Source organism: Elgaria multicarinata, chromosome 1, assembly GCF_023053635.1.
Source record: "Elgaria multicarinata webbii isolate HBS135686 ecotype San Diego chromosome 1, rElgMul1.1.pri, whole genome shotgun sequence".
In the NCBI taxonomy this organism is placed as follows: Eukaryota; Metazoa; Chordata; class Lepidosauria; order Squamata; family Anguidae; genus Elgaria; species Elgaria multicarinata.
Window position 1 is genome coordinate 212,977,309 of NC_086171.1, and position 122,774 is coordinate 213,100,082.

General features: G+C 43.3%; 1 protein-coding gene and 1 non-coding gene across 2 annotated transcripts; one reads left to right on the top strand and one right to left on the bottom strand.

Moving 5' to 3' along the window:
- Positions 1-3,573: 3,573 nt before the first annotated feature.
- RTEL1 (regulator of telomere elongation helicase 1) lies at positions 3,574-110,001 on the bottom strand. The gene is made up of 35 exons (XM_063147301.1): positions 109,879-110,001; positions 105,517-105,715; positions 104,878-104,971; positions 103,940-104,021; positions 102,137-102,197; positions 101,506-101,581; positions 98,025-98,109; positions 96,923-96,988; positions 93,715-93,868; positions 90,821-90,859; positions 87,288-87,366; positions 85,535-85,632; positions 81,528-81,583; positions 75,277-75,351; positions 74,387-74,468; positions 66,999-67,131; positions 63,754-63,867; positions 62,227-62,267; positions 59,561-59,646; positions 59,029-59,106; positions 53,333-53,410; positions 46,766-46,909; positions 44,988-45,103; positions 42,597-42,720; positions 36,830-36,980; positions 33,393-33,541; positions 30,246-30,341; positions 27,873-28,083; positions 25,657-25,794; positions 24,867-24,980; positions 20,303-20,548; positions 14,166-14,363; positions 10,050-10,193; positions 8,460-8,563; positions 3,574-4,439 (listed from the first exon to the last, which is right to left on the bottom strand). The coding sequence occupies exons 1-35, from the start codon at positions 109,978-109,980 to the stop codon at positions 4,359-4,361; spliced, it is 3,894 nt and encodes a 1,297-aa protein (XP_063003371.1). The 5' UTR covers positions 109,981-110,001; the 3' UTR covers positions 3,574-4,358.
- Positions 63,431-63,549, top strand: LOC134413522 (5S ribosomal RNA). Its single transcript, XR_010026528.1, has one exon. It is a non-coding gene; the product is annotated as a 5S ribosomal RNA (ribosomal RNA).
- Positions 110,002-122,774: the final 12,773 nt, after the last annotated feature.

Below are 122,774 nucleotides of genomic sequence, written 5' to 3' on the forward strand. Positions count from 1 at the left end.
CATAGATTTGCATAAAAGCATTATATTGGCAGTTTTATTTTCCTTTCCTAAGGATTCCCAACACAGAATTTGCCTTTTTCACAGCAGGCATACATTGAGTTGCCTTTTTGTTGAGTCATCCATTGTCTTAAGATTTCCTGCTCAGTCACTGCCAGCTCATGCCTCATCAGCATATATGTCAAGATGTTTTTTATGCCGTTGCCTTCCCCGACCGTTATTACCTTTCCCCCAGCTAACTGGGTACTCATTTTACCGACCTCGGGAGGATGGAAGGCTGAGTCGACCCGAGCCGGCTGCCTGAAACCAGCTTCCGCTGGGATTGAACTCTGGCCGTGGGGAGAGTTTCAGCTGCAGAAACTGCTGCTTTGCCACTCTGCGCCACACGAGGCTCTTACACACTTATTGACACTATCAAAAAACACTTAAGATGAGTGGGACAGGCCTTACCTTTGCAGATCATACGTCTTCAGCAGGACTTGTCCATCTGTAACGGTTGTTCAACTTGGGTGGTCTGTGGGTCCCTTCGCACACACCTCAGAACACCCTCCCCCTGCAGACCAGTCTGCCAGGTAACCCCAAAAATCAATTTAATTTTTTTTTTTAATGAAAAATGTGATGTCCAGAGCAATGCGGAGTACCACAAATGATCAAATCTAGCTTGGTTGCGAGGTATATTTGACCCTTTTAGGGCTTTCATGACAGCTACAGAACCCTAAAAGGGTCGAATCTAGTTTGCAAAAAAGCTACATTTGACCTTTTGGGCACTTTATAATGCTCTAGACACATTTTTTTTGTTAAAAATATATGCTTTTACTTTTTTGGGAGTGGGAAGGGGTGGGGGATGTTCAGCCAGGTGTTTCTGGTAAGCTCACAAATTGTCTTCATGCCCAATGGTATGCAGAGGTTTCATGGCTAATACTTTCACTGATGTAGTTATCCCCCACGGATATCTAATTTCTATTTAAAACTAAATAAGTCATCCATCAATATACCATGTGCCAACAAATTCCACAATTAATTACAGCCCAAGAAGGATTTTACTGCCTATTCCCCCCCACCCAAATACATGGATTAGCATTAAGGAAACGTAAAAAGGAAAATAGCAGAGGACAGGAATGGGATAATTAGGCAAAGCGGGTGGACAGTTTATTTAAAGTCATAAGAAAATACCACATATACATTTTGGGTTTTGTATGTATTTGCCCTGCATGATGATAGTACACAAAGAATCTCGAATTTAATATGACATTTGCATATCTATCTGTCATGAAACAAGTGAATTTCTTCAGTTTGCCTATTTCTACGATTTGTTTTGAAAGCTACATGAATTTGTAAGAGAAAATAAAACCCCAAAAGAATTACGTAAGCAGGAATGAAATCAGGTCACCGTGGGTTTTGCACTATTATTATTATTATTATTTATTTATATAGCACCATCAATGTACATGGTGCTGTACAGATAACACAGTACATAGCAAGACCCTGCCGCATAGGCTTACAATCTAATAAGTTGTAGTAAACAATAAAGAGGGAAGGAGAATGCAAACAGGCACAGGGAAGTGTAAACAGGCACCGGGTAGGGTGAAGCTAACAGTATAGAGTCAGAACAAACTCAATATTTGAAGGCTATAGGGAAAAGAAAAGTTTTTAGCTGAGTTTTAAAAGCAGTGATTGAGTTTGTAGTTCTCAAGTGTTCTAGAAGAGCGTTCCAGGCGTAAGGGGCAGCAGAAGAAAAAGGACGAAGCCGAGTAAGGGAAGTGGAGGTCCTTGGGCAGGCGAGAAGCATGGCATCAGAGGAGCGGAGAGCCCGAGCGGGGCGATAGTGTGAGATGAGAGAGGAGAGATAGGCAGGAGCTAGACCGTGAAGAGCATTGAAGGTCAGCAGGAGAAGTTTATATTGGATTCTGGAGTGAATTGGAAGCCAATGAAGAGATTTCAGAAGTGGAGTGACATGGTCAGAGCGGCGGGCCAGGAAGATGATCTTAGCGGCAGAGTGGTGGACAGAGACCAGCGGACTGATGTGAGACGAAGGAAGGCCAGAGAGAAGAAGGTTGCAGTAGTCCAGCCGAGAGATAACCAGTGCGTGAACGAGAGTCTTGGCAGAAGAGACAGACAAAAATGGTCGAATCCTGGCAATATTATATAGGAAGAAACGACAGGATTTAGCTACTGCCTCGATGTGAGGAGTAAAGGAGAGCGAGGAGTCAAATATAAAGCCAAGACTACGAGCTTCCTTGACCGGAGTAAGCGTGACATCGTTGACAGTAAGAGAGAATGAGAGGTGAGGAGAAGGTTTAGGAGGAAAAACAAGCAATTCAGGGTGAGGTTGGGCAAAGGCAGAGATGGGAGAATTGTCTCTAGCAGGCACGATCAGGACATCTAATTACGCTAATAAGTGTCTTTAGCAGATGTAAGGCGGTGGACCTCCTTGAACGATATATCCCATTTCCTGATTTCCCTCCTTTGGCCAGTATGTGTGTGTGTGTACGTGCACTACCAGGGATCTTGAAATAACCCACTTTCCTTTTTAAAATATTCAGTAACAGAGATTCCAGGTCTTCCATTGGTTCATTGGGCCACCTTCTCAACAGCCAACCTATATCTGCTTGTCCTGCAACATAAATACATTACCCGCTTTCCTTCCTTTACTGGCTTTGCACATGGTTTTCTGACCTGGAGTTTTAGGGAATAGCTAATTTCGCTTTATTGGACTTGCTAGGAAGGCTATTAATAAAATACTAACCCAACTTCATGAAACCAGGTCTAATAAAAATAAGAAATGGATCAAAAGATTTTCCTCTTACCAATTCTTGTTAGTACAAGAGCAAAGTTGAATCCACCTAGAACTATTTTTGGTGTATGCTTTGTATGAAGTAGATTGATCGGTTATGGGTGGGTTGACTGCCAGCCAAAGGATTCCTAAATACTGGAACTATAGTTGAAAACACTCAGGAAAGACCAAATCCGTAACACCTCCTCTGTATAGAATGATCTTCTACGTATTTGAAAATTGCTGTCTTGACTGTCCCTATTTCTGTAACAGAACACCAAGACGTTCACTCCATTTTTCCTTATATGGTATACATTCCTCTTCCACATGTGTATGTTTCTCAAATGGCAAGAGTAATACCTTAAATCAAGAACTGTGTACATACAACATTTGGAATAAACTGTTACACCAAAATAAAGCTTCTTTTGGTTCGTTTAAGGCCCTTTTCTTATTAAAGAACGACCATGACATCATAATGAATATGTTAAGAGTTGTGCTACTTAATTGAAACAAACAAAAATAACATGTTTTTATATAGATCTCTTACATCCTGATCCTAAACAGGAAGACGTATTTCTTGGGGAGGATCTACACTACTGCTTTAAAGCGCTTTATAACAGTTTTGACAACTGTATATGGAGCATGTCCTGGGCCCCAACAGTTGTCAAAACTGTTATAAAGCGCTTTAAAGCAGTAGTGTAGATCCTGCCTTGGTCATCGACGTTGAGAACGTAATCTTACAGTGTTTGAAATGCTGCTGATGTGTGTATGAACTTAAGAACGGCACTCATTACACAAATGCAAAAAAAATACATGTTTATTTACAGGAGGTAAACACTGCATATTATCTACATTTGAAAATTGACACAATTTCTTAATTTAGCAAAAAAATTACAAATGACAGTCATTGTTCAGCACTACAGGCTTGGAGTAGCGCAAGATTGGCCAAAATTATGTTGAGCTGAACAAACAAAGCCTTCTCATGAGCTGATAAATGACTTCAATTAGAGTTTTCTTTGGTTGAGTCTTTTTTTCTTTTTTAAAACTCTTTTCTGGTAATCAGCCAGCAAAGAGACCACCTCAGCTTGACAAAACCGACCCAGCTGCTTTTTGCTGTCCACAAACCAATTGCATCTTTTTACAAATAAAGCCTAAAATCCAAAAGCATCCCATAAGAGGCCAAACCACAATGATTTCATGGAGGTTTTACATTAATTCCTGATAAGACTGACACACAAACTCTGCTAACGAAAGGCACTGAGACTGAGAGAGCGTATAAATCCAAAGTTGCCCATGTAACGTTCTGCAACAAGCTAAAAGGCACGCAGCCTCACCAAAAAGGATGAAAATGCAATGGCTTTATCAAAAATGTAATCCCGAAGGGACTGAGAACTACAAAAGTGTCGAATGTCTTAGAATACCTGTGTAATTGTAATCTGAAAGATCATATTGCTTCTCTCATCTTCCACCGAGAGCTGGAAATCTTATGATGGATAACACATAAGAAACTCCCTTAAAACAAATGTACATTTTGGTTCCTTTCATGTCTTCCTGGTTAAGGAGCTGATGCTGTCAATGTACATCTCTTTCACTGGGCATCTGGCCAGTAAGAAAGAGCTAAATGCCTTCTCTTGGTATCAGCTTGGCATCCTGGGCACTTCTTGGCAATCTGGGGTGGGGGAGAAGACGACAAAAAAAAATAAAAAAATGACAGACAGACCCCTTTTTTTACATTAGCAACTCCTCTAGAAGCAGATAGTTAACCTAAGTCATCCCTGCAACAGCTCAAACTGTTTAAAAAACAAAGGCTGTGTAAGCTCTTAAAATCCAAACTATGTCCTCTGAGTTGCATATATGGAGTTTATCTGCACATAAGAACTGCATAACGTATTCTGCTTCCAATATCTGGTGTGCGCATGCATGTGTAGAGTGTTAGGGATTATCTCTTTATTTGTTATTGCATTTGTATCCCGCCTTTTTTCCTCCGACGAACCCAAGGCGGCGTACATCCTCTTCCTCCTCTCCATTTTACCCTCACAACAACAATCCTGTGAGGTAGGGTTGGGCTGAGAGTCTGTGAGTAGTCCAAAGTCACCCAGTGGGTTTCTAGGGCCGCGTGGGGACTAGAACCTGTATCTCCCGACTCCCAGTCCAACACCTTAGCCGCTACACACCACAACAGCAAGGTTGGAGCTCCTTGAGATTCTTCCTGTTTTCACCTCTGAGCTTGGGTCTCCTGGCTGCTGTTTCTGAATGCAAACTTTTCTTTTCCAACCGAAAAACTGTGCATTTTGGTGCACACATTCCAAATGTGAACTGCGGTTCTTCGAGTGGTCATTGGTGAACCCACACATAGGGGTTATGGTGCCAATGCAGAACAGTCATTCGGTGTATTCTACAGCTAAACAAAGTTTAGGCGGGGCTCCTGCCTACCTGCTCTGCACACGCTCTGGGCATGGCTCCTGCCTGCCCGCCTCTCAGTTCTAAGCCTGCCACAGCGGAAGGATAAAAGACGGCAAGCGGGGAGGGGGGGTTTGCGTGAGCTCACAGATGACCCCTCGAAGAACCACATTTACAGGTAAGAAACTGCTTTGTCTTCTTCATGGTCTCTTTGACTCACACAAGGAAGTGAGAGGCAGGCAGGAGCCACACCGGGGGCCTGCAGGACTCCCACCAAAACTCTATTCAATTCTAGAATGTTCTGAACAACAGTTCTGCGCAGGCACAAAGCTAACATGCATGAATCACAGAGACCAAGAAGGAGGAGGAGGAGGAGGGATATTAACCATGTGGATGCTCCTTGCAGACTGCTAATCTAGATTGGGGCCACTGTGTGGGCAAAAGGTTAGATTCCCTTTTCCTCCATGCCACCCAATACAGATAGCACTACTACCTCCACTGCCATTTTTCCCAGGAGGAAAACTCCTATTAGTGACAATGGCAGTTTTCTCCAAGGGCAAATAGCATCTGTAGGAGAGGGTCCCCCACCCCTGAGCCAGGTCAACACAAGCTGCTGTTTGACGAACAAAAAACAAGCACAGGTCAATCACGTGCTTAACATTATAGCTAGCTTAGCACCCAGCGCCTTGCATCCCAAAGTGAACAAATTCCTACTGTGTGCTTCCGAGAGAAGATAAATAATCACAGTGGCGAAATATAAAGCTTGTGAAAGTGTAGGGATGCTTGAACAATGGAGGAAAACCCCGAAGTAAAGATAAAACTTTATTTCTGGCTTCCTGCTTCCCTTTTGCAATCCCATTCAAGGAAACGAGAAAGCAAAAATTCTCTGAAGGTGTAACAGGTTAAGAAATGATCTTCCTGGGATTTTGGGTCCAGGGTACTGATTCCCCTGTTCTTAATCACGTTGCTTCTTCCTTGCCCCTGCAATATCCAGGTCACATCCCTTCCCATCTAAGAGAACACCAATTGCTTTTTGATATATGTCTAAGCTTCCTTCCTCCTTGGGTCAGGCATAGTTTAAAGCAATTTCCACCCTGCTTGTACCATGCATTTCCAAGAAACTTCCTGACACCTATATGGAAATCCCTTAATGATTTATAGGTATTCAAATAATACACATCTTGCTTTTCAGGTAGAAACCTCTCACTCACACACACACACACAAATCTGCATGGGTGTTAATTTTGTTCCCTACAATTTTAAAGCTCAGCTAAAAACTTTTCTTTTCTCTAAAGCTTTTAAAACTTGATTTTGATCTGACTTTTATACTGTTAGTTTTACTCTACCCTGTGCCTGTTTTGGTGCATTCTCTTCCCCTTCTTATTGTTTTATTATGATGCTATTAGAATGTAAGCCTAGGCGGCAGGGTTTTGCTATTTTATTGTTTTACTCTGTACAGCACCATGTACACTGATGGTGCTATAAAAATAAATAAATAAATAAATAAATAATGCATTCTCTATAGAAAATGTAAGATGCAGGAAAGTGTGCTTCTGTCAGGTCTGAAGGGGAGCTGGTTCCCAGAGCAGACGTTATGTTAACTTGAACTGTAATTTCCTGGATCCGTTTTAAAATTGTCTGGTTGCTGTACAACCAATTTTGCATGAACTTTCTGATGTAAAGCCAGCCTGAATCCAGCTGATGCACAGGTGATTCAAAGAACCAATGGCACTACGCCATCACTGGAAACCTCTTTTGTCACAGCAGCTACTTTCTGGTGAGAGCCAAGTGAACTTTGACCTTCACTACCACAGGATGTAGCTTTAAAATGGGATTAGACAGATTCATGGTGGATAAGGCTATCAACAGCTACTAGCCCTGATGGTTAGATATTACGTCCAGTAACAGAGGCAAAATATCTCTGTATACCAGTTTCTGGGGAACACAAGCCAATTACATTCATGTCCTGTTCTGAGCTTCCCATAAGCATTTATTTGGCTGACGCCCGTCTTCTGATCCAGCAACGGCTCTTACGTTCCTCAGTCATGAGAACAGGCATTTAGTTCTTTTTTGATGGACACTTTTAAGGGTCAATATAATGTTTGTGTGGCAATTTAAATACAATGCACATTAATGTAAGTTTTATTTAACTGACATTTTCTGCATCCATTTTCACATATCAGGAATTTTAATTACATCAGCTTTCGTGCTGGCCACCCCATGGTGTTTCTACATAGGTGTGGCATTGCAAATAAAATCTGTACACAGAGTAGTGGAAAGGTATTATCTTTATTTGAAAGACATGACTCCTGATTTATTCAGGTCTGAGTATGATTCTACTCTGGAGTAGGTAATCTTCTCCTAGAATCATAGAATAGCAGAGTTGGAAGGGGCCTACAAGGCCATCAAGTCCAACCCCCTGCTCAATGCAGGAATCCACCCTAAAGTATCCCTGACAGATGATTGTCCAGTTGCTTCTTTAATGCCTCTTTTCATTTATATGCCAGTAAAGAAGGCTGCAAATTTTAAATTCATCTGGCCACTGGAATCGTTATCCGCCATGTATATTGGTGATCAGATTTGTAACTTTCTGTCTCAGTGCTGAAATATTTGTAATTTAAACTTTTTCATTCGTAATGGGTGATAGCAAACACAGTAAAAAAATTGTTGGATGCTGTTTTTTATATTGTTTCACGACTGGAATAGTGACGTTACCCAGGAAAGAATTTGATTTGCCTACATAAAGTCACCGTTAGTCGCTTAGGCTCATTAAACTGACTCTCTCTGCAGTTTTGGGTTGTGTTTTTGAAAAACCTTTTCCGCAGAATCTACAAACAATTTAAATTGATTACAGTTTGCAGCCCTAACCATTATAACATGTAAGGTGAAAGCTGACTCATGTACTTCAAACCAGGATATAAAATGGTGCCAGAAACATGGAAAGTTATGCATTGTCTTCCTCTGCAAGGTAATCCTCTGAGTAAACCTGACTGACCAAAAGCCACCTGTCTCTTCCAAAGATCCAGCTTCTGTAAGACTGTGGACCACCTATGAGAACCCTCTGGTTGCAAAGGACCGCAAGAACAACCCGTCTTTTCTGACATGAAAAAAGTGTAACAGCATCTCAGCTGAAAACAGACCGTAAAACGGGCAAGTCACACATCTTTGAAGGAACTGAAATTAAAGAACGGCTCAGCTGTAACTCTCATACTAGTGAATTATGGAACCATCCTTCAGACAATTCTGTTCAAGGAAAGGGGAAAACAAAACTTGGAAAAGTGAAGCCAACCTTTAAGAGATTCTCCCAGCATGCTTTGCAACAAGTGAAGGCACACAGCTGGCACTTAAAAGGCACACCATGCTCAGTTTTGCATCTAACACACTGGAATCCTCCTAATATGGAAAAGAGATGGTGGGGGGGGGGGGGGAGAGGGAATGAGAAGCTGATCTTCAAAAGAGATTGACTCTTTGACCCTGAACAATTTTTTTTGCAGTTCAAGCCTGACGCAGAGGAAGAGCATGCATCGGATGTTGTAAGACTTCAGATTCTGAAATATTATAGCTGCCCTGAGCTGCTGGGGAGCGCTCTGTGGTCTCTGCCGCTAGCCAGGGAACCAAGGGCCACTGGGAAGTTGTACCCTCTACCTCCGAGGAAGAACATCATGGGAAGAGGAAGACCAACACAGTCCCATCCATCAGCCGGAGAAGGAGGAGAGACAGGGAGCTTTATTCTCCCCCGCACCCCCCCCCTCCCTGCCAGGAGACCCCTCCTTGGCTCCATCTTCCAGATGCTCTGGGATTGTGGAAGCAAAGGAAAATAGCACCCTTGCTTCATCCAGAAGCTACATGGAAAAAAGCCACCAGCTGACATACAAGGAAGAACACTGGCAAGGGGAAATTAGTCTGGCCTGTATGTAAATACCCACTTCCTACTTACCATTTAATTCTGGCCTTGACGAATTTATACCTCCTTTACCTTTTCCTTCTACACTTCCCACCCCAAAGCAGTTCAACCGCTAGGTTGTTTTCAGAGCAAATATCAAACTGTCACACATAGGTATGGAAACATAAAAAACTGGGAGGGGTGTATTTATGGGAAGGAAGTAGAATGCAAGGACAAAGAAGCTAGCTAAAGGAAGTGCTCCGATTCTCAAATTTTGGTCAGATCAGCAGGTAGAACACCTGGAGTACCTTCTAATGTCCAACTGAAGCCGACACAAACTAAATCATAGAATAATAGAATAGCGGAGTTGGAAGGGGCCTACAAGGCCATCGAGTCCAACCCCCTGCTCAATGCAGGAATCCACCCTAAAGCATCCCTGACAGATGGTTGTCCAGCTGCCTCTTGAAGGCCTCCAGTGCGGGAGAGCCCACAACCTCCCTAGGGAACTGGTTCCATTGTCGTACTGCTCTAACAGTCAGGAAGTTTTTCTTGATGTCCAGCTGGAATCTGGCTTCCTTTAACTTGAGCCCGTTATTCCGTGTCCTGCACTCTGGGAGGATCGAGAATCAGACCATCTACTTCCAGTCTTCCATATGCTGGTGTTCTCCAGATGTGTTGGGACTCCAAAACCCTCATCATTTCTAGTCAGCGCGTCTGGGAAATGATGGGAGCTGCCGTCTGACCCAACTGGAGGATGTGGAGGGCTGGTCTACTTTCAACTCATAGCAGTTGTGCAAGGCCTTAGGTAGCAAAGATTCCCTTAGCCCTGCTGCTTGGGATCCTTCAGCTGGGGATACTCAACACTGAATCTGTGATCTTGTGCACCCAAAACGCGCGCTCTACCACTGAGCGTTGGCATTCATAATGCATTTTCTATGCAGGTGGGGCATCCCTTCTCTAGCAGGAAGCGCTTCCATGGGGTCTGCACATACCTACCGTGTACTGGTGAGATCGGTACGTCGTCGGAATTTGTGGGCGCTCGTAAACTGCTGGGACCTCCCTTGGTCTTGGGTGGTTGCAAGTTGCTTATGGGAGAGGCTGGTCTCTGGAGCTGTTCTTCTGCCTTGCTCTTGGATGAGCCTGCAACGCGTATTTCACAATTGTATCTCAAAAAGCACACATGGCTACATACGGATAGGTTTCATTCTATTTGTTTATTGCACATAATTTATCTAGAAGTTTCAATCCTGCCCTCCTGGTGCCGATGAACTAAGGGAAGAGTGAGCAATGTGTACGTCCCCCGAAGGGCCCAATGAAATACTGGAGCAAAGATAAAGCTCCCTTGTAGAAATGTACATAAACACATGCAGAGCCTTTCCTCACTCACAGTCTCTCTCACAGAGATACACACACCTTGCCGGAATCTCTCTCTCTCTCTGGCTCCATTCAGAAGACACCTTAAACCATGGCTTTAACCACAGTGGTTAAGCCAGAAAGCCAGGCTGCGTTCAGAAGACACTTTAAACCATAGCTTTAACCATGTTGAATAAAGCAAAAAAACTTATTCACTGTGGTTAAAGCCATGGCTTAAGGTGTCTTCTGAACATGGCCTGGCTTTCTGGCTTCACCACCGTGGTTAAAGCCATGGCTTAAGGTGTCTTCTGAACATGGCCTGGCTTTCTGGCTTAACCACCGTGGTTAAAGCCATGGCTTAAGGTGTCTTCTGAACATGGCCTGGCTTTCTGGCTTAACCACCATGGTTAAAGCCATGGCTTAAGGTGTCTTCTGAACATGGCCTGGCTTTCTGGCTTCACCACCATGGTTAAAGCCATGGTTTAAGGTGTCTTCTGAACACGGCCTGGCTTTCTGGCTTAACCACCATGGTTAAAGCCATGGCTTAAGGTGTCTTCTGAACATGGCCTGGCTTTCTGGCTTAACCACCATGGTTAAAGCCATGGTTTAAGGCAGAGCTTTCCAAATTTTCATGTTGGTGACACACTTTTTAGACATGCATCATTTCGCGACACAGTAATTCAGTTTTACTAGCAAACCGGAGGTTAAACTAACCCCTTATAAGAGATATGGACACATACATAAATTGTAATAACGAAATGTATGGGAACACAACATATCTCATGAAAACCTTTCATTTCTATTTTTAAAAATATATGATTTGCAAGATAATAACATACATTTCCAAGACTTTTCACATTGAACCAATTTTGTTGAGCTGCGATCGAGCGGCGGTTGAGACGGTGTTCTATCAAAAAACTGGACCCATGGAATTTCTCGAACGCGTCACTTCAGGTGCAGCCGCGTCACCGGAAGTGACGCGGAATCAGCTGTTTCGACCCGATGATGCATACTGCGCATGCGCAGTACCGGTATGATCCCTCGACCGTGGTGTGCATATACGGATACAACGGAAGGGGAATATACCAGTGCACCATTCTAATCGGCACCTTTGCTGCATAAAAATGCATGCAAGTTGGTATTGCTTATTTCACATAGACTCAGAGGTTTCTCGTTACGTTTGCGTGACACATCTACACACTGCAGCTGACACACTAACGTGTCCGACACACAGTTTGGAAAGCTCTGGTTTAAGGTGTCTTCTGAACGGGCCCTCTCTCTCTCTCTCTCTGTGCTGCTCTAGCCCACCAAACTCTGTGCTCTCTTTCTGAAGGATAACATTATTGAGAGAGAAATCACAGAGTTTGGCCACCTCTTCTCTACTTGAGAGAAATCATGGAATACAGCCAGCTAGAGTGGCCAAAGAGGCTCCAGACTTCCCCTCTCTCCAGCAGCTACAACAAGCAGCATGTGGTCCCTGCTCCACTCAGTCCATGGGAGTACCTGGCCCTCCTAGTGGTGGGATGGCACCCTACCTGTCCTGGCTGACTATTCCCAAATGTAGGAGAGCCTTTACCCTGGCAAGGGTTAACGCCCATCCTTCTAGGGTAATGGAGGGTAGATTTAATAAAACTCCACTTACAAAAAGATGCTGTCCCTGTAACAATACGGAAGTGGAGACTACCCTCCATGTATTATTCTATTGTAGATTCTATCAAGAAGCCAGAAATGATCTTTTATTCTCCATTATTCAGCCGTACCCGGGCTGTTCTATAAAGGACCTGAATTCTATCCTGCTTCGAGGCTATAACAAAACAATTACCGAGCAGGTGACGAAACTTCTTAATCTGGTTATTCAGATAAGACCAACAATGGGACCTTTTCCTTTTAAACCTAACTCCATGTGGTTTAATTAAATGTATATTTATGGTTTTACTGTAAACTGCCTGTTTATATGGCTGATGGTCTGTTGACCGTAACAATAAAGATTTGGCTTCCCCTCTCAATAATGTTATTCTTCAGAGAGGAAACAGAAGAGTTTGGTGGCAAGAGCAGCAAAAAGTCTATTTTAGGCCCCCAAAGGAAAAAGGATACAGTAGGAAAGGAACGGAGAGGGGAATTTGGTATGGGCAGCTAGGGCACCGTGAAGACAGAGCGCTGGTTTCCTGAGCTAAGCTCTGACACAAATGAACAGAAAGCTTGCCTAAGGCAAGGGATCTAGAGTTGAGGGAAGGGGAGCATTCAGAATTCCATCCCAAAGGATCAAGATTTCAAAAACTTTTTCACCACAGGTGATGCTGTGGCAGAGGAAATATATGTATGCACACTTGGAGAAGATTGAGGGGAGACATGAGAGCCCTCTTCAAATACTTAAAAGGTTGTCACACAGAGGAGGGCCAGGATCTCTTCTCGATCCTCCCAGACTGCAGGACACGGAATAATGGGCTCAAGTTACAGGAAGCCAGATTCCAGCTGGACATCAGGAAAAACGTCCGGACTGTTAGAGCGGTACGACAATGTTACCTACAAGGGCCTGGGCTCTCCCACACTAGAGACTTTCAAGAGGCAGCTGGACAGCCATCTGCCAGGGATGCTTTAAGGTAGATTCCCACATTGAGCAGGGGGTTGGACTCGATGGCCTTACAAGCCCCTTCCAGCTCTACTCTTCTATGATTCTAAGTGAAACATCTCTCAAACCACTTTCACTGCTCTATAAGCTATGGCCTGTTTCCATCTTACTAGGGTTCTTATCATACTGCTCCACAATATAGGTACCGTACTTCTTCGATTCTAAGACACACTTTCCCCCCCAAATAAACAGCTCTAAAAATGGAGTGCGTCTTAGAATCGATGGCGTCTTAGAATCAAAGAAATACGGTAAGAGGAAAAGAGGAAACTCCTGCAGCAGCCGCGAACCATGCGAGCGAGGAGGAGCTGGGAGGGTAAGCGCCTGGGTTTTTGTTAGTCCTGAAGGTGCTTCGGAAATCCTAAATTTATTCAGAAGTCCCATCGATTTCCACGGGACTTACTCGCATGTCGTCGTCCCCTGGTGCACCGACAAGTAAAGAGCCGGATCCTATGGAGAATTTGGAGCGCCTTAAATAGAACCGATTGAACAGACGTGGGACTGGAGAGAGAAGCGTTTTAGCTCCTTAATCGCGTCTTCTCCTTTCTCTCCCCGCCCGAAAATATCGTTTACTCTTTGTTTCTATGGCCCCCCCCTTCTTCCCGCGCAAGAAGGTTTCTTCTGTGCGGTTTCTTCTCGCACAGAGGGGAAAAAGAAAAGGACACAACCATTAGAAGAAAGCGCGGAGTGGGGGGGAGGAGGTTGGCTGGGCGGTGTGGGAAGTAGTATTTCTTCGATTCTAAGATGCCCTTTTTTCCCAAATAAACATCTCTAAAAATGGGGTGCGTCTTAGAATCGATGGCATCTTAGAATCGAAGAAATATGGTAGATGGAGTGAATGAAACACAAATATATCTTTAAAAACATCATGTGGAGATGGTTCTTGCCGTGAAGCTTCCCGCCCAATACGTCTCAAATACTCCCCCAAGTTAAGGGAGAGCTACACTGTAAAGCAGCTTTCCTCAACCTGGGGCGCTCCAGATGTGTTGGACTGCATCTCCCAGAATGCCCCAGCCAGCAGAGCCGGCTGCGGCATTCTGGGAGTTGTAGTCCAACACATCTGGAGCGCCCCAGGTTGAGGAAGGCTGCTGTAAAGTGATCATGGAAACTCTAGTAAAACGAGCATTCCAAACCTGGGGTTGGACTGGCGGCTTTATCCCGACACCCACTGTCTTTCACGGTGCAGCCTGGGGCCCCCAAGCTGTGCGATTTCCCTTCTGGTGCTGGCAGCAGAACCTCCTCACTTTCGCTGGGGCAATTCATTCCAGTCAGGTCTTTGCACATCTGTCTGAATTGGCTCTTGTGATGGGGGCGCACGAACATGGAGAACCCTATAAATGGAAACAACAAACATGAGAGGCAGACGTAACTGGAGCCGGCTCGGGTGTCTTCACAACTCTCACGGTTAAAACGTTTGAACCCAAGTTTGCACAAACTATAATCAAAAGAAAATAGTATAAAATTTGTCTTTATAAACACTGAACAACAGTTTCCAGTATATATAATTATGAATTTAACCGTGCTTGATATTGCATTAGGAAAACTTATCGGAATTGAATCTGATATGGCCGCACCTCAACGGTGATATCAACTGAGCAGGCCAAAGTGAAAGGCTCTGTATTTGACAATCCTTAATTAGCATACAAGTGGAATCCTGGAATCCACAGAGTCTCAGAACAAATTCCCCCTTTTATTTAAAAAAAGTAAGGTGGATGCTTCCTTTATCAACTTTGACCAAAGATTTGTTCTCCTTGTTATTGGATGAGTTATTGGGGCTAGGTGGTAATGCACTGTTACGTGATATGCTCTCATTAGACCCGTGTACAAGCTTGCACATGAGACCTACGCCCGCTTGTGAGAAATCTTTTGAAATCTTTTGACACTGGCAATAGAGCGTCCGTGGCTAAGTAAGGCGATTCTTACTCAAAGAAATCTACACCATCGAATAGGATAACGCTACAATGGCACATTTATTGAGGTTCAAACAGATACAAATGCACAAGGTAGTTTTGGGGAAATTAGCTGAGCAAGTGGAGGCTTAGAAGTAGCCTCAAGACTGACTTTTTGAGACTTAAGAGCATGCACACACAGCAGGGGAAAGAGCAGAGGGAATTCTTGAATTGTGGAGTTTTTGGCTCCACAATTCAAGAAGGATGCAGACAAGCTGGAGCGGGTTCAGAGGAGGGCAACCAGGATGATCAGGGGTCTGGAAACAAAGCCCTATGAAGAGAGACTGAAAGAACTGGGCATGTTTAGCCTGGAGAAAAAAGAGAAGATTGAGGGGAGACATGATAGCACTCTTCAAATACTTAAAAGGTTGTACACAGAGGAGGGCCAGGATCTCTTCTCAATCCTCCCAGAGTGCAGGACACGGAATAACAGGCTCAAGTTAAAGGAAGCCAGATTCCAGCTGGACATCAGGAAAAACTTCCTGATTGTTAGAGCAGAGTTGGAAGGGGCCTACAAGGCCATCGAGTCCAACCCCCTGCTCAATGCAGGAATCCACCCTAAAGTATTCCTGACAGATGGTTGTCCAGCTGCCTCTTGAAGGTCTCTAGTGTGGGAGAGCCCACCACCTCCCTAGGTAACTGGTTCCATTGTCGTACTGTTCAACAATAGGGCTGCATTTCTCCTGCCATCCAGCATTCATATTCTGCTTAATTTTACCCCCACCTTTGTCTCTGGGGAAGGCATTTGAAGAAGTCTATCAGAAAATGATCACTTGATCTAGCCTTTTGTGAATGGTCTCCGTCTCATTCCTGCTGCAGGTGGGATTTCGGCTGCTTCAAAATGGAGTCAGTAGAAGCTACTTTGTAACAGCACCCACAAGAATCGGACACTGCTTAGACAGTAAGAGCGTTGTGATTAGAGCTACTGTCTCTGCATTGGAAACGTACAGCAATAGCTGTTGTGAAGCTTTGGGGAGTTTCCACAGCCTAATTAGCAAAGATCTGGGCTTTTTATTATCATACCTTGCAAAGGATGCAAGGAAACGGAATGAACTGTCCTGATTGTTACGTATAGAGGTGATGTGTTTGACTAAATGATTTTTGAACAATAGGAAAAGGCCTATAGCAAGTATTGAGAAACTGGAGCTGCAAAAACAACAACAATTAGTTGAGTTTAGCGTTTGGGCAACTTGTATGAAACGTTTCAATGTTTTTATTTAAGGCAACAAACTTCCGACATGTTAGTCTAAGTTGATGGCAGAAAGCTAGTCAGGGTTCTCATTAGGTCACAGGCAAAAATGAAAACAGAACATTCATACTTCTGGAGATGGTTCCTTCTGGGTCGGTGTGGAGAAGGCATCCCACAGTGGGTTAGCGCCCGCTATCGCCCAGGAAAAGCAGGGACTCACGTGATTGAGTTTTAAGCCTTCTGTGGGTCTGAGGATCCTCCTAGCCCCTTCCATCCATGGCTAAAGCTCAGAAAACATATCTTTGTATAAGTAAGGAAGAACCACTGGGCAACAGACAGGTTTCTTTCGTAAGTACCAAGAAATCCATCTGAGAATAAAAACTTTGGGGATCCTTAGGAGAAGGTCTGGCCAGCCAAGTGCAGAGACAAGTGTCCTGATTACCTATACAAATATCATAGAATCGCAGAGTTGGAAGGGGCCTACCAGGCCATCGAGTCCAACCCCCTGCTCAATGCAGGAATCCACCCTAAAGCATCCCCGACAGATGGCTGTCCAGCTGCCTCTTGAAGGCCTCTAGTGTGGGAGAGCCCACCACCTCCCTAGGTAACTGATTCCATTGTCATACTGCTCTAACAGTCAGGAAGTTTTTCCTGATGTCCAGCTATACTTCTATTAATGCAGCCCAAAATAGCATTTGCCTTTCTTGCAGCCATATCGCACTGTTGGCTCATATTCAGCTTGCGATCTACAACAATTCCAAGATCCTTCTCATTTGTAATATTTGTAATAAAATTTAATAGGGATAAAGACCAAGTTCTACATTTAGGAAATAGAAACAAAATGCACAGTTACAAGATGGGGGATACTTGGCTCAGCAATACTACAAACGAGAAGGATCTTGGAATTGTTGTAGATCGCAAGCTGAATATGAGCCAACAGTGCGATATGGCTGCAAGAAAGGCAAATGCTATTTTGGGATGCATTAATAGAAGTATAGCTCCCAAATCGCATGAGGTACCGGTTCCTCTCTATTCGGCCCTGGTTAGGCCTCATCTAGAGTACTGCGTCCAGTTCTGGGCTCCGCAATTCAAGAACGACGTAGACAAGTTGGAGCGTGTTCAGAGGAGGGCAACCAGGATGATCAGGGGTCTGGAAACAAAGCCCTATGAAGAGAGACTGAAAGAACTGGGCATGTTTAGCCTGGAGAAGAGAAGATGGAGGGGAGACATGATAGCACGCTTCAAATACTTCAAAGGTTGTCACACAGAGGAGGGCCAGGATCTCTTCTCGATCCTCCCAGAATGCAGGACACGGAATAACAGGCTCAAGTTAAAGGAAGCCACATTCCAGCTGGACATTAGGAAAAACTTCCTGACTGTTAGAGCAGTACGACAAAGGAACCAGTTACCTAGGGTGGTTGTGGGCTCTCCCACACTAGAGGCCTTCAAGAGGCAGCTGGACAACCATCTGTCAGGGATGCTTTAGTGTGGATTCCTGCACTGAGCAGGGGGTTGGACTCGATGGCCTTGTAGGCCCCTTCCAACTCTGCTATTCTATGATTCTATGATGCTGTGGTGTTTTTCCTCTGCGTACTATTTCCTTTGGGCCAGGAGGGAGTTGCAGTGGGCTCCCATTGAGGCTGGCACCTGTCGTCAGTGTTATCCTCTCTTCTGGCTCCTGGAAGGGGCTGCCCACGTGCAGGTTTTGGAGGTCTTGAGTTTTCTTTGCCGGAGGGGTCACGGAGAAAGATAGGCAGGCGGCAGAGAAAAAGAAGCAGAAGAGGAACTTTTTTTTCTTAAGAGAAGATAAAAATAAAACAAAGGCTGGTTCTGAGAAAAAAGGTCAAAGAGGTAAGAAGTTGAAGGAATCTTACAAACAGAGATAAGTATAGGCGTGAGTTAGGAGGAGATAAGAATTAGCTGTCCTGGGTGAAAAGCAAGCCCGAACTGGCTAGGAGGAGCTTCAGACCGACAGAAGGCTTAAAATTCAGTCATGTGAGTCCCTGCTTTTCTTGGGCGATAGCGGGAGCTAACCCATTGTGGGCTGCCTTCATCACCCCAACCTGGAGAACATTTTTTTACGGAGAGTACGAATTAAAATCTCTGGGCAGTATCCAACTGTGTCAATGTCCCAGTGCAAATCATAGAATAGCAGAGTTGGAAGGGGCCTACAAGGCCATCGAGTCCAACCCCCTGCTCAATGAAGGAATCCACCCTAAAGCATCCCTAACAGATGGTTGTCCAGCTGCCCCTTGAAGGCCTCTAGTGTGGGAGAGCCCACAACCTCCCTAGGTAACTGATTCCATTGTCGCACTGCTCTAACAGTCAGGAAGTTTTTCCTGATGTCCAGCTGGAATCTGGCTTCCTTTAACTTGAGCCCATTATTCCGTGTCCTGCACTCTGGGAGGATCGAGAAGAGATCCTGACCCTCCTCTGTGTGACAACCTTTGAAGTATTTCCCCTCAATCTTCTCTTCTCCAGGCTAAACATGCTCAGTTCTTTTAGTGCAATGATGTTGCACTACTGGAAACTGCGCAAAAGGAGAATCCTGTTAAAAGTTATGTTTGCGCAAGCGGTTCTACAAGCGGGTCTGCTATCGGTTCTGCAACCGACCGTGCAAGCTTAAAGCAGAAGCGCTTTGTGCAACGGAAAGATTTGGTAGAAGCCTGTTAGCGCTGCCTGAGTTTGCAGAATGGCACCATCAGATGCACTAGTGTGTCTTCTCTGAATGAATGCTTGGAGGCGGTCATGGGCTAGATGAGGAAAAACAAACTAAAGCTGAATCCAGACAAGACAGAGGTACTCGCTGTCAAAGGCCACAACCTGGGTTTGGAGGTGTGTCAACCGGTTCTGGATGGGGCTACACTCCCCCTGAAAGACTGTGTTCGCAGCTTGGGGGTGCTCCTGGATCCATCGCTCCAAACGATGGAATTTTTTGTGAACCGCCCAGAGAGCTCCGGCTATTGGGCGGTATAGAAATGTAATAAATAAAATAAAAAATAAATAAATAAACGACAGCTCAAATAGATGTGACAGCCAGGAGTGCCTACTATCAGCTTCGGCTGATACACCAGCTGCGCCCCTTCCTAGAATCGGAAGACCTAAAGACGGTGGTGCATGCACTGGTAACTTCGAGGCTCGACTTCTGCAATGCACTCTACATAGGTCTACCTCTGTGCCTAGTCTGGAAACTTCAATTAGTCCAAAATATCGCAGCCAGGCTGGTCACCTAGGGGTGACCACGTTACACCAGTTTTAAAATCTCTTCACTGGCTGCTGATTAGTTTCCGGGCAAAATACAAAGTGTTGGTTATCACCTTTAAAGCCCTACATGGTTTGGGTCCAGGCTACCTGCAGGATCACCTTCTCCCGTACAATCCGCCCCGCACACAGGTCCTCTGGGAAGAATCCACTTCAGCTAGCAAAAACTAGATTAACAACTGTTACCCAAAGGACCTTTTCTTCTGCTGCTCCCAGACTGTGGAATGGCCTGCCGGAGGAGATTCGTCAACTTGACAGTCTTTTAGAATTTAAAAAAGCAATAAAGACTGATCTATTCCGGCAGGCCTATCCAGTGGAATTTCAGAATGTTTTCAGGATGTTTTAATCCTGTATGGTATGTTTTAATCCATTTTAATGTGTATTTATATCATGTTTTTATACTGTTTGTTTTATACTTTGAATTGTTTTAGTTTTTGTGAACCGCGCAGGGAGCTTCGGCTATTAGGCGGTATAAAAACGCAATAAATAATAACAACAACAACATTTAAACTATCCTGTTGAATTTAAATTTGAAATTCTGAAGGGTGAATATGGCGATCTTTGAAAATGGGAAACAGTGGAAGGTCCTATTGGTTGCAGAACGGCACAGCTGAGATTAATATCCCAAGTTCACCGATGTGAGTCACATAAATCAGTGGACATCTGCCTGTAAAACCCACTCCCCCGCCCCCCCTATGAAAGATTCTGCTGGTCTGTGCCACGGCAGCGGGTTTAGAAATAAATAGCCCACTGTGTTATCTGCCACCAAGTTGATCCTGTTGCTTTACACACTACTTTTAGATATGAGCGGGAAGAGCACAGCTCTATGTCCATCAAACCACCATGGAAAATGGAACAGGGAGGTACTTGCTTTGTAGCAGATGAAAATGTTCCGGCTTCCCTGTGGTGAGGGCGGCCACCACAGACACCATGGCGTTATAGTCATCCGTCCTCTTGTATGCTGAGAGTGCCGAAAAGAAGCTGTTGAAGCTGCTTTTGTCTAGAGCCGTCTTGAGGTCACTCAGATAGGCTGACCGGATTATCTGGTTGCGGCTCTCCTTCTGAGGGTGGGATGGTTTCTTGGAGGGATCCTCAGTCACGTCGGCACAGCTCCCCCCTGAGAAAAAAGCACAACACAGGGCACATAAAGATACTCCGTGTGTGTGTGTGTGTGTGTGTGTGTGTGTGTGTTGTATTCTTGTCCTTTGTGCACGCGTGTTTTGTTGCTACTGCTCTGAAACAGCTGAGGACAGGATGGAGAGTGATACGTTATTATTATTATTATTATTATTATTATTATTATTATTATTTATTTATTTATTTATATAGCACCATCAATGTACATGGTGCTGTACAGATAACACAGTAAATAGCAAAACCCTGCCGCATAGGCTTACAATCTAATAAGTTGTAGTAAACAATAAAGAGGGAAGGAGAATGCAAACAGGCACAGGGAAGTGTAAACAGGCACCGGGTAGGGTGAAGCTAAACAGTATAGAGTCAGAACAAACTCAATATTTGAAGGCTATAGGGAAAAGAAAAGTTTTTAGCTGAGTTTTAAAAGCAGTGATTGAGTTTGTAGTTCTCAAGTGTTCTGGAAGAGCGTTCCAGGCGTAAGGGGCAGCAGAAGAAAAAGGACGAAGCCGAGTAAGGGAAGTGGAGGTCCTTGGGCAGGCGAGAAGCATGGCATCAGAGGAGCGGAGAGCACGAGCGGGGCGATAGTGTGAGATGAGAGAGGAGAGATAGGCAGGAGCTAGACCGTGAAGAGCTTTGAAGGTCAGCAGGAGAAGTTTATATTGGATTCTGGAGTGAGTTGGAAGCCAATGGAGAGATTTCAGAAGTGGAGTGACATGGTCAGAGCGGCGAGCCAAGAAGATGATCTTAGCGGCAGAGTGGTGGACAGAGACCAGCGGACTGATGTGAGACGAAGGAAGGCCAGAGAGAAGAAGGTTGCAGTAGTCCAACCGAGAGATAACCAGTGCGTGAACGAGAGTCTTGGCAGAAGATATTAAAAAAAAAACACCTTGGAAAAAAGATAAAAAGCTAAGTAGGATATCCCAACAGTTACAAAATACTAAAGAATGCTCCAGATGAGACAGCCTGATGCTAACAGTGCTCCTTATATCAGGAAGGTAATGACATTTATTAAAACATTTGTATCCCGCCCTATATCACTGGGATCTCAGGGCAGTGTACAGACAAGATCAGAACAATGTAATAAATAATATACACAGCTAAAGAAGTATTAAATCGTTAACAATTTTAAACCAGCCGGGATTTGTTTTAAAAAAAAAAAGCAATAAAAACAATTAAAACTATATGCAACCATGGAGAATGTAGCCCTCAAAGGCTTTGATAAAAAGCCGTGTTTTAACTCGGCGCCGAAATGAAACTAGTGTCGGCGCCAGTAGAGCCTTCGAGGGAAGGGTATTCCACAACTGGGTGCCGCTACAGAGAAGGCCCTGGCACAAGCAAATTGTGCTTCATTGGCTTCCAATTCACTTCAGAATCCAATATAAACTTCTCCTGTTAACCTTCAAAGCTTTTCACGGTCTAGCTCCTTCCTATCTCTCCTCTCTCATCTCACACTATTGCCCCGCTCGTGCTCTTTGCTCCTCTGATGCCATGTTTCTCGCCTGCCCAAGGGTCTCCACTTCCCTTGCTCGGCTTCGTCCATTTTCTTCCGCTGCCCCTTACGCCTGGAACGCTCTTCCAGAACATTTGAGAACTACAAGTTCAACCGCAGCTTTTAAAGCTCAGCTAAAAACTTTTCTTTTTCCTAAAGCTTTTAAAACTTGATGTTGTGCAGACTTCTACTGTTACTTTCTACTGTTAGTTTTTCCCTACCCTGTGCCTGCTTACCCTTCCCTGTACCTGTTTGCATTCTCTTCCCCTCCTTATTGTTTTACTATGATTTTATTAGATTGTAAGCCTATGCAGCAGGGTCTTGCTATTTACTGTTTTACTCTGTACAGCACCATTGATGGTGCTATATAAATAAATAAATAATAATAATAATAATAATAAACTCTGTAGGTCCAGAATGCACAGATTGTGGCACAGTAGTCTCAGGTGCAAAACTAACCTGCAGATATTGGTTTTATGAGGCAATGTCCTAGGAACTTAGGAAACCGCATTATTCTGAGACAATGGTCCATCTAGCTCAGTGTTGTCAACACTGACGGGCAGCAGCTCTCTGGGATTTCAAGGCAGGAGTTTTTCTAGCCCGAGGTAGAGATGCTAGGATCAAACACCTGGGAACTTCAGCGTGCAAATCATGCATTCGATCACTGAGTCACTGTTCCTCCATTTCAGGGCAGTACGACAATGCAACCAATGACCTAGGGAGGTTGTGGGCTCTCCCACCCTAGAGCCCTTCAAAAGATGCTTTAAGGTGGATTCCTGCATTGAGAAGGAGGTTGGACTTGATGGTCTTATAGCCCCCTTCCAACTCTGTTTTATGATTCTATCCACATCTCTCTCTAAGTTTTTTTTTTTAAAAAAAACAGAAACTAAAGTAAAAGCTGGGAAAAACCTAAATGGTTTGGGGCCAGGTTATTTGAAGGAACGCCTCCTCCCATATGTACCTGCCCGGACCTTAAGATCATCTACAGGGGCCCTTCTCCGTGAGCCCCTGCCAAAGGAAGTGAGGCTCCCTTGCTCGGCTTCGTCCATTTTCTTCTGCTGCCCCTTACGCCTGGAACGCTCTTCCAGAACATTTGAGAACTACAAGTTCAACCACAGCTTTTAAAGCTCAACTAAAAACTTTTCTTTTTCCTAAAGCTTTTAAAACTTGATGTTGTGCAGACTTCTACTGTTACTTTCTACTGTTAGTTTTTCCCTACCCTGTGCCTGCTTACCCTACCCTGTACCTGTTTGCATTCTCTTCCCCTCCTTACTGTTTTACTATGATTTTATTAGATTGTAAGCCTATGCGGCAGGGTCTTGCTATTTACTGTTTTACTCTGTACAGCACCATGTACATTGATGGTGCTATATAAATAAATAATAATAATAATAATAATACTAGGAGGAGGGCTTTCTCCGCTGTGGCACCCCGGTTGTGGAATGAGCTCCCCAGAGAGGTCCGCCTGGCGCCTACACTGTACTCCTTTCGTCGCCAGCTGAAGACCTTTTTATTCTCTCAGTATTTTAACACTTAATTGTAACTTAAATTTAAATTTTACTGTGTTAACTCTGTATTTTAATTTTATATCAATTTTGCTGCGTGGTTTTTATCCTGGTTGAGCTTTTTATAATGCATTTTTTATTTGTGCTTTTAACCTGTTGGTTGTTTTATTATGGTTTTAATTTTTGTGAACCGCCCAGAGAGCTTCGGCTATTGGGCGGTATAAAAATGTAATAAATAAATAAATAAAAATCGCCCTGGTTCAAGAATGTGTAAGAAACAAAATTTAGCCTATTAGACAGTGTTGAACAACTGTAAAGATGTAAACATGCCACACGCTAAAATACTTCTATTGTTCATCGTCAGACATGGCCTTCTTTCTTGACCTACATTCAAGGCAATTAAAGAAATGTTTCCATTTTCTCACTGAGAAATGCTACAAATTCATACGAGCTCTTTTAATGAGCTCTCAATTTCCATGACTTCATGAAGGAGAAAAGACCAAAAGGGTAAGAACAGCTTGCAGAAGAATGCTTATACTCATTTGTGGAGGTGGGGTTTTCTAAGGGGGAGGGGGGGGAATGTCATCTCTTTTATTGGGACAACAGAGGTGTTTGCAGAAAAAACACACTGAGAAAATCTCATGATTTTAAGCTCAGCTCAAGGACTGTACAATGATGTGGCCTGAGCCCGAGAGACAGCTTTCTTTCTTTTTGAAACCATCACATGCTGCATTGTCTGATGAGGTTCATCATTTATCGCATGCTCACTACTGCTCACTTATGGATGTGCGCCTTTAGACAACAATGTCCGCTTCCCGTGCGCCTCCTACTCGGTTTCCCATCACAAAAGAGACCCCCAAAATCCAACTTTTAAAGTAAGTGTGTAAAGATTTTATTTTATTTATTTATTTATTACATTTTTATACCGCCCAATAGCCGAAGCTAAAATGCCCCACCGAATCAGCTACGTGCACGTTGTTTACTTCAGCTTTCAAAAGAGGAAGTAATGAGAGACAGAAGCGTGGGCAGAGAAGTGTCGGTAAGGAAACGCAATTCCCCCGCCCCTTGTGATGACGCTCTTTGAGTGGCATACAGAAACTGAAAACGACTTCTCCCCCTATACATCCATTATCATTCTGTGTCAAAAGAAAACTGGACTAGATAGGTCCTTTGATTTGATCCAGTTCAGCACTTCTTCTGCATTAGCCACTGTGTGAACAGAGTGCTGGAATAGATGGACCCTTGGTCTGATCCAGCATCAGGGCACTTCTGATGTTCTTATTACTTCTTTACGCAAATCATACCTGTGGCATCTGACATGGATGTTAGGTGAGATCCTCCTTTGTTCAAGTGCTGCTCAGAGTCAAGCTGCCCAGATGAATTCTCCAAAAAGGTGATTTTCTTCTCACATTCCTTTTCTAATAAATATTGAAGAGAACCAGACATAGATACTGATTAAGTGAAGAGGGCTGTTGGCAAAACCCTCCCACCCCCCAGGCCTAATGAAGTCTTACCAATGTAGAAGGAAAGGAAAGGAACCTCTCGCGCAAGCACTGAGTCATTACTGACTCTTGGAGGGACACCAGCTTTCGCTGACGTTTTCTTAGCAGGCCTTATAGCGGGGTGGTTTGCCGTTGCCTTCCCCGGCCTTTATTACCTTTCCCCCAGCTAACTGGGTACTCATTTTACTGACCTCGGGAGGATGGAAGGCTGAGTCGACCCGAGCCGGCTGCCTGAAACCAGCTTCCGCTGGGATCTAACTCAGGCCGTGGAGAGAGTTTCAGCTGCAGAAACTGCTGCTTTACCGTTCTGCGCCACACGAGGCTCTACCAATGTAGCCTTATTCTTATATCTCAACATGATTGGTAAAACCTCTTTTTAAAAATCTTTTAAGGAATCTCTTTTCTCAGGGCTAGGAGAAAGGAAGAACTTTGTCAGAGGAGCTAGTTCCACTTCTGGGAAGCGGGTTGCCACTGCCTTCCTGTCTCCCATCCCAGGAGAAGAGATCTCCTCCTGTTCTTGGGTGAAAATATGCCCAGAGAGCCAGAAACCTTGCCAGGGCTGCCAACTCTTCAAATGAAAGGCTGATCTCACCTCCGTTCTTGGCCAGAAGCAGCCTCTCCTCCCGCAGAAGGCTGTGCTCAGGTTTGTAGCCACAACCCGCTCCAGTCAAGCCGCAGCAAGCTTCGTCAAACTGCTTTTTGTGCTGCGGCCGAATGAACTGGTAAAACTCTTCCAATCAGAAGAAGAGGAGGAAGAAGAAGAAAGTTTAAGTCCCCACTGGAAATTTACACAGATGTTATCAGGGCAGTCTATTCCAAGTCCCTCTATGTTCTTAGAAATTTGCCACTCTCACCTACGCATTTCAATATATGTATTTTAGTGCTGGGCCAAAATATTGGTCCCAGCAGAAATTCATAGGTTTCAGGGGGAGGAGGTGAAAATGCCACCTAGGAAAAGGAAAGGAAAGGAAGCTCTCGTACAAAGCACTGGAGTCATTACTGACTCCTAGAGGGACGCCTGCTTTCACTGACGTTTTCTTGGCAGACTTTTGTAGCGGGGTGGTTTGCCATTGCCTTCCCCAGTCGTGGTTACCTTTCCCCCAGCTAGCTGGGTACTCATTTTACCGACCTCAGAAGGATGGAAGGCTGAGTTGACCTGAGCCAGCTTCCGCTGGGATCGAACTCAGGCCGTGGGGAGTGTTTCGGCTGCAGTAACTGCCGCTTACCACTCATAGGTTTCAGGAGTAGGAGGCGAAAATGCCGCCTAAGGATTGCATTAATCTTCAGGCACGTTGAAAAAATAAGTGCAGAAAAAGAAGGAAAACCCCATAAGGGAGTGAAAAACAGGCCAAAGGCAAGGGCGGAACCAAGGATATCGTCTGCAAAATATTATTTGTAAAAAAGTTTAATGAAAGTGCCAAGCGCCTACGCGTTTTGGACGCAATGCGTCCTTCCTCAGGGCTTATTTTTAACAAGGTTTTTACAGTTGTTTGCTCTAGTACTTCACCTCGATCCAGAGGGAGAGATGGGTAAGAAATAACAACAACAACAACAACAATTCCAACTCCATGACTCCAAGAGGTAGCTGGGTGTGTTCCTGGGACAGAACTTCCTTGTGAATTATGCCACCTCATGATGTGGCAATGGTGTCCCAGGAATCTGGTGCGTCCTGGAGTAGCTAAGCTGCTTCCTGAACTGTTGTTTTTAAATGGATACTGTTGTTTTTATGTTTCTGATGGTTTTTAACTTTTGTATAGTTTTTAATGTTTACTGTTTTTAACTTTTGTAAATCACCCAGAGAGCTTCGGCTATGGGGCGGAATATAAATGTAATAAATAAATAAATAAATAAAAATTGAATTAGTGGCAAAGCGTCTTTTTTCTTCTTTTTGGTTAAAAAATTATTATTATTTTTCCAAAAAAAAAAAGCCTTGGCTACCTTGTTTTTAAAAGATGAAATTTCTTTTTAATTTTTCCACCCCACCTGAAAGACACTGAATACTCCTCATAACCTTTGTGGGGGATGAATGGATCTATGAACAGGGAAGGGGTATAAGATCTCTTCTCGATCCTCCCAGAGTGCAGGACACGGAATAACGGGCTCAAGTTAAAGGAAGCCAGATTCCGGCTGGACATCAGGAAAAACTTCCTGACTGTTAGAGCAGTGCGACGGTGGAATCAGTTACCTAGGGAGGTTGTGGGCTCTCCCACACTAGAGGCCTTCGAGAGGCAGCTGGACAACCCTCTGTCAGGGATGCTTTAGGGTGGATTCCTGCACTGAGCAGGGGGTTGGACTCGATGGCCTTGTAGGCCCCTTCCAACTTTGCTATTCTATGATTCTATGAAGTTAGCACTTCTTTTATGTCTTCAGAGCAGTACAAGGAATGCTTAAATTACAAGCACTGGCCCACCGCACACCCTCATGGTTAAGGAGATTCTAGTTGTAACGCACTTGCATTGCACAAAACAGGATTTCTCCCCTGGATAAAGCATGAATCACATGCCTCTGAGTAAAATTGAGATTAAACAAGTAAATCGCACAATAGTATAGCTGTGGTACTGCAATCTCCAGCACAGTTTTGATTTCTTCTATAACGAGAAGCCCAAAACAGCTAGATTGCTTCATGTTTGTGCAGCTGAAGAAAAAAAAAGGCAATTGCGACGAGCACCGAGTGACGTTTTCTGCATTGTACTTTGCAAAAATGGCAGTAAGGGGAATGCAGCCAGCCTTTTCATTCATTCTAATCGTAGTAATTCAGGCAAGGAAAGCAGCAGGTGCTCAAAAGAGACATCTATGAGGATACAATACCTCGCAGCAGGACGTGCTTTTCCTGGTCTTCCACAAAAAGTGCACTCATCTGTGATAACATAGCGTTGAAGTCATTTGTGTTCTTGTACTGCTGGAGGGCCCTTGAGAATGTGTTGAAATTTAGCTGGCTCAGGGATTGCTTCACTGTTGCGATGAAAGCTGCAGCCCTTGCTGTTTTGGGCTCTGAGGGCTCTGGTACTTTACCAGCCTGCTGTAATTAAGAATGGCAGAGAGGGGAAAAGATAAGAGAGCAAGGCCCGGCCGTGATAAAATCCCTTTAACTCACTTCCTCTGAACTACCTTCCTTCCCCATAGCAACCAACTTAGCAAACAAAAGCTGACCTTTTCCTTTCCCTCTGAACCCATCGACGGGAGGGGAAATTGGGCTCTGAGACAGTGGGCCGCTTCGCACAATCAAACAGCCCACCGTGGTTTATTTTAGCCACAGTGGGCAGTGGTGTGTGTGGAGGCTATTTTGAATATTCAAGCCATGACTGCGGTATGTCGTCTGAACTCAGCGAAGACAGGTTGTTGCCATAGTTACCAAACTACCCAGAACCCATGCGCTATTTTAGGTTGGTGGGTAGTTTATAAACAATGCCAACTAACCACTACCGTTGATTTCAGACAAGCCATGGTTGTGACCTGACCGGCACATGCTGCAACTCACCGTGGCTTAAATACATACATTTTCATATTCAAGTCCAGCCACAGCTAATCATGCCGTGTGAATCCAGGCGGTGGGTTATGTGAAGGTTAAACAACCCTTGCATAACCCATGGTCTGTTGCCAGGTTATGCAAGGGTTCTTCATACCTTGCACAACCCACACCAACATGACGAACAGTGGCCAGGCATTGAATATTCAAAATATTCATGCAAACCCCCTATGCAACACCCCCCCGGGGTGTTCTTTGCCCCTCTCCCTCCAAGTCCAATACCTGCCAGGCTGCTGCTACGACAATAACTTCAGCGATAATTATAAAGGTTGGGAATTTGGTGAAGAGATAGCTTGGCCACGGTGGTACAGGCATTGGTAACCTCAAGATTGGATTACTGCAATGCACTCTATGTGGGGCTGCCCTTAAAGCTGCTCCGGAAGCTGGAGCTAGTGCAGAACGCTGCAGCTCGGCTGTTGTCTGGAGCTGCCCCTTTCCAGCATGTAATTCCTCTGCAGAGGGAACTGGACTGGCTGCCTATTCACTACCGGGCCAGGTTTAGGGTTCTTGTACTTGTGTACAAAGCCCTAAACAACTTGGGACCAGGATACCTGAGAGAGCGCCTTCTCCCCTACCAACCTGCCTGGTCACTGAGGTCATCTGAGGGCATGCTCCTGGTGGTTCCACATAAACCCATCCTCCAATTGGAGTCCACCAGGGGAAGAGCCTTCAGTGTGGTGGCCCCCCTCCTGTGGAATTCCCTGCCTCTGGAGGTCAGACAAGTGCCAATTTTGTATTCCTTTCGGCATCTCCTGAAAACATCATTGTTCAAAGATGCCTTTCCTTAATGACCAGCCACAGTTCACAGTTCACTTTGCTTTTAAAAAACTATTTTAAGCTTTTTTATTGTATTTTATCTTGTACACCACTCTGAAATTTTGAATGGAGAGCGGTATATATAATATTGTAAATAAATTAATTAATAAGAGATGCTTCCTCTGAGCCTAACCCCCCATCCCCAAACAGGTGGGGAAGTGGGGAGGGGAAAAAAAAAGCAGGTTCCCATATTTTATAAATGAGATTCTAAAGTCTCTCGAACACCAAAGACTATTTAGCATTCATTAAGGACCAACTAGTTCAATCAACCTAGAGGGAAATTAATGGCTTGACAGAAGCACAGAGATTTCTAGATGTAACTAACGGTTTGGATAGGTTGAACTAACTGGTTGTCTGCTATAGCTTGGGTAGGGATACAGAGAAAGAGGAGGGGGGAGGGAGAGAGAGAGAGAGAGAGAGAATGGAGGACTATTTCCGTCCTGCTAAGCACGACTATGCCTGAAGAGATTATTCTGACTGGCAAGTGGTTCTCCAGGGTCTTGCCAGAGAGAGTATTTCCCCATCACTTGCTACCCAAACTCTCAAAAATTGGGGGTGCAACTGGATTCAACCTGGGACTTTCTGCAGCTAAGGCATGTGCTCTAATGCTGAGCTACGCTTGCGTCCCCCAACTCCTGAATCTCAGCCTAATGACAGGGTGGCTGAGAAATCGTACGGTGCACCCGAAAGCCTGATCAATTGTGCATTTCACAGAAACTTTCAAGTGTACAGAAAAATACTCCTTGCTGGTTTAGTGCTACCTAACAGTTTTCAAAGACTGCCTTCACTATGCATGGACTCCCAATATACCTTTCATTCTAGGTTCCAGTGCCACATACCAGATTGCTGACTATCTTGATCTTTTTTCTGCCTCCTTTCTGCCCGTCCATAAGCCTTTTGTCATGCTGAAGGCATAAAGTTGACAAACGTTTTGCCTGTAAAAGATTACAGTGTTAATACCACCCCGTCCCTTCCTTTTGGAGCATTTTCTGGATTAAAACATGCCTATCTTGGTATCATTCAAGGCCATAGAACAAATTTTACTCCCAGTAGGTCACACAGCATGTAACAGAAACTTCAAATTTCTGGAAGCACACTTGCTTAATGGAGAGGAATCTGAGAACAATCAGGGCAAGACTGGGAGGTCACTGTCCTCAAGACGGGGCAGATAGAAAGAAACTCAATACTTGAAAGTCCGGGATTTCCCGCATCAGATAGAAACGCTGACAATTCTAGGTCAAAGTGGTATCAAGTTCAATCTTCTTTCTTCCCCTGAATTTTCCTACTTTATTTGGTTTAAATATTTCTTTACCTAAGATGGTCAAAAGCGCACACAAATAACCAGCAAGAAACCCCACTATTTTCTTTTAGGTTTCAATTCAAAAGGGGTGGGGTGGGGGGGAATTAAACAGTTTAAAGTTAAAAAAAAAAGGCTGACAATGTACAAATGCCAAGTCGAACACTCAGCAAATGAGAAACCCTTTGCAACAAGCAAAACCCCCCACAAAAACCCAGAGAGGGACAGCAGGGCCAGGCTTGGTTCTGGAAAGATTATGCTCTAAACCCCTCCCTTACCCATAAAGAATTGGTATTTATCCTCCTTACGGCAGCTCGTTTAGAAATCGCCGAACACTGGAAGGATCCGAAGAGCCCTACACTCACTGGATGGAAAGGGAAAGTGTGGGATATAGCCTGCTCTGAAAAATTAACCTACCACCACAGAGTCTCGTCGGGCCAACTTAGCTATGACCCATTCAATGAAATATGGTCTCCTTTTCTTGATTACATCAATGGTACAGATGTGGCATCCAACTCTGGTTTAACAAATCTTCCCCTGACCACAGTAAATTGAAGGAAACAAGCTCGGTTCGGCATCTACAGAAATCGTGTTTGTGTATTTATTAGAAACGCTGTCTGACTTGTATGTTTTTATATATATCTTTAACTTTTTTAAAACTGCTTTGTTAAATAGAGTTTAATAAATATTAAAAAAAATTAAAAAAAACAACAACCCAGAGAGCTTCATCTATTGGTTGGTACAGAATGGTAATAAATCAATACCTTTTTGAGAAAGGTTGTAAAAATAACAGAAGAGGGTCATAATTGACAAACAACATGATCAGCACTCCTGCCTCCCGACATTTTTGTAAAAAGTATCCACAGGCATATATATATATATGTTTGCATGTGAGTGTGTGCATGTTCACATGAGAGAGATTCAGATCACAACCACAACACTGGGGTGTGTGTGTGTGTGTGTTGTTTTCTGGATTAAAACCCTTCCAAGAAATCTGAGAATCAGAATTTTACGTTCAATTTCAACTGCCTTTTGAAAAAGAATAATCCGGGATTATACCAGGATGCTGCCTACAAGCTCATACTTGTAATTTATAGAGCTTCCACGGATACTCAAAGTACCTAAAACTTAACACAATAAAACACAGCTACTTTACATTAAAAAAAGATTGCACAGTGAGATACTATAATATGTACTAAAAATGAATTTAGTAAGTTTTAACAGAGAAAAAGGCAGCAAACAAAGGTTTGCCTTAAAGGAATTGGGTGTCATGTCTAACCGTACTGCCCTTGTTTTAGGAGAAGATGTTTCAGGTAATCAATCAGAATCAGATTCGGAACTAGAGGAGGCGGCACCAGACACCAGCCAGCCTGTTCCAGTGGAGGAGGAAGCTCTCAGGAGCGATTCCCCAGCTGGGAGTCAGCCCTCTCCAGAGCTTATCTCCTCAAGGCCAAATCCTACACACTCAGTGGGAAGTGAGCTTTCTTCCAGAGGTGAACGTCCCGACAAGCTAGCTGATGCTAGAGTCTGCTGGAAGCTCAAACACATGGGTTGGAAGGAAGGTGTGAGAAAGTCGGTTCGATTACACCAGTACCTGCCTCCACACCAGGCTCTCTGAAGTTACGGGGCGTTTGGGAAGTGGCTTCCTATACTTCTTGAGCGGACAATTGTCTTGCTTAGTTTGCATAGTTTTGCCTAGGGGGACGTTTCCAAGAGGTTAGGCTCTCTTCAGGTAGAAGAGATGTTTGTTGCTTAATAAAAGCTTTGTGGATTACATAGCAAGCCTCGTCATTTGCCTCCCATCGAAAGCAGGAGTTTTCTGAGAAACACGACAGTGGGGAGGATTGAAATGTCTTCAGGTGCTTTTTGAAAGGGAGGAGGAAGTACCAAGTACACAGTCCTGAATCTGCATTATTTCAAGACATGATAATAATGTACTCCCCCAAAACAAGAAGTGGCATGCAAGCACAGATAACCACCAGAATGAGGACCAGAACATCTCTCAAATATCAGTGAGTGCCTGTCTTAGAAAGCTTCTTACATTCAACCCAATACCCTCCACACAGAATCTTACATTCAAACCAATAGTCTCCATGCAACCACTGACAAGGAAGCAGGGTGGTTGTAATGTAATCATGATTGTCTAGACCAGTAAGGAAACAGTGGAAATTCTGATATGTCAGCTGTAACAATTAAAAGAGTTGTAACAATTCACCTCTAAATAAAAAAATACATCCTCAGCATATACTGGAAGACTATTTAAGTCATGAACATTTCCCTTGCTCTTTCCAGGAATAGTGATGCAAATTAAGGACAAAACTAAGCATATGCTTAAAATCTCTCCCAGTGAAATCCATGGAATTTGACAGTGTTTTAACTTTACCTACATTGAGCGCTCAGCGATTAGGAGTGCAATCCCACACAGATAAACTTGAGAACTTACATCTGAGGAAATGTGCAAGAATCTGAACAACTTAAGCCTGTGGATGATTGCTTTCACATGTTACGGAAATATTAGGTACACGCTTGTGCACCAATCTTCACCATAGCTTTCCCTGTAGCATGAAAGATCCTTGGATACAAAGGCATGTAAGGGTTCTATACTGTGTTAAACGGCCCTTGAGTAGCCTGAGTACACCACCTAACAGCAACATCCTATTGTACAACATGCTTTTGGTTGGGACCATACCTTCTCTTCTCCGGGCAAGCCGCCTTCCTCATCCGCCTCTCCGTGCTTTTTTTCATTGTGCTCCAGGGCATCCAGGAGGCCAGCAAGCTGCCTTCTTGAGGAGGTCGGGCCCTGATCATACTCTACACACAGGCCGGCCACGCCATTATCTGACACAAGATACACCGTCTGTAAGGAGTTACGTTTTGAATGCCCTACCTGATTTCTCTCTGCTCAGGACAGGTTAAGACTACAGCAAGAGGAGTTCATCCACTTTAGGTTTTTCAAGAATATCTTTGAAGAATCCTACAGTTAATATACCTCTCTCCCTTGGGACACGAAGTATCCTCTGTTTAAAAACATGACCAACAGAAGCCTGTTTTCTAATCTAATGCATGTTGGGCAACTGGGTCGCAAGTCAAGTGTGAAATGGAAAGAGTACTGTCTCACCCTACTAAACAGTAAATACACAATATTTTTCCTTCTAGCCCACTGAGTTGAGTTGTGGCCCTGGCAGGAGTCAAGAGTATGGCTGACATTTGCAATGTAGTCAAGCCCATGGGCCCTCCTGCTCACCTGAGAGTCTGTTTCACTTTAGTGATGTGCCACTAACGTTGGCTCTCTGCATTACCAGCGGCACATCTGATGCAGGCAGCGCACCTACAGTCTATTCAAATAGTTTGACATCCAAGGAAGGAAATCTTCCAAATGGCATCAACCAAAATCTGCATTCTTTCAGTTTCACCCCATTGCTTCTTATCACATTTTCATCAGAGAACGTAAACAAACCTTGTACTAATAGACCATTTAAGCCCAGTATTGTCTGCTCTGACTGGCAGCAGCTTTTCAGGATCTCATGCAGAGAAGGGTCTTCTCCATCATGTAAATTCCAAAGTCCTTTTAATGGAGATGCTACGAGTTGGGCCTGAGACCTTCTGCATGCAACGCCTGTGTTCTAACACTGAGCTATGTTGCCGGCTAACGTGGCATGAAAAAATAAAAGCTAAAGGCTCCTGTGAGCCTGTGGTAGCTGGATCTCCGCCTGGTACATTTCTCCACATTCTACTGCTGTTCTTCTTTCAGTTAGCCTATGCTGGGAATAGATAATGCTGCTACATCTCTGCTTTGGATCACTTAATCAGTCCAGATGCAGAAACGCAGCAGGCTTACCCAACCCCTAGAGCGTGCTTCCGCCTGAGTCAGTAGTCTAGACTTCCAGTCAAGAGGCAGAAAAATTCAGAAGATAGGCTTCTCTGAGAGCAAGTGACTGTTTTTTTTATGCACTCCAAAAGTGAGTAAAAAGAGGGGGTATAAGAATGAAATACATCTCCAATTTTAATTAAAAAAGTCATTATTATTATTATTCTTATTTATTTATATAGCACCCCCCCCTCCTCCCTCCCAATCCCCTTTCCTTTTGTGTCATGTCTTTTAGATTGTAAGCCTGTGGGCAGGGACTGTCAAGAAATACCTTTGTAAGCCGCCATGAGAGCCTTTTTTGGCTGAATGGCGGCATAAAAATCCTGAAATAAATAAATAAATAAATAAATGTCATCCTCCAGGGTTAGACATTTTGGAAACAAACTTGACAGCAGCCTTGAAGACACCATGAAGTTTGTCAGAAAGATCATAGAATCATAGAATAGCAGAGTTGGAAGGGGCCTACAAGGCCATCGAGTCCAACCCCCTGCTCAAGGCAGGAATCCACCCTAAAGCATCCCTGACAGATGGTTGTCCAGCTGCCTCTTGAAGGCCTCTAGTGTGGGAGAGCCCACAACCTCCCTAGGTAAGGGAGCCCACACTCCCTAGATGTGCTGCCCTTTCTAACAACAGACAAAGCAATGAAACAAAAGCCTTGGAATATGGAAAGGAAAGTGCGGATTAGGCTTTAAAAACAACTTTGTTAGTACGGCAGATGTCAAGCATCTGGGCGACTGACAGTATCATCTTCCAGAGAGTTTTTAAAAGAAGAAGCTAATAATAATAAGCAGCTTGCAGAGATTTCACAGAGAACTCTGTCTCAGGCCAGCCACTGGAACATCTAGGGGTGACCACATCACACCAGTCCTAAAATCTCTCCATTGGCTGCCAATTAGTTTCCGGGCGATGTATAAAGTGTGGGTTATCACTTTTAAAGCCCTACATGGGTTGGGTCCAGGCTACCTGCAGGATCACCTTCTCCCATATAATCCGCCCCGCACACTCAGGTCCTCTAGGAAGAATCTACCTTCAGTCAGCAAAGACTAGGCTGACAACCATAACCCAGAGGACCTTCTCTTCTGCTGCTCCCAGACTGTGGAATGGCCTGCCGGAGGAGACTCGTCAACAGTTTATTCGCATTCAAGAAAGCTATAAAGACTGATCTCTTCCGGCAGGTCTATCCTGAAAAAACATTAGGATATTTTAGTATGTTTTTAGGACGCTTTTAGGAGGTTGTTAAACAGTATATACCATGTTTTTAATCAGTAGTTTATGTATTTTATGTTTACTGTTGTTCCCGGCCTCGATCCAATCGGAGAGGCGGGTAAGAAATAAATTATTGTTATTATTATTATATTACTAACCATGCTAGATTGTGAGAGTCCTTATAGTCTCAACTAGCAAAGTATTCTGCTGCCTCAAGTTACAGTTGGCTACATGCTGAGCCTTACAAAATAGCATGGAAACCACCTTTCAGCGGCAAACATGATTTTGCTGGTTAAACACTTTCAGAGTAAGTTCAAACACTTTCAGGGTAAGCACTCTTGTCTTTTCAAACTCCTTCTTAATTAAAGGCGAATGTACTTGGTGCCATATGCACTATATTTACCGCACACAGTGGAGTATTACAAAACCGCGGTGTCCATATAGCAGAGGGCATGCAGTTTACTCCTGAAACAAAATGCCTTATTTATGCATTTATTTTTAACATTTATAAGCCAACCTCCATCAATAAGGGATTCCAGGGCAGTGTGCATAATATGTAAAAACAAACAAACACAAATCCCATATAATAACAATGAGATTACAAAGTAATAGGCATAAAAACAATTCAACCAACAAACTAATGAACAAAGCAATAAATGTAGAAAACACTGAAATGTTCAAAACACCTGGTGTTTAGCCAGTGTGGTGTAGTGGCTAAGGTGTTGGACTAGGAGTTGGGAGATCTGGGTTCTAATCCCCACTCGGCCATGGAAACCCACTGGGTGACTTTGGGCCAGTCACGGACTCTAAGCCCCATCCTACCTCACAGGGCTGTTGTTGTGAGGATAAAATGGAGAGGAGGAGGATTATGTATGCCACCTTGGGTTCCTTGAAGGAAAATGCAATAATAAAAAAGGAATGTTTGATTTAGTGTCAAAAATAAAGCAATCATATTTCCTTCAGCAGGGCATTCAAAGGTGGCACTGTTTCCATTCTGTAAGAAAATGGTGCCAATACACATTTTGGTGTGTTGGGTAAAGGGACGTACTTACCTATCCTTTTCCTTTTCAAACTAGGAACGTGGTCATCTAAATTGCTGGCTCTCCTCACAGAAAGGAGCTGTTCGTGTGAGGTAGAAGATGAAGAGTCTCCTGCCTCTCCAGTTGTGGTGCAAGAGGGAACACGAGGCGGTGGCACAGGCATCTGCGCATAGATTGGAAGCATTAGAGAAATCCAAAATGCTTAACTTCATGAGCTGACTCTCAAGGGGAGAGGGAAAAAAGAGAAACAAAATCTTCCCACCCAAACACAGGATGACGGCAGTTAGCTATAGCAACGACAGATTAATACAGGCCCAGTATTGGGCAAAAGGCGGGATACAGATAAATATGATGATGATGATAATACTAGCAGCAGCGCCTGAATAGCTGTGTGCTTGGCCACTGTGTGAACAGACTGCTGGACTAGATGGACCCTTGGACTCTTCTCATGTTTTCTCTTCTGCTCCATTATTGGTGCATGGATTTCTCGAATGATAAAACGAAACCTATGACTTATCTGGCGCTGGAATTTAAGAAATAAGAATGGCTTTGCTGAATCACATTAAAGACGCATCCCCTCCAACAGTCTGTGGCCAAAAATAATCGACTGAACTCTTCTGGAAAGCCACAGGCAGAGTGCAGGTGGTGAAAGTCTTCGCTCAGAGAGCCTGTGCCAGTGATAGAGATGTGAAGGGCTGGAAAGAAACCTGAAAAAAAAATTTTGGGGGGGAAACGGGGTTTTCTGTTTTTTTCTGAAGGTTTTGTTTTCCAAAAAATTGAAAAAAATGAAGAAAAATGGATTTTGGGATGTTTTATTTTAGCATGATGAATAAAATGTCTAAAACAAGGTGTTCAAATGTTTACTTCTCCAAATGATTTCTAAAAACTATGTACAGTATCAAATTATCACAATTTGTGTGCACCGAGGACAAGCAAGTCCTAGGTTGCAAACTGAGACTACAACTCTCAAATGCAAGAGCAAGATGCATTTCTGCCTCTAGGGGGCAGCACTGCCACCGAAGCAGAGACTGAAACTGATAGTGATGGCTACAGCTCAGGAAATGACTCTGGTTAAATTTCATGTATATTCATTGAATCTTGGTTTCCCCTTTTTCCCAGTTCTTTTTATGGCAATGGGGCTTTATGTCTGCTTGACACTGTGGAGGACTAGTGGAGACATAAATAATTTTCGTTGTTACTAATATTGATGGCTTCTTCTGTTTTTGTTTTAATTTTGCCCACATAAACTGTCAAAACCAAAGAGGTTCCTTACAGTTCAGAAGCTTGTAGCTCCATTGGTTTCCAAAAACAAAATAAAAAAGTAAATTCAATTTGTAATAATGGTTTGAATATACTGTACTTTTAATATACCTAATGTAAGAATTTTATGTCAAACCAACTTGGACTTAATTACATTTTATGTCCCTAAAGTAACAAAGTGACTTCCATTCTGTAAAAAGTGCTAATATTGGCTTCAAAATTTCCGGAAATTTTACATCTCTAGCCAGTGAAGCTTGGGGGTGATTCCCTCATCGTACTGATACGGCCATTTAACCCGATGTTCCCCAGTTCCATGAACCCTGGAGCTAAAAGCAGTTCAACTTTAAGAAGCAGCGAAACTAAGGAGGATGAAACCCAATGATGGAGATTGCAGAACAATTAAGGGGCCTGAGGCAAAAATAGCCTGCTACGATCAGATCCTTCAAAATGCAAATAAATGAGGTCTCTCAAGAACTGAATGAGACTGCAAAAAATTAGGCACGTTTAGCTACGGACTTAAATCTAGAACAGAAAAAAAACGACAGCTAAGCTAATACGATTTAAGACAGAATTGCAGGAGAAGATTAACTCTGTATTTGGTGTTTCTGGTGGGTTCAGAAAAAAGCTCATTCAAGGGCCAAATTAGTACAAAAGAAGCCTGATGTGTCAGACTCCTACAGATGAACTCAGAAAGCTGAAAAATAGAGTCAAAGGTGCATTTTAAAAAATCAGTAATTTTTCTTAGTGTATAGTGAGCGTCATCACATGGGGGGAAATCATGTTTCCTTTCCGTCGCTTCTCCGTCCCCACATTTGTCCCTCATTACTTTCTCTTCTGCCCGGAAGGGGAAAGAGGAAGTAAACAAAGACCACATGGCCCATTCAGGGGCTGTTTTAATCATGCCGCTTTTCCTGCACACAGCATGAGATTGTGGCACATTCTGAAATTGAGCATCTAGAGAAAATTGTAGGGCAGACAGAGCATGGAGGCGGTCCCCTATGTGTCACCATGCCCTGCCTAGGATAGTTGTTTGCCTGAATTCGGTTGTTTACAACTATTCTGATAGGACTGCACCCTAAGGAACATACCCTCCCCATGAAATAGGGGGAATTAATATATTTTTACCTCCAGGTAATCCCCTCTTGACTGCTACATTGGAGGCATGGGGAAAATGGGATTGGAAATTAATATTGTATCATTCACCCCAATGCCTTTCCTAAGTCATCCCTTATTTTTTTAATATTGATAAATTTACACAGTTTCAGGACTGGGAGACACAAGGCATGCACATAGTGAAAGATCTGTTCAATGACCTAGAACCAAAAGGGGGCCTCAATTAAAAGAAAAATTATGAGATATTAAAACCAACAGGTTCCATTTAGCCCAAATTACACATTTCATCGCACATTCTGAAGGCACAGGTGGTATGACCTCTACCCAAGTTTGAATTCCTATTGACAGAAATGAATCCCAACTGTATTCTTGCAAACATACAAAATGCTTATAAAAATATCACTGAGGCACACTAATGGCATAGGTAGGGTGACCATATGAAAAGGAGGACAGGGTTCCTGTATCTTTAACAGTTGTATTGAAAATGGAATTTCAGCAGGTGTCTTGTATGCATACAGCACCTGGTGAAATTCCCTCCATCAAAACAGTTAAAGCTGCAGGAGCTATACTAGAGTGACCAGATTTAAAAGAGGGCAGGGCACCTGCAGCTTTAACTGTTGTGATGAAGAGGAAATTTCACCAGGTTCCCCATATATACAAATGACACCTGCTGAAATTCCCTTTTCTATGCAGCTGTTAAAGATACAGGAGCCCTGTCCTCCTTTTCTTATTATTATTATTATTATTATTATTATTATTTATTTATTTATTTATTTATTTAGCACCATCAATGTACATGGTGCTGTACAGAGTAAAACAGTAAATAGCAAATATGGTCACCATAGGCATAAGGCAGGTATATTTAAGTATCACCATTGAGCAAGTCCAGTAGAATTCATTGTGGGCTCTGTCCCTGTACAAATCAATTTCATCTAAGCTGTGGGAAAATGCAATTAAAGCACTATATCTCTCACACGTAAAAAATCAGGTATATTTACAGAGGGAGTAGTAGCCCACAATGCTGGAGAGGCTACACTCAGAGAGGGACCTTTAAACACCTGTGTTGGGATTACGAAGTCATAGAGATTCTGGGTAGAGATATTTCACTTGGCAAGAAAAGTTACAATTGACTTTTTGTGGGAACTGGAAAAAATGATTTGGTTATCTGTGGATTCAACAAATAAGAAGAAAACTTTAAGATAATAGAAAGAGGGGAACTTTCTTTGGTGTTTTTTTTTTTGTAATTATAGAGTAAGAGAAAATATTTTTACATATTTTTGCTGTGGAGAAAATCGGAAGTCCGTCTTAATTTTGTAAGTTCTGTTATTATTTAATAAAGCAAGAAAAGTTACAGATCGGGACATACATAAAATAGCAGAACTGGGACTACTGTCTCTCTTTATGGGTGTCAACATGCATATACTATTAAGGATTTATAAACACTCTTCTGGATTGCGGCAAGAACAGAAATCACATCAGTCTGGAAATCTGCACGTCATTTGAAAGCTGGGAAAGAAGACCTTGGGAGATTGCCTTTCTAGAAAAATAACCAAAGAGCTAAGGGCCGTGCACAACAATGCAGCTGAAAATTAATTTTACACATACTGGCAACCCTGCATTCCTTTAGCTAACCAGAGCGATCATAGAATCATAGAATAGCAGAGTTGGAAGGGGCCTACAAGGCCATCGAGTCCAACCCCCTGCTCAATGCAGGAATCCACCCTAAAGCATCCCCGACAGACGGTTGTCCAGCTGCCTCTTGAAGGTCTCTAGTGTGGGAGAGCCCACAACCTCACCAGGTAACTGGTTCCATTGTCGTACTGCTCTAACAATCAGGAAGTTTTTCCTGATGTCCAGAGGGAATCTGGCTTCCTTTAACTTGAGCCCGTTATTCCGGGTCCTGCACTCTGGGAGGATCAAGAAGAGATCCTGGCCCTTCTCTGTGTGACAACCTTTTAAGTCTCTGAAGAGTGCTATCATGTCTCCCCTCAATCTTCTCTTCTCCAGGCTAAACATGCCCAGTTCTTTCAGTCTCTCTTCATAGGGCTTTGTTTCCAGACCCCTGATCATCCTGGTTGCCCTCTTCTGAACACGATGGGGCTGGGGTGAAGGTTGACACCTCCACAATCACATGTAACCATCAGGAAAGACTTAATTAATACTCCCTAGCTAAATCTAGATCAATAGACCCTCAAGAAGAAGTTTAGCCCTACAGTTTTATGTATCTGTATAGCTATATGCAGGTCAATAGGTTATTTCAGTTGTGTTTGCATGTTGTACTGTTGCTACACTAAGGGTGCAATCTTATGCATGTTTAACCAGGAAAACGTTCTACAGCTACCAGCATTCCCCCAACCAACTGAGCACTGCTGATAATTGTTGAGACTTTTTCTGGCTAAACATGCATAGAGTAAATGCATAGGGTAAATGAGCCAGTGTGGTGTAGTGGCTAAGATGCTGGGACTGGGAGTTGGGAGATCCAGGTTCTAGTCCCCACTCGGCCATGGAAACCCACTGGGTGACTTTGGGCCAGTCACAAACTCTCAGCACAACCAACCTCACAGATCTGGTTCAATGTCCAAAAAGTCACGTTTATACATTTAGGCCATTTTCTGGACCAAACTTAAGAGTATAAGGGTCATCTTATACTGAATCGGACCCTTGGCCCATCTGGCCCAGTATTGTCAACACTGACTGGCAGCAGCTCTCCAGGGTTTTAGAAAGGGTTCTTTTTCTACCTCTACGTGAAGATGCTTGAGATCTTCTGGAGAAGCCCTTCTTTCAGTCCCACCTTCTTCACAGGCACGCTTGGTGGGAACATGGGAGAGGGCCTTCTCGGTGGCGGCTCCGGTGCTCTGGAACTCTCTTCCCAGGGAAGCTAGGCTGGCTCCCTCCTTGATGGGCTTTCGGAAGCAGGCTAAAACTTTTTTGTTCAAGCAGGCCTTTGGAGAATAATCCAGCCCTGCATCTATGTTAATGTCTTATAATTTTGTTGTGTATTTTTTTAATTGTTTATGGTTTTGTTTCCCTCCCCCCCATGTATATTTTAAACTTTGTAAGGCTGCCTTGAGGCCCAGCATTGGGCATCATCATCATCATCATCATCATCATCATCATCATCATCATAGGAACTGAACCTTGGGACTTCTACATACAAAGCAGGTGCTGTACCACTGAGCTATGGCTCCTCTCCCAAATTCATGCATTACCTGATTTTGAGACTCTCAAAGGTAAAACTCAAGGGATGGAAACTTACTTTCGTTACAAACTGAACATCTGTTCCTGTTTCTAAACTAAGAGCAGCTGAAAACACCAAAGAGTCTAAGGATCCAATCATGCTTCTGAAATGCATTCCTCAGATACCTTGAAGACTAGGAGTTTTCACCATTAGTTTCTTGGTACCTACACATTTTTGTGCAACGCGGAAGAAAAGAGACACCTCTCTGACAGCTTGCCCAAAATTTTCATAAATCTTGATGTAAGGACGGACCCAGGAAGGCAACTGAGCTCTTGTATCTGTATTCATGAACCTGATGGGAATTAAACAATAACATCAGTCAAAAATAGTATTTCTAGGCCATGCCTGGAAATATTTACAACATAATCCCATCAAGACAGCCTAGAAGGAAAGTGATATTACGTGTCTAAGAGTTCGGTCACATGCAACTGCCACTGATAAAAGCAAAGACCTCCAGGTATGGTACCCAGAATAATTTCATCCTCATTACGAAAATCATAAAAGTCAATAAACAGTACCCTTTATGATTACATTTGCCTGATTGTTCTTCCTTGTTGCAAGAGCTGCAATGATAGTCCAGTAGCAGAGGCTGCAAGGGATTCTGGGACTGCAATAATGGGCTCAAGATAAAGGAAGCCAGATTCCAGCTGGACATCAGGAAAAACTTCCTGACTGTTAGAGCAGTACTACAATGGAATCAGTTCCCTAGGGAGGTGGTGGGCTCTCCCACACTAGAGGCCTTCAAGAGGCAGCTGGACAACCCTCTGTCAGGGATGCTTTAGGGTGGATTCCTGCATTGAGCAGGGGGTTGGACTCAATGGCCTTGTAGGCCCCTTCCAACTCTGCTATTCTATGATTCTATGAAGAGCTGGATTAAGCTGTTGCCTGAAGTGCTGGCCAGAAAAACACAAAAGGATTGCTCCAAGACTCCCATTTTAAATACATTTACCAATGTGGTTGCTATCAGTAGGAGAGAAAGAAACAGCCAGGCATCCCTCCATAGTGCCTAGATCCAGCTGACCTCCCCTTTTGCAACTTCTATTTAAGAATTTTAAAAAGTGTATTAATTTAACCATATCATTCACGTTATCTGTTTTATAGTTTGTACCTTGGTGATGTCAAGAACATTGACTGGACTTCCCCCAACCTAGATGTTTTGGACTTCAACTCCCATCAGCTCCAGTCAGCATGGCCAAAGTTCAGGAATCCTGGGAGCCGAGGTCCAAATCATCTGGGGTGTTCCAGGTTGGAGAAAGCTGCCCCAGACTATGCCATACCTAGAGGCCTTTTCTTAGAAAGAGAAAACCAGTTGCATGTGACATTGTTTCAAAACAGGTAGACCATTATATGAGGTAGATATTAGCTTCCCTGGTTATGAATTTTTGATTTTGAGCCAGGAGCACACAAAGGCTGCATATGATGTTGGCTTGGATCTCTCTCTCCCTCTCTCTCACACACACACACACACACACACACACACACAAGCAATCCTAATAGAGCAATCTGTATGAGGACCAGTGGGGAAAACTCACTAACATGGCAGGCAACTCCTCTATGACCCCTGTCAGGACAATGCCTTTTAAATGGGGCTTGCCCCGAGGAAGTGCTACATGACCGCTGCAAGTGGTAGGGGTCGCTTTCGGACCAGGGCCAGCAGGCCTGGCTATGTGCAGAAGAGACCTACTGGATAGTGCTATGAGCGGCTTTAACTTGAGATGAGGTTGGAGGGTAGGTGTTTACAGGGGATAGTACAATATGAGTGATAACACTCAACCACAAAAGTACTAAGAAAGTTTTGTACCATGTACATTGATGGTGCTATATAAATAAATAATAATAATTACAGACGAATAATTCAAAAGCTATCACAAATGTACAAAAGACAGGCATATAGATAATATTTACAAGATGTTCATCAAACATTCATAATGAAGCCTACAATAAGTTGGCACCCATTAAACATTCATGACAAGAATCAATGATCTCATAAATATGTGTCTAATAGATAATTTCATAAAGCGTCTAATATAATAAACAGTAGTCCGGTACAAGTCCTGTTTTGAGAATCCTTCGTCAGTAGGATGCAACTGGTTCACAAAAGGAGCCGTGGCTATACATTTAGAGTGGAACCCTCCAAGGTTTATCACCATATCATTTTCACGTATTCAAGCCGTCAGGTAATGCTCTCAATTTACAGGGGATAAACAGGGATGATCCAGCCCTTCCAAGTCCATCATTTTCCTCCTCCTCCTCTTTCCAAAACGCCTTGACAAAAGTCTTTCCCCAGCCCCTGCCATCCCCCCTCCATCTACCAACACTTTCTCACTCTGCCATGTACAAGACGGTCCTTCGGCATGGCGCTGGGATGGCATGGACAAAGTGGCTGCTCCAGGAATTGACTAGGCTGTGAAGCAGGGTCACGTCCTGGTTTCACAGCCTGGTGAATACTCAGAGCAGTGCAAGTTTCTGATGATACAGGGTTCAAGGAGGAGGAGGGGGAGGAGGAGGAGGAGGGGAGTTTGCACCAGGAAATCTACTCAAGCAAGAAACTAAAGTCACCTGTGATCACAGAGGAAGATGGCACCATAATCTTGTCGATGGCGGATGACTCTGCCGATGGCCTGGTTTACTGCACGAGATGCCTGCTGCTTGTACCAGCTGTTTCCAGATAAATACTAAATGGAGGGGGAGAGTATCATTTTATTTTAGTTTAATATTATTTTAGTTTCATTTTTGTGAACCGCTCAGAGAGCTTCAGCTATTGGGCGGTATAGAAATGCAATAAATAAAATATAATAATAATAATAATAATAATAATAATAATAATAATAATAATAATAATATATTTCTTACCCGCCTCCCCCTTTGGATTGAGGCAGGGAACAACATTAGTACAACAAATCAAAACATCTTTAAAAAATTTGATTTTACATTCATCTGGGCAGGCCTGCCAGAAAAGGCTAGTCTTTAAAGCTGTCTTAAATTCAGAGAGAGAGAGAGAGAGAGAGAGAGAGAGAGAGAGAGAGAGTGTTAATTTTACGAATCTCCTCGGGCGGGCCATTCCACAGTCTGGAGGCGACAGAAGAAAAGGTCCTCTGGGTAACAGTTGTCAGCCTAGTTTTGGCTGACTGGAGTAAATTCTCCCCAGAGGACCTGAGTGTGTGGGGTGGACTGTATGGGACAAGGTGATCCTGCAGGTAACCTGGACCCAAACCATGTAGGCCTTTAAAGGTAATGACCAACACTTTGTACTTCACCCAGAAACTAACTGGCAGCCAGTGGAGTGTTGGGGTAATATGATGGGTTCTCTCGTTTATTTCTGGGAGTTAATCCCCTCACCCACTTTTTTAAAAACACACACACACATTAAAACCCAAATTAATACCATCCTTTGAGAAGTACATGCCTTGCAAACAGACCTGCAAACAATGCCCACCTCCTTATCCCTTCCCCACAGCACTCTTTCTCCAAGCAGGAAGAGCCCCACAGCGCTGCCTCCCAGTTACACCACTTCTAGCCTTGAAATTAGGAGATGTTTTTTCGTACGCCAGGGTAGCATGCAAAAGAACTCTTCCGTGGTACTGCAACTGATACACATCGGGGCAAAAAATCCCAACTTCAAATAAAGCCTGATGGGATCTGAACTAGCAGGAGGAGAAGGCTATCAATGGCTACTAGTCCTGATGGCAATGTGCAACCTCCAGTGTCTGAGAAGGTAAGCCTATATACACCAGTTGCTGGGGAACATGGGCAGTAGGGTGCTGCTTGTGGTTTCCTGGCTAACTGGCCACTGTGTGAACAGAGTGCTGGACTAGATGGACCCTTGTTCTGATCCTGCACGGCCCTTCTTATGTTCTTAACTGCAACTCATCTCAGCCATAATGGGCCAAAAGAGGCAACGTGCATAGCCAGAACTGTACTATCCTTATTCTAACCAAGGCTCAGATCACAAGGTCTCTCCAGACACTAAAGAGAACAGGCTCATGCAGTGAGTTAATCTCACCGCGACTTCTGTATCGTACACTTGCGCCATTTCATCCAGACAGAGATTCTTTCTAAATAGATCCTTTTAGAAAAATATGCACAAAGACACAGGGTAGATAAAGGCAAGCTCAGATCAGTCCCATGACAACGAATAAATTTGTTTCGGTTTTAATGGATCTAGGCAGCATCTACAGTAGCCAGCAGATAATCTCAGCATAAATAACACTGCCAGTTTTGGAAGGCTTCAACAGTACTACCTGCAGCCCAAGGACTTAGGGCAGAAATTCATTTTAAAAAGTTGCAAGGCAAGAAGAATGATACATCCAAATTATCAACAATGTCTTCTTCCTTACCTGTCCACCAGCATATTTTGCTCTCATCTCATCTAAGAACTGCATCTTTAAAATGATCCTGGGGTCCATGCGAGGGGGGAAAGGAAGGCCTGTGATGATGACACCTCGTCCATTCCGATCAGCGAAGTCCAACCCTTCACTGGCCTGAAGACAAACAATAGATCACCAACATGGGTTACTAAAAGGGACAAATTCCTGCCAGGTTCAAGATAGTTTCTCTTTCATCTCCGCAGTGAAACGTGTCAGACTTGCTCTATATTGGCGCTTCCTCTGAAGGTGGATGGAATGGCCACCAATCTGGATGGCTTCAAAAGGGGGTTGGATAAATTCTTGGAGACAAAGGCTATCAATGGTTGTGTGCTATCTCCAATATTCAAGGCAATAAGCCTGTGTGCACCAGTTGCTGGGGAACATGGGTGGGAGGGGGCTGTTGCACCATGTCCTGCTTGTTCATCCCTGGCCGATGGCTGGTTGGCCACTGTGGGAACAGAGTGCTGGACTAGATGGACCCTTGGTCTGATCCGGCAGGGCACTTCTGATGTTCTTATGGCAGCTGCATTTGAAAGCCATTCATGTTTCACTCAATGCAATACATACACACACATACACACCCAGCCTGTCTATCTGAAAAATGGGAGCTCCAGAACAACTAATAGTAATAGAAAAAGCAACTACAGTAAACGACGTAAGTCAAATTAAAAACCGCCGAACAATTACAAGTAGGTACAAGGAAATCCAGCAGCAACAAAATGAACTAATAGATTCAAGCCAAACCCTGTGTGGTCCTGGGCAGACACTTTCCAGTACACATAGGAAGATGTCAGTGTGACCTCAGGCGGGGCTTGACGGAAATCCCTTTCCAGACATTCACATTGCACATACTTTTATTTTATTTCTGGGTTGTTTTATTTATCTAGGCCTTTTTGTGCCAGGTTTATTTCATGCTGGATTTTAACTGTCTGCTGTAACTTGCTGTTGTTTGGGTTATATTTTTATTTATTTATTTATTACATTTCTATGCCGCCCAATAGCCGGAGCTCTCTGGGCGGTTCACAAAAATTAAAAACATTCAAAGTATAAAACAACAGTATAAAACCATAATATAAAATGCAATATAAAAGCTCAACTAGATCAAAACAGCCTCAATGCAAAATTACAAATTTAAAACACCAAGTTAAAATTTATTTATAGACTCTTAAAATGCTGGGAGAATAAAAAGGTCTTCACCTGGTGTCTAAAAGCATATAATGTAGGGGCCAAGCGAACCTCCTTAGGGAGCTCATTCCACAGCCGGGGTGCCACAGCAGAGAAGGCCCTGCTCCTAGTAGCCACCTGCCTCACTTCCTTTGGCAGGGGCTCGCAGAGAAGGACCCCTGAGGATGACCTTAGGGTCCTGGCAGTTACATATGAGAGGAGGCGTTCCTTCAGATAGCCTGGCCCCAAGCCGTTTAGGGCTTTGAATGTTAATACCAGCACTTTGAATCAGGACCGGACCTGGACTGGCAGCCAATGAAGTTGTAAAAGGACTGGCGTAATGTGATCTCGCCGGCCAGTGAACTGTGTTTGCAGTTTTGCAGCTTGTCCTTTCTTTTTTCTTATTACAGCTCCTGAGGAAGGATTCCTCTGAATCCGAAATCTCAAGCATTTTCACATCATTACAAAAATAAAAAGTTCATTGTTTATCTATACATGGCACCAGAGCGCGTCTCTCTTTCTTCCACCTCAGGGGACATGGCCAAAACCTAAACAAGATCCCAGGGAGGGTGAAACACTTATGCTCTGATCCACCACAGCCGGGCAGAGAAGATCACACACCATCAAACACCGCCTGACAAATGCTGAACTGACAAAGTATGCGTGAACACAGGGAAGGGAAAACCTCAGGCCCAGGAGTCCCAACCTTCCGCTAAGGACTGGGAACTCCCTGCCACCTGAGCCAGGCCACAAACACACAATCCACAGCTAATGCAAATCCAAGTCTATGAAAAGCCTCACAGTACTTCTCATGACACAGTTCTTAGATATCCAAAGTCCAAATAGCAAAGTATCCAGAGTCCTTTCAAAGTCCCAAGCGGAGATGTAACTTAGAATCATAGAATAGCAGAGTTGGAAGGGGCCTACAAGGCCATCGAGTCCAACCCCCTGCTCCATGCAGGAATCCACCCTAAAGCATCCCTGACAGATGGTTGTCCAGCTGCCTCTTGAATGCCTCTAGTGTGGGAGGGCCACAACCTCCCTAGGTAGCTGATTCCACCGTCGCACTGCTCTAACAGTCAGGAAGTTTTTCCTGATGTCCAGCTGGAACCTAGCTTCCTTTAACTTGAGCCCGTTATTCCGTGTCCTGCACTCTGGGAGGATCGAGAAGAGATCCTGGCCCTCCTCTGTGTGACAACCTTTTAAGTATTTGAAGAGTGCTATCATGTCTCCCCTCAATCTTCTCTTCTCCAGGCTAAACATGCCCAGTTCTTTCAGTCTCTCTTCATAGGGCTTTGTTTCTAGACCTCTGATCATCCTGGTTGCCCTCTTCTGAACACGCTCCAGCTTGTCTGCGTCCTTCTTGAATTGTGGAGCCCAGAACTGGACGCAATACTCTAGATGAGGCCTAACCAGGGCCGAATAGAGAGGAACCAGTACCTCACGTGATTTGGAAGCTATACTTCTATTAATGCAGCCCAAACTTGAGCCCATTAGTCCGTGTCTTGCACTCTGGGAGGATCGAGAAGAGATCCTGGCCCTCCTCTGTGTGACAACCTTTCAAGTATTTGAAGAGTGCTATCATGTCTCCTCTCAATCATCTCTTCTCCAGGCTAAACATGCCCAGTTCTTTCAGTCTCTCCTCATAGGGCTTTGTTTCCAGACCCCTGATCGCCCTCCTCTGAACACGCTCCAGCTAGTCTGCATTCTTGTTGAAGTATGGCGTCCTAAACTGGACACAGTACTGAAGATGAGGCCTAGCCAGTGCCGAATATAGGGGAACCAGTACCTCACACAATTTGGAAGCTATTAATGCAGCCCAAAATATCATTTGCCTTTCTTGCAGCCATATTGCACTATTGACTCATATTCAGCTTGTGATCTACAACAATTCCAAGATCCTTCTCATTTGTAATATTGCTGAGCCAAGTATCCCCCATCTTGTAACTGTGCATTTGGTCTCTATTTCCTAGATGTAAAACTTGTCATTTATCCCTATTAAATTTCATTCTGTTGTTTTCAGCCCAGGGCTCCAGCCTATCAAGATCACTTTGAAGTTTGCTTCTGTCTTCCAGGGCAGGGGTCCCCAACCCCTCGGCCACGGACCGATCCGGGTCCGTGGCCTGTTAGGAACTGGGCCACATTGTCATTGACAACAATGCAATTTCTGCATTGACAACAACCAAAACGAGATTACAGAGAAGACTGGACATAAGCAACGCACTTCGGGTGTCACTGACTCCCATCACCCCCAGATGGGACCGTCTAGTTGCAGGAAAACAAGTTCAGGGCTCCCACTGATTCAGCATTATGGTGAACTGTATAATTATTTCATTATATAGTACAATGTAATCATAATAGAAATAAAGTGCACAATAAATGTAATGTGTTTGAATCATTCCAAAACCATCCCCTCAACACACACACACACCCGCAGTCCGTGGAAAAATTGTCTTCCACGAAACCGGTCCCTGGCGCCAAAAAGGTTGGGGACTGCTGTTCCAGGGTATTAGCTATCCCACCCAGTTTTGTGTTTTTTCTAGATGCTTATCACAGCTTCCTCAGTAGAAAGATAAGCAACGGCAGACAATGTACCCTGAAATAAGCTGGCCCACTGCTATCAATCATTCCCTAGAACACACATCTGCTGACAAATTCTGCAGTAAAGGCAGGACAACTGAACAGGCCATCGCTCCGGATGAAACGCAGACTAGAACATGCCACAAAGTCTCCTGTAGCACAAAGAGGTTTCACACTTGGTGTTGAGGATTTTTTGTTCGTTTTGACAACTGGAGTGTAAAGGCTCCTTTAAAGGTAGACACTTTATTGGGGATATGATTTTGAAAAACAAGGGCACAGAGAGAGGCAAATGCCACATGTTGAGATCTGGCCTTGCGGATTTGAGTTGATCTATTTTACCCATGAACAAAGTCACTAAAGGGACTAGCAAATTCTGGCAACATCTACAAAACTATTGTTTATTTCCTGTTGGATAAGGCAACATTTTGGAGCCAGTGTGGTGTAATGTTTAGACTGCTGGAACAGGGACGTACTTCTCAAGAATTTGACTATCATATTACAAACACTACGTGGAGAGTTTGTTGTCATTGTGGCCAGCAGTTCAATTCACTTGAACTGGCTGACTTGCCCTCTTCATTTCTGGAATCTGTTGGCCATTGGTCATCTATGATGAGTGATGAAATTAAGCGATTAACAGTGCAAATGAAGAAAAGAAAAAGAAACAGCTGCTGGGGAATTTTTTATTTCACTCAACTGACCAAAAGCTTTTACTGAATGATGGGCACCAATATAGGCTTTGTTGTTGGTTTTTACTTAGGAGAAATTCCAGGGAGGCAATACTGCTCCCCATATACAAAAAGGGTGGAAGAGAAAACCCAGCCAGTTACAGACATTAGTTTACTTGATGTTTCTGGGAAAGTAGACATCTTCTAGGTAAGTTGGATGACCAGGTAGTGACCAATAATCCATTGGCATATGAGCAAGCAGGCTTTCAAGCTGCTAGATCTACCGTTGATCAATCATTGCTTTATTTTATATACAAAATACACAATGTCTTAATTGACTGGAATATTTATGCTTTAGGGTGGATTCCTGCATTGCGCAGGGGTTTGGACTCGATGGCCTTTTAGGACCCTTCCACTCTATTACTCTATGAATTTGTTGCCTGGACTTTATGTGAACTCTTGTCTGCCTTAAATCCTGCAGCCTTGGAACTTTCTCTTGAACAAAGCAACGTGCTGATAGCTTCTGCCAAGGCCATCTGATTTATTGGGGTCTATAAACACTGTAAACTTTGCCACAAGCTCTGGAAAGCCGGTCTGATCCGGTACCAACAACAAAAAAACAGTTTTGCAGTTGTTGGTGTCTTGTGGTGGGTTGCCAGATTTTCAGAAAGTTGGGCCTGGCAATTAGACGCAGTTTGAGTTAGGACATACCGCAAAAAAAAGGGAAGAGAAAACCCCTATTGTAAGAGCACAAAGAAAACAAAGGGAAGAATCTCCACACAGTTTTCAAATGGTAAAAAGGAGAATCAAACAATGGTTCTACTGTGATGTAGATGCCACTACAATCACCACCATTTTGTTGCAAACCATCTATTTTACACAAATAATATGTTTGTGTAAAATAGATGATGCCTCGCTTCATTCATCCATTACATTTTTTTTACCACCCCATTGCCGAAATTCTCTGGGCAATTTTCATCACTAAGGATGGGGTGGGGTTAGGGTCTTTCCAAAAATGAATGCCCATTTCCTCAAAGGCTATATCCTAACTCAAAGAAGCTCCACACAGTTTTCAAATGGTAAAAAGGAGATATGAGCCAACAGTGCGATATGGCTGCAAGAAAGGCAAATGCTATTTTGGGCTGCATTAATAGAAGTATAGCTTCCAAATCACGGGAGGTACTGGTTCCTCTCTATTGGGCCCTGGTTAGGCCTCATCTAGACCTAAGGTTTATCCCAGGATCCCAGGTCATCCCTGTTCATGTAAATGACACACAGGGGATCCCGGGAGCAGGCAGGGACAACCCCGGGACGATCCCAGGAGAAACCTTAGGTCTAGCTAAGGCCCTAGAGTATTGTGTCCAGTTCTGGGCTCCACAAATCAAGAAGGACATAGACAAGCTGAAGCGTGTTCAGAGGAGGGCAACCAGGATGATCAGGGGTCTGGAAACAAAGCCCTATGAAGAGAGACTGAAAGAGCTGGACATGTTTAGCCTGGAGAAGAGAAGATGGAGGGGAGACATGATAGCACTCTTCAAATACTTAAAAGGTCGTCACACAGAGGAGGGCCAGGATCTCTGCTCGATCCTCCCAGAGTGCAGGACACGGAATAACGGGCTCAAGTTAAAGGAAGCCAGATTCCAGCTGGACATCAGGAAAAACTTCCTGACTGTTAGAGCAGTGCGACAATGGAATCAGTTACCTAGGGAGGTTGTGGGTTGTCCCACCCTAGAGGCCTTCAAGAGGTAGCTGGACAAGCATCTGTCAGGGATGCTTTAGGGTGGATTCCTGCAATGAGCAGAGGGTTGGACTCAATGGCCTGAACGAATAAAGAACAAAATTATTCTTATGGCACCAGGTAGAAAACATTTTCCCCAGGCCTTTGAGATTTGCCAGTTTTAACTTTGCTCCTGCTAGTTACACAGTGCTGGGTGTTTTTTTAATGTATTATTTTTAAATGTATTCTGATAGTTCTTTTGCTTTATTGATGCTATTGTTAGCGGTTTTAAATTGCGCTGAGAATCCTCTCAATTGAAGAGCAGGGTAACAAATTATTTAAATAGGAACGTTTGCCCCATTGCTCTGCAAAAATTATCTCCTGTATGCAGCCCGACTTTCAGAAACATACCTTCCCCCGGCAAACAGCCAAAAACACAGCGCCGTTGGACTTGGGACAGACAATCTTTTCATAATAGGCATCAATGACCTAGGAGGGGGAAAAAAATCAATGAAAACAGAAAGACTAGCAATACACCTTTTACTGACGCATATAAAAAATATGGTGCATAACCCTGTTTACTAAAACTCTGCTGATTAGGTGTTAAATAAAGGAGCCATTCCTTATTATGAGAGATTGGCAAATCTGTTGTGGCAGCCGCTGAATGACATCAGCTTCCATGGAAGAGAAAACAAAGAACCTTCAGTGCTCATATATCTCATGATTTCACGAATTATGTTCAAGGCAATACAAACAGGAAATATACAGCCTTGAATCCACGGATATCCTTCCCCTTGTGGAACTGAAACCTGAGACAGAAGACATTTACCCTCCCTTCTGCATCCCCTATGTGTGTTCCCCCAAATCTGTCTAGACTCTAGAGCAGCTTTCCTCAACCTGGGGCACTCCAGATGTGTTGGACTACAACTCCCAGAATGCCCCAGCCAGCTGGCTGGGGCATTCTGGGAGATGCAGTCCAACACATCTGGAGCACCCTAGGTTGAGGAAGACTGCTCTAGAGGATTGGGGGACCCTCTGGAGGAGATTCTGGGGGTGGGGGAGGGAGGCATGGGAAGTAGAAAGGATCAGGACATTTGCTCAGACGACATTCGATTTAATTATATTTATTTATTTTAAATTTCATTCAGAAAATGTGGGGGTGGAAAACCATCTTTCAATTTAAGGCATAGTATTTTATACATAAATAACTAAATAAAGATGAAAGATGAGCTTTAGGACAATCTGGAAAAGAAAAGAAAACCCGGGGATTGGTGGGTTTATTTATGGATCTACTGAGATGCTGAATATTTTATTTATTTATTTATTTATTTATTACATTTCTATACCACCCAATAGCCGGAGCTCTCTGGGCGGTTCACAAAAATTAAAAACATTCAAAGTATAAAACAACAGTATAAAACCATCATATAAAATACAATATAAAAGCTCAACCAGATGAAAACAGCAGCAATGCAAAATTAAAAATTTAAAACACCAAGTTAAAATTTATTTATAGACTGTTAAAACGCTGGGAGAATAAATAGGTCTTCACCTGGCGTCTAAAGGCATATAATGTAGGTGCCAAGCAAACCTCCTTAGGGAGCTCATTCCACAGCCGGGGTGCCACAGCAGAGAAGGCCCTCCCCTCCGGGTAGCCACCTGCCTCACTTCCTTTGGCGGGGGCTCGCAGAGAAGGACCCCTGAGGATGACCTTAGGGTCCGGGCAGGTACATATGGGAGGAGGCGTTCCTTCAGATAACCTGGCCCCAAGCCGTTTAGGGCTTTAAATGTTAATACAAGCACTTTGAATCGGGCCTGGACCTGGACTGGCAGCCAATGAAGCTGGAAACTGGCGTAATGTAATCTCGTCGGCCAGTCCCTGTTAGTAAACGTGCTGCCCTGTCTTGTACCAGTTGAAGTTTCCGGACCGTTTTCAAAAGCAGCTCCACATATAACGCATTGCAGTAATCCAAACGAGAGGTTATCAGAGCACGGATCACTGTAGCTAGGCTATCTCTGTCCAGATAAGGGCGTAGTTGGTATATCAGCCTAAGCTGATAAAAGGTGCTCTTTGCCACTGAGTTCACCTGTGCCTCAAGTGACAGTTCTGGATCCAAGAGCACCCCCAAACCACGGACCCGATCTTTTAGGGAGAGTGCAACCCCGTCCAGGACAGGGCAAACATCACCTCGCCGGACAGATGAACCACCCGCTAACAGCACCTCCGTCTTGTCTGGATTGAGTTTCAGTTTATTAGCCCTCATCCAGTCCATTACCATGCCCAGGCAGAATAGAATGTTTTATGAGTAGCTGCATGTTCATAAACAAACTTATTAAAAAGCACATACTGTACCTCCTTGCATATATCCAGCTCATTTCAATGGAAATGAAGCACGAGCAACTGAATCTCTTGTCCTTTTAGTAGGAAGCCCATCCTTTGGTTCACTTTGTTTTTTGGGAAGCATTTGTAAAACAACCTTGGTGGGAGCTACAGCAGGAAACAGTTAAGGCTTACTTTCCCCCTTGACTCCAACTTCAAACTATTTTTCGAAGTTCTCCTCTGTGTCAACACAAACCTGACATATGACATGGGGAAGGGTGTGGCTGCTGTTTAAGACACGTGTCCCACAGCTCTCTTGGATACTTGGAACTAGTTGTACAGTTCTTAGGATGTAGGCCAAGGTGATGACTGGGTACTTGTAACGTCCCAGATGACCATGAATCTCAAGCATCAACAAAACATTAAGAGAAGCCAGAGTGACACACCAGAGTACAAGGCCCTAAGCAAGAACAAGTGGACGGGCAAAGGGCAGAGAGAGAGAGGGGTGAGTGGGGGGTGGTCCAACATGGAGTTTGGGCAAGACTCAGGGCATGGGTAGACCTACCGGGTCCAGCGCAACGGAGGGCGGAGGATCTTGTGATATGGTTATCGCCAGATGTCCCCCTCTGTCTACACGCGGCGTGCAACATCCCAGGAGGAAAAGGACGCCGCGCCCACCATTTTGTTTTGTTTTTTGAAGGAGAAGGAGCGCACGAGCGCTCAAACGCAATTTTTTAAATAAAAAAATATTCCCCACTCACCCCACCCCACCCCACCCCACCTCCTCGGTTACTCGCGAGGAGCTGGGACAATCCATGATGCCTGGCCACATGTTCCGCAGTCTCAGGATTATCCCGAGACCGTGGAAAAAGCGGGCTAAAAGGGTATGGCGATATCCCGGGCCAAGGGAGGGATTTTATTTATTTATTTATTTATTGCACTTATATAGCGCTCCCATAGCCAGGGCTCTCTGGGCGGTTGACAGAAATTCTAAAATTAAGATAAAAACGAATATACAAAATTTAAAATTCTAAAACACAGAACATACACACATAAAGCATTAAAAACCGTTAAAAAAAACTAAACATGTGGGTGATTAAGATGTGCCGCCGTATGCCTGGGCAAAGAGGAAAGTCTTAACCTGGCGCCGGAAAGATAGCAGCGTTGGTGCCAGGCGAGCCTCGTCAGGGAGATCATTCCATAGTCTGGAGGCCACCACCGAAAAGGCCCTGTCCCTCATTGCCCCACTCCGAGCCTCTCTCGGAATAGGCACCCGGAGGAGAACCTTAGATGTTGAACGTAGTAACCAGGTATATTCATGTCGGGAGAGGCGTTCCATCAGGTATTGTGGTCCCAAGCCATGTAAGGCTTTATAGGTCAAAACCAGCACCTTGAATTGGGCTCGGAAACATACAGGCAGCCAGTGCAAGCGGACCAGAGCAGGTGTTATATGGTCGAACCTTCTGGTTCCAGAAATCAATCTGGCCGCTGCATTTTGCATGAGCTGCAGCTTCCGAACCGTCTTCAAAGGCAGCCCTACATAGAGTGCATTGCAGTAATCTAACTTGGAGGTTACCAGAGCATGGACAACTGAAGCCAGATCATTCCTCCCTGCTCCTGGGATTCCCTGTGTGTCATGTGGAACCACAGGGACGATCCCAAGGTGATCACCGGGATATCACCTCATCTAGCCATGCCCTCAGTGTATACCCCAAGCAGTTGTGCTCACTTGCCCCAGAGGATGCTGGGGCAGAACAATCAAGTCACACACAGATGTGTACCATCTCAAGGAGGTCCTTAGCATCCCTCCTGACTTTGTAAGATCCGGTGTGTGCGTGTCTGTGTGTGTGTGTATTTAAAATATTTATACCCCATCTTCCTGACTGTTAGAGCAGTGCGACAATGGAATCAGTTACCTAGGGAGGTGGTGGGCTCTCCCACACTAGAGGCATTCAAGAGGCAGCTGGACAACCATCTGTCAGGGATGCTTTAGGGTGGATTCCTGCATTGAGCAGGGGGTTGGACTTCATGGCCTTGTAGGCCCCTTCCAACTCTGCTATTCTATGATTCTATGATTCCTAATCAGAGATATTCAAGGCAGCTGTCACTATAGTTCATGCCTTTCTGTTTCTGCACAGCTTCCCAAAGCTAGGAGATACTCCAAGCTGGCCCAGCTGTGCTCAGTAAAGGATCTCCTCCCTGTTCAGCAATTGGACCACTCTCAGATCTGAGAAACATCTGAGCAGTACTGCAGAGAGGACTGTGTGCAACTGACTAATCTGCACGGAATCACTTTTGTCTGTCCTATTGGTTTGGTTAGACAACCAGAAGGAGATGGAGAGAAGGGATTTAGCCTTGCCGAGACTTGAGGAGGATCAGATCTATCACTGTAACATTAACTACCTTGGTAAAGATATGGGAAATGGGATTCTCTTCGCAGCATTGGCTGCCAAGTGTCTCACCTTGCAAAAATGGAAAGATAAAAGCTCCCATTCCATCTGTCATGTCTAACCCTACTGCCCCTGTTTTGGGAGAAGGTGTTTCAGGTAATCAATCAGAATCAAATTCAGACCTAGACGAGGCAGCGCCAGACACCAGCCAGCCTGTACCAGTGGGGGAGGAATCTCATGGGCGATTCACCAGCTGGGAGTCAGTCCTCTCCAGAGCTAATCTCCTCAAGGCCAAATCCTACACACTCAGTGGGAAGTGAGCCTTCTTCCGGAGGAGAGCACCCCAACAAGCTAGTGATGCTAGGGACCGCCGGAAGCTCAAACGCACAGAGCGGAAGGAAGGTGTGAGAAAGTCAGTTCGATTACGCCAGAACCTGCCTCCACACCAGGCTCTCTGAAGTTACGGGCGTTTGGGAAGGGCTTCCTATTCTCCTTGGTTGGACAATTGTCTCGCTTAGTTTGCATAGTTTTGCCTAAGGGGAAATTTCCAAGAGATTAGACTCTCTCTTCAGGTAGAAGAGATGTTTGCTGCTTAATAAAAGCTTTGTGGATTACCTAGCAGGCCTCGTCATTTGTCTCCCATCGAAAGCAGCAGCTTTCTGAGAAACACACCATCATTCTGTGGGCTGAGGACCTTTCCACAATCTCGTCCAATGAACAGCTTGCAGGTGGACATCGTCCACACTATCTAGGTGGAATAATACGCAAAGATGTTTGAGCAGCCTGCCCTTATAGAACTTGTAGCCAAGACATACAACAAAAGAACCAATCGGATTAACCTCACTTAGGGCACAATCCTATGCAAGTTTGGACGGAACGAATTCCTACAGCTGCCAGCATTCCTTAGCCAGCATGGCTGGGTGGAGAATGCTGGGAGTTTTAGGACTTCCCCCCTATATACACATGCATAGGATTGCACCCTTAATAAATGTTATAAATGTGGATCCAGCTCCCAATCCCCTACTCCTCTCCTTTGCCTCTTCCCTTGGAGAACCCAATCTGTAAGATGCTCCTGTTATTGCTCGTGATGTTATTTCAGAAGAGAAAAATAAATTAGACCTTTAGCCAACCCCAAATACTAAGTAAAACCCTTTCAAAGATACAACAAAACTGTACTGAGCCAAGAGTAACATATCCAATAGTAAAATAACCAAACGTCTTGGTTGGTTGGTTCCAGAAATGCGGCGCAGAAGGAATGCAACCAACCAACCACACCAAAATAATCCTAGTAACTGAAAGAGACCTCCCCCAAAGAATGGCTCTGTAGTGTTTTTGAAAGAAGAGTGGAGCAAGTTCTTAGAAAAACCAGAATGAATAACTGTTAAAGTCTTGCCAACCTCTGTGAATGTCCCTTTGTTTCTTGGTTCCACAAACATTGGTTTCACGGCTTCTATTTTTTTCGTAAAATCATGCTCCTAGGGAAACAGAGAGGGGGAGGGAGAAGGGGAGTGGGTGAGTTAAAATACCTACAGGATAGGAAGTCTGCATTTCCGCACCAACACCTCTGTATCGCTGGAGCGCTCGTGCACTCACTTTCAAGAGGGAAAAAAACCCAAAATGGCGGGTGCGACGCCCTCTTCCTCCCGGGACGTCACGCGCCACCATATCATGGTGGTCACCATATCGCAAGATCGTCCCCCTCCCCAGGCCTAGACATGCCTTCCATGGAACAACCTTACAACTTCCACACCGTCTGCCCAACTTGTGCACACATTTGCTCAAGTCCAATGCTATTGTACTCCTCTAAACAGGCCTCACGTCTGGCAAGTGAAACTAACAATATAACAATTTTGATACCTCCGCACAACACCTAAGGGGAAACAATCCTAAGTGCCAAGATCTGATCTTATCCTAAATCTGGAAACCTACTTTCCAAAACTCCAGGCTTTTATCCATGACAGGATATGAAGGGAAGAACACAAGCAGCCCATGTGGGATGATTCGGACAAGATTTCCTGCAATAAAACACATACATGCATATTGAGTCTAAGTTCAGCCTCACATCAGTATCCAGTAACTTCAACATCAGTAACTTCAACTGGTACAAAACAGGGCAGAACAGGGCAAAACAGTTAGTAACCCTGGTAGGGTTACTAACAGGGACTGGCCAACGAGACCACATCACGCCAGTCCTTTTCCAGCTTCATTGGCTGCCAGTCCAGATCCGGGCCCGATTCAAAGTGCTGGTATTAACATTTAAAGCCCTAAACGGCTTGGGGCCAGGCTATCTGAAGGAACGCCTCCTCCCATGTGTACCTGCCAGGACCCTAAGGTCATCCTCAGGGGTCCTTCTCTGCAAGCCCCTGCCAAAGGAAGTGAGGCAGATGGCTGCCAGGAGCAGGGCCTTCTCTGCTGTGGCACCCCGGCTGTGGAATGAGCTCCCTCCAGGTGAAGACCTTTTTATTCTCCCAGCATTTTAACAGTCTATAAATAAATTTTAACATGGTGTTTTAAATTTGTAATTTTGCATTGCTGCTGTTTTTATCTGGTTAAGCTTTTATATTGTATTTTATATTATGGTTTTATATTGTCGTTTTATACTTTGAATGTTTTTAATTTTTGTGAACCGCCCAGAGAGCTCCGGCTATTGGGCGGTATAGAAATGTAATAAATAAATAAATAAGTATCCAAGCAGTGCTTAGGCTCTCTGATTTCCCCCCTCCCATTCCTCACGTACTCTTTGCCACTGTTATTCTCACATATAAATGTTGTAATTACCTAAAATACATGCCTGGCTGCAGACTTGGCTGCTCTAGTTCTATCATAATCATCCACACAACGGTCTTTGGCTTTCAAGTAACTCCACCCTTTTCCCCCTTGCTGCCCATTATATTTGGAATTTCTTCCACGATATTCCTCATCTCTCTCCAGCTCACTCTTTTCCCCAAAGCCTTTGGCTTAATTCCTTCATCCTCATCACTAGCTGTAATGAAGCCCAACTCCAGCTAACTACATTTATTCACATTCCATCCTTGCTTCTCTGGCCTACCCCCTTCCCCCGCGCTGTATAAATAATATTAAGCAGCAAAATGGATATATCTCAGAACGGGGCTTCCTTAGTCATCAGATCTATCTGATGCTATGAGCTATCCTTGCCTGACACCAGAGGTTATTCTGGCTAAGCATTTGATGACAAAGCTCTCAGGAAATGTCTGGCAGACAAGATAGATCGTGGAACTCCTCCAGAACCTGAAATGGGCAAAGTACTGCATTGTGAGGTGGCAACTCAGCTCCAGGGGTTTCTAAATGAGGCAGGTTATCAAGATCCCTTTCAATCTGGTTTCAGACCAGGTTCTAGGACAGAGACTTCTTTGGTCACCATCGACATCAGGAACAGGACAGGAGGTATGTTTCCCTGCTGGTTCTGCTGGACCTCTCCGTGGCTTTTGATACCATTCACCATGGTATCCTTTTGAGGTGTCTGTCTGAGATGGGACTTCGAGGCACTATTGTATATTTATTCATTCATTTACAACATTGATTTACCTCTTCAGATCTAAACAGGTTCAGCGTCTGATTTAGAACTTGGCCTGGATGAGGATGAACAAATTGGAGCTTAATCCAAACAAAACAGGGATACTTCGAGTTAGCTGAGAGGCAGATCAAGGAATAGGGATTCAACCTGCGCTGGGTAGGGTCCTTCATCCTATCCAGCACAGGTTGCAAAGGCGACCTCAGAGAGGGTGTAAAGAGTGTAACGAGGGTGTGTCGATATGGCTCTCAGCCCCCCTCCCCCTCCATAGAGCCCCTGCTAGACGGGTGAAAAAGTCTCTCTAGCAAAAATGCAGTGAGAGAAACAGGAAGGCTAGGATGCCTGTAAGCCTCTGAATTCGGAGGCTTTTGGGCATCGCCGGAGGATTACACCCTGAATCACTTTAAGACAGACGGGCAGCTGAATCTAATCATTCCATAAAAGGCCTCTATTCTGTCACATTTTATGAGCAGCAGCTCAAACTCGCTGTTTGTCACTGAGATTCCTACTTCGTCTTTTCTGGGAGATTAAAAAAAAACCCTTGGGAAATTCTTCATATAAAGAACTTAGAAGGTTCATACTGAGTAACAGTGGTTTAGAAGACACGTATCAGAAGTTGGGGAATAACTTCAGCTGCCTTCCATGAATGTGAAATGAATATGAAGTGTTGACTCAACAGACAACTGTTTTGGTTTCAATTTGGTATTGAGGAAGCAATGAAATGGGATACAACGCAGAGACCACGGCAACAAACATCTATCGTCATTCTACTAACCCCCACAATTGTAACTATACCTTGTATAATAACGGCATCATGTGTTGGGTGTTTATTTGTAATTATACCCACTTTATAATCACCTGGTTCCTTTTGATGTTGTTTGTCCTATCAGCTTGTTGTTAACTGTGCAATGGCCAACTGCAGCCTATTCTATTGCTCCTGTCTACTTCATCCTTAACTTTTGTCTATTCTGGTATTTTAGCTCCCAGCTGCTTCAAGACGGAAAGCTACCTGTTCCACTATCGACTTTAGTCATAAGTTGTAGCAAGACACTTTTCGTCTTACCTATTGTTTTCCCAAGAGAAGACAGACATTCCACTGAAAATCTGCAAATGAAAGGGAGAAAGGAAAACCCCATCAACACCCAGCTTCCATGTGTTGGTAACTGGTTAACAATGTTAAACCACAAGCAGTCTAGGTTTACCAAAGGCACTAAACTAATCTTACTTTACCATCAGACATGACTCCCACAATTTCTCATTCTCTGCCCCCAGTGTTTTCCCACAGTCTTCTAGCTAAGACTGATTCACAGAAAAAAACCAAATCCCTACTATTTCTTTGAATTTGCTGCTAAAACCTATCGCTGCTAAATCCTAGGCTTATTTATAACAAGCTACAAACTATTAAAAACAGACTCATTGAACACAGAAAAAGTGGGCATGTCATATAAGCCAGCTCATATGACAGTTTGATAGTCTTAACGGCCCAGGAAGTGAAACACTGACTTGAGAAAGGCTGGGTTTGCACTTGCTGCCAATCTCATCTTTAAATAAACTCTTCTTCAGTACGCTCAACTATGTGTTTCGGATAAAAATCCTTCCCCGGGAGTTGAAGTAAAAACACGAGCTGCTGAAATATAAAACAATAGCTAAAAGATCCTCAGCTTCTTCTTTTTCTTTCAGGCGTCCCCACTGAGAACTGCGATATCTAAATAAAACTCCTACTCATGCTGTGAAGTCAACAGTCTAGAATAATGTTCATTTTCCAGTTCGGTGAAATACAGTTTACCAAACTTTCAGCAGCCTTAACGTGCTTTCCTTGGTTTTAGATTGGTTTCAAGCTTTTGTTGAATTTCCTTAGATATTTCACTCAGACAGAGATCACCACAGTGACTATCACCAAGACTGACAACTTAAGGACCAGGTTAAAATGAGAGTTCCCACCCAAATGCCCTTCCTCCTCAAGTGAAATATCTAAGGAACTTCAACAAAAGCTTAAAACCAAGCTCAATGATCACAGGGGTGGAAAGAAGGGGAGAGAATGAGAACACACACGTAAAAGTACTTGTATATTTTGCCAGCACAGCAAAATACCAGCTTCGGGTGAAGAGGACTGGCAGATTCTCGTAAGGAAAATGGCACAAGGGGGGGAAAGGTTAAACTAACCCAGAGTTGAAGGCCCAGTCTGGGACCACTGCAGAAGCAGTTAAAGCAGCAGGAGATCTGAACATAGATTTTCTGTTGCCATGTGTAGTTTGGCTTCAGTAGTGGCCTATGGCCGTACTACCCTGAACACACCTGATCTCGTCTGATCTCAGAAGCTAAGCAGGGTCAGGCCTGGTTAGTACTTGAATGGGAGACCGCCTGGGAATACCAGGTGCTGTAGGCTTCAGCAGTGATTCAATAAGAACAGAAGGGCCCAAAGCGCACCATGACTCACTGTCATAATAGGGAACCATTATGTCTGAATTTTGCTGTTTTACTCCCACAAGCCACAAATGTAGAATTTGAGGGCGAGATGGGGGCTGACCGAATGACCAAGTCAGAAAGCACTCAAAAAAGAGGGGGCTCTTATTACACAAAAAGCAATTACCTTTTTTCATAAGTGGAGCTCAGCAGACCTCCATCAGGTCCTTTAGGGATGATCCCAACCAAAATCTGGTGTTTATCGATAACGTGCGGGTTTTCCAAACAAACTGGAAATGGTCTAAAGGAAAGGACCAACGTATTAGTTCTATGGGTATTTCCAGTGTGTTAATCCTACGGGCTTCGTGGCTTAACCATGAACAGTAGGACTATTTTCCAATGTCAGCTAGAATGTTAATGCAAACACACTTTGGATGCCAAACTGGATACCAGCTTTGTTCTCACCTGCAAGCAAGTAGGTTTCCCACTTGACTAACCATTTTCCTGTTCCCAGCTCTATTTTAGCAATCTGCCCTTGTTGTAAGCGGCATGAATTGCCTTTCTGTATTCAAGAGATCTGGGAGCCTGCATTCTACTGAGGCAGCTGGACAACCATCTGTCGGGTATGCTTTAGGGTGGATTCCTGCATCGAGCGGGAAGTTGGACTCGATGGCCTTATAGGCCCCTTCCAACTCTGCTATTCTACGATACTTCTAGTCATCCAGGATCATAGCAAAATAGGTAGAAAAGCTTTTAAAAATATATATGCGCCTAAATATGTCCTTACGCCACACACACACACACACACACACACACACACACACACAGATTATCCAGGGATATCAGGCAGATTATTGGCTCAGGTGATACAGGGTGATTTGGAAAGGCATAATTTCCCCAAAACAAAGTATGTGCAGATTAAAATTTGCCACTGACAAACCAAGACCAAGCAAAACGGTGGATTCTACAATCAGGCGCACATTTAAAGAATGAGCCCTAACCCTATAGCACAGCAGCCTCAAGAGCAGAATATCTGTTACTCTGAACAAAGATGGACTGATATGCAATTCATCAAAACCTCCACCTAGGCACACCCAAAGAGAAAATGCATCTCAGAAGTTAAAATTCTCTGTGTGGGTCACTTACCACCCCATTTGGAGCTCTCCCACATTCCGGTATCACTTCTAAACTATGCCAAATAAGTAAGCCCAGGAGACAACTTAAAACATGGTTCAATTCCAAATAATTCAGAGGGAGGAGGTGTCATGACTGGGCCCGTTCCCCTTAGGCTGGGGGAAGGAGTTTCAGGCAATCAATCGGAATCAGATTCTGAAGCAGAAGAGACAGCGCCAGAAATGTGCCAGCCTACACGGGAAGTGGGGGAGGTGACTCTCATGGGCTCTTCGCCAGCTGGGAATGAACCTTCGCCAGATCTGATCACTGAAAACGTATTCAGTATCAGTATTCTTCTTCAGGGCTAGCGGAGCCTAGAGTCCGCCGCAGACTCAAACGGGCGGAGCTAAAGGAAGGTGAGAGAAGGTCGGCCTGGCTAGCTTCCCGCCAAAGGCTTCTTTAGAACCAGTTTCCTTGAAGTTAAAGCGTTCCGGGAAAAGGTTTTCCCTTTTTCTTGACAGGACAATTGTCTTGCTTAGTTTGCATAGTTCTGCCTAGAGGAAAGTTCCTACAGGTTAGACTCTCTTCAGGTGGGAAGAGATGTTTATTGCCTGAATAAAGCTTCGAGGATTATGTGGATTTATTGTCTCCCAATAAGGCGGGAGGTTTGGGGAAACATGACTGAAGGTTTCCCAGCAGCACTGACACATATAATAAAACTGGCCCCAAGACTGGTAGAACACTGGTGTGCCAGGGCTCAGCTTGTATCACAATAAGCATGAGAACAGTGGTGGACAAGAGCTTGTGTTTCTTCAATATTTGGTCAAACGTATCCCACATATGAGAGAACAAAGGCACCACACTTTAGCAGGAAACTGGAAGGGCAATAGCACCCTTAAACATACAGCAGTGGCCAAAATTGTGGACACCACACTTTTTGAAATTCTCATGTTTTGCAACTTTGCATGCTTATCGAAAATGTTCTGTTTCACGAAATTCAAATGTTGATATATCAATTGAAAGACCTGATTCACGTAATACAACAATCCTGCTTCTTTTCCTGGGTGTCCAATCAACTCTTTTCTATTGTGCCACTGCTCTATTTATGATGTACGTACGTATACTTTTAATTTGAGAAATACTTCAAATATTGACACAATCTCCAACTGCGCTTCAGTCAGAGAACAAATTGCAAAGCTGACTTTCCCCAACTTGAAACACGATGTATCGCAGCTACTGCCATGGGATTGGTCCCCAGAACAAGGACTGTGATTGGCCAGTAGGGTTTGCAATGCTATGATAACCTCTCATTTGGATTACTGCAAGGCGTTATACGTGGGGCTGCCTTTGAAAACGGTCCAGAAACTTCAACTGGTACAAAACAGGGCAGCACGGTTACTAACAGGGCCTGGCCGAAGAGACCATATCAAACCAGTCCTTTTCCAGCTTCATTGGCTGCTAGTCCAGGTCCGGGCCCAATTCAAAGTGCTAGTATTAACATTTAAAGCCCTAAATGGCTTGGGGCCAGGCTATCTGAAGGAACGCTTCCTCCCATATGTACCTGCCTGGACCCTAAGGTCATCCTCAGGGGTCCTTCTCCGCGTGACCCTGCCAAAGGAAGTTTGGCAGGTGGCTACCAGGAGCAGGGCCTTCTCTGCTGTGGCACCCCGGCTGTGGAATGAGCTCCCTAAGGAGGTTCTCTTGGCACCTACATTATATGCCTTTAGACACCAGGTAAAGATCTTTTTATTCTCCTAGCGTTTTAACAGTCTATAAATAAATTTTAACTTGGTGTTTTAAATTTGTAATTTTGCATTGCTGCTGTTTTGATCTGGTTGAGCTTTTATATTGTATTTTATATTATGGTTTTATACTGTGGCTTTATACTTTGAATGTTTTTAATTTTTGTGAACCGCCCAGAGAGCTCCGGCTATTGGGCGGCATAGAAATGTAATAAATAAATAAATAAATAAATCCGCTTCTTTACTCAATCACACCTGTTCATTTTTAGACTAAAGCAAGCATAACTTCTTTTGTACTGCAGATATTTGCATTCTGTTTTTTGTATTGAATTCAGCATTAAATTGTCTTTCAATCGATATATTTGAATTTCGTGAAACAGAACATTTTCTATAAGCATGCAAAGTTGCAAAACATGAAAATTTCAAAAAGTGTCCACCATTTTGGCCACCGCTGTAAACATGCCTCTTTCAGTGCAATCCAGACATATGTTAATTTCATTCCAACCCAGCGTAGGAGTTGCCTCCACTGTACTTTAACTTAGCTGCCTTTTCATACTCACAAAGGAAAAAGACTTACATCTGCATTTCCATAGTAAAAGAGGAAATGGGGAAGAGCGTCCCGCTCGTCAGAATGATTGTCCGGACTCCCTGGCGAACTAGCTCCTGCATGCTGTACCCAGGACTGAAGCACCAATAGCTTAAGACCTTCCCTGTATCAAATAAAACACCAAGGCAAAATGTTAAAGCGCTCTTCAGTGGTTTGAGAGAAAAGAGCACTATGCAATAAGGCTACTGCAAGTGGACACTGTGTCCCACTTGCACACTGTCCACCACCACGTGTGCACCACTCCATCCGCTTCTCCGCTTCTTTTGCAGCACAGTATCCTTGGGAGAAGATACCTGCAAGTCACAACCTTTTGACACATATGGGGCCTTCATAGAGCAGTATTCTGGGAACCCCTAGAGATTTAGAGTGCATTCTAGCCCCTTCCCCCAGAAATCTCCTGACTCGAGGCTGTCACAAGGATAAGGAAAGTACAGTATGAGTGATAACACTCAACTACAAACGTACTAAGAAAGTTTTATAGACGAATAATTCAAAAGCTATCACAAATGTACAAAAGACAGGCATATAGATAACATTTACAAGATGTTCATCAAACATTCATAATGAAGCCTACAATAAGTTGGCATCCATTAAACATTCATGACAAGAATCAATGATCTCATAAATATGCGTCTAATAGATAATTTCATAAAGCGTCTAATATAATAAAGCGCCTAATATAATAAACAGTACTGCGGTACAGGTTCTGTTTCGATAATTCTTCGTCAGTAGGACGCAAACTGGTTCACAAAAGGAGCCACGGCTATACATTTAGAGTATACAATTGAGAGCTTTACCTGACGGCTTGAAGACGTGAAAATGATATGGTGATAAACCTTGGAGGGTTCCACTCTAAATGTATAGCCGTGGCTCCTTTTGTGAACCAGTTTGCGTCCGACTGACGAAGAATTATCAAAACAGAACCTGTACCGGACTACTATTAGACACTTTATTATATTAGACGCTTTATAAAATTATCTATTAGACACATATTTATGAGATCATTGATTCTTGTCATGAATGTTTAATGGATGCCAACTTATTGTAGGCTTCATTATGAATGTTTGATGAACATCTTGTAAATGTTATCTATATGCCTGTCTTTTGTACATTTGTGATATCTTTTGAATTATTCGTCTATAAAACTTTCTTAGTACCTTTGTGGTTGAGTGTTATCACTCATATTGTACTACCGTATTTCTTTGATTCTAAGACGCCATCGATTCTAAGACGCACCCCATTTTTAGAGATGTTTAGTTGGGGGAAAAGTGCGTCTTAGAATCGAAGAAATACTTCCCTCACCGCCCAGCCAACCTCCTCCCACCCCTCCGCGCTTTCTTCTAATGATTGTGTCCTTTTCTTTTTTCCCTCTGTGAGAGATGAAACAGCCGTTTGCGCGGGAAGAAGGGGGGCATTGAAACAAAGAGTAAACAATATTTTCGGGCGGGGAGAGAGAGAAGAAGACGCGATTAAGGAGCTAAAACGCTTAACTCTCCAGTCCTGCTCTTTACTTGTCTGTGCACCAGGGGACGATGACACGCAAGTAAGTCCTTGCTCGGCTTCGTCCATTCTCTTCTGCTGCCCCTTACGTCTGGAACGCTCTTCCAGAACATTTGAGAACTACAAGTTCAACCGCAGCTTTTAAAGCTCAACTAAAAACTTTTCTTTTTCCTAAAGCTTTTAAAACTTGATGTTGTGCAGTCTTCTACTGTTACTTTCTACTGTTAGTTTTACCCTACCCTGTGCCTGCTTACCCTACCCTGTACCTGTTTGCATTCTCTTCCCCTCCTTATTGTTTTACTATGATTTTATTAGATTGTAAGCCTATGCGGCAGGGTCTTGCTATTTACTGTTTTACTCTGTACAGCACCATGTACACTGATGGTGCTATATAAATAAATAATAATAATAATAATAAATCGATGGGACTTACGAATAAATTTGACTAACAAAAACCCAGGCGCTTACCCTCCCAGCTCCTCCTCGCTCCATGGCTCGAGGCTGCTGCAGGAGCTTCCTCTTTTCCTCTTACCGTATTGCTCCGATTCTAAGACGCCATCGATTCTAAGACGCACTCCATTTTTAGAGCTGTTTATTTAGGGAAAAAAGTGCGTCTTAGAATCGAAGAAATACGGTATTGTTATTTTCAACCACAGCCTTCTATTTTACTTTAACAAGGATAAGGAAAACATCTATTTCCCTCAATTCTTTGGAGATCACTGGAAGCTCACATAGAAACAGGTATATACCATATTTCTTCGATTCTAAGACACACTTTTTTCCCCATATAAACATCTCTAAAAATGGGGTGCGTCTTATAATCGTGGGTGCGATTATTATTCTTAGAATCAAAGCTTTTTTTCTGTTGGTGGTACTGAAATTAGTGTGCGTCTTGCAATCGATGGCGTCTTACAATCGAAGAAATACGGTAAAAGTAGAAGCTATAGTGCGGAAGGATATTGGGTGGTGTGTCTGCATAGATGATCACTCAAAAAATATTAGGGGCAGGGATCGGTACTGGGACCAATTCTTTTCAACTTGTTCATAAATGACTTGGAATTAGGAGTGAGTAGTGAAGACGCCAAATTTGCTGATGACACCAAATTATTTAAGGTTGTTAAAACACAAAGGGATGGTGAAGAGCTCCAAAGGGATCTCTCCAAGCTGGGAGAGCGGGCATCCAAACGGCAGATGTGATTCAATGTAAGCAAGTGTAAGGTGATGCATGTTGAGGCAAAACAACAACAACAAACCAACTTCAAGTATAGCTTATTGGGATCTGAGCTGGTGGTGATGGAACAAGAAAGAGATCTTGGGATTGTGGTGGACAGCTCGATGAGAATGTCCACCCAGGGTGTGGTCGCTGTAAAGAAGGCAAACTCCATGCTAGGCATTATAAGAAAAGGAATTGAGAATAAAACGGCCAGTATCATACTGCCCTTGTACAAATCTATGGTGCGACCACACTTAGAATACTGTGTACAGTTCTGGTCACCACACCTAAAAAAGGATATTATAGAGCTGGAAAAAGTGCAGAAAAGGGCAACTGAAATGATTAAGGGGCTGGAGCATCTCCCCTACGAGGGAAGGTTACACCAACTGGGATTGTTTAGCTTGGAGAAGAGGAGGCTGAGGGGACATAGTAGAGGTGTTCAAAATTATGCATGGTGTGGAGAATGTGGATAGGGAGACATTTTTCTCCCTCTCTCAAAATACTAGAACCCGGGGTCATCCCATGAAGCGGATTGGTGGGAGATCCAGGCCAAATAAGAGGAAGGACTTCTTCACACAGCGCATGGTTAAATTATGGAACTCACTGCCACAAGATGTAGTGATGGCCACCAATTTGGATGGCTTTAAAAGGGGGTTGGAGAAATTCCTGGAGGCAAAAGCTATCAAGGGCTACTAGCCCTGATGGTTGTGTGCTATCTCCAGTATACGAGATAGTAAGCCTGTGAGTACCAGTTGCTGGGGAACATGGGTGGGAGGGTGCTGTTGCACCATGTCCTGCTCTTGGTCCCTGGCCGATGGCTGGTTGGCCACTGTGTGAACAGAGTGCTGGACTAGATCGACCCTTGGTCTGATCCAGCATCAGGGCACTTCTGATGTTCTTTTGATACATTTGAAAGAATCTCCGACAGTCATCAATCTCATATGGTTGCTTATTTAGACAGATGGACTGCTTCTATTAACATATAAATTTGAAGTGGAAGTGTTAAACACTTAATTTTTCTCTTTTTCTTTTTATATTAAGAGTAATATAAATGGCTACTGTGCACGGATATGTTTTATGGTATGTTCTTTCATTATCCCTTCATTTTCTCTCTCCCCCTCCCTCATTTTTGGTTTGTTATTGTTGTATCATTGGTGTCTGATGTCAGTCATGGACTGGAAGTGGGCAAACAAATTTAAGCTTAATCCAGAAAAGACAAAGGTGCTCCTAGTTAGTCAAAAGGCAGATCAGGGAAGAGGGATTCAACCTGTGCTGGATGGGGTTACGCTCCCTCTGAAGACTCAGGCTTGAAGTTTGGGTGTACTCCTGGACTTAGCCAGGTTTCAGCAACAATCCATGGTTTATTTTAGGGTTGCTGTCCCTTCAAACAAGCCATGCTACTCAGGTTTGGATGACATGGCAAGCTGCACCAGTGAGGGTATTTAGGGAAATGCAACCGGCACCTGTGGTAGAATTAAGGCACTGTGGCCTGGTGCTATATAAATAAATAAATAAATAAATAAATAATAATAATAATAATAATAATTAAACCCTGTCGCAATCATGTGAATCAGGTCAGTATTTCTCTCTACTCAGAACTGGCAGATAATAAATATTGTTTCCCTAGAATTACTTACAATGACTGTGGAATAGTGTGTTTTTTATGAGGAAATAGCTTTGAGTGATGCCAATGACATCGTAAAGTTAACAGCCAAACAAATTCACGCTGTAATATGTTTAAGTAACTAATACCAAGTGTGTGACATAATGTTGACATACTAATAAGCATACGTATTCAACAAATTCTTCAGAAAAGAGCAGCTTATCTCTAACCCAGTGTTTCTGGGTACTACTTAGAGAGATAGTGTGGTATAGTGGTTAGAGTGTTGCACTGGGAGTCGGGAGATCCGGGTTCTAGTCCCCACTTGGCCATGGAAACCCACTGGGTGACTTTGGGCCAGTCACAGACTCTCAGCCCAACCTCCCTCACAGGGTTGTTGTTGTGAGGATAACATGGAGAGGAGGATTATGTATGCTGCCTTGGGTTCCTTGGAGGAAAAAAGGCGGGATATAAATGCAATAAATAAATAACTGTATAAGTGCATCTCACGGGCATCGGTAGAATTTCTGTATCTGCAAATATGTTTCAAGAACCTGAGACAACCACAGAAATTTTAATCCTTCAAAATTTGTTTGGGAACTGACAGTAAATGAGAGGCAATAACTGGTCCCTTAACTGGATCAGATGTTTTGCAACAGCACTACATTTTGAGAAATGAAAGCAATTACTGAACGATGAACCCACCCAAACATATTCCTTCATTTTAAACCAAGCAACCTGACAGGCAGAAACACTGGGTATTTATTTATTAATATTGATCTATTTACTTATTACATTTATATCCCGCCTTTTTTCCTCCAAGGAACTCAGGGCGCCATACATAACCCTCCTCCTCCACTCCATTTTATCCTCCCAGCAAAAACAGCCCTGTGAGGTAGGCTGGGCTGAGAGTCTGTGACTGGCCCAAAGTCACCCAGCGAGCTTCCATGGCCAAGCGGGGATAGAACCCAGATAGAGCCGCTCAGGTCATTCAGCTGCATAGGAGCTTAAGGCTACTGAACTCTACAGAAAGGAGTGTGGGCCCTTTAAGGCTGCAGTCAGTACCCAGAGGGAGGTGGAGCTTTTGAGGCGCCTGAGCTGACTGGCCAACTTAAGCACTCAACTGTTGCTAGTTCCTCGCTGGTACAACAGCTTGTTTCATAAAGAACTTCCCCAGCTTAGTAGCGGCTGCAAAGCGCTGTCCGAGGTGCTATTAGTCTCTCCTTTGCTGTGCTCCTTTTTACCTAGCGCATCTGCTGATGGAACATGACCCTTGTCAGTCAGAGTTTCTGTCTACCAGATCCTCCTTGGGCACCCGATGGTCCAGCCACTTCTCCAAGGCCCAACCCCAGTCAAGACTGCTCCCGCCCAATACCTAGGGTTACCAAACTTTGACCAACTAATCTCCACGCCATTCATAGAATCATAGAATAGCAGAGTTGGAAGGGGCCTACAAGGCCATCGAGTCCAACCCCCTGCTCAATGCAGGAATCCACCCTAAAGCATCCCTGACAGAGGGTTGTCCAGCTGCCTCTTGAAGGCCTCTAGTGTGGGAGAGCCCACAGCCTCCCTAGGTAACAGATTCCATTGTCGTACTGCTCTAACAGTCAGGACGCTTTTCCTGATGTCCAGCTGGAATCTGGCTTCCTTTAACTTGAGCCCATTATTCCATGTCCTGCACTCTGGGAAGATCAAGAAGAGATCCTGGCCCTCCTCTGTGTGACAACCTTTTAAGTATTTGAAGAGTGCTATCCTGTCTCCCCTCAATCTTCTCTTCTCCAGGCTAAACATGCCCAGTTCTTTCAGTCACTCTTCATAGGGCTTTATTTCCAGACCCCTGACCATCCTGGTTGCCCTCCTCTGAACACGCTCCAGCTTGTCTGCGTCCTTCTTGAATTGTGGAGCCCAGAACTGGACGCCATACTCTAGATGAGGCCTAACCAGTACCTCCCGTGATTTGGAAGCTATACTTCTATTAATGCAGCCCAAAATAGCATTTCCCTTTCTTGCAGCCATATCGCACTGTTGGCTCATATTCAGCTTGCGATCTACAACAATTCCAAGATCCTTCTCGTTTGTAGTATTGCTGAGCCAAGTATCCCCCATCTTTATTTATTTATTTATTTATTACATTTTTATACCGCCCAATAGCCGAAGCTCTCGGCTATTGTAATCTTGTAACTGTGCCTTTGGTTTCTATTTCCTAGATGTAGAACTTGGCATTTATCCCTATTAAATTTCATTCTGTTGTTTTCAGCCCAGCACTCCAGCCTATCAAGATCACTTTGAAGTTTGTTTCTGTCTTCCAGGGTATTCGTTATCCCACCCAATTTTGTGTCATCTGCAGATTTGATCAGCGTTCCCTGCACCTCCTCGTCCAAATCATTAATAAAAATGTTGAAGAGCACTGGGCCCAGGACTGAGCCCTGCGGTACCCCACTCGTTGCCTCTCCCCAGTTTGAGAAGATTCCATTGTTTTGCTATGTTTTTGTCTAGCTCTGCCTCCCCAGCTGTTGCCAAAAACAAAGCACAGAATCAGTCCCTGCAAACTAGAGCCAATCTCTCGAGGTCAACTTTGCTCAAATTCTCATGCATGATGATTTGTACACATTTTTTGGGGGGGGAAGGCATTTTTGGTATGTATTTTTACAAACGTATACATATCTGAGCTCACATTTGCAAATGTATGCATTTCCCCCCATTGAATAAAGCATTTTGTGCGCATTTTTGTGTGTGAACTGCATCACAGGCTTTGGAAATATAGGGATTTCAGTAGCAAATTGCAGTCCAGTCACGTTTAGGTTCAAGAAGTGCAAATCTGATGAGTACACATCCATCCTTAATTCAATCACAAAATCAACTTTAGAAGCACAATTATGCAGCATAACTGCAGACCTAACAATGGTATCACACAAACTAGTGGAAACTGACCTGGCTGAATGACAATTAGACTGCTGGAACCCCCGTTCTAAGACCAATAATCTAAGCTGAAGTAAACTGGGTTGAAAGATTTGCATGGACTGACCAACACCTCAATATCATCACCTTGTTTTTTTGTTACTGATGAATTCCACAGGTCTGTTCTCTGCTTCCTTTTTTGATTACTCGTATCAGGGTGGATATGGACCTAAACAAATTGGAACTGAATTGTTTATTGCAGTTACAGACCAATACGCGTTCTTATGCAAAAGGAAGAAACAACTTATTAAGAGTAATTAAAAACAATAAACTTTAAGATGGGGCCAACATAAGTTTCCCCCCTAAATTGCACTAAAATAAGATAAAAACTTCAACATGAACCTAAACAAATAAGTGGCACTAATAAGTCCGAAGTGGAAGAACAGGGAATTTACACTACCAGCATCACAAGTGATACCAGAGAACTCGTATTTCCATATAATCGAGCAAAATACATGATCAGTTAGTATTAGTAACTAGCATGAGTTTTCAGAGCATCACAAGCAGGGTTACGCAAGCAAGGAATGGCGTAAACGTTGGAAATGTGATACCTTACAAAGGAGACTTTTTCAATACTTCACAAATGAAAAAATTATAATGTTACTAAATTAAAGAACAGTGAGTTCATATAGCCCTCATCTTCTTGAAACCTAAGAACCATTTCTTGGTGAGTCTACTCAAACCTCACCATAAGGATTTGCAAATCCTGTCCCTGACTTTCCAGCAACGTAAGTAAACTAGGCCTAATCTACACCAAGCAGGATATTGCACTATGAAAGCGGTATATATAAAAGACAGGAGCCACACCAAGCAGGATATAAGTATGTGTCAATGGGCCCCAACAGTTGTCAGTGCACTTCAATACCGCTATAAAGCAGTAGTGTGGCTCCTGCTTTTTATATACCACTTTCATAGTGTAACATCATGCTTGGTGTAGATTAGGCCCTAGAGTGGATAATCTGTCTCTGAACACTTACCTTATAATACTTTGATACTGAGCACCCTAGAGTTGAGCTAGATGTTCCTTCTGATGAATCAAAGTTAAAAACAGTCTAGAGAACAGATTGGGGGAAAAAATGAGATGTATCAGTGAGAGAGGGGCATTCCTAGCAAGGAAAGTAAGATTTATCACACTTTCAAATGCCTCCACCATAACAAAAGCAGAAAAAACATTTCAAAATAAAGTATTTTTGCTGGATGTTCCACTTCCATTTCATGTCTTTAAACTTTACAACCAAGCTGTAAGCATACCAAAAGATAATAGGATGTAAAGGGTGGATTTGTTGGCATTTTATTCCTCCTTTTGCCAACACGATTCTACAATTCTACTAAGTTCACTTTGGGGTGTATAATTCAAGCAGTGAAGTTTTTGTAACTGGCAAATAATATTACAGGTAAACAGACCACAGATGCTTTAACAGTACTGGCTGAATCTTTAGACTAGAAGATGCAGTATTATTAGTCATTCATTTTATGTCTAACTAATAAATATGCTGCTCTTATGTCCATATTTACTATTTTATCTATCAAAAAACGCTGTACTTAAATAAACAAACTTGCTTATTTTACTCATGCAGAAAAATGTAGGGGGGGCCCCTCTCTCTCTCCATACACACATACATGCACCTTCACATCAAATATTAAATAATTCAGCTGTGACACTCAGATTGTGGAACTTCTTACTTTATGAAGCCTGGGTGAATCTATTTGCTTTCTGACATGTGATATAGATTTCACCCCCTGTTTTTCCAAGCTTTCGGACTGCTGTAAAGGTATGTGTGTGTGGCAGGGGAGTTGCCCCTGCTATAGAACTGCATATTAGCTGGCTCTGTTTTGTAGTCATTTATCCATCTTATTATTTTGATTATATTGTATTTCTGAAATGACGATGTATGCTGCCATGGGGGACCCGCGAGGGATGAAAGGCAGGGTAGCAATGATTTTATAAATACACTAGCAAAATAGCCCGTCACACAACAGGTGTAGAGGAACAGTTTGGTGAGGAGGTTAGTGGGTTTTGGCCCCTCTGCTAGGCCGGAAGCTCCTGGAAGTTATCTTTCTTCGGAACTTGGAACTTCCCTGGAATGCCGCAGTTCCGAGAAACGTCGCTAGATGGCGCCAGAGGGCAAAAACTATTTCTCAGAACTTGGAACTTCCCTAGAAGGCCGCAGTTCCGAGGAACGTCGCTAGATGGCGCCAGAGGGCAAAAACTATTTCTCAGAACTTGGAACTTCCCTAGAAGGCCGCAGTTCCGAGAAACGTCGCTAGATGGCGCCAGAGGGCAAAAACTATTTCTCAGAACTTGGAACTTCCCTAGAAGGCCGCAGTTCTAAGGAACGTCGCTAGATGGCGCCAGAGAGCAAAAACTATTTCTCAGAACTTGGAACTTCCCTGGAATGCCGCAGTTCCGAGAAACGTCGCTAGATGGCGCCAGAGGGCAAAAACTATTTCTCAGAACTTGGAACTTCCCTAGAAGGCCGCAGTTCCGAGGAACGTCGCTAGATGGCGCCAGAGGGCAAAAACTATTTCTCAGAACTTGGAACTTCCCTAGAAGGCCGCAGTTCCGAGAAACGTCGCTAGATGGCGCCAGAGGGCAAAAACTATTTCTCAGAACTTGGAACTTCCCTAGAAGGCCGCAGTTCTAAGGAACGTCGCTAGATGGCGCCAGAGAGCAAAAACTATTTCTCAGAACTTGGAACTTCCCTAGAAGGCCACAGTTCTAAGGAACGTCGCTAGATGGCGCCAGAGGGCAAAAACTATTTCTCAGAACTTGGAACTTCCCTAGAAGGCCGCAGTTCCGAGGAACGTCGCTAGATGGCACCAGAGGGCAAAAACTATTTCTCAGAACTTGGAACTTCCCTAGAAGGCCGCAGTTCCGAGAAACGTCGCTAGATGGCGCCAGAGGGCAAAAACTATTTCTCAGAACTTGGAACTTCCCTAGAAGGCCGCAGTTCCGAGAAACGTCGCTAGATGGCGCCAGAGGGCAAAAACTATTTCTCAGAACTTGGAACTTCCCTAGAAGGCCGCAGTTCCGAGGAACGTCGCTAGATGGCGCCAGAGGGCAAAAACTATTTCTCAGAACTTGGAACTTCCCTAGAAGGCCGCAGTTCCGAGAAACGTCGCTAGATGGCGCCAGAGGGCAAAAACTATTTCTCAGAACTTGGAACTTCCCTAGAAGGCCGCAGTTCTAAGGAACGTCGCTAGATGGCGCCAGAGAGCAAAAACTATTTCTCAGAACTTGGAATTTCCCTAGAAGGCCACAGTTCTAAGGAACGTCGCTAGATGGCGCCAGAGGGCAAAAACTATTTCTCAGAACTTGGAACTTCCCTAGAAGGCCGCAGTTCCGAGGAACGTCGCTAGATGGCACCAGAGGGCAAAAACTATTTCTCAGAACTTGGAACTTCCCTGGAATGCCGCAGTTCCGAGAAACGTCGCTAGACCACAGATGCTTTAACAGTACTGGCTGAATCTTTAGACTAGAAGATGCAGTATTATTAGTCATTCATTTTATGTCTAACTAATAAATATGCTGCTCTTATGTCCATATTTACTATTTTATCTATCAAAAAACGCTGTACTTAAATAAACAAACTTGCTTATTTTACTCATGCAGAAAAATGTAGGGGGGCCCCCTCTCTCTCTCCATACACACATACATGCACCTTCACATCAAATATTAAATAATTCAGCTGTGACACTCAGATTGTGGAACTTCTTACTTTATGAAGCCTGGGTGAATCTATTTGCTTTCTGACATGTGATATAGATTTCACCCCCTGTTTTTCCAAGCTTTCGGACTGCTGTAAAGGTATGTGTGTGTGGCAGGGGAGTTGCCCCTGCTATAGAACTGCATATTAGCTGGCTCTGTTTTGTAGTCATTTATCCATCTTATTATTTTGATTATATTGTATTTCTGAAATGACGATGTATGCTGCCATGGGGGACCCGCGAGGGATGAAAGGCAGGGTAGCAATGATTTTATAAATACACTAGCAAAATAGCCCGTCACACAACAGGTGTAGAGGAACAGTTTGGTGAGGAGGTTAGTGGGTTTTGGCCCCTCTGCTAGGCCGGAAGCTCCTGGAAGTTATCTTTCTTCGGAACTTGGAACTTCCCTGGAATGCCGCAGTTCCGAGAAACGTCGCTAGATGGCGCCAGAGGGCAAAAACTATTTCTCAGAACTTGGAACTTCCCTAGAAGGCCGCAGTTCCGAGGAACGTCGCTAGATGGCGCCAGAGGGCAAAAACTATTTCTCAGAACTTGGAACTTCCCTAGAAGGCCGCAGTTCCGAGAAACGTCGCTAGATGGCGCCAGAGGGCAAAAACTATTTCTCAGAACTTGGAACTTCCCTAGAAGGCCGCAGTTCTAAGGAACGTCGCTAGATGGCGCCAGAGAGCAAAAACTATTTCTCAGAACTTGGAACTTCCCTGGAATGCCGCAGTTCCGAGAAACGTCGCTAGATGGCGCCAGAGGGCAAAAACTATTTCTCAGAACTTGGAACTTCCCTAGAAGGCCGCAGTTCCGAGGAACGTCGCTAGATGGCGCCAGAGGGCAAAAACTATTTCTCAGAACTTGGAACTTCCCTAGAAGGCCGCAGTTCCGAGAAACGTCGCTAGATGGCGCCAGAGGGCAAAAACTATTTCTCAGAACTTGGAACTTCCCTAGAAGGCCGCAGTTCTAAGGAACGTCGCTAGATGGCGCCAGAGAGCAAAAACTATTTCTCAGAACTTGGAACTTCCCTAGAAGGCCGCAGTTCTAAGGAACGTCGCTAGATGGCGCCAGAGGGCAAAAACTATTTCTCAGAACTTGGAACTTCCCTAGAAGGCCGCAGTTCCGAGGAACGTCGCTAGATGGCACCAGAGGGCAAAAACTATTTCTCAGAACTTGGAACTTCCCTGGAATGCCGCAGTTCCGAGAAACGTCGCTAGATGGCGCCAGAGGGCAAAAACTATTTCTCAGAACTTGGAACTTCCCTAGAAGGTCACAGTTCTAAGGAACGTCGCTAGATGGCGCCAGAGAGCAAAAACTATTTCTCAGAACTTGGAACTTCCCTAGAAGGCCACAGTTCTAAGGAACGTCGCTAGATGGCGCCAGAGGGCAAAAACTATTTCTTAGAACTTCCATGGAAGGCCGCAGTTCCGAGGAACGTCCCTAGATGGCGCCAGAGGGCAAAAACTATAACTGGCTTTGAGGAGCAGTCTGGGCTTTTATATATATAGATAAAATAATCCAAAGGGCATGAGGAAAAGGTAGGGTTTGAGGAGGAATTTGAAGGAAAGTAGAGTCAACGTATTTGTCTTTAAAGGATGACATTTTTTTTTTCCTGGCACAAGGAGTACACACAACAGCAGCCACAGGGCACAACTGGCTTTTGGTAAGTCTCTTTTCCTCTCTCTTTTGGGGGAGAGAGAAAGAGAGCGAGAGAGAGACCATCCACAAAGTCACACATAGAAGGGATTAGTAAGAGAATATAGGCAACAGTATTTTATTGAAATTCTTGATTAGAACTATAAGCCACCTTGTTTGATGATTTCCTAATCTACAACTATTAAGAGGATGAGCAGCACAATCTTGGGCAATTCCTATCCAGTAGGGTTATTACTACGGATGGGTGAGAAATTCATTCCATCCAAATTATTATGCACATTAAACAAATTTGCACCTGCGAAACCAATTAGCAAACCAAAATGGAGTTAGAAATTGACATTCACACTTCTCTGTACATACTACTAAAGTTCACCACTAAAAAATATGCACATTAGTGAAAATAACACAAAAATACATTATTATAGGGAAAATAGCTTGCAATAAATGAGTATATTAGAAAAAAGGACACTCAGAAATGTGTACATTTGGAAAAATTCATAGCAAAATGTATACAAATTTCTGTACAGGCTTTGAAAAATAAAATTGTGCACTTATGTGAAATCAGGCCAAATGGAATGTAAGTTTGTAAAAATGAGAAACTGAACAGAACTGAAACTGACAGACTTGCCTACCCAGTTGAATTTTAAGATGCCTTTTAATTTATTATTATTTATTTATTTATTACATTTTTATACCGCCCAATAGCCGAAGCTCTGCTATTAAAAGCATAATGTACTGCTTTTAATAATGTATTAGTTTTAAATGTTTTAATTATATGTATTTTATGGCATTTGCATTTATGTTGTACCCTGCCTCAATCCAGAGGGAGAGGCGGGTAACTAATAAATAAAAATTATTATTATTATTATTATTATTATTATTATTATTATTATTATTATTATTATTAACATGTGGGTTTTAGTCAATTAAATCTGCATACATTTCCCAACTGAGAAAGTCATCTCATCTGCCATCTACAATTTTTAAAACTACTTGTATTAAATAAATTTAAAAACTGTTAAATGGTCAAAATGTTTTTAATTGATTAAATATTCCAGTCCTACTACCAAAATAATGTTTTCCTTGAAATGCGATGTATAGCCTGGAGAGTCACCTCCACCTGGTGGTGGTGAAGGGAATTACATCAAAAATCTCAAGGCAAAATAAAATGAATGTATTATCACAAATTTCATTTTTCTTTCTAAACATGACACTGCAATTAACTTCATTATTAATGGCAGCCCTGTAGAAGATTATTAGATTTTTTTTGTGGTTGGGAAACTGTTGAAGAGTTACTGCTAATATGCAATATAAGCAATTGATTTTATATAATGTATTTTCTTTCTATAGAGGACATAGACATTTCCTTCTACGAAGGGGTACTATTATGCAGCAAGTTTAGGCCACCCAAAAGTTTGGTATCCCGAAGAATGACTTTTTTATATTTAAGAATAAAATGGTGTTTCAATACCCCTTAAACAAGCTTTCCCCAACCTGGTGCCCTCCAGATGTTTTTGATTGCAAACTCAATGGTTACTGACCATAGGCTATGTTCGTTGGGACTGATTGTTGCCACCATCAGATATAAATTCTTCTTTCCATATTATATCATCTTACACACACACACCCCACCACTAATCCTTTGTACACCTGGGCCTACCCTATCACAACTTCATACCCTGCTCAGGATTGCAAAAGAATCTGATTTTGGCCATCCCATTCTCTGCCAACTAACCCTGTATTCACATAACCTGCATCGTGACAATATTCCCAGAAACTCATGACACTGACTTTGTAACACTTTCTCAGTAGCACCTTTAAAGTCTTTGTAAACTACAAATGAGAAGCAACAGATGTTTACCTTGATGATGTCTACAAATTTATGCAATCCAGCAGTGTTAGTGAATATCCCAGTACCTAGAGGGAATGGAAAAAGAGTACTAAAATAGTTATATTTATAGCAACACATCTCTACAGCTATACCTGAAAGCATTTGTACACACAATGCACACACACTTAATATACTATGTATTTCACCATCCTATATAAAGTATGAACAAACTGATGATTCTATGATTCTGAACTTATTTGTGGCACAAAGGTTATTACAAAATAAAATGCTGTATAAAATACAGCAATGCAGAATACAAAAATACCAATAAAAGTGAACCAAACATTGGTACGCATTTATAAAACATCTATAACAGATCTCCACCACTTAAAAAAATTATGTCAAGTTTATATGTTGCCCCTGTGAAGGAATAAATTTTAAGTCATAGAATCATAGAATAACAGAGTTGGAAGGGGCCTACAAGGCCATCGAGTCCAACCCCCTGCTCAATGCAGGAATCTACCCTAAAGCATCCCTGACAGAGGGTTGTCCAGCTGCCTCTTGAAGGCCTCTAGTGTGGGAGAGCCCACAACCTCACCAGGCAACTGATTCCATTGCCATACTGCTCTAGCAGTCAGGAAGTTTTTCCTGATGTCCAGCTGGAATCTGGCTTCCTTTAACTTGAGCCCGTTATTCCGTGTCCTGCACTCTGGGAGGATCGAGAAGAGATCCTGGCCCTCCTCTGTGTGTCAACCTTTTAAGTATTTGAAGAGTGCTATCATGTCTCCCCTCAATCTTCTCTTCTCCAGGCTAAACCTGCCCAGTTCTTTCAGTCTCTCTTCATAGGGCTTTGTTTCCAGACCCCTGATCAACCTAGTTGCCCTCCTCTTTCCTTTCCTAGTGTTCAACAAACAACTAAGGATCAAGAAGAGATCCTGGCCCTCTTCTGTGTGACAACCTTTCAAGTATTTGAAGAGTGCTATCGTGTCTCCCCTCAGCCTTCTTTTCTCCAGGCTAAACATGCCCAGTTCTTTCGGTCTCTCTTCATAGGGCTTTGTTTCCAGAACCCTGATCATCCTGGCTGCCCTCCTCTGAACACGCTCCAGCTTGTCTGCGTCCTTCTTAAATTGTGGAGCCCAGAACTGGATGCAATACTCTAGATGAGGCCTAACCAAGGCCGAATAGAGAGGAACCAGTACCTCATGTGATTTGGAAGCTATACTTCTATTAATGCAGCCCAAAATAGCAATTGCCTTTCTTGCAGCCATATCGCACTGTTGGCTCCTATTCAGCTTGCGATCTACAACAATTCCAAGATCCTTCTCGTTTGTAGTATTGCTGAACCAAGTATCCCCCATCTTGTAACTGTGCCTTTGGTTTCTATTTCCTAAATGTAGAACTTGGCATTTATCCCTATTAAATTTCATTCTGTTGTTTTCAGCCCAGCACTCCAGTCTAGCAAGATCACTTTGAAGTTTGTTTCTGTCTTCCAGGGTATTCGCTATCCCACCCAATTTTGTGTCATCTGCAAATTTGCTCACTTTGCCCTATTAAAAAAACCTGACCTGAGGTTCTGATCACTCTTTTATCACACGCACAAGGCCAGGTTATACATTTAACGTAATAAATGACAACGTTTTCCCTGGGTTGCTCCAATCCAAGCTGCAAGTGGTGACAGGGAATTGCATTTTACAGTCCCACACCGTGGGGTAAATAATATTCCCTGCGTGTCAAAGAAATATCAGAGAAGAATTCAGGAGCCTCCTCCCTAAGACACTGGTGTTTTTTAAAATGCAAGGATCCCTTCCCCAAGCACAAAATGGGGGCACATTCAAACAGTATCCTCCTTTCATAGAACCATCCTGGAGAAATTCAACATTTGAGTTTACTGAACTTATGAACTGGCCCTCACAAGAGACAAAGGAAGGTAAAGTTGAGAAAAGCAAGGACTTCTTTGCACAGTACCTATCTCAGCATATGGAATTAATTGCCACATGATGTCACAGTGGACACCAGCAGAGATGCATTAAAATGATTCAAGGAAAACATTTTGAAGTGGGTGGGAGAGGGGCGGACAGAGCAACCAAGTGACAAGTAGCTAATAAAAATAGTAACTAGAAGTGCAACCTCCACTTTCAGAGGGAGTCTTTGAGTACCAGGTGCAGGGAATTACGCCCACTGAACTTATTTCCTTTGAAGGCTTCCCTGGCATGTTCTATGGAGGGGGGAAATATAGGTCCGCCTGGTGCCTACACTGTACTCCTTTCGTCTCCAGCTGAAGACCTTTTTATTCTCCCAGTATTTTAACACTGAATTTTAACTTAAATTTAAATCGTACTGTTTTAACTCTTGTATTTTAATTTTATATCAATTTTGCGGCGTGGTTTTTATTCTGGTTGTGCTTTTTATATTGTATTGTGTATTTGTGCTTTTAACCTATTGGTTGTCTTACTATGATTTTAATTTTTGTGAACCGCCCAGAGAGCTTCGGCTATTGGGCGTTATAGAAATGTAATAAATAAAGAAATAAATAAAATATATACTACTTTTCTTATAATCAAGCACACTTGCTGGGGCATTCTGGGAGATGCAGTCCAACATATCTGGAGCGCCCCAGGTTGAGGAAGGCTGTCTTAGAGTCTTTAGTGCTCTCTGTGTTTAGAGTACTTAAGTTCTGGGAAATTTGAGTCAGTGTAGTGAGTGGTGTCTTTGGAGTGTCGTGGCAGTGAGGAACTCAGCAGGTGTTGGGAGGGAGCAGCTGGTCTTCCCAGCATCTCACAAGTCCCTTCACCAGGTGTGAGCCAGGGATCTGGGATGTACTAGGAGAAGCAGCCACTCCTTCCGGTGTTGGCTGAGGCTGTTTGCGCAGCATTTCAAAGTGATCTTGATAGGCTGGCGCGCTGGGCTGAAAACTACAGAATGAATTTTAATAGGGGTAAATGCCAAGTTTTACACCTAGGAAAAAGAAACCAAATGCACAGTTACAAGATGGTGGCCACTTGGCTCAGCAATACTACAAGCGAGAAGGATCTTGGAATTGTAGATCACAAGCTGAATATGAGCCAAGAGTGTGATGTGGCTGCAAAAAAAGCAAATGCTATTTTGGGCTGCATTAATAGAAGTATAGCTTCCAAATCACACAAAAGTACTGGTTTCCTTCTATTCGGCACTGGTTAGGCCTCATCTTGAGTACTGCGTCCAGTTCTGGGCATCACACTTCAAGAAGGATGCAGAAAAGCTGGAGGGGGTTCCAACGAGGATGACCAGGGGTCTGGAAACAAAGCCCTATGAAGAGAGACTGAAAGAACTGGGCATGTTTAGCCTGTAGAAGAGAAGACTGAGGGGAGACATGATAGCACTCTTCAAATCCTTAAAAGGTTGTCACACAGAGGAGGGCCAGGATCTCTTCTCGATCCTCCCAGAGTGCAGGACACGGAATAACGGGCTCAAGTTAAAGGAAGCCAGATTCCAGCTGGACATCAGGAAAAACTTCCTGACTGTTAAAGCAGTACGACAATGGAACCAGTTCCCTAGGGAGGTTGTGGGCTCTCCCACACTAGAGGCCTTCAAGAGGCAGCTGGACAACCATCTCTCGGGGATGCTTTAGGGTGGATTCCTGCATTGAGCAGGGGGTTGGACTCGATGGCCTTACAGGGCCCTTCCAACTCTATTCGATGATTCTTTGAACTTGTAAACATTTATATTATATTTTATCATGTTGTATTTTATGGTTTTTATTGTTGTGAACTGCCCAGAGAGCTCTGGCTACTGGGCAGTATATTTTATTTTATTTCCCCCTTCCAACTCTACTGTTCTATGATTATATTTATAATATTTATATACTGCTCCATATCCAAAGATTTTGGAGCAGTGAACAAATAGAATAAAAGGGGGGGAAACTGAATAGAAACACCATTAAAATCACATTTTTAAAACAACAAAAATGTAATAAAGTACAGAAATGTAATAAATAACCAAATAATAAACTCTCTAAATAATAATAATAATAATAATAATAATAATAATAATAAACATACGGCCTGCTAGATATTGTACAATTTGCTCCAGCGACTCAAGGAGGCTGTTCTGGGTTTGGAATGTAATCTGAGCTTTCGCAAAGAGGTCAAATATGTAGCTGTAAATTCAAGGAGAAACACACAATATTGAAACAGGAAAGAGGAAACAGTACAAGCAGGAGTGCTACTCCTCCCTGGCTTGAAGTACAGAATACCAGAAGGCCCCATCCTATTTCTCATTACCTCAGGGTAAGCACTGTGCAGACTTGGAAAAACTATGCTGAACTAATCCTCAGTTAAAAACTGTGTAAATCCTAACAAAGCTAGGATTAAGCCTAAAGAATATTTAACCCTCGCTCCGTATCAGCAAGACAGTGCAGAGAGAAGGAGGATTATTATGAGAAGTTTAACAATATTGCAGGTACAGAAAACCAATTAACAAAGCTTCTTTCCAAAGCCTGAAGAACGTTGATCATTAAGTCTTCATAAACATGTGGGCTAGAAACTTACTTTTACAAAAGAATAAAATCTGTGTTTTGAAAATATTACATGCAGTGGGGTTTGATGAAATTACACTTGCATTCAACCTTTCCCCCAATGTTGGACAGGGCCCCTCACCATTTTAATTTCTAAAAAAACCCGTGTGATAGTTTTATTTATTTAGTGCATTTATATCCCACCTCTCTTCCAAGGAACGCAAGAGGGAACATAGGTCTCCTCATTCCCACCCTCACAACAACCCTGAGGAATGAGTTAGAGCTGAGATATAGGCCTTAGCTCAGCCTTCCTCAACCTGGGGCGCTCCAGATGTGTTGGGGCATTCTGGGAGATGCAGTCCAACACATCTGGAGCGCCCCAGGTTGAGGAAGGCTGCAGCTAGACCCAAGGATTATCCCAGGCAAATGGAGGGGTCGTCCCTGCCTGCTCCTGGTGTGTCATTTGGATGCATAGGGATGATCCCGGGACAATCCCAGGATATAGGCCTGGTCTAGCCATGGCCATAGTCACTGGCACAAGGTAACCCAGCAAGCTTCCTGAACCTGAGTCTCCACTAATCTAAGTCAGACCTGCTGCATGAAGCCACAACCTCTGCAACTTGAATTTTCGATGCCCACAACTGAGTTGCTTGTTTGCAAAAAACCAAGCCCAATAGTCTTAAGAACACAGTTTTGCATCAAAGAATCCATATTGTGCACATACAGGGCATGTCTAGATGAGGGCTTTTCCCAGGGATCGCCCCGGGATCATTCCTGTGCATTCACATGACGCACAGGAGATCCCGGGAGTAGGGAGGGATGATCCCTCCCTTTCGCTGGGATAACCGGGTCGGCTTTAATCTCGACTTTTCCCATGGTCTTGGGATCGTCCCGAGACCGCGGGACGTGTGGGCAGCCGTCTTGGTTTTGTCCCAGCTCCTCGCAAGTAAATGTGAGGAGCCAGGAACCGGGCACGGAGCTCCTCAGGATAAATTTTATTATCCGCCCATCGGTGGTTGGAGGGGGAGAGGGATCTTTTTAAAAAAACCTACCTGTATCATTGAAGCGCTTGTGCGCTCATTTTCGATTACAAAAAAAAACCAAAATGGCGGGCGCGACGTCCTCTTCCTCCAGAGATATCGCATGCCGCATGTGGACTGAGGGGGAGGACCTTGCAATCACCATATCGTGAGATCCTCCCCCTCCCCTCCCTAGGTCTAGACATGCCCACAGTACAGCAGAAGAAAAATAGTACAGCAATTTTATGAGCGTACGTCCTTGTAATTCCTGGAACATACCTTCCATCCTTAGTGAGTCCACTTCCACTTGGCGGCAGCTCTACAGCATCAATAGTATTTTCCAGCTGAAGAAGAATTTCTTTAAGGCAAGCAAAGGGAAAAGAGAGGGGGGGGAAACAATTGTGGGGGGGGGGGGTGTCACTTTTTTAAAAATAATTCTCAGTCTCCTGCTGTTCAGACCAGGCTGCAGCACAGGCAATGCAATGTCCTCCTAGCAAGAAAGGGGTTCTTTCTCAGCTGCATGATCTCATGTGTCTGGAAACAGAGTGAGGAGGCTACTTGGCCACATTCACACAGCAAAGCCGCCTTGGCGTTCTTGCTGAAAAACAGGGTATGCATTTCTTAAACAAGTAAATTGTTGATATTTTGAAATTGTGTAAATAATCAAATGTATATTTTACAAAGAATGGTTGTAGTTAAAGATTGAAAGTAGAGAAACGCAGCAGCAAATTAGGCAGGTGTCTGTAATGAAGGCAAGAAACACCTGAGTTAATTGATGTCAGTTTGCTAACAGCTTAAAAAGGGAGTGTCTTAAACAGTCTTAAACGGATGGTAGGTGGGGGTTGGAAGAAGGAAAAGAATTGACAAAAGGAATTTTCGGTGAAGGAAAATTGCTGCAGAAGGAGTTGGAAACAAGGTTGCTAATACCGCATCGTTTGGCTGGCGCGGGAGGAAAGCTTCAAAGCAAATGGTCTGAAAAATGAAACTCCCGGAGACTAATTGCTGGTAGAAAAGATTGTTTAAAAGTTCTCAGAAGAAAGGAAGAAGAACTATGCAATGTAAGGAATTGTGTTGTTCTATTGCCAATGCTGAAAAGTAAAGCTATACTCCTATTAACCTACTTGGCGTAAGAACTTATCTTTAATAATAATAATAATAATAATAATAATAATAATAATAATAATAAATTTATTTCTTACCCACCTCTCCCTTTGGATCGAGGCAGGGAACAACATTAGAACAGGAATCAATACATCTTAAAAATTCATGATTTAACATTGATCTGGATAGGCCTGCCGGAAAAGGCTAGTCTTTAAAGCTGCCTTAAAATCACACAGAGAGTTAATTTTAAGAATCTCCTCCGGCAGGCCATTCCACAATCTGGGGGCGACAGAAGAAAAGATCCTCTGGGAAACTGATGTCAGCCTGGTTTTAGCTGACTGAAGTAAGTTCACCCCAGAGGACCTGAGTGTGCAGGGTATGGGAGAAGGCGATCCCACAGGTAACCTGGACCCAAACCATTTAGGCCTTTAAAGGTAATGACCAACACTTTGTACTTTGCCCGGAAACTAATTGGCAGCCAGTGGAGTGATTTTAATGTTGGGGTAATATGCTTACCCCTAGATGTACCAGTGACCAACCTGGCTGCCATATTTTGAATTAGTTGAAGTTTCCGAACTAGATACAATGGTAGCCCTATGTAGAGCGCATTGCAGAAGTCAAGCCTTGAGGTTACCAGCGTGTGCACTACTGTCTTTAGGTCTTCTGACTTTAAGAAGGGGCGCAGTTGGCGTATCAGCCGAAGCAGATAGTTGGCACTCCTGGCCGTTGCATCAATCTGGGCTGTCATTTGTACATTATTTTACAGCAGCGTGAGGGAGTAAGCTTGGATCCGCTGACTCCTTCCTCCCGGGTGAGGAAAGAGTATAAACACAACCCAACATAAATAAAATAAAATATAACTAAAATCCCTCAAAGTAACAAATTGTTGAACCGATCAAAGTACCAACGCAAACTGGGCATGGAAAACATGCAGCCATTTATGTACATCTCATAGGCTTGTCAGCATCTTAAACAATTCCAGCTAATCCCTAGTTTAAAAGATGGGGGGTTGAATTGAGTTTCTTGTTCTCATGGGTGAGGATATTGACTTAATTACTTAAGTTAATTGACTTAATTGATTGTAAGCCTATGCGGCAGGGTCTTGCTATTTACTGTTTTACTCTGTACAGCACCATGTACATTGATGGTGCTATATAAATAAATAATAATAATAATAATTAAAACAATTAAAAGGGGAAGGGTGGTCTATAAACAAGGAAGCAAGTAACATGAAGTTCCAACACCCAACTTTTTGTAACTGTAGGCAGATTTGGGAATTTGAGAAAACTGCTGTGGGCACCACTACAAAATGCCTAATCGATGGACCGCCACTTTGGAGTCTACCCTGCCATATCTACCAATCTTAGGCGGCATCTGATTCAGCAAAAACTATTGGACACTGCAACTTCTCATTAATAAGTGACTGTCTAATTTGGCTAATAGCTGGCGGTGCAATACAGCTAATTCTTCCTTATTATTATTATTATTTATTTATATAGCACCATCAATGTACATGGTGCTGTACAGAGTAAAACAGTAAATAGCAAGACCCTGCCGCATAGGCTTACATTCTAATAAAATCATAATAAAACAATAAGGAGGGGAAGAGAATGCAAACAGGCACAGGGTAGGGTAAAGAGGCACTAGGTAGGGTAAAACTAAACTTCCTTTAAACATATATTTTGGCAATGTCCAATAATTGCTTCTTTGGGGGAGGGGGTTATTACATAGATAATTTTGTATTGGAACAATCTTTAATATTCACTGATTTACATTGTTTTAAATTATTTACCTGCTTCATGGAAATTAACAAGTTGTCAGTGTAAACGGGTTCTCTGCAGACTTTTGAAAGCTAAAAGACTGATATTACAATCTCGGCAGGATAAATACACACCTCCTATAATGGACTGACCAGCTTACGACACTTTCAATATCTGATCCTGTAGACACCACCTTCAAATGGATACTTATATGGATATTTGGTCCGCTTTTGTTAAAGCCTATGTATAACTTCTAGAAAGCTGTATGCATTTCATACAAATCCATGTACATATATTTTTTAAAAGTGGATTTTTTTCTCAGGTGCCCACAGATTTTGCAGGGGCCATGGAGCCCACGGGTGCTGCGTTGGGGCCCCGTGGCAAATGCCATACACTGACCAATTGTTGAAGTCTCACATGAGGGATTTTTTCCTGCGCTGATGCCAATTTATCTGTATTTGTGGGCAACGCTTTCTTAATAAGAATACTTCATGCTAAGTAGAATCAAGTCAACCAATGGTTTGCCATCTGCCAGGATTATAAAAATGATATGCAAATTACATTATTTGCAAGCAATTAAAATATGCAAATGAACATTAGCTCTCCAGCTCAAGATGCATAAACATGAAACATCCCCTTGTATTCAACATGTTGCCAGCAAATGATCTCAATCAATCATTTTATTTCAGTCTACAGCAGCTAATATTTCTCATCCACTGTGGATGTTCTACTCAAGTTAAGTGAGTAGGAATCCACTTCCACAAGGTTGTTGGGCAGTTTGTTCTTTGCGTAGTGCTCAAGACTTCCGTTTTTTCAGGTTCTGTTTACACTGACGGTTGTTTAATTTACTGAGGCAAAACAGCACAACCAAGACATTAGTTGGTGGGTGACGTACAAAATTTGGAGCTCCTGTTTATCAGAACAAGTAATGAATCCAATGATCGTACTTACGCTTTAGCTTTGCTATATCTTCCAGCTCCATGTTTAATCCTGTTTGAGAAAGAAACTCAGTTCTTATGCCTTTTAGTCTTAGGACAGGTTCCATCTTTCCCCCTTCCCTCATGCATACAGGTGAAGACGACTATGCAAGTGCAATACATGTGCAACGTTTGCTAAATACATCTTGGAGTTTCCCCCAGATCTTCGTGGTGGGGAAGAATGGAAGGGAGGCGGCTGCAACGGTTTGTGACAATGACCTTGCAGGCTGCCTCAGTCCCCATCGGCCAATCTGCGCCCTCGTTTGAAGGTAGGTGAAGCAGATGGCAGAGTTCCACCTGGACTGGATGGATCTTGAAGAGAAGTAGACTGTTGGCTCATTCTGTCTTCAGCTTGGAGGGAAGCGATACAATTTAAGCTAGGGCAGCAATCTATTCCCAGTCCACAGCGGAGGAGCAGTTGAGGCAAAGCTGTAGAATGGAATCCGAAAGTGGCCATTTCATACATGGCTCAAGCTACCAGTGCATAATGGGATTAAATCATAGAACCATAGAATAGCAGAGTTGGAAGGGTCCTATAAGGCCGTCGAGTCCAACCCCCTGCTCAATGCAGGAATCCCCCCTAAAGCATCCCTGACAGATGGTTGTCCAGCTGCCTCTTGAAGGCCTCTAGTGTGGGAGAGTCCACAACCTCCCTAAGTAACTATTATTATTATTATTATTATTTATTTATATAGCACCATCATTATATAGCACCACAACTGATTCCGTTGTCGTACTGCTCTAACAGTCAGGAAGCTTTTCCTGATGTCCAGCCAGAATCTGGCTTCCTGTAACTTGAGCCACAAAATATTGGTTGCAAATGGGGCAGGCAACTGGCAGCTGGCAGACCGACTCAAGACACTCCAAGTACTGCCATCTACCGCTCCCATCTCTAACTTGGTTTTAAAGTTGTTTTAATGTGGTTTTCTTGCTTTCGTGTTTTATTTATTTATTTATTTTATTTATTTATTACATTTTTATGCCGCCCAATAGCCGAAGCTCTCTGGGCGGTTCACAAAAATTAAAACCATAATAAAACAACCGACATGTTAAAAGCACAATTACAAAATAAAGTATAAAAAGCACAACCAGGATAAAAACCACGCAGCAAAATTGATATAAGATTAAAATACAGAGTTAGAACAGTAAAATTTAAGTTTAAGTTAAAATTAAGTGTTAAAACACTGAGAGAATAAAAAGGTCTTCAGCTGGCGACGAAAGGAGTTTTCGTGAATAGCTGTTTTTATTTGAATTGTTTTACAATTCAAATAAACCCTTGGTGACATTTGTGGAAATGAGGGAACCTCGGAGGATGGCAACAAGGGAGAGAGGGCCTTTTCTGTGGTGGCCTCCCAATTATGGAACAATCTCCCCGATGAGGCCCAACTGGTGCCAACATTGTTATCTTTTTGGCGCCAGGTCAAGGCTTTTCTCTTCTCCCAGGCATTTAAGACCAGAACTAGCTTTGGCCCGGCTAAGAGTTTTAAATTGTTTTAAATGTTAGCTGGTTTTATGTTTTTAAATTTTGTATATTGATTTTTAATGTTCAGTCTTTTAAACTTTGTAAACTGCCCAGAGACCTTCAGCTATGGGGCAGTATATAAATGAAAGAAAGAAAGAAAGAAAATATATCATTTGTGGATAAATATATCATTAACAAATATACGAAATAAAACCAAACAACCCCTTCCGAAGTACAATGTATGGTCTTTACGTTATTTTATGGGTACCACCCAGAGAGCTTCGGCTATGGGGCGGTATATAAATGTAATAAATAAATATGATTGTTCATGATGTAGAGACAGTGGGAAGAGGAAAAGTTTTTTCTCCCTCTCTCGAGTTAAACTCTCATTTAGTTAAACTGATGGGCAGCAGATTTCAGGACCCATAAAGGAAGTACTTCTTCACACAACGCATAAGTAATTTATGGAATTTTCTGCCACAAGATGTGGTAATGGCCTTACCTTAATGCCTTAGATAATAAGAGGTAATTAGACAAATTTATGGACGACGGATGGGTCTATCTATGGGTATCAGCCATGATGGCTATACAGAAACTCCATGTTCACCACCAGTGTGCCACTAAATATAGGGTGACCATATGAAAAGGAGGACAGGGCTCCTGTATCTTTAACAGTAATGTAGAAAAGGGAATTTCAGCAGGTGTCAATTGAAGAGGGTGAAATTCCCTCTTCATCACAACAGTTAAGCTTCAGAAGCCCTGCCCTCTTTTGTATCTGGTCACTCTACTATAGCTGGTGTAGCTTTAACTGTTGTGATGAAGAGGGAATTTCACCCTCTTCAACTGACACCTGTTGAAATTCCCTTTTCTACATTTATTTATTTATTTATTTATTACATTTTTATACCGCCCAATAGCCGAAGCTCTCTGGGCGGTTCACAAAAATTAAAACCATCATAAAAACAACCAACAAGTTAAAAATACAAATACAAAATACAATATAAAAAGCACAACCAGGATAAAACCACGCAGCACAATTGATATAAGGTTAAAATACAGAGTTAAAACAGTATAATTTAAATTTGAGTTAAAGATACAGGAGCCCGGTCCTCCTTTTCATATGGTCACCCTACTAAATACCAGTTCCTGAGAAGCAACACCAGGAAAGGACTAATGCTTTCACACCCTGCTTGTGGGCTCACCGGAAGGATATCGTTGGCTACTGTGGGAAAGAGGATATGTGCCAAAAGGATTCTGCCCAGTATTCCTAATTTATCAATTGCCTAGCACCCAAACTCAGCTGTTCTGAAGGCTGACTGCAAAAGCTCACCTTAATTTCCAAAAGCATGCGGCCAATGAACACTTCAGGGTATTCTAGACGCTACTGACTGACTAAAACAACCTACCTGAGTTGGCATGCTCCAGATTGAATTCAGAGCTGGTTTCATTCCTCTGAACTTGTTGGGCCTGTTCTTCCAACACGACGTTAATGGCATCGACAGCTGAAGCTAAGTCGTAGGGAGTCAAGTCAAACGACGCCAACTCTTCACACATCTTCTCCTAGGGATGCAGGCAAAACATTTGTATATTAGAATATTAGCAGCACTGACTACACACACACACACACACTTTGCACCAATGCAGCAGGAGAGAAAGCATGCAGGAAAGACAGTGCTATTACAGGAATAAATGAAAAGCGAGTAACCCTTTTAAACAGGAATGCTGCCATTTTAAGACAGACCCAAGCCACTGTCTCCTCTGATTGCTGTCAGCGATCAATACCAGATACTTCACAGAAAGGCACAAGATGCCAAACAAAGGTTTTGCTGGGGAATTTTCACCAATCCTGATAAATTGGTTAAGGAAAGACCCTAATTTCACTCTGAGCACTTCACTTCTTCAACTGGGAGCAGAAATAGGAACACTCAGGTTCAGCGTCTTCTTAAAAATTCCCCATGAGCTCAAGGCCCATCTTGCTGCAGACCATGCTTGAGACCTATCTGCTAGAAGCATCTCAATCAAGATATTGTCTCTGTAATTGTGGTAAGCCGTTATGTGCCCAGGGAAGGGAACAAACTACCCCACACCAACAGGAGCTGTCAATATTCTCCTCCTACACGCTACTGCACCACTTGTACCTGTTTATGGCAGATTATGATCATATTTTCAAACAAAAGAAGGCAGTAGCGTGAATGATCTAATGTATATAGAGTGCTCAACACACACAACTACACAACATACATGCAGCTGCCATTCGGGGGGGGGGGTTTCAGGCTACAAGCAGACCGGCTGTTTTTCAATTTGGAGGTGTCTACCCCATGATAACCTTTGGAGATGTCGACCGCACAATAATTTACGGTTTTCGGCCGATTCGTCGTGGCGTTTGTTCCGATGAAGCTCTCGCGAAAACAGGAAAATAAACCGCGGAGACCTGACAACAAATAAAATCTACAACGCTGATAAGAACTAGAAAATAATAAATACGACAAGACTAGAAAATAATAAATATAACTTCCTATTATAAATATATGTCTAAAAAGGTATCATACTGGTGCCATTACCAGCACTTGTATTGTGTCCCAAAACTGTGCTTGTGGTTTATGTATATTATACATTAGAAATTATTATTGAAAAAGAATGATTGTATCAGGAGTGCTTTTAACACACCGTTTTGTTAGGCAAGCAGTTTGCCACTGATGACCATTCAGGTGTTATGCATCAGTTTTTTATATATCTGTAAATAAATGGGATTGATTATGACGGTCTATCACTGCATGTATGTTGTGTAGTTGTGTGCTTTGAGCACTCTATATACATTAGATTAGGATCATAATCATCTATTTACACAGCGCCATCAATGCACATGACACTTATGCAAGGGATCCATTCCGCAGATACAGAACATATATATTTTAAGAACTTCCCAACTTTCCTTATTCTAGCACTAAGGATTTTTAGCCAGTCTTAAATTTGACTTTGTAATATGGAACCTTCAGCAGCCTACTTGGAAGCAGGACATGTTTGCTGGAAAAAGCCCAGATGGTCCTTTAGTAGCAAACCCTTTAGTGTGCTACTCAAACAGGCGTCCTACCTGCCACCACCCCCAACTCTCTTTTCGATTGTTAAATTTCTGCTTTCTCTTTTATATAGCCAACAGCAAAACCTGAGAAAACACAGCATGTTAAAGATGACCCGGGGAAATGGGATAGATGGTGCATTGGCACAAGATAAGCCATCTACGTTATGATATTTAAAGTGCCTACAATTTTGACTTCTCCCTACACCAGAGCTTTCCAAACTGTGTGTCGTGACACATTAGTGTGTCGGCTGCAGTGTGCAGGTGTGTCGCGCGATCGTAACGAGAAACCTCTGAGTCTGTGTGAAATAAGCAATACCAACTTGCATGCATTTTTACGCAGCAAAGGTGCCAATTAGTATGGTGCACTACCTTGATCGTTGGTGCGCTCCTGCGCACATGGCCCTTTTAAGATATAAAACAAAATGGCTGATGCGACGGGGCTTTCCTTTACCCCGTTGTGTCGATGTGTAGATAGGAGCGACAGCCCGCGCTCTTTGCCTCTCCACACGCCCGGATTTTAAGGTAGGTCTAGCAAGGCCCTTAGACAGCTTTTGGATTCGCGTTTCAAAAATGCATCCAAACATAGTTAAAAAAGCATTAAAAATTCTTCCGCAGTTTTCTGCTAAAACACATTTGTGAAGTATCCTTTTCAACGATGACAAAGTTAAAGACACTGAAACGTAGAAGCTTAAAAATGCTTGATGACAAAATGCGAGTGTCTTTATCTAATATTCCACCAAATATTCAAAAGCTGTGTTCATCCCATCAACCTCATACAGCTCATTAAAACGGCAAGTAGTTATTCATGTTATTCAATATTTTTATTAATTCTTGCACATATTTACATATTGTTACTCATAAATGACAACAATCTTGGAAATGTATGTTATTATCTTACAAATTATATATTTTTAAAAATATAAATGAAAGGTTTTCATGAGATATGTTGTGTCCCCATACATTTCGTTATTACAATTTATGTATGTGTCCGTATCTCTTATAAGAGGTTAGTTTAACCTCTGGTTTGCTAGTAAAACGTAATTACTGTGTCACGAAATGATGCATGTCTAAAAAATGTGTCACCAACATGAAAAGTTTGGAAAGCTCTGCTCTACACTAAGGACTAGTACAAGCAGACCAATATGTTGCAGTGCTGAAAACTAAAGAAGCCCATAAGGTTGGGACGTTCCTTAATAGATTTGCATCCCAGACATGTCAATAATGATGGGAACAGCTGTGCAAACTGCATACAGCAAATAAGAAATAAATGCAAATTTATCTGTGGAAAGGTCTTACCTTCATCACTACAGTTATTCCTCCCTCTCTTTGGTTGAAAAGCTACATTCTCTTTCACTCAAAAGCTCGCTTCCAGCATTTTAATACCAGTGGTTCTATCTAAAGTCTACCATCTCGCTGGCTCAAACCTTCTTGAAGGAGCAAATACTCACAAATTACTAGAATTCTTGTGTAGAAGGGAACTTAAAAGGCTATTTACCTACAAAAAATGGAGACAAGCCAGATGCAGATTTACTTACCACGTTGTGAGCTTCATCAAGTATTACTACAGTCCCCTTCAAGTCTAAGTTGTGAGCTCTACGACTCTATTGGGAGGAAAAAAGTGAGAGGTAGTGTGGTAGGGGCATCTCATGCACAGTTACTGACAACCACCCTGAAGAGTCTGCCATCACAGAACAGCCTGTCAGGGCAGTGCTGATGGGGTAAGAAGCCACTCAATCCCTTTTATGCCCAGACATTTCCAGCGCGGTTCCTAGAAACTTTGAAAGCAACAACCGAAGAAGGGTATCTCCAGTGGCAGGCCAAGAAATCACATCACCTGAGAAGAATGGCAACCCTGCACAAATGCAAGGGAGGACACGTCTGGGACTTTATGAGGGCATGGCTTCAGCTGAGACAGGACCTGAGATTGCACCAGACCCGTTTTAAGTGGGTATGTCCCTCTTTGACTAAAAAATGCTCCAAACGAATTTGCTTCTGCCAAAGAATGGACCAGCAAGCCTGCCAGCTTTGGCCTAGACAGCTTTTCTTTAAGAGATCTTAACCTGGTGCCAAAAAGGTAACAACGTTGGCACCGGGCGAGCCTTGTCAGGGAGATCATTCCATAATTGAGGGGCCACCACAGAAAAGGCCCTCTCCTTTGTTGCCATCCTCCAAGCTTCCCTCGGAGTAAGCATCCGGAGGAGGGCCTTAGTTGTTGAGCGTAGTGTACGGGTAGGTTCATGTTGGAAGAGGCTTTCTGTCAGGTATTGTGGTCCCAAGCCATTTAAGGCTTTATAGGCTAAATCCAGCACCTTGAATCAAGCTCGGAAACGTGAATGCTCTTTAAAGACTCCAACTTTATACAGTAATATAAATGCAGGTAACATACAACGCAATGTAATACAAAAAAAATTCCGCATCATCTGAAAAATAAATGTTAGCATGCAAATAACTGTTCTGGATTCAAATATTATAAATATTCTTACTTTCTGCCTCACGTGAGAAGTATTTACATTTGCAATACATTCTATAATGAGTAAGTTAAGTAATTTCCCTATATGGCCATACGCACTAAAATCCTTTTAAAATATTTAATGAAACAGATTTGATTCTTTTTTTAAAAAAAAATACACCACATACCTTTGAGTCCAATAAATAGTTATAAGGCATAAAAATGATGTCTGCTTGCTGCTTCAAACTCCGAGAGAGGTAATAGGGGCAAACTCTGTTTAAAGAGAAAGGGGAAAGAATATTCATGATGGCCACAAGGAGACTAACATGTTTTCCACGGTCATTTATTACGACTCTCAAGCGCTTCTTGTCAGCTCCTTAATGGGCCAATCTGGCCCGTTGGATCTTAAAAGGCAGATGTTCTGGTGTGTTTCCGTGGGCCCATCGGCTCGCTTGTTTAATAAAAGAGAATGCTGGGAATAAATCTTTAACCATGCAGGGTGCATGGTGCAGCAACATGAGGACGGGGGAATAATGGAGGGGAGAAAAGCTAGGAGGACTTTGAATTTAAGGCACACAGCATTTTCATCAACATAAGAGCCTTGCTAGGACCAAGGAAAAAAACCTCAAGAGGGAGAAGATGGTGAACTGAAGGAAAGCCCTTTATAGAGCATCTCCCAAAGGTGGCAGAGAGGGAGGGAGTGTTGGATCCTGGATTGGATCTGGTTTTACTTTGTGCCTGGAGGCATGAAGAAATATGAAGAAACCAGAAAACTATTATGATCATCTGTGAGTATGTCTGATGCAGTTAACTAAGTTACTTAACTGCCAATAAAAAGCTTTGTTTTAACTAAGCAAAGTATCCTGAACCTCATTTGTATCTTTGCTGTCCTACACTGAGAGCCGCTGCTAATTCTGCTTATCTCTAGAATAGAGAGTTTAACTTCCGACAGGGAGGAGTGTTTGTCATGTAATAGTTTTTCAATCACTTTTATTGCCCAGGAAGCAAGTATCTGTTTGTTTAATCAGGCGTGTTATGGGGCTTACGTCTACTATCAAAGATGGACTGTTCATGATTTAGGAGATAGGGGAAATGGTGGTTTGGAATGATTTGTCATTGTATGAACATCAACTACAGAGGATATATATATGAGATCAGTCATTTGACAATTAGCTACAGGGAATTGTACTGGAGACTTGAAATTCTCCAGCGCAGGAATCTGATTCGCAATCTAACCCAACTAAGATGCATATATGCTTCTAAGATGCACAAAAGGAATTTTTCATTCAAGGAATGATTTCATAATATGGTGGACTTACCGTTTTTTATTAAATTAGCAAATGGACTCAACTTTGCACAGGCTGGAAAATCACATTACCCCAGTCCTTTTACAACTTCATTGGCTGCCAGTCCAGGTCCGGGCCTGATTCAAATTGCTGGTATTGACATTCAAAGCCCTAAACGGCTTGGGGCCAGGTTATTTGAAGGAACGCCTCCTCCCATATGTACCTGTCCGGACCTTAAGATCATCCACAGGGGCCCTTCTCCGTGAGCCCCTGCCAAAGGAAGTGAGGCAGGTGGCTACTAGGAGCAGGGCCTTCTCTGCTGTGGCACTCCGGTTGTGGAACGAGCTCCCCAGAGAGGTCTGTCTGGCGCCTACACTGTACTCTTTTCGTCGCCAGCTGAAGACCTTTTTATTCTCTCGGTATTTTAACACTTAATTTTAACTTAATTTTAAATTTTACTGTTCTAACTCTGTATTTTAATCTTATATCAATTTTGTTGTGTGGTTTTATCCTGGTTGTGCTTTTTATACTGTATTTTGTAATTGTGCTTTTAACATGTTGGTTGTTTTATTATGGTTTTAACTTTTGTGAACCGCCCAGAGAGCTTCGGCTATTGGGCGGTATAAAAACGTAATAAATAAATAAAATAAATAAATGAATAATAAGCCTTAGCCTGACACAGCAAGGCCTTTCAGCAAATGTACACAACTATCAGATTTGGACATATTATGCCCTCGCTGGGTGCCAGTGAAGCTATGTCCACTGGCACCCCTAGGCATGGCTGTTGCCATGGTGCACCCCTCCAGCCCCATAAGGGAGGGGTCTGTCCACTCTATTCCCCTGAGGATGGGGTTGGTCCACAGCAGGGATGAGGGGCCAGGCATACAACTCTGTCCCTCACACTACTATGCCCTAGCTTAAAACTGTATTGACTGCAAAGATAAGTGCTAGTTAGGGAAACCGATTGTTTGAAGATGTTATTGCAGGCCTAAAACACACATACAATCTTACGTACATTTAGACAGAAAAAAATGAGTTATAGGACTTTTTTTAAGTCTAAACACACATAGGTGTGCACCCTAAATTTAAGTTAATTAAATTTAAATTAACTCAAACATGCATGCCAAGTTTCAGTCTTGGTGCTGTGATGCTGACAGACAGGCATGCACATTATTATTATTATTATTATTATTATTATTATTATTATTATTATTATTATTTTATGAATTCCTAAAATTTGCAATAGAGGCCATCTGAATAATAAACTACTGCTTTAAAATATTTTGGTACATGAGTAAAGAGCCAAGCATGTGAACCTAAGGAATCAATGAATGCAGTCAACTCTTTCTCCCTTAGAAAGGCCATATAAAAAACCACGAGCTAAGAACCAGAATATATCCAATTCAAGTCTCTGCCTAGCCATGAACTCATTGGTGCTATTAAGCCATTACCTTCCATCCTCAGCTCACTCCTGCATTCACTTGTAATACTAGCCTAGTTCACAGGTTTGTGGTAAGGATCACCAAAATAATCTACATTAAATGAGCACTTAATATTTAAATAACATTTTCCTGTTTAATATCATGGTACCAGATTACTTTTCAATCTGAAAAGTGGTTTGAGGAAAATGTGCCTGAAACAGCCGAAGCTTGCACAAATTTGTTGTGCACATCTCTACAGTCTGCTGGGTTACAATACACAAATGCAACGCAGCTAGCTCTACTACTACACAGAACTGCTTGACACGGACATGGTACAGAAGCAAATGGTTGACCGGTCCTGGGTTCTTACAGTCACTTTTGAAAAGCAGACATCAATTCCCACACCACTAGTGTCAAATGTTAGTGATTTTATTTATTTTATTTATTTATTTATTACATTTCTATACCGCCCAATAGCCGGAGCTCTCTGGGCGGTTCACAATTTTATGCATGTCATAAAGTCTTCATTTAACAGCGTCATTAGCTACAACTTTAGATCATCCTACAAAGACATGTGTTATCTGCAGGAGCCATAACTCCACTTCCAAGCTACCCAGAAGGTCCAAAACAGTACAGCAATTGTGGCAAACTTTTTGACATTATCAAACGTTATTTGGTGGTGCAGTTGCTTACACATGCATGAATTGGCACAGAGCTCATCACAGTCCTTTCATGACAGTCCCCACTTGAAAACACCAAAAAGGGTGGCGCCACCTTTCAGTTTTGAAAGAAGATTTAGGCAAAACTGACCCCCTCCCCCATTTTGGCTCAGCACTAATCGCTAATGCATTCCCTTAACCATTTTGTGGTTCAACATCATGGTTTAGTGTGTTATCTGAACCAGGCCATTGTGCTGAAATGTGCCTCCATTACAACAAGACAGAATTCAGAAGTATAGTGACCTGTGCTTGTTTCCATTTTTAACGAGTTCTTCAATATCCAAGATGGGGTCGATCAGGTCTTTCTCGGTGCTCTTCTCTGTACGGAGAAGAAAAAAAGGAGTTACAGTATTCCAAGGAAATCCACGTACAAGAGCCCTATCATGGAGCCTCTTTTAAAAAGTAAAACTGGGGACCCTTTGGTACCACCAATTCTAGCGGATGCCTCTCCCACACCCTTTGATCCATCTAAAACGGAGGGGGAAATGAAAGAGTGTAAAAAATTAACATGCTCAGAATAGGATATGGTTTATGTTCTAAATGGAACAACGTTGAAACGTAAGGAAAATTGTCACTTCTGTGGACAATTCTGACATTTCCACTCCCAAAAGTCTGAAAATTAAATTAGCGGATATTTACTTGAAAGAAATGCATCCAGAAACACATAAACATGCAACTGGGTTATATAAACTAAATTTGCTGATGACGCTTAACAGGAGCATTGAAAACATCAATATGGTGCCTTGAATCATAAGCCCTGGCAAACATACCCCGAAGAAACAGATGCACGCAAGTGGCCAACAGAAAGTGTGAATTAAACCCTGTGTAGCATCAAACAGCTACACAATTTACTTTCACAGATGTTTATTCATACCTTCCACATTGTTATAGAAATGGCACGTGCGAGTTGTTACCTTCATGCGACACATGTGAATCTGTAAGGCAATGTAAAATCAATAGCACAATGAAGCCAACACATGTGTGCAGTTGCACTTGCTGAAATTCACTATTCAATTTCCTTGGCTGTCTTTGCTGTAATTTAGATTGTAAGCTCTTTGCAGCAGGGACCTGTCTACTGAGTTTATGTTCGTTGGTGATACAGTATAAATCACCATCACAAGTAGCTCCCAGTTGTGGGCATCTGTCCAGAACTAGCTATGAAAAAATGTAAATGTGAGTGCAAAACCAAATATTCAAAGCAGACAGTGCAGTTACCTGCCTATTTCAAGAAAATCTCTATAGGACTCTAAATGGGGTGGGGGTGGGGACATCTATCCCTATCAAACAGAAGAGGCAAGATTATAATTCAAAGACAGAGGAGGGCCAGGATCTCTTCTCGATCCTCCCAGAGTGCAGGACACGGAATAACAGGCTCAAGTTCACTGTCTAGCTCCTTCCTATCTCTCCTCTCTCATCTCACACTATTGCCCCGCTCGTGCTCTTCGCTCCTCTGATGTCATGTTTCTCGCCTGCCCAAGGGTCTCTACTTCCCTTGCTCGGCTTCGTCCATTTTCTTCTGCTGCCCCTTACGCCTGGAACGCTCTTCCAGAACATTTGAGAACTACAAGTTCAACCGCAGCTTTTAAAGCTCAGCTAAAAACTTTTCTTTTTCCTAAAGCTTTTAAATCTTGATTCTGTTCTGACTTTCTACTGTTAGTTTTACCCTACCCAGTGCCTGTTTACCCTACCCTGTGCCTGTTTGCATTCTCTTCCCCTCCTTATTGTTTTATTATGATTTTATTAGAATGTAAGCCTATGTGGCAGGGTCTTGCTATTTACTGTTTTACTCTGTACAGCACCATGTACATTGATGGTGCTATATAAATAAATAATAATAATAATAATTAAAGGAAGCCAGATTCCAGCTGGACATCAGGAAAAACTTCCTGACTGTTAGAGCAGTACGACAATGGAATCAGTGACCTAGGGAGGTTGTGGGCTCTCCCACTTTAGAGGCCTTCAAGAGGCAGCTGGACAACCATCTGTCAGGGATGCTTTAGGGTAGATTCCTGCATTGAGCAGGGGGTTGGACTAGATGGCCTTGTAGGCCCCTTCCAACTCTGCTAATCTATGATTCTATGACCAAGAGCCGCATGGCTTGACTAGACTGCTCTATAACAAAGGCTGCTACATGTTCCTGAGTGGTGCTCTTGCTTCTAAGATCTATTTTATATCCATTATTGATTTTCCAGGAATAACTTCCTTTTCTCTTCCTCATAAAGAGAAGATGCCAAAAGGAACTGGTGGGCTATATCTACCCGCTACCTTTAACAAACAGACCGTTTACACTAGAGTCTGTGAAAAACAAATATGTAGGATTTAATGTTTTATATTTATTAAAATAATTGGATTTTTTTTAATTAAAAAATATACTATATTTCAATGAAAATTCTCAGGGCAGGTTACATTAAAAAAATACAAATAAAACATTGAAACAATAATAAAACAAAAGAACGCAAAAGTAGCAAGATCTTAAAATCCGGGGGGGGGGGGGGGACCAAACAAACAGCAGGACTAAAAGGACTGGGAAAATAAAAAGGTATTTTCCTGGTACTGAAAGTACAATAATGTATGTGCCTGAAGAATCTCTCTAGGACAGATTTCCCCAATCTGGTGTCCTCCCATAATTCCCAGACAGCATAGCCAATGGTACAGTGCTGTTCTGCTTATACATTACCTGCATATAGTTGCTTTCCTGCTTTTTAACTTCAGGATTGATACAAAGCTGCTCTCTGGAGCCCAACACACATACTTTCGGCCTGTTTAATTAGAAAATAATAACCAAGTGCTGGTATTTAATATACCCATACAGACCAAAGGACACCAATGATATACATTGCTAGAGATTATGGCAAGGATTTCAAACATGGACAAACAGGGTAAAACCGAGTGGCAAAAAAGAGGGTAAGGTTGGCACTTGGTCAACGTTTACACTTTTCAGCATTACAGGACATTCATCTTTTGTAAAAGCGATATTCTCTCAGCCACTTATTTATTTATTTATTACATTTTTATACCGCCCAATAGCCGAAGCTCTCTGGGCGGTTCACAAAAATTAAAACCATAATAAAACAACCAACAGGTTAAAAACACAAATACAAAATACAGTATAAAAAGCACAGCCAGGATAAAACCACGCAGCAAAATTGATATAAGATTTAAATACAGAGTTAGAACAGTAAAATTTAAGTTAAAATTAAGTGTTAAAATACTGAGAGAATAAAAAGGTCTTCAGCTGGCGACGAAAAAAGTACAGTGTAGGTGCCAGGCGGACCTCTCTGGGTCCTTTTCCTTTACTGTGGCTGCAGAGTGGGGCCACAGCTAGACCTAAGGTTTATCCTGGGATCATCCAGGGTTCGCCCCTTCCCGAGCACTGGATCCCCTGTGTGTCACCTAGATGAACAGGTTTGACCCCTGGACGATCCAGGGATAAACCTTAGGTCTAGCTATGGCCTAGGTGAGCACTAGTTTATAATCAGCATTTTCAAAACAACAACAACACCCTGCTGTAAACAAGGAGGCCACTGAAATGAAAAAGGTCAGACACTTACATATCCCAAGGGTTTTGGTTTTTTTACACTTGGGATGAGTGGCAGTACCTTGCATTTTCTTTACCTGTAAACTGTGTTCTTTAATTCATTGATGACCTGAGCGAGCTGAGAATGAGTTCTGGAGGCATAAATTATTTTAGGAACATCAGTATAATAAGCTGTCAAGTAGAGAAGGCGAGAAGGGGGGGGGGAACAGAGGGGGGGAATTAGTTCTTGTTTAGTGCTAAATATATCATCAGTCTGCTTTTCCCTTCCTGGTGCTATGGTAACAACTCAGCCGGTGGAGGCAGTGCAGTATTTTACAACCCAACTGTTCACCTATAGGGAACAAGGAAAGCACCCATTTTTACTGCCTTTAGCAAAGGCTTTCTGTGAAACATCTGCAGGTAAGTATCTGCAAACGACAGTGGAAACTAACACACTGCTTTAAGTTCATAAGATAGGGTTCCCACGATTTTTTGTTTAGTCCCTACTTCTGTTACATCACAACATCCAGCAATGTTTTCATAGGTTAGTGTTTCTCAACTTCCAAGCTCCCTGAGTTGTGGTGCAGCGTCCAGGATGAGCAATTGCAATATCCACCAACCTTCCCCCACTCCTTCAGTAAGGTCAAGCATCGCGCTGTGAAACCCTGATAACACCTCCTTGGGGCTTCCCTGATGAACATGAAACTCCTTGCGGAACCACAAGACATAGGACTTACCTGGGATATCAGCACCTGTGACAACATTTCCCCAAGACGACATGGGTCGGTCAGAGAAGAGTTCAGCTCCATTTAGCCGCTGGGCAATCTTCTGTGCAGAGATGGCATCTTTGAAGTGCTCCCGCCAAGCCAAGGTTGAACACAGGAGGCATAATGTCTTCCCGGTGCCTGTGGGACTCTCCAAAATCCCATTCACTTGCTTGAATGATTATGGGAAATGAGAGAAGAGAAACGTCTGGAAAACTAAGTATTCACCTAAGTGCCAGCTGACTGACAAATATTTCCTCAAAGAGATGGTGCCCTCATCATCAGAAACAAATAGATGCCTGCCACATCCTCCTAGCCTGGATGGAGAGGCTGCTAGGAAGACCTAGTTAGTAGATGTCGCTGGGGTGAATTGTACCTGGGAAAGCTAGAGCCACTTCCTCTAGCCGCTTGGTGACACCGCAACTCTACAGAGATTAAGAACAGAACCAAACAAGCTGAGGGTCCACAGCTGGCTATATTGGCCTTCCCTAGAAACTGCTACTGTAAACAGGATGGAGCACACACACGCATACTCTAATGGAATCTCAGGGTCAAGTTAATACTAGAACAGTATTCTCTCCAGTTTTCAGCATATAGCTAAATTTGGATAAGACATTTGGCTGAACGTTTGTGGGATATTTTTTTAGGTCAATATATCCTGCAGTGGGTATTTTTGTTTATTTATTTATTACATTTATATACCGCTCCATAGCTGAAGCTCTCTGGGCGGTTTACAAAGATTAAAGCAGGGAACATTAAAAACAAATATACAAAATTTAAAAACATAAAAAGCATAAAAACAGATTCTAGGAATATCTTTCAACACTGATTCTACGACATTAACTTTTACAATCTAGCAATCTATCTGGCTCCTCTTTAACCAGGGAAGAGCACAGCAACAAGCTGGATAGAGCCACAAGGGTCATTCTGGCTCCACCTCTGCTTGGAAAGGTTAAGAAAGAAGCATCAAGGTGGTCTTCCAGCTAGAAGAGCGCTGTTGTGAAGGAGAAGCAGGTGGACAGGTGAAAGAGCAATGAAACATGGTCGGCAGATAACTGTAGTGTCAGGGAGAGCAGGGATGCAGGCAGAATATTTCTATTTGCAAGCCTTGAATAGGATATACTTATTTATTATTTATTTATTTATTTAGAATATTTATATACCGCTCCCCATTGAAAAATTTCGGAGCGGTGCAGAGCTTCTGCCTCAATTACTTCTGCTAATCCTTCCCCCCATGTTAATTACCAGTCTTTAGCAAGCACTAACCTCCCCACGCCAACAAACTACCTCACAGACCCTACTGCTGGGCTTCTGGGCCTCCTTTCCAACAACCACAATTACCCCCATGTCTCCCTCCTATGTTTCCTTGCAGTCCGAACCACCTCCTCCCTCTTCACTGCATTGTTTTTCCTGTCTTCCTCATAGCCCAAGGTATCTTGACAATCACAATTTATCCCTTTCTCACCATTTACCCCCCACCCCACCCCTATCATGATCATAGAATCATAGAATAGCAGAGTTGGTAGGGGCCTACAAGGCCATCGAGTCCAACCCCCCCCCCCCCCCGCTCAATGCAGGAATCCACCCTAAAGCATCCCTGACAGAGGGTTGTCCAGCTGCCTCTTGAAGGCCTCTAGTGTGGGAGAGCCCACAACCTCCCTAGGTAACTGATTCCATTGTCGTACTGCTCTAACAGTAAGGAAGTTTTCCCCGATATCCAGCTGGAATCTGGCTTCCTTTAACTTGAGCCCGTTATTCCGTGTCCTGCACTCTGGGAGGATCGAGAAGATGATGCTGCCCTCTCTGGCCCACAACACAGATTCCACATTATCCTTGAATTGCTGCTTAATTCCTGATCACAGTTGTTCAGTTCTTCTGCGGCTGAGAAAGGAGATGGGAACAACCATCTGTCAGGGATGCTTTAGGGTGGATTCCTGCATTGAGCAGGGGGTTGGACTTGATGGCCTTGTAGCCCCCTTCCAACTCTGCTATTCTATGATTCTAAGAGACAAACGGGTAAATCTTTTTTCCCTCTCTTTCTTTTTTTTTGCCACCGGTACACTGTGCATGCACTTGTCTCTATTTCTGTCACTCTCTAGCTATTTAGGACCATTGTGCGAACTGAGGATTCACATGAGCTCATCAGGCCACAATTGGGTTACAGCAGGTATTTTATACAATAGTTGCACACACAGAATTGGCTTTTAAAACTTTTACCAACGTCATTCACTTGGGCATTTATGTCAGAGTTCTTGCACATTAGCAATATGAACGCAGCTTTTAATCAATTTCTCTGATCGATCAACTGGCATTTCAGTGGTACAGGGGGAATGGTTTGAGCATGACAACATGAACACAAGTCAGAACTCTTGAAGGACTCATCACTGTGCAGTCAACATAAACCATTTGGCTCTATCCTCAAGAAAAATTTGATGGATGTGAAACTTAAATATCAATTTTCCTTACGAAAAGCTAGTTTGACTCGGTAGGTAATTTCACATTTGCCTTCTTCCTTCAGGAGCCTCATAAAGAGAGAGATTCTTTGATGTCCCACAATATGGGAGTTGGCAGCTTGCTCAGCCATTCACTCTCTCCCCCCTCCAGCCCCGTATCCCCTGAAAGCCATCTCCAGAGAGTCAAGGGATCCTCCTGAATTGTGAGGGCCAAGTCAAGAAATACTTTTGTAAGCTGCCGTGAGAGCCTTTTTTGGCTGAATGGCGGCATAAAAATCCTTAAATAAATAAATATAAAAAAATATTTATTTTATTTATTTATTGCACTTCTATACCGCTCCCATAGCCAGGGCTCTCTGGGCGATTTACAGAAATTCTAAAATTAAGATAAAAACGAGTATACAAAATTTAAAATTCTAAAACACAGAATATACAGACATAAAGCATTAAAAACCGTTAAAAAAAACCTAAACATGTGGGTGATTAAGATGTGCCGCCATATGCCTGGGCAAAGAGGAAAGTCTTAACCTGGCACCAGAAAGATAGCAGCGTTGGTGCCAGGCGAGCCTCGTCAGGGAGATCATTCCATAGTCTGGGGGCCACCACCGAAAAGGCCCTGTCCCTCATTGCCACACTCCGAGCCTCTCTCGGAGTAGGCACCCGGAGGAGGACCTTAGATGTTGAACGTAGTGACCGGGTATATTCACGTTGGGAGAGGCGTTCCATTAGGTACTGTGGTCCCAAGCCATGTAAGGCTTTATAGGTCAAAACCAGCACCTTGAACCAGCATACAGGGCTTCAGTGTGTGTGTGTGGGGGGGGGGGGGGATTGCTCAAAATCGTGCAGTGGGATTTTGCACCAGGAGAACTACCCCTAGCACCTGACCCCTCCTCCCAATTTCAGGCAATTCTCCCCTCCAGAACTTAAGAGCCATGCTCTTTTAAACAGTTGCTAGCGCTAAGAAGTAAACATCTCATGGACAAAAAGACCGTTTATAAAATGAATTTATAACGATCTAAGTTTTTATACTGTAATGTCCACGAGGCCCACCCAAGTACCTATCATCACAGCAACAGCAAGGCTAAGCTGTTACTTTGCAAACCAGTACCTTTACTTTCACCACAGATATTAGTGATTTTGTGTAGGATAATAATAATAGTAATAAAGATTTGCATGATAGGCTCTGAGCACAATGTTTCCTTAAGAGATTATTTTAGAGGTGCCCAGGTAGTTAATAGAATGCATTGTCTCTGTTCTAAAAACTTAAGAACAGATTGTATGAACATAAGGATCACTTATTTGCTTCTTTCCCCTCATATAGAAGCGTAGGAGAAAACCCACCTACCCACTTCTCTACAACAGATCCAATGGAAATGTGTCTGGCACTGACAGGAGAAGGGTTTGCAAAAGAGCTCTTTTCAGGAAGTGTTAAGCAAGTTTCATATGTTCAAAATGCATCTGTTCCGCAGATATAAAAATATCTTTGAAATACAAGAAATGTAAGTCAACATCTTTTACTGGACTACTTTCAGTTCGTGAGAGTGTATGCCAGGATTTTAAGTTACAAAGAATGTTATTGGGGCCCCAACACTTACAGCGCAATCCTAACCCTAAGCCCTGATCACAAGAGCCAGGTAGGGCAGAAGGAGGACAAAGTTTTCTGTTTTTTTATCTTTTCATTATTGCGAATGGTATAGTATGCAAGAACAATGTTGTTTTGGGATCCACCAAAACAACATAGTTTAGGAAAAGCCAAATGCTGAACCTTGGTTATTTAACTGACATTGATAATACAACTCCCCACATTTCCCTTGCTTTTGACACACATCTTTTCAAACATAGATTTAGATGTTCTCTACCTGAGGTTACCCAGAATATTTACCTTTTGCAGGCACTCCAGCACTTTGGACATGTACTCTTCCTGACATTTGTAAGGTTGAAATGGAAAATCCACTGTGATGCCATTCAATTTTATTTGGGGCATATTTCATCAATGTCAGATCTCAGAGCCTGAAATCAAAAGCATTCCTCCTTAAATACAAGGGATTTCTTTGCTAAATACCAACAGGAAAAAAGGAAAGGAACCTCTCGTGCAAGCACTTGAGTCATTACTGACTCCTAGAGGGACGCCTGCTTTCGCTGACGTTTTCTTGGCAGACTTTGCAACGGGGTGGTTTGCCATTGCCTTCCCCAGTTGCGGTTACCTTTCCCCCAGCTAGCTGGGTACTCATTTTACTGACCTTGGGAGGATGGAAGCCTGAGTCAACCTGAGCCGGCTGCCTGAGAACCAGCTTCCGCTGGGATTGAACTCAGGCCATGGGGAGAGTTTCGGCTGCAGTAACTGCTGCTTACCACTCTGCGCCACACGAGGCTCTAAATACCAACAAGGACACCATTATCAAACTCCTCTCAATTTCTGCTTTGGAGGATGAGGCTTCCTTTAAAATCCCATACCCCAACCCACTGACAAGAGACATAGGGTATGTCTATATGCAGAGATCGTCCCGGGATCATTCCTGTGCATCCAAATGCCACACAGGGGATCCCGGGAGCAGGCAGGGACGATCCCTCCATTTTCCTGGGATAATCCTTAGGTGTAGAATTGGCCTTAAAATGCCTTGTATTGCGCTCTACCCATGCAGTCAGGATTATCACATCCCATCCGTGCTCCATCAACTTGTTGTTAGCACCATTACTTTGCACATATTTTCAAGCAGGTTTAAAATACTGCAGGAAAGCAAGTCAATTGAAATCCCAATCTTTGTTGTGCTGAAGGGCTAGGGGGCAAGCTGCCCTAACTCTTGCCTTGCCAACAAATGATGCTATCTACACTGTGTCATTCTTGGAATGTAGTATTTGACAATGGTCAAATAATAGGCGGTTAAATGACCAGTTATTAGGCATCATTTATAGTTTTAATACAGCCCAATCCAATGCAAATTTATTCAAAAATAAGTACCGTTGCATCCAATGGAATGTATCCTCAAATAAGTGTGCACAGGCCCAGTATTGAGCAAAAGGCGGGATGTGTGTGTGTTTATTCGATCAGTCGCTTCGGACTCTTCGTGACTTCATGGACCAGCCCACGCCAGAGCTTTCAGTCGGCCGTTGCCACCCCCAGCTCCCCCAAATAAATATAATAATAATAATAATAATAATAATAATAATAATGACTTAAGTCTCTAAGTCTGAGGACAGGTTGCAGCTTCATTTTAATTTATGAGTAGCAGTTAATTATTGTAGGCACTCTAGAAACAACAATCTGCGAGAGCTAAATGTTCAGGATAAACTATGCCCAGCAGGTGGTCTTAATGCTGAAGCATTTCCTGACAGCGTGTGACCCTAACAAAATTATATACAACCTTTCTTACATAGATTTCAAGGAAGACAGCCTCCCATCAGACATAGCACTGCTTAGCTACTGTACCATGTGCAGTAAAAGTACGATCTAGTCACAGTGCAGCAGTACAGCCCTACCCTTGGTATTTCCAGTTAATAGGATCTCAGATAGTAGGGTTAGGGAAGGCCTTTGCCTGGGACCTTGAAAAGCTACTGCCGGTGGGTCAGATTGGGCAGTATGGGGCTAGATGGATAATTTTGGCTCAATTATAAGGCAGCTTCCTATGCAACCTTGTGGTGGAAATGTAATGACCTCCCAGCAGCATTTTCGGGAGAGGGGAGTATCTTCTACCTGGAAAAAGCACATCTTGCTTTTCTCTCCACGTAGTATCACTTCCTGTTGGCCAGCCTTCCTCAATCTAATGCCCTCCAGATATGTTCAACTAAAATTCACAGAATCCCTCAACAAGCACAGTGCTGTGGGATGCTGGGAGTTGTATTCAAAAACATCTGAAGGGCATCAGGTGGGAGAAGGCTGTCTTAGGCCCAAGGGTGGGGAATATGCAGCCTCAAGATATTTGCTGGATGGCAATTCTCATCATGCCTCACCATTGGTTATGTTGGTCAAGGCTGATGGGAATTGCAGTCCAACATCTAAAAAGCCACACATTCCCCATCCCTACATTTAGAGCCTAGAGGAGGCCTTCCCCACCCTGATGCCCTCCAGATGTGTTAGACTAAAACTCCCATCTGCCCCAGCCGGCTTTCCTAACCTGGTGCCCTCCAGATGCGTTGGGAATAAAACTCCCATCTGCCCCAGCCTGCTTTCCCAACTTGGGCCCCTCCAGATGCGTTGGGAGTAAAACTCCCATCTGCCCCAGCCGGCTTTCCCAACCTGGCCCCCTCCAGATGCGTTGGGAGTAAAACTCCCATCTGCCCCAGCCAGCTTTCCCAACCTGGCGCCCTCCAGATGCGTTGGGAGTAAAACTCCCATCTGCCCCAGCCGGCTTTCCCAACCTGGCGCCCTCCAGATGCGTTGGGAGTAAAACGCCCATCTGCCCCAGCCGGCTTTCCCAACCTGGCGCCCTCCAGATGCGTTGGACTACAGCCCCCATCTGCCTCAGCCAGTACCAGTGCGGGGAAGGCTGGTCTGCCGCTGTTCCCACGGCCGCTTAAGGACCCTAACAGGCGAAAAAGAAAATGCCAAGGCGGAGCGAGGAGGCCTCGGCCCAGCGACCCATCCGCAGCCCCTCGCTCCACCAGGAGCCCCTCAGGCACCTCAGACTCACCCTCGTTCGCAGTCCCCGCCGAGCTCCGTCACGTGACGCCTTCACTTCCACCCGATTGGTCAAGCGGCCGCCTTCCTACCTCTACCCGCCTTCTCTGCGCGCGCGCGCGCGCGCGCGAGTCGCCCATCTCCAAGGTCTCGCGAGGGCGCGGCGTGGCGTTGCCACGGTAACGGCGAGAGGCGGCTCCAGCTGCTGCTCCCTTTCTCCGCCCCCCCCTCCTCCTCCTCCTCCGTTTCTCCTTCCCTGTGCGGGGAAAGAGGCCCCGCCGCGGCTCAGGGCCTGGCGTAGGGTTGCCATGGGGACGGCGGGCTCCATCTGGTTCCCCCTCCCCAGGCCCTGGTGGACGATGTGCCTCCTTCCTCCTTCACCCAGAAATAAAGAGAGACCGAAGAACCCCCCACAGGGTTTAATCGGTTATATGGCGCCCGTTGACACATTTGGGTATTTGATAAACTCTCTTGGGCACCACCACAAAATGGCTGCCATGGGAGGTGTGGCTCACGAGACAGAAGTGGCACAGGCCCCGTTGGGTAGGATGACCATATGAAAAGGAGGACAGGGCTCCTGTATCTTTAACAGTTGTACTGAAAAGGAAATTTCATTTGTATATATGGGGAACCTGGTGAAATTCCCTCTTCATCACAACAGTTAAAGTTGGAGTTAAAGCCCTGCCCGCTTTTAAATCTGGTCACTCTAGTATAGCTCCTGCACTGTAACTGTTGTGATGAAGAGGAAATTTCACCAGGTTCTCCATATATACAAATAACACCTGCTAAAATTTCCCTTTTCTATGCAACTGTTAAAGATACAGGAGCCCTGTCCTCATTTTCATATGGTCACCCTAGCTAATAGGAACAGAATGGGAAGCAACCCTTGATTAGCGTGTTGTCCGAACTCAGTCAAAGGGAATGAAGCGGAAGGACTTCATTTTCCTTTGATGAGAGTCCAGCTGCCGATAAAGTAGGGTGAACCTATGAAAAGGAGGACAGGGCTCCTGTATCTTTAACAGTAATGTAGAAAAGGGAATGTCAGCAGGTGTCAATTGGAGAGGGTGAAATTCCCTCTTCATCACAACAGTTAAAGCTGCAGAAGCCCTGCCCTCTTTTGTATCTGGCCACTCTACTATAGCTAGTGTAGCTTTAACTGTTGTGATGAAGAGGGAATTTCACCCTCTTCAATTGACACCTGCTGCAATTCCCTTTTCTACATTACTGTTAAAGATACAGGAGCCCGGTCCTCCTTTTCATATAGTCACCCTAGATAAAGTAAATTTGTTAATTTAAAGAAAAAAACTGATAAGAGGTAGGACACACCTGTGCCTGCACTTGTTGCCGGCCCCTGCTGTAAGTATAACTGAGATCATGTACAATAGTCCTGTAAGGTAGGGGAGCATTAGTTTCCTAATAAACTATCTGTATGCATGCACACAAAAAACCACTGCACCAAGGTGTTGTTTTTTCTCTCTGTCTGATTGTATATTGCCGTAAGGAGTTTAGGGCTGTATACCTGCTTCCCATTGCCATAGCTCTGTGAGGTAGGTTAAGTTGTATCTGGCCCCACCCATGCTGCTGGGCACACTTTGGACCTTGTTTTCTGAAATGGATGGGGTGACAGGGGGATCATTTTAACATGCAGCCTTGGATTTCTGTGTTGTTGTTTTTTGCTTCTTTTTAAATTTTGTTTTAACTGTTTTATTCTGTTTTTATTTTCATTTTACCTTGTACACCGCTCCGAAATTTTTTCAATGAGGAGCAGTATATAAATTTTCTAAATAGATAAATAAATAAATAAATCTGAGAGTGGAAGAACTTTCTATTTATTTATTTCATTTTTATACCACCCAATAGCTGAAGCTCTCTCTGTAGTTCCATTGTCATGGACAGATCACACTACCTGGTGGGGTTTAGACTTGCTGGCACTCAGAGCCTCTGCAAGGGTGGAGGACCGATTATTATTATTATTATTATTATTATTATTATTTATTTATTTATATAGCACCATCAATGTACATGGTGCTGTACAGAGTAAAACAGTAAATAGCAAGACCCTGCCACATAGGCTTACATTCTAATAAAGTCATAGTAAAGCAATAAGGAGGGGGAGAGAATGCAAACAGGCACTGCGTAGGGTAAACAGGGACAGGGTAGGGAAAAACTAACAGTATAACTAACAGTATAAAGTCAGAACAAAATCAAGTTTTAAAAGCTTTAGGGAAAAGAAAAGTTTTTAGCTGAGCTTTAAAAGCTGCGATTGAACTTGTAGTTCGCAAATGTTCTGGAAGAGTGTTCCAGGCGTAAGGGGCAGCCGAAGAAAATGGACGAAGCCGAGCAAGGGAAGTACAGACCCTTGGGCAGGTGAGAAACATGGCATCAGAGGAGCGAAGAGCACGAGCGGGGCAATAGTGTGAGATGAGAGAGGAGAGATAGGAAGGAGCTAGACCGTGAAAAGCTTTGAAGGTCAACAAGAGAAGTTTATATTGGATTCTGAAGTGAATTGGAAGCCAATGGAGAGATTTCAGAAGTGGAGTAACATGGTCAGAGCGGCGAGCCAAGAAGATGATCTTAGCGGCAGAGTGGTCCGCCCCAGGAGGCTGATGGATCTGAATGGTTTCCTGATGGCTCTTGGGGATTTTCCTGTTGCCTCAGCAGGTGATTCTGTCGAAGCCCTGGTCAATCTCTGGAATGGAAAAATGGCCACAAATGGACACAATTGTTCCTGAACGTCGTCTCTCTTGATGTGGAGCCACACCAGCCCACTGGTTTTCCAGAGAACTAGCAGCAATGAAACAAGCGAGATGGGGACTAGAACAACGTTGGCGGAAAACTCAGAGTGAATCTGATCCAACAAGGGCTAGAGCCTATTTGAAGGCCTACTCTGTGGCAATATGGGCAGCAAAAAAAACTTTTTTTCTCTGCCACCATTGTGTCTGCAAAGAGCTGTCCAGCAGAGCTGTTTCGGGTGGTCAGGGGCCTTTTACACACTGGCTCCCAAGAAGAGTTGAGTTGGCGGATTTCTCCCGGCAGGCCATTCCACAGTCTGGGAGCGGCAGCAGAGAAAGTCCTCTGGGTAACAGTTGTTCATCTAGTTTTTGCTGGCTGAAGTAAATTCTTCCCAGAGGACCTGAGTGTGAGGGCAGATTGTACGGGAGAAGGCGATCCCGCAGGTAAGAACAATCTGAGGAAAATCTAACCTTTCAAAATGCAGATATACTGTCGTATACTGGTTCCACACAGACCTATTGTTCAATTGGAGTCCACCAGGGGAGGAGCCTTCAGTGTGGTGGCCCCCCTCCTATGGAATTCCCTGCCTCTGGAGGTCAGGCAGGTGCCAACTTTGTATACCTTCCAGCGCCTCCTGAAAATGTCGTCGTTCCAGGAAGCTTTCCCTTAATGGCCAGCCATGGTTTTATTGGACCTTGTTTCTTTTAAATGTACTTTTCATGTTTTTATTCTATTTTATTTTGTTCACTGCTCCAAAATTCTGAATGGGGAACGGTATATAAATATTATAAGTAAAGTAAAGACACCGTGGACTGACCGAATAACAAATGAGGATATGCTACATAGGGTAAACAAACAAATACCATCAAAAGAAGAAAATTGCAATATTTTGGTCGTATTATTCAATGAGAATTATACACCATACTCCAACCTATTATACAAGGGAAAATTGAAGGGAAAAGATCAGTGGGAAGGTGGTGAACATCATAGCTAAAGAACTTCAGGGAATGGTATAGCTGTACTTCTGTGCAAAAACAAAAATAGCTGTAATGATAGCTGACCTCCGCTAGCAGAAAGGAACCTTAAGAAGAACTCTGCCCTTCCTCACAAAGGGCCCAGTTATCGTGATGTAGCTTTGTCCCTCTTAAAAGCAATGGCATTAAGGAACAGGGTCTCTGAGTACATGCTCAGCCCAGGAATTTCTGATCAATATTCACTCCAAAACCCACTCTTGGTTTTCCTGCAAGCATTTGTTTCAGCAAGCTAATTGGGGTGTGTGTGACTTTTTAGTTGTTACTGATATTTAGTAGTCAGAAATGCTTGTTGATTTACAGAGAATTGCCCAAAAATCTGCCAGTAGATGCTGATTTACCTTCTCCCCATCGCTGGACCACATGATCTCCAAGGTCCTTTCCTTGAAATGGAAGGGGAGGGTTGCTGATGGGGCCAGTGGAGGAGACAGGGGCCAGGTAACAGGACAGGTCTTATATTATTATTATTATTTATTTATATAGCACCATCAATGTACATGGTGCTGTACAGAGTAAAACAGTAAATAGCAAGACCCTGCCGCATAGGCTTACATTCTAATAAAATCATAATAAAACAATAAGGAGGGGAAGAGAATGCAAACAGGGACAGGGTAGGGTAAACAGGCACTGGGTAGGGTAAAACTAACAGTATAAAGTCAAAACAAAATCAAGTTTTAAAAGCTTTAGGAAAAAGAAAAGTTTTTAGCTGAGCTTTAAAAGCTGCGGTTGAACTTGTAGTTCTCAAATGTTCTGGAAGGGCGTTCCAGGCATAAGGGGCAGCAGACGAAAATGGACGAAGCCGAGCAAGGGAAGTAGAGACCCTTGGGCAGGCGAGAAACATGGCATCAGAGGAGCGAAGAGCACGAGCGGGGCAATAGTGTGAGACTGAGGGGAGACATGATAGCACTCTTCAAAAACTTGAAAGGTTGTCACACAGAAGAGGCCAGGATCTCTTTTTGATCATCCCAGAGTGCAGGACACGGAATAATCGGCTCAAGTTACAGGAAGCAAGATTCCAGCTAGACATCAGGAAAGACTTCTTCACTGTTAGAGCCGTATGACAATGGAACCAATGAGCTAGGGAGGTCGTGGGCTCTCCCATCCTAGAGGCATTCAAGAGGCAGCTGGACAACCATCTGGCAGGCTTTAGAATGCAGATCAGCATTATTTCCAGGTTACTGATTGGCAACATTTATTTATTTATTTATTACATTTTTATACCGCCCAATAGCCGAAGCTCTCTGGGCGGTTCACAAAAATTAAAACCATAATAAAACAACCAACAGGTTAAAAACACAAATACAAAATACAGTATAAAAAGCACAGCCAAGATAAAACCACGCAGCAAAATTGATATAAGATTAAAATACAGAGTTAGAACAGTAAAATTGAAATTTAAGTTAAAATTAAGTGTTAAAATACTGAGTGAATAAAAAGGTCTTCAGCTGGCGACGAAAGGAGTACAATGTAGGCGCCAGGCGGACCTCTCTGGGGAGCTCATTCCACAACCGGGGTGCCACAGCAGAGAAAGCCCTCCTCCTAGTAGCCACCTGCCTCACTTCCTTTGGCAGGGGCTCACGGAGAAGGGCCCCTGTAGATGATCTTAGGGTCAAGTTCCCAAAGCCTCATGGTCAATTCATCACCAAAATGGGAAGTAAGCCACATTCCCCCAAGAGCAAACATCCTATCTACTGGACTACATTGTACATCAGTGCCAGTCATTCTGCATTGCTGGGGAAGGGTGTAGGGGGGGGGAATCTACACTACTGCTTTTAAAGCGCTTTAAAGCACTTTGAAAATGTTTTGAAACCTGTATATGCAGTGTGTCCTGGCCCCAAACAGTTCTCAAAACTGTTATAAAGCGCTTTAAAGCAGTAGTGTAGTGGTAGAGCATATGCGTTGCATGCAGAAGGTTACTGGTCAATCTCTAGCATACCCTTGGGGGGGGGGGGGACGACCCTGGAGAGCTGCTGCCAATCTGTGTATGCAATACTGAGCTAGATGGACCAATGGTCTGACTCGGTATAAGGCAGCTTCCTAATTTTAAATGTTTCTAAGCCTTTTTCACACTTGGGCTTTGAATAAAATACATGGCAGGATAATTAATACGTCTTATGGTTGCTTATGCTACTATTGGTCACTTTCAATACCCTCTTACTGCATTGTTTCAGGGAATTTCATTATATCAAGGAAGGCTAAATTCCATAGTAATTAACAAGAAAGCCGTTTCTGCAAGAAAAGGGCAGCCCTGGAAGGTTACCAAATGCAAGCAGCAAATACAGTGAGTCAGGAGCTGCTTTTTGTATAGATTCTGATGTGACTCAGCTCTGGCTGGATGCTTCTCTGTCTTCCCGGTCGATTGTATCTTTGCCCTAGTTTACTGAAATTGCAACTCCAGCATAACTGCATCATTCCCCCCCCCCCCACTTCTCTTGCAACCCCCCAAAGTACTGCATGTTCCTTTTTAAGTTTAAAGGAGCATTTTGTTTGTTACTAAGATGCCCTTCACATAAAGAATTGCGGCCCAATTCTGTGCGAATTTATTCAGAAGTAAGTCTCTCTGAATTCAGGATTGCACCCTTAAATAGAAGATTAATCTAGAGCATGCTATGGTTATATGAACAGAGTGCAAGGTTTTAAAAATTGCTTTTAAGACCAGGATTGATTGCCTGTAGATGAAATGGTATAATGTAAAGCTATAGATTTGGTTTGGCTTTGCTGGGTGCCTGAGATTCTTTTAAAAATCCAGATGACCCATAAGAGCTATGAATCTGGTGCTGCGTCACTCTTACAAAGGCCTGTATTCTTTCCCATCTACATCTTCCCATGTGTTAGCTGGTCCATTGCAGGGTCCCTATCAGTAGAGTCCATGCTGTGCAGAGAGAGAGGCACACTTCTCCGCTCCATCTGGCTTCCTATCCTATCCCTTCATGGCTGGCTGACCTCCAGGGGAACAAGGCAGGCACAAATGGAAGCAAAGGCCATCTTCCTGCGTCAAGAAGAGAATGCAGCCTCCTTCAAGGAGCAAGGCAAGTGCAAAAGGAGAGGAAGAGGAGGACATGGCTAAATAATAATTTTTATTAATGATTTGGATGAGGAGGTGCAGGGAACGCTTTTCAAATTTGCAGATGACACGAAATTGGGTGGGATAGCTAATACCCTGGAAGACAGAAACAAACTTCAAAGTGATCTTGATAGGCTGGAGTGCTGGGCTGAAAACAACAGAATGAAATTGAATAGGGATGAATGCCAAGTTCTTCATCTAGGAAATAGAAACCAAATGTACAGTTATAAGATGGGGGATACTTGGCTCAGCAATACTACAAACGAGAAGGATCTTGGAATTGTTGTAGATCGCAAGCTGAATATGAGCCAATAGTGCAATATGGCTGCAAGAAAGGCAAATGCTATTTTGGGCTGCATTAATAGAAGTATAGCTTCCAAATCGCGCGAGGTACTGGTTCCTCTCTATTCGGCCCTGGTTAGGCCTCATCTAGAGTATTGCATCCAGTTCTGGTCTCCACAATTCAAGAAGGACGTAGACAAGCTGGAGCAGGTTCAGGGAGGGCAACCAGGATGATCAGGGGTCTGGAAACAAAGCCCTATGAAGAGAGACTGAAAGAACTGGGCATATTTAGCCTGGAGAAGAGAAGATTGAGGGGAGACATGAGAGCACTCTTCAAATACTTCAAAGGTTGTCACACAGAGGAGGGCCAGGATCTCTTCTCGATCATCCCAGAATGCAGGACACAGACTAATGCGCTCAGGTTACAGAAAGCCAGATTCTGGCTGGACATCAGGAAAAACTTCCTGACTGTTAGAGCAGTACGACAATGAAACCAGTGAGCTAGGGAGGGCTCTCCCACGCTAGAGGCCTTCAAGAGGCAGCTGGACAACCACCTGTCAGGTATGCTTTAGGGTGGATTCCTGCATTGAGCAGGGGGTTGGACTCAATGGCCTTATAGGACCCTTCCAACTCTACTATTCTGTGATTCTATGAAATTGCATACTATGCATCTTTATGTAAAATTTGTTCTCTACATATTGAAATGTATTGCCTTAATAGGTCTGTTTTCACATTTCTGTTCCACTGGCAATGCCCTTAGAGCCTATGTAATGGAACTCTGGTTTGAGGTACTGAAGAAATTCCAATGAACTCACTACCACCTAATGTGTTTAGGATGGGATGTCATAGGAGTTTCTGACTTCCCCTCAATCGTTCAGAGTCAAAAGGCGCAACATGGCTTCTGCAAAGGCAAGTCCTGTTTCACTAGTAATCTACTAGGATTCTTTGAGAGTGTCAGCAAACATGTAGACAGGAGTGATCAGGTGGACATTGTTTCTTTGGACTTCCAAAAGGGTTTTGATAAAGTCCCTCACCCAAGACTCCTGAACAAACTTAGCAGTCATGGAATAAGAGGAGAAGTCCTTTATGGATCAGTAATTGGTTAAAGAACAGAAAGCAGAGACTAGGAATAAATGGTCAATTCTCCCGATGGAGGGAAGTAAATAGTGGGGTCCCACAGAGATCAGTATTGGGACCAATTCTTTTCAACTTGTTCATAAATGATCTGGAATTAGGAGTGAGCAGTGAAGTGGCCACGTTTGCCAATGACACCAAATTATTTAAGGTTGTTCAAACACAAAGGGATTGTGAAGAGCTGCAAAAGGATCTCTCCAAGCTGGGAGAGTGGGCATCCAAATGGCAGATGCGGTTCAATGTAAGCAAGTGTAAGGTGTACACATTGGAGCAAAAAAACCCCAAACTTCAAGTATAACCTAATGGGATCTGAGCTGGCAGTGACTGAACAAGAAAGAGATCAATGAAAATGTCCACCCAGTGTGCGACTGCTGTAAAGAAAGCAAATTCCATGTTAGGCATTATAAGAAAAGGAATTGAGAATAAAACTACTAGTATCATACTGCTTTTATATAAATCTATGGTGCGACCACACTTAGAATACTGTGTGCAGGGTTGTTGTTGTGAGATAAAATGGAGAGGAAGAGGATTATGTATGCCGCCTTGGGTTCCTTGCAGGAAAAAAAGGCGGGATATAAATGCAATAATAAATAAATATTATGGAGCTGGAAAAAGTGCTAAAAAGGGTAACTAAAACGATTAAGGGGCTGGAGCATCTCCCCTATGAGGGAAGGTTATATTTATTTATTTCACTTTAAAAACCACTAATAGCTGAAGCTCTCTGGGCGGTTACATCAACTGGGATTGTTTAGCTTGGAAAAAAGGAGGCTAAGGGGAGACATGATAGAGGTATACAAAATTATGCATGGTATGGAGAATGTGGATAGTGAGACATTTTTCTCCTTCTCTCAAAATACTAGAACCCGGGGTCATCCCATGAAGCTGAGTGGTGGGAGATTCAGGACAAATAAAAGGAAGTATTTCTTCATGCAGTGCATAGTTAAATTATGGAACTTACTACCACAAGATGTAGTGATGGCCACCAATCTGGATGGCTTTAAAAGGGGGTTGGATAAATTCCTGGAGGAGAAGGCTATCAGTGGCTACTAGCCCTGATGGTTGTGTGATATCTCCAGTGTTTGAGGCAGTAAGCCTATGTGCACCAGTTGCTGGGGAACATGGGTGGGAGGGTGCTGTTGCACCATGTCCTGCTTGTTCATCCCTGGTCGATGGCTGGTTGGCCACTGTGTGAACAGAATGCTGGACTAGATGGACCCTTGGTCTGATCCAGCAGGGAACTTCTTAAGTTCTGTGCATGTTTAGACAGAAAACATCTCCCAGCATTCCCAAACCAGCCATGTTGGGAGTCGTAGGACTTTTTTCTGTTTAAGCATGCATAGGGTTGTGCCTTAAGTTAGTATTCAATAGTCCTTCACTTACTCGGTTTTATGTGTAATGACTCCAACTAAGCCAAATGCAGTTTATTTGGCACATGGTGTTCCCCTTACGGAAAGCTGCTTGGAATATGCCAATTAAATAATATTGGTTATGCAGATGGCCCCACCACAACAATGTAGAGATGTTAGTTTCCAGTTTGTGTGCTCTTCCTGAATCCTAAATTAGCATCTCACTGGGCAAGCCATATGTATGTTTCAGGCATTTTCAAGTGTGAGGCTTAAATCATTTTTAAATGGTGGTGCACCGTTAGAATGTGAGCTGCATGTTGAGAAGACCCCAATTCAAACAAGGTAGATTCAGGCTGTCTCTCAGCCTCAAACTTCACTCCACCCCAATTTCCACAACATGAGAATAATAATACAGACCTTCCTTATAGGGCTGTTGTAAGGACAACTGAGATGATGCACGAGACGTGCTTTGAGCCCTCAGAAAGCACTTTAATAATTCTAAGGATTGTGATCGTTGGCTAAAAAGTGGGCTGTTGTGTGAGCCTGTTTCATGGGAATACCTATAAAGCTATC

Coding starts and splice junctions, on each gene's coding strand:
- RTEL1 (XM_063147301.1), bottom strand. CDS start 109,980: ATGCCCCAAATAAAATTGAATGGCATCACAGTGGATTTTCCATTTCAA. Junction 104,022..104,877: donor TTAAAGAACACAGTTTACAG/GTAAAGAAAATG, acceptor CTAATTAAACAG/GCCGAAAGTATGTGTGTTGG. Junction 20,549..24,866: donor ATCCATGTCAGATGCCACAG/GTATGATTTGCG, acceptor CTTTTTTCTCAG/GGGGGAGCTGTGCCGACGTG.